Genomic DNA, 103,472 nt, shown 5'->3' on the forward strand with positions numbered 1-103,472 from the left:
CACCGTCTCCAGCCCTTGGCCCGGGTTAAAGGAGTCAGGGATTGGGAAGGAGGCCCTGTAGACGTGGGTGGCGCTGTGGTCTAAACCACTGAGCCTCTTGGGCTTGCCGATCAGAAGATTGGCAGTTCAAATCCCCGCGACAGGGTGAGCTCCTGTTGCTCTGTCCCAGCTCCTGCCAACCTAGCAGTTCCAAAGCACGCCAGTGCAAGTAGATAAATAGGCAAGAAGGTAAACAGCGTTTCTGTGCACTCTGGTTTCCGTCACGGTGTCCCATTGCGCCAGAAGTAGTTTAGGCATGCTGGCCACATAACCCAGAAAGCTGTCTGTGGACCAACACCAGCTCCCTCGACCTGAAAGCAAGATGAGTGGCACATCCCATAGTCGCCTTTGACTGGACTTAACTGTCCAGGGGTCCTTTACCTTTTTTTAAAAGAAAACCCAAAGCCCTGTAAGCATTTGCTCAGCTTTGGGAAGGAGGGCATGAGGACACTGTAAGAGCCCTAAAACTGCCTCTGCAGCAGAATAAAGGAGGAGGGAATACAGTGGTACCTCGGGTTAAGTACTTAATTCGTCCCGGGGGTCTGTTCTTAACCTGAAACTGTTCTTAACCTGAAGACCACTTTAGCTAATATGGCCTCCTGCTGCCGCTGTGCCACCAGAGCATTATTTCTCTTCTCATCCTGAAGCAAAGTTCTTAACCCGAGGTACTATTTCTGAGTTAGCGGAGTCTGTAACCTGAAGCGTCTGTAACCTAAAGCGTATGTAACCCGAGGTACCACTGTACTATTTGGAATCGAGTCACTTCACCTTAGACTTGCATCCGAGGCTCCATTTCACTTATAGTCAGAGCAAAAAAATTTGTATATATGTCAGCTTAATGGGGTTTTCTGAACCACAAAGTAAAGAGGACAATTTTAATGGGATTCTGGACTTGTCACTTTTTCTTATACAGCATGGTGCTGGGTGAAATAATGCAACTGTCTCTTTCTGTCTGGGGATTGTTGATTGAAAAGCAGTAGTGGTTTTTAAGACCATCGCTTCCAGTGTATCTGATATGATGAACGGTGCCATCCGTGTTGCTCTCCCCACCTGCCCCTTCTTCACATACCCTTCAGAAGCCACCCGAAACCTGTGCTGACACACAGGCATTTAAATGCATAAACGTGAAAACAGGCAAGTGATTTCCTTTAATATTTACCTGGTCCTGCATAGAATGGACCTGATCCTGCACAAATACTGTTTTTTAAACGGGGTCATAAGAAGCCATGCTTTTGTACCCAACTGGCAAGCAGTCGATTGCATCCAAACAGTGATGGGGGACATTTGACATTCCCGGTGGTCTTGCGACTACAGCTGCCGTTGAGCCCCATGCAGCAAAGCAATGATCAGGGTTGACTGGCGTTTCCCCTATCACAGAGATGCCTCACCCCTGTCTGTGTTAAGACCATCATGCATGCTGCACACTTAAACGGCTAGCATATTTGCAGATCATGAGAGTGTAAATTAGAAAAAGCCAAGTACAGTCGTACCTTGGTTTTCCAACAACTTAGTTCCCAAACGTTTTGGCTTCCGAACGTCGCAAACCCGGAAGTGACTGTTCCAGTTTGTGAACTATTTTTGGAAGCTGAACGTCCAATGGGGCTTCCACGGCTTCTGATTGGCTACAGGAGCTTCCTGTAGCCAATCAGAAGCTGTGGTTTGGTTTTCGGACATTTTGGAAGAAGAACAGACTTCTGGAACGGATTCCGTTCGACTTCCAAGGTACGACTACTGGGCTGAATAATTGCCAAGCTTATCCTGATGAATAAAAGCAATATAAATGCCCTATGTCTCCTTGTTGCTCTTTAAGAGTTTGGGGTGGGCACCGATTACAGCCAAACTTCGTACAGAACACAGTTGAGGGAATACTAGTGGCAAACTGTTCTTATCTCTTTTAACTCCAATATATTTGTCTCTTGGCTCTTCCTACGTTGGAAAAGACAAAATATAAACTTGCCACTTTTCCCATCTGTATAATCAGAAATATTCATACACCTTCCAACGTGCAAGGTTTTACAAAGTAAACATGCAAAAATCTCCATGTCACGTTGCACCTGAGATCATTTCAGTGTGTGCTGCGGTTTTATTTTTATTTCATTGTTCAACTGTTGGTTTGATTTGTTGTTTGCCAAATGCTGATACGTTTCGTTCCAAGTGCAGTATTTTTTGTTCCTCAACGATTAGGGAAATTTACTGTTTTGTGAAAACCTAAGTACATCTGACAAAGGTTTGTCTTCTTAAAAGCAATTCTTGTGCATTCTACAACAATAATATTTTCTTGGAAACCTCTTGTGTATTGTATGCTGCGTATGACTTAAGTGTCGTGGCTTAGATTAGCCCCTGATGTTCTGAGGGTGGGTTTCCTCTTTAACGTCTGCATCTTGGGAAGATAGGAGCGTAAAACCTTCGCCCTTAGTAAAATAAGCAGTCTGCTTTTGTGAAGCTGTGCTTGCAGCAGAGTCCTGCCGCTCTCTGGATTATGGCCTGTAACTTCATGAACGTGTGAAGTTGTGTCAAAATACCAAATAATGATGCCAAGGAAAATAACTAAAATAGATTCAGCTGTATGGGAAGGGAGGGAAGGGGGCAGTAAAGGTGGAGAGCTCTTTCTCTTTTAGCTCAGTGCAGAACATTGCCACAGGTGAGCAACAATGTCAGTCCTCGGATGAATGGCTGGAGCAATAGCTCCGATGGCCTGCCACACACAGCAAGAGTCAAGCCACAAATACCGCTACTGTTGAGTGTAACAGTCCTGGGTGTTTTCTCTGTTCATGACTCATGACACTGAATATGTAAACAGTTGATACTTTTCCAGGTTACTGAAGTGATAAACATAGGGGCTTGCAGTCAGAAATCTTAAGATAACGGTGTGCGTATCTGACATAGGTTTTATGATGGGGTAATCCTGGAAGATGGTTTAAAAGCAGCTTATGCAGCTGCACATTCATTGTTGCATTTGTCACTTAGCTAAATTCAGTGTTGTTGTTTTTCCAATGTTCTGGTTTGGGTGCCTGCAGCCCTATGCTGCTTGGGGCCAGGATACCTGACATATCATCTCACGCTTTATATAGCGAGCTGATCACTGCCTTCTGCAAATGAAGGCCTCCTGCAACTATCATCTTATCAGGTCTGTTCTGCACAATGCAAGAACCCGGCCTTTAGTGTTGCCCTTTGGCATTCCCTCGTGTTAGAGGCACTGCTTCTGTTGTCTTCCTAGTGCTACTGCGAGACAAACTTCCTCTTGCAACAAGCCCTTTGAATAGAGTATTTGTTTTGCCACCTGGGCTCCTTTTGAGAGGAAGGGCAGGAGAGAAATTTTTAATATGTACAGTGGTACCTTGGGTTAAGTACTTAATTCGTTCTGGATGTCCATTCTTAACCTGAAACTGTTCTTAACCTGAAGCACCACTTTAGCTAATGGGGCCTCCTGCTGCTGCCGCGCCACCATCACGCAATTTCTGTTCTCATCCTGAAGCAAAGTTCTTAACCTGAGGCAATATTTCTGGGTTAGCGGAGTCTGTAACCTGAAGCGTATGTAACTCGAGGTACCACTGTAATCGGTGATTTTGACTTGCAGAGAGAATGAAAGGCCAGCTCCTACCCGTGATTGGAATGGAAGGGAAATTTTTCGTCCCACAGGAAATACCCAACCATGGCCTCCCCAAAGGTCATGTGACTCCATGGGCTCCCCAAAGGTCATGTGACTCTCCAAGTAGCAGGGAGGGTTGAAATGGGGATGGGTTTCCTCCTGGTGGATTTGCATAGCCCTGTCTCAAGAGCAAATGGGAGCAGATAACCCAATCTGTACACCCTCCACCGCCAACAGAATTACCAGTTCTATCAAAGAGGAGGTCATGTGCCTTTATTTTAATGTTACCCTTTTGGTGGGGAGGTTTCTTTCGGTCAATCCACTTACATAACTTGACATCCAGATACAGAAAATGAATGTAGTGAATTTAATGGAGACCTTTTTCTTGCAACATTAGAAATCTTTAAAACACAAAACAAGTTTGTAAATTCAGCGGGTGCTATAGTGTCAAATTTACACACTTCAATCCAGGTATACAAAGCAGCATTAAACAGCAGCACAAGCGCCCACATTTGGGCAACAGTGTTTTATAGTGCAATTGTTTTCAGAGGAAAACATAACTCTCCAAAGGCCACTTTTTTCCTATCAAGTCAACAAATTTAAAAGAGGGACGGGTATCTGACCTCTAAGTCAACTTTTTTTTTTTTTTTTTTTTTTGCAGGTAGGTTTCTCATAGAGGCACATGTTTGTTTGGTAAGTTCATAATCTAAATTTAGAAGAAAAAAAGCTATTCAGAGAAGCTATTCACCAAACTTGCACATTCCAGGTAGTTCTTATTCTGGAATTTTAGTATTCAGTACGGTTAATATAAATTTCCATTTGGAAATACTTACTACAGCAGCTGTTCCAAACTCAAGTTTTTAGATTCCACCTCAAAATACTGAAGCCGTTGCTGAAGAGTCATATCGGAGACCTAGCACATGATATATATATATATATATATATATATATATATATATATATATATATATGGTTGTCACAGGTTCTATTAAAACACTCAAAACGACTGTTGCAAAAAGAAAGAAAAAGAGCAACACTTGACATTTCTGCGTAATACAAAAAGAGAGAGAGAGCTCCTGCGAGACAAAATGGGCTATTTTGTTAAAAGTTATGCAAAGATCTTATGCCTACAAACATTCCGTTTTACAGATGTGCTTGGCAAATTCAAACTCAGCGTAAACAACAAGCAGCTTTCCGTAATACATTAAAATCTTTTAGACCAGCTTTACTATTCCTTAGCTACGGGGCAGTGCTAGGTAGAAGACAAAGGCCTTTAACCAACAGACAAAAGAGTCTGACGACACACGAGACACACACACACACACACCAGTCATTAATTTCTCAGTAGACTTCCACAGAGCGAGATCGTAACAATGGCCAGGAGTCCTCAAAATGTGGCGGCACATCAGGAACATGCCTCTTGCCGCCATTTTGAGGTAACCTGTAACCTCAGGATACAGGCATGTAACCCCCACCCCAGAATTCTGGGTGGCCATTAAATGTGAAGCAGCCCTAAACACCCCCCTTTTTCTGTCAAATGTCCTGAACCTCCCTAAAAAGGCCAATTTACAAACAGCTTGTGCCCTCGCACCTCGGGATGTATGCACCAAATGTATGAAGTGTCTCTGTGAGGGAGCAGTCCATGCAGATGCCGATGGTTTGTGATCAAAGGCACCTGGAAAGGGGCTTGTTGCACTGCAAGAGGATCGATTTATATAACTGATGCATCCAAGTAATCCTGGCTGAGTCAGGCAGCCCTCCAAGGTGCCACAGGGCAACTGGGTGGGTGGAGGTGCCAATCAAACAGAACCAGTGGTCAGTTTTGTACGTTGCAAAAGTCCTACGCAGAAGGCACTTCCATGTAGGAATTAACGTGCTACCTGCATATAGATCTTCATGTGAAACAAATCCTACAAACATCTTACGGGCAAGGACACCACACGACAAAACTGTTAGCAGGTAGCACACGTTATTTCCTACACGGTATTCTGTGGATGTATGGCGATCAGCCTTAAATTAGGGTTGCGAAGTTCTAAAACGTTTTAACTGCACCGTCTAGGAAGCCTTTATTAAAATTGGAGCAAATTTCATTTCCTCCTCCCCCCCCCAAAAAAAATGCTTTTGCCACTACAAAAAAGGGGGCTGCTTAATGCAATGTGTTTCCACTCTCTTAAATGGATGCAACATTAAGCCTTACCCAGAAAAACAAAAGTACTTTCTTACAAACCAGAATATGCCGTGTCAGATACAATGCTGTTATTTAACTGCGCCTTCTTAATAATGTTAAAACACGTACAGTTTTTCAAAGCAAGACGGGGGTTACAAACCTGAGAAAAGGAAGCCTACTATGAGATAGTTCGTGGAAAATGCAGAGCACTCTTGAAAACCATTATTTTGGATAAGGGCTTTGCTATTACTGAGTGTCATGCAAAACTCATTTCGGGAAAGGGCAGTGCTCTTTCTTTGCTTGTTTAAAACCAAGTACACCCTTGTTTCCAGACAGCTAATTAAAGTGCTTTCCAGTGTGCAATTGCTCCATTTTTACATCGGATGACATGGCAGTATGCGGACCAGGAGGACCAGAACACATCAACAGGATTCCAAAAGGGAAGTCAGGCTAAACCAACAGAAGGCGGACCTCTCCATATTAGCATTAGCTTACCTTGTCCTAAAAAGAGCCAGAGTCCTACCAATACAACACTAAGTAATAATTACTCCACATGAAAGATACAGGCCAGAGTATTTGATCTCCAGTGCTCCAATGAACACCTTTTGATAATTCTTACAAACATCATTTCCAGGTACACACCCAAGATTTTGGCTGGTGTTAATTTTTCAAATGAGGTGCTTCTTCCCCTCCTTTATTTGCACGCAGGTCGGGACAATTTCCCAAAAATTCATTACGTAGCTTGGGTTTACGGTTGTGTGCTTTTGGTTTTTTTAAAAATACGCTCGAGGCTTTCATTCTAGCCAAACTGCTTGAAATGGTTACAAAAAATTGGAGGGCGGGGGAGAGAGGAGGAGGATAAAATTAATGGGGAACAGAATTCAAGGTGTTCTTTATTTTAGCCAAGGAATGATGCATGCTACAGAGTCGTCTTTACGTTCCCTCTCTGTATTCAGAGCTCACTACGCGCTTTCGCTTGTTTCGTTTCGCATGGCACTTGGTTGGCTGTCAATTCAATCGAGTTTTTCTAAGGTTTTCTTTAGCAAAGTGGCTTTCTCTTGTAGCTCAGGCCTGCTGTCCAACATCAGGGCTGTTAAGGAGCCAATGAGGAGTTCTCTGCTTTCTGCGTTCAGGCTTTCCCACTGTCTGGACTCTACATAAGGAGAAGGAGGCAAAAGGACATCATCATGTTATTTCATGCATTCCCACTTACTGGGCTTTTCAAGCCATAAAAATAGCTTATAACAAAAAGTCATAAGAAGATTAGTTAAAATATAGTAAGAAGCATCAATGGGTTCTGGATAGTGACAAGTCAGAAGGCAGCCCTGGGAACTATCCACTGATCTTCAGGCGGTGAAAGAGCCTTCAGATGATATCAAGGAAATAAATAGAAATAAATATGGACAAACATGGGAGAAGTGCTTCTTCAGCTATCCAGATCACTAACGGCTTGAAAGATCAGAAACTAACTGGTAACCAGTGTAACTTCCTTCAGGACTGGGGTTATATGGTCCCTCGAGTCATGTGCATTATTTGTGGGGCTGCCTTTGAAAGGTGTTCCTAAACTTAATGCAGTGGCTGGCTTACCCAGCGGGAGCCAACGATGGTGGACTTCCAACTGTCATCTGCCCCAGCCAGAATAGCCAAAGGGAAGTTCAGCTGATGGGAAATGCAGTCCATCAAGTTCTGGAGTCCATCTCACTGCTTACTCCTGGGTCCAGGTGCTGCGCCAGGAACTTTCAAAGGCAGCCCCAACACATGGAACACACACCAGAGGTTGAGTTTTGATGTTACCAAACACACGAAGCCAATAAGATGTTCAGCTTAGTTTTGAGAAGCAGAAACATACACGTGGGCAATGTAAAGTGCTCCATAGCAGGAAACAGGGACTGTAGGAATACAAGCCCCAAAGTAACAATTCTACCCTTTATCTGCAAAGGCATTTGCCAACATATCCTAGTGGCATTTTGCAAACCATACAAGACAATGCCTAGAAATGACTACAGGAGCCTAGGTGTCTTGAGCTCCTTTCCAAAGCCTTCTGTTAGGTTTCCCCTTATCCCCATAACGATACTCCTTGGTGTGTTTGTTTTTTATGAAATGTGGTTTTCAAACATCAAAAAGTTTTTTTAAATTATTATTATTATTATTATTATTATTATTATTATTATTATTATTATTAGAGTTTGGATTTGATACCCCGTTTTATCACTACCCTAGGGAGTCTCAAAGCAGCTAACATTCTCCTTTCCCTTCCTCCCCCAAAACAAACACTCTCTGAGGTGAGTGGGGCTGAGAGACTTCAAAGAAGTGTGACTAGCCCAAGGTCACCCAGCAGCTGCATGTGGAGGAGCGGAGACGCGAACCCGGTTCCCCAGATTACAAGTCTATCGCTCTTAACCACCACGCCACACTGGCTATTACTATTATTATCAATAACAACAACAATTTATATGCCCATATGGTTGCCCTAGCCACTGGCTGGCTCCCAACAAAAATGAGTAAATACACAATAAAGCAAATACAAGCAGGTAAGTTTATGTCAAACAAACAACTGGTGTGACTCTTATGCAGTTCATGCACAGAAACCGAGCTTCCATAATACAAAATGGGAAGCAGCCTGGCCAAAATTACCCTGCAAAGCAAAAAGAGCAGAGTACTCACCCCAATAAATGTATACCAATTATTGCTTTAAAATCAGTCTAGACTAGCACTGAACTGCAGCATTCTTTAGCCTTCTGGAGTTAAGAGACAACCTGGTTGATCAACATTTCCAAAATCATGGAAAAAAAACTTGCCTTCAAGTTTTGTGAACAGTACTTCTATCACTGACAAGGCTTCAGTTCTTATGGAGGTGTAGCTTCTATTCTCTGAGGGAACAAACATTAGTCAAGAGTGAATATAACCTGAGGGAAATGTAACTTCATGCCAGAGATTCATATGGGCCACATACATCTTTTAAGCATCTTGCAGGGCAACATGCACTTCTTAATTTCTTCTAACCCCAATTTTGGTACAGATTTACAGTGGTACCTCAGGTTACGAACTTAATTCGTTCCCGAAACCGTTCTTAACCTGAGACGTGCTTTCACTAATGGGGGCCTCCCGCTGCAGCCGTGCCGCTGGTGCACGATTTCCGTTCTCATCCTGGGGCGAAGTTCTCAACCCGAGGTACTACTTCTGGGTTAGCAGTTTGTAACCCAACGTGTTTGTAACCTGAGGTAGCACTGTATTGTTATTGTTCAAAGAAACGACAAAATGTTTGCCAGGGAAGAACTTTTGTCAGAAGTTAAATGAGAACCCAGCATTTATTTATGCAATGACCCAGATGCATATAGTTAATGGGAATACATCTGTCTTACCCACCACAAGTTCACAACTGCCCTCCCCGCAAAATATGGAGCATTCAAAAATGAGTCTCTTCCCTGTTCCCATATCTAAAAGGCTACAGGGCAGAATTCTAGTATCTTCTGATGTTATAATCCCACACACGAGTAGGATTCTGTTGAGGAGAACAAAGATGAAAAAAATAAGGTCCACCCCCACCTCTGTCCCACCACCCTCTACAAAAGTCTGAAGTGGGGAGTCTCTTTTAGTCATGCATCAATCCTTTAGTTCCTACAGCCCCTCCATCTGTCTCCAAGAGAGGTTCAATACAGATGGATACAAGAAATTCCAAAAGCGCAAAAGGCTCCACTCTCTTCTGATAGTGAAAGCTAGTCATTTAAAGCTTTAAAATGGGTTTCCTGGGTACCGCTGACAAGATACTTACCTAGAGAATGGGTGATAGAGGAACAGGTTTCAAACAGTATTCTTCTCAAAGCCTCAGGATCTGAGTGTTCTGCTTCAAGCAACAGTAACCTACCCAAAGGAAGAACAGCACCGTTGCCTTATGTCAAAAAGAGCTTGCTGACAATATCGGAACAGTAGCTGCCCAGTTTAGGGCTATCAGAGATAACTGCAGGAAACATGGGACGCGTCTCTGGAAGAGGCAGGAAACGGTTTCCCTTTTAACTCTCTGAGTCTTGGCTAGTGGTAAGTCTGCAAACGGAACAGCCTGCAAAAATTAGTCCTAGCTAGAGAGGGTTGGTTATGGGCTTAAGCCCATGATACATATAGGCTTTTAGCCAAAGCAGTCCCTTCAGCAAAAGAATACCTGTTGATGCAAGGGACTTTCTCCTCTTTTCTTCCTGTGTACCCCCTAAATTCCATTCTGGGTGTTTCCCACCAACCTCCCCCAAAGTCGATCCGGGGACAACAGGGCTTCCACATGGGGGAAGGAGAGGGGGAGTGGTTCTGTTGCACAAATGGAAGCCCTTTTACTGATGGTTACTTGGCATTGCACTGGAATAAAGTCATGGAATGCAGAGGAGAAATGTACTACATTAGCTGATCCCAGAGAGAAGACCATTTGCAGATGACCAAATTACAGTGGTGTTTAACGTCCACCACTTTTGAAGCTGATCATTCGCACTGCCCCACTGAAAGGTTTTTATCATTTACAAAGGTGCATCCTACTTATCTGGGACGTGGGTGGCACTGTGGGTTAAACCACAGAGCCTAGGACTTGCCAATCAGAAGGTCGGCGGAACCCGTGACGGGGTGAGCTCCCGTTGCTCGATCCCTGCTCCTGCCAACCTAGCAGTTCGAAAGCACCTCAAAGTGCAAGTAGGTAAATAGGTACCGCTCTGGTGGGAAGGTAAACAGCGTTTCAATGTGCTGCTCTGGTTCGCCAGAAGCTGCTTAGTCATGCTGGCCACATGACCCGGAAGCTGTACGCCGGTTCCCTCGGCCAATAAAGCAAGATGAGCGCCGCAAACGCAGAGTCGGCCATGACTGGACCTAATGGTCAGGGGTCCCTTTACCTTTATCCTACTTATCTAGGCCAAACAGAGCTCCCCCCCCCCCATTTCTCTACTTTTCTCTGACGTGATGTAGAAGGCAGCCTTCTCCTCCCCAAATGTGGAGACAGTACAGACGGCAGGGCCTACTGGGTGTTTGCAAAACACAACTTAAGCAAGTTGCCACTTTGCTGTCTCTGTTCACATCAGCAGATAAGCCCCCACAAAAGGGAGGCACGCGGCGCGCTTGCGAGATTTGACGCAACCGCACGTGAAGGCACAAAATGCCACAGGAGGAAAAGGCAGAGAAGCAGGTTCAGCACCTGGAGGGAAATTACCCTTGAAAATAAGCTTTCATAGCTTGGAGCACTCCGAGCTGCACTTTCCACGTACTGAGTTTCAGCCGGTCGCACATTAGTTTGCACACCTCTTGTTGATAGCAGCCTGGGGGAAGAAAAGGTTTTCAAGAGAATCAAGACAGAGAAAGGTAAGGAAGACAACTACATTCTCCCCCTGTTCTCTAGACACATTATCACCAGGGGTTTTAAAAAATGCAGGTGCTCAAAGCCATTAGACACCGAAAACAATGGACTGCTGAAATGGCAGAAAACACAGCCCCCCTCCTCCCATTTATACTGCTCCCCGTGGGACCTGCAGCAAGGACCCCCTACGTCAGAGGCCATCATTTCTAAGTAGGGTTCAATCCTAGCAACCTGCCAATTAAGCTATGTTGGCGGAGAGGGGGGAGGAGGAGAGAGACTAGGACACAGCAGCCAAGGCCAGATCTTAATTCTCACCGGAAGTTCTCCACGCTCCCCTTCAAAGCTGCCTCCTATATTTTGCAAACTTGCAGACGCACTCTGCTTTATCACTATCCCATTCATTACATTTAGACAGGACTACAACATTACCCCTGTACAGATGTTTGCCTGAACCTCCCTGGGTTAAAAGGGTGTAGAGGGCAATCATCTAGAGTGGGGGCAGACTTCTGTGCATTAAACACAAATGTCTGATTCCAACTATCTCCTGCTGAATGTCGTTAAACACAAACAATATCCACACCTTTTATTATTACAATGAATGCAAATGTATTTTGCGTTTATTTTTTTGCATTGTATTTATTTACTGTCCCCACCGCAGTACTCGGCCAAAAAAATAGCAGAACACTCTTGATCAAATAGCCTGGCAATCATTTTCCTGTCTATCCATTTCTTTAAATATATATATTTATCCCACCTTTCAATGGGGTAACAAAACTAATAAGGAACGATACAACAAATAACGCTACAATGAAATCACTAAATATCAAAGCAGCTGGGTTTTTTTAAAAAATAACAATTTGAACGAATAAAACAATAAATACTCTGAAAGAGTGTCCTCAAGTTTCTTCTCATTCTCTGACTTTTTGGAGAGGGTGGTTTTTTTTAAAGATGAAATGCCGCTTGAGTTTTTGGGATTAAACCTTTCAATTATTTATATTTATTTTACAAGATTTGTAGACCACATGGTTATAGAGATGATGATGATGATTTTCAAAAGCAGTTTGCACAAAATTAGTATAAATATTTGTAAGGGAAAAACCTACGTTGCGTTTCTGGGTTTCTGGGCCACGCTTTGCCCAAACTCTCAAAGGCACAGAGAAGAGATTCCATCTGGAGCTCCTTCTCGTTTTCATTCTCATCTTCATCATCGTTCTGTGGCGAACTGGCCCCCATGTTCTCAGGGCAGTTCTGCAGTGGTACCAGAGGAAAGAAATTGGAGGAGGAAAGAGAGACCAGAAAAAGGCAGGTTAGTTTTTGCATAGCATTAAGAAAGGCTTCCCAAGGGCATGATCTGGGTCCACACTATATAACAGGCTGCTTTGAGAGCTGCTGGTCACTCCTTTGCTGGAAGTGTTTAAGAAGAGGCTGGGCATCCACTTCTCAGCGATGCTTCAGGTGCCTCCAGGAACCTGCACGGAGCAAGATGTTGAAGACAAGGACCTCCAAGATCTCTTCCAACTCTATGGTGTTGTTTGGACATCCCAGCCCATGTATTAAAATGAGTGCTGCTCCATTTAATTCTCTCACAGAAGGACAACGTACTTAAGAAAAGAATCTGCAGAAGGTTAAGGTTTGCTGGTTTCCCCCTCGGCAGTGCTAGCGGCAGAAAGCATACTGTTGTGAAGAGACTGAGCAGCAAAATAGGAAGCCATCAGTTAAAATCCTGGTCCTGCCACAAACTCAACAGGTGACTCAGCCAATGGGTGACAAGCCAGCTAATTCTCAGCTTCATCCCCTATCTGTGATATGGGGATGACGTCACCGGCCTACCTTAGAGAGCTGTTGTAAGGAATGCTGAGAATGTATGTGAATGGTCTGCGAGTTTGATACAATGGGCAAAGGGTGGTATTATTCATTCTTAGTGGGCTATTCAAAAGCAACATGGACTGAAAGTTCACCTTCTTTATTATTGGAAAGATGATGTCTGTCAGCTCCTTGAACCGATTCTCCTGCGTGGCCTTGAGCACATCAGCCGTGCACCGGAGAGCCACAATCTTGTACCTGAGGTTCTCTTTCCGGCACTCCTTCAGCAAGGCCTGTAGGATGTCGTCAACGCTGGGCTGGTTGGGTAAAGACTTCTGCAACTCTGTGCTGAAAATACCAACAGCAAACAGATTTGGTCGCTGTTTGCCCACCTTATTAAATAGTGCCAACCTTTATAAAGCTCAGAACCAGTAGAAGATGGACTTTTTTACCTGCATGAACAGACAACACTGGCAGTAGCTTTCAGTAACTCCTCCTAAAAGGGTTATCACAAAACAAGAAATGGGAAGAATTTTTAGCATGGGATTTCTGAAGTGCACAGGGAAAGTGGTTACTTAGAGGAGTTTTTAACTACTCTGGATAGGGCAGAAATTGCAGAGACTTTCAAATACCATGATCTATACAATAGTAACATAGTTTCCAACACATTTTAACACTGGGCCACCAAGCCATATCATTAAAAATATAAAAGAAAAGGATATTGGCTGTCTTGAGCCTCAAGATTATTTTGCTTGCCAACGGTTCCTTGTAAGCCATGAAATATGGTTCTACGGGCCAGTCCAGGGTCCAGGGACCATTGTTTGCAGAACAACGTTATGAGTAGCAAAACCTGAGCAAGCCCATCTTTAAGAAATTCCAATACCAACTGACTGGCCTAATCAGCACCTCCTAAACTAACATGCAGATCGGAACTTAGCTATCCGCCAACTTTAACGCTTCTTGCTTTGAATGTTCAAACATGCCTCAGCTGAAAAACTCATCTTTAGAAATACCTATCTTGAGATAAAATAAGCTCAGAAATATGTATTTGTCAGGGAACTGCCATCGGAGGAAAGGGAGGTGGAAGGGCTCACAGAGGCTGGGAAGGAGTCAGCAGCGAAAGCAGGGACCAGCAGGGGGAGAGAGGGGTCTCTGGAGGAAGGTCTCATGAATGCGGAGAGAGACGCAGCAGCAAATGCAGGAACTAGCAGGGAAGAGGGAGGGATCAGGGACACGTCCAGCGAGAACAGCGGGGAGGTGTCAGAAGCTCCCATAGGGAGACCCATGCTTCGCCGGAAGCTGCCACGTCGTGAGTCCAGAAGACGCGTTTCCGTTAAGGAGCTTCTATGCTGGAAGCGCTTCCGCAGACAACCACTGTCGGAATCTACGAGTGACTAGGGCAGACATGTTTGAGGAGCTCTGTCACACACAGAGGTTTGTGGAGTTGCACAAACTCTGAGGGACCACGATTTTACGCACAAGCAGCTAATCATCCCATCACAGCATTCCGACAGTCTTTGTAAGCTGTCTGTGCAGGAGAAGGCATCATGAGCGACCCAGCCGGAGCCGGAGAGGCAGGGGTTGGAGCGGGTCCAAGCTTGGAAGATAGGTACCGAGCGTTGGAGATCCAATTGGCGCTGCAGACGGCTAGGCTTGAGGAGAGAAGGGCTCAGGATGCAGACAAGAAGGGGAGAGCCACCCAGTTCAACAGAAAGGTACCAGGATTGGTGCAGAAATTTGGGGGGGACCCCAAGGACTATCATGCCTTTAGAACAGAGATGCAATATGCTCTCAATGTGCAGTTTGATGAATTCCCTGACGAGGAATCGCGAGTTGCTTTCGTGATTGGGCATCTTGAGAGGGGGGCGAGAGACTGGGTTAGGCCCCTGATGGCAACGCACAATGACGTACTAAAGGACACCATGAAGTTCTTTCGTGCAATGGATCTCATGTTTTCCAGCGATATTGAGGAAGGAGTGGTGCGCAGACAGCTAATGGCTTGCAAGCAGGGAAGCCGATCTGTCCGTGAGTACTGGACTGAGTTCACTATGCTGGTTCACAGATTGGGGTGGGACTTATCGGCGGCACCCATTCAAATGCTATTTGAAGAAGGCCTGGCTTCGGCCGTGAAAGACGAACTGTCCCGGGGTCCTAGGGCGGATTCCATGGATCAGCTGACTAAATCTGCGCTGACCATAGGAGCGCGCCAGGAGGCGAGAGCTTTGGAGAGGCGGGAAGGGAAAGGGGAACGCTGGAAGGAGTTCCGCATTCCTGAGATTCCAGAGACAACTTTCCCGCCGGCAGAGCCGATGGAAATCGGAACAGCGCGCGCGCGCGCAGTTTCAAAGCCCAGTGAGGGGGCTAAGAAGGAGGGAAAAGGCGCCCGGAAATGCTATCTCTGCCAACAGCCAGGCCACTTTGCCAGAGTCTGCCCCCAGAGGAAGGAATGGCAAGGGATGGTGGGAGCTGTTGAGGGAAGAGAGCAGGGAGAACCGGAGCAGGTAAAAGCCAACGCCTGGTTGCCACAGTCAGGGCACAGCAGCCAGGCCAAAGAGCAGTGAAAGTGCCCATGCCAGAAGCTCCTCAACCTGCTCTAGTGATTGAAGTGTCGCTAGAGCTGCAAAATGGACACCCCCTAAAGATAAAGGCGCTGTTGGACTCAGGCAGCTCCTGCAATTTTATGAGCAAAGAGTTTGCTGCTGAACACCAGATACAGACGATCCCTTTAAGCAACCCCCTGCAGGTGACCACGATCGATGGCAGGGAGTTGTTGGGAGGAGGAGTCAGCTTGCAGACCGTCCCAATGATAATGAGGGTGGCAAGGCACACAGAACTGATAGCGTTTAATGTGGCCACCTTGGGAGGCGCTCCCATTATTTTGGGAATGAGCTGGCTAGCGCTACATGATCCGCTGGTGGGCTGGCATCAGAGAGCGGTTTCCTTTGGTTCAGCACATTGCTTAGAACACTGCAAAGGGGAAAAGGGGTCAGCAGGGGCCCAAGCCACCCTAGCAGGGACAGAAGTAATGGAGAAGGTGAAGGTACCACCACAATATGCAGATCTCAGCGACGTGTTCAGCGAGAAGGAAGCCGACCAACTACCCCCGCATAGGCCCTTTGACTGTCAGATCAATTTACTCCCTGGAGCACAGCTTCCTGTAGGCAAGTTGTATGCCATGTCAGACAGAGAAATGCAGGAGCTGCGAGAGTTCATTGACAAGAACCTGAAGAGAGGCTTCATCAGAGAGTCCAAAGCAGCGGGGGGTAGCCCAGTGTTTTTTGTGGATAAAAAGAACACGGACAAGCCGAGACTTGTGTGTGACTTCAGGGGGTTAAATGCAGTGACAGAACCAGTGGCTTTCCCTATGCCCAGGATTGATGACATTTTGACCAGGGTGCGGAAGGGAAAGATTTTTACAAAGCTGGATCTAAGGGGGGCGTACAACCTGATACGTATAAGGAAAGGGGATGAATGGAAAACCACCATGTTCACCCCTTTGGGGGCATTTGAATATTTAGTTATGCCATTTGGATTACAAGCAGGCTCAGCGTGCTTTCAATCGCTGATGAACCACGTACTAGGGTCTTTGCTGTACAAGAATTGCGTGGCCTTCCTGGATGACGTGTTGGTGTATTCTGAGAATGAGGAGCAGCATGTGAGAGACGTCAGAGAAGTGTTGCGCAGGCTGCTAGACAACCGGCTGTGGGTGAAACTGGAGAAGTGTCAGTTTCATACCAAGGAGGTAGAGTTCCTGGGGTACCGCCTGTCAGACAAGGGATTGGCTATGGATCCCGGCAAGGTCCAGGCTGTGCTGGAATGGAAAACTCCCAAAACCAAGAAGGATGTGCAGAGGTTCCTAGGGTTTGGGAACTTTTATCGTAAGTTCATCCGAAACTTTGCCCACTTGACGGCGCCCATAACGGACTGTCTCAGCAGTAAGAAGAAATTTGTTTGGACTGAGGAGGCGGAGCGAGCTTTTGAGGAGCTAAAAAGGGCCTTCGCCTCTGAAGAACAACTTCTGCATGTGGATTTACAAAAAAAGATGAGAGTCGAAACAGACGCATCAGACAGAGCCATTGGGGCGGTGCTCCTCCTGCAGCCAGGGGGGGAGGAGTCAGAGTGGAGACCGTGTGCTTTTTTTTCGCGAAAACTGAACAAATCCGAGAGGAACTACACGGTGTACGATCGAGAACTTCTTGCTATCCATGAGGCTTTCCGGAGATGGAGGCACCTGCTAATTGGTGCACAACATAAGGTGCAAGTGTGCACGGACCATAAGAACCTAGAGTATTGGAGAACTGCGCGAGTGCTCAACCAACGGCAGTTGAGATGGGCCCAGGAGTTTTCCAAATTTAACTTTGAGATTTGTTACGTGCCAGGCCCAGAGAACGTTAGGGCGGACGCTCTCTCACGCAAACCTGAATATTTGGAGGGGGAGGGAGCACCCGAAGAGACCCATGTCATTCCAGAGGACCGCTGGGTGTGTGGGGCGGCATTGGTGGGGCAAAGGGAACTGGTAGAGGGAACGGTGCATGATGAATACGCCCAGGACAAACTCAGGGGTCTCAGGAGGGAGGGAGACAAACCCGGGGGTTTTGAGGAGAGAAACGGGGCGTTGTACTACAAGGGAGCGTTATATATACCTGAAGGTGAATTGAGGGAGAAGGTACTCAAGCAACTGCACGATAGCCCCACAGCAGGGCATTTTGGGCAACACAAAACCATGTGGCTGGTTACCAGGGAATTTTGGTGGCCCAAGGTCAGGGAAGATGTGCGGGAGTATGTGAGAGGGTGTGACCAATGCCAACGAGCCAAGGGGGAGAGGCAGGCACCGGCAGGGTTATTAGAACCACTACCCACACCTGAAAGACCATGGGAAACAGTGGCAATAGATTTCATGACTGATCTGCCAAGGTCCAGAGGGAAAACAGCCATCATGGTTGTGGTAGACCTGTTAACCAAAATGGCCCACTTTATAGCCTGCTCACATGCGGTCACGGCAGAAGAAACCGCTAAATTGTTTGTAGAAAATGTGTTTAGGTTGCATGGCGCCCCCTTGAGGGTGGTTTCAGACCGAGGGAAACAATTTACTTCCAGGTTCTGGAGGAAGCTCATGAGCTTACTGCATGTAGAGGTTAATTTCTCAACTGCCCGGCATCCTGAAACCAACGGGCAGGCGGAAAGAGCTAATGGCGTCCTCCAGCAATATTTGAGGTGTTATGTGAATGACAGAGAGAATGATTGGGTGGAGAAGCTGGCGTTGGCAGAATTTGCCTACAACAATGCAGAGAACGTGTCCACGGGGATGAGCCCCTTTTTGGCTAATTACGGGTGCCATCCCCGAGCCTTCCCAGGGGGGGAAGGGGAGAACTGGAGCGTTCCAGCTGCAGAACAGTTCGTAGAGGAAATGGAGGCGATCCATCGCCAGCTCCAACTTAACTTAAACAGGGCTAAGGAGGAATATAAGAGGCAGGCAGACAAAAACAGAAGAGAAGGTGAAACCATTAGGGTGGGGGACCAGGTGTGGCTGTCAACCCAAGGGTTACCATTCAAAGGGGGTTGTAAGAAGTTAAGACCCAAAAGACTGGGCCCATTTGAAGTCACGCAGCAGGTCAACCCAGTGGCTTTCAGACTCCGGTTACCGAACCACATGAAGCTGCACCCAGTTTTCCACAGGTCGCTGCTGTCACCGTATAAAGGGGACAGAGAAGGGAGGGTCAATAGGGGACCAGCAATGGAGGAGAAGGAACACAGCTACCATGTAGCGGAGATTCTCGATTCCAGGTGGAAGGGAGATCAAGTAGAGTATTTGGTAATGTGGGAAGGGGAACCGGAGTCGGAAAACACCTGGGTCATGGCAGAGGATGTAGATGACGAGGTTTTAATAGAAACTTTTCATCAGAGGTTCCCACGTAAACCTCAGCCAGTGGCGAGGTTCCGGAGGGAATACTTTGCCACCACCGACGAAGAAGAAGAGTTGGAGGGGTTCCCTGATTCCGAGGAGGAGGAGGATTCAGTGAGCCGGAACGAAGACCGATGGAGGGAAATGTTCGAGACGTCGGAAGATGAAGAGGATTCTTTTCGGGGTTTTATCTCCTCACCGCCCAGAGGAGAGAGAATGGGCGGGGGGGAAGGGGGCCCTGGAGGGGAGGTGGATGTCAGGGAACTGCCATCGGAGGAAAGGGAGGTGGAAGGGCTCACAGAGGCTGGGAAGGAGTCAGCAGCGAAAGCAGGGACCAGCAGGGGGAGAGAGGGGTCTCTGGAGGAAGGTCTCATGAATGCGGAGAGAGACGCAGCAGCAAATGCAGGAACTAGCAGGGAAGAGGGAGGGATCAGGGACACGTCCAGCGAGAACAGCGGGGAGGTGTCAGAAGCTCCCATAGGGAGACCCATGCTTCGCCGGAAGCTGCCACGTCGTGAGTCCAGAAGACGCGTTTCCGTTAAGGAGCTTCTATGCTGGAAGCGCTTCCGCAGACAACCACTGTCGGAATCTACGAGTGACTAGGGCAGACATGTTTGAGGAGCTCTGTCACACACAGAGGTTTGTGGAGTTGCACAAACTCTGAGGGACCACGATTTTACGCACAAGCAGCTAATCATCCCATCACAGCATTCCGACAGTCTTTGTAAGCTGTCTGTGCAGGAGAAGGCATCATGAGCGACCCAGCCGGAGCCGGAGAGGCAGGGGTTGGAGCGGGTCCAAGCTTGGAAGATAGGTACCGAGCGTTGGAGATCCAATTGGCGCTGCAGACGGCTAGGCTTGAGGAGAGAAGGGCTCAGGATGCAGACAAGAAGGGGAGAGCCACCCAGTTCAACAGAAAGGTACCAGGATTGGTGCAGAAATTTGGGGGGGACCCCAAGGACTATCATGCCTTTAGAACAGAGATGCAATATGCTCTCAATGTGCAGTTTGATGAATTCCCTGACGAGGAATCGCGAGTTGCTTTCGTGATTGGGCATCTTGAGAGGGGGGCGAGAGACTGGGTTAGGCCCCTGATGGCAACGCACAATGACGTACTAAAGGACACCATGAAGTTCTTTCGTGCAATGGATCTCATGTTTTCCAGCGATATTGAGGAAGGAGTGGTGCGCAGACAGCTAATGGCTTGCAAGCAGGGAAGCCGATCTGTCCGTGAGTACTGGACTGAGTTCACTATGCTGGTTCACAGATTGGGGTGGGACTTATCGGCGGCACCCATTCAAATGCTATTTGAAGAAGGCCTGGCTTCGGCCGTGAAAGACGAACTGTCCCGGGGTCCTAGGGCGGATTCCATGGATCAGCTGACTAAATCTGCGCTGACCATAGGAGCGCGCCAGGAGGCGAGAGCTTTGGAGAGGCGGGAAGGGAAAGGGGAACGCTGGAAGGAGTTCCGCATTCCTGAGATTCCAGAGACAACTTTCCCGCCGGCAGAGCCGATGGAAATCGGAACAGCGCGCGCGCGCGCAGTTTCAAAGCCCAGTGAGGGGGCTAAGAAGGAGGGAAAAGGCGCCCGGAAATGCTATCTCTGCCAACAGCCAGGCCACTTTGCCAGAGTCTGCCCCCAGAGGAAGGAATGGCAAGGGATGGTGGGAGCTGTTGAGGGAAGAGAGCAGGGAGAACCGGAGCAGGTAAAAGCCAACGCCTGGTTGCCACAGTCAGGGCACAGCAGCCAGGCCAAAGAGCAGTGAAAGTGCCCATGCCAGAAGCTCCTCAACCTGCTCTAGTGATTGAAGTGTCGCTAGAGCTGCAAAATGGACACCCCCTAAAGATAAAGGCGCTGTTGGACTCAGGCAGCTCCTGCAATTTTATGAGCAAAGAGTTTGCTGCTGAACACCAGATACAGACGATCCCTTTAAGCAACCCCCTGCAGGTGACCACGATCGATGGCAGGGAGTTGTTGGGAGGAGGAGTCAGCTTGCAGACCGTCCCAATGATAATGAGGGTGGCAAGGCACACAGAACTGATAGCGTTTAATGTGGCCACCTTGGGAGGCGCTCCCATTATTTTGGGAATGAGCTGGCTAGCGCTACATGATCCGCTGGTGGGCTGGCATCAGAGAGCGGTTTCCTTTGGTTCAGCACATTGCTTAGAACACTGCAAAGGGGAAAAGGGGTCAGCAGGGGCCCAAGCCACCCTAGCAGGGACAGAAGTAATGGAGAAGGTGAAGGTACCACCACAATATGCAGATCTCAGCGACGTGTTCAGCGAGAAGGAAGCCGACCAACTACCCCCGCATAGGCCCTTTGACTGTCAGATCAATTTACTCCCTGGAGCACAGCTTCCTGTAGGCAAGTTGTATGCCATGTCAGACAGAGAAATGCAGGAGCTGCGAGAGTTCATTGACAAGAACCTGAAGAGAGGCTTCATCAGAGAGTCCAAAGCAGCGGGGGGTAGCCCAGTGTTTTTTGTGGATAAAAAGAACACGGACAAGCCGAGACTTGTGTGTGACTTCAGGGGGTTAAATGCAGTGACAGAACCAGTGGCTTTCCCTATGCCCAGGATTGATGACATTTTGACCAGGGTGCGGAAGGGAAAGATTTTTACAAAGCTGGATCTAAGGGGGGCGTACAACCTGATACGTATAAGGAAAGGGGATGAATGGAAAACCACCATGTTCACCCCTTTGGGGGCATTTGAATATTTAGTTATGCCATTTGGATTACAAGCAGGCTCAGCGTGCTTTCAATCGCTGATGAACCACGTACTAGGGTCTTTGCTGTACAAGAATTGCGTGGCCTTCCTGGATGACGTGTTGGTGTATTCTGAGAATGAGGAGCAGCATGTGAGAGACGTCAGAGAAGTGTTGCGCAGGCTGCTAGACAACCGGCTGTGGGTGAAACTGGAGAAGTGTCAGTTTCATACCAAGGAGGTAGAGTTCCTGGGGTACCGCCTGTCAGACAAGGGATTGGCTATGGATCCCGGCAAGGTCCAGGCTGTGCTGGAATGGAAAACTCCCAAAACCAAGAAGGATGTGCAGAGGTTCCTAGGGTTTGGGAACTTTTATCGTAAGTTCATCCGAAACTTTGCCCACTTGACGGCGCCCATAACGGACTGTCTCAGCAGTAAGAAGAAATTTGTTTGGACTGAGGAGGCGGAGCGAGCTTTTGAGGAGCTAAAAAGGGCCTTCGCCTCTGAAGAACAACTTCTGCATGTGGATTTACAAAAAAAGATGAGAGTCGAAACAGACGCATCAGACAGAGCCATTGGGGCGGTGCTCCTCCTGCAGCCAGGGGGGGAGGAGTCAGAGTGGAGACCGTGTGCTTTTTTTTCGCGAAAACTGAACAAATCCGAGAGGAACTACACGGTGTACGATCGAGAACTTCTTGCTATCCATGAGGCTTTCCGGAGATGGAGGCACCTGCTAATTGGTGCACAACATAAGGTGCAAGTGTGCACGGACCATAAGAACCTAGAGTATTGGAGAACTGCGCGAGTGCTCAACCAACGGCAGTTGAGATGGGCCCAGGAGTTTTCCAAATTTAACTTTGAGATTTGTTACGTGCCAGGCCCAGAGAACGTTAGGGCGGACGCTCTCTCACGCAAACCTGAATATTTGGAGGGGGAGGGAGCACCCGAAGAGACCCATGTCATTCCAGAGGACCGCTGGGTGTGTGGGGCGGCATTGGTGGGGCAAAGGGAACTGGTAGAGGGAACGGTGCATGATGAATACGCCCAGGACAAACTCAGGGGTCTCAGGAGGGAGGGAGACAAACCCGGGGGTTTTGAGGAGAGAAACGGGGCGTTGTACTACAAGGGAGCGTTATATATACCTGAAGGTGAATTGAGGGAGAAGGTACTCAAGCAACTGCACGATAGCCCCACAGCAGGGCATTTTGGGCAACACAAAACCATGTGGCTGGTTACCAGGGAATTTTGGTGGCCCAAGGTCAGGGAAGATGTGCGGGAGTATGTGAGAGGGTGTGACCAATGCCAACGAGCCAAGGGGGAGAGGCAGGCACCGGCAGGGTTATTAGAACCACTACCCACACCTGAAAGACCATGGGAAACAGTGGCAATAGATTTCATGACTGATCTGCCAAGGTCCAGAGGGAAAACAGCCATCATGGTTGTGGTAGACCTGTTAACCAAAATGGCCCACTTTATAGCCTGCTCACATGCGGTCACGGCAGAAGAAACCGCTAAATTGTTTGTAGAAAATGTGTTTAGGTTGCATGGCGCCCCCTTGAGGGTGGTTTCAGACCGAGGGAAACAATTTACTTCCAGGTTCTGGAGGAAGCTCATGAGCTTACTGCATGTAGAGGTTAATTTCTCAACTGCCCGGCATCCTGAAACCAACGGGCAGGCGGAAAGAGCTAATGGCGTCCTCCAGCAATATTTGAGGTGTTATGTGAATGACAGAGAGAATGATTGGGTGGAGAAGCTGGCGTTGGCAGAATTTGCCTACAACAATGCAGAGAACGTGTCCACGGGGATGAGCCCCTTTTTGGCTAATTACGGGTGCCATCCCCGAGCCTTCCCAGGGGGGGAAGGGGAGAACTGGAGCGTTCCAGCTGCAGAACAGTTCGTAGAGGAAATGGAGGCGATCCATCGCCAGCTCCAACTTAACTTAAACAGGGCTAAGGAGGAATATAAGAGGCAGGCAGACAAAAACAGAAGAGAAGGTGAAACCATTAGGGTGGGGGACCAGGTGTGGCTGTCAACCCAAGGGTTACCATTCAAAGGGGGTTGTAAGAAGTTAAGACCCAAAAGACTGGGCCCATTTGAAGTCACGCAGCAGGTCAACCCAGTGGCTTTCAGACTCCGGTTACCGAACCACATGAAGCTGCACCCAGTTTTCCACAGGTCGCTGCTGTCACCGTATAAAGGGGACAGAGAAGGGAGGGTCAATAGGGGACCAGCAATGGAGGAGAAGGAACACAGCTACCATGTAGCGGAGATTCTCGATTCCAGGTGGAAGGGAGATCAAGTAGAGTATTTGGTAATGTGGGAAGGGGAACCGGAGTCGGAAAACACCTGGGTCATGGCAGAGGATGTAGATGACGAGGTTTTAATAGAAACTTTTCATCAGAGGTTCCCACGTAAACCTCAGCCAGTGGCGAGGTTCCGGAGGGAATACTTTGCCACCACCGACGAAGAAGAAGAGTTGGAGGGGTTCCCTGATTCCGAGGAGGAGGAGGATTCAGTGAGCCGGAACGAAGACCGATGGAGGGAAATGTTCGAGACGTCGGAAGATGAAGAGGATTCTTTTCGGGGTTTTATCTCCTCACCGCCCAGAGGAGAGAGAATGGGCGGGGGGGAAGGGGGCCCTGGAGGGGAGGTGGATGTCAGGGAACTGCCATCGGAGGAAAGGGAGGTGGAAGGGCTCACAGAGGCTGGGAAGGAGTCAGCAGCGAAAGCAGGGACCAGCAGGGGGAGAGAGGGGTCTCTGGAGGAAGGTCTCATGAATGCGGAGAGAGACGCAGCAGCAAATGCAGGAACTAGCAGGGAAGAGGGAGGGATCAGGGACACGTCCAGCGAGAACAGCGGGGAGGTGTCAGAAGCTCCCATAGGGAGACCCATGCTTCGCCGGAAGCTGCCACGTCGTGAGTCCAGAAGACGCGTTTCCGTTAAGGAGCTTCTATGCTGGAAGCGCTTCCGCAGACAACCACTGTCGGAATCTACGAGTGACTAGGGCAGACATGTTTGAGGAGCTCTGTCACACACAGAGGTTTGTGGAGTTGCACAAACTCTGAGGGACCACGATTTTACGCACAAGCAGCTAATCATCCCATCACAGCATTCCGACAGTCTTTGTAAGCTGTCTGTGCAGGAGAAGGCATCATGAGCGACCCAGCCGGAGCCGGAGAGGCAGGGGTTGGAGCGGGTCCAAGCTTGGAAGATAGGTACCGAGCGTTGGAGATCCAATTGGCGCTGCAGACGGCTAGGCTTGAGGAGAGAAGGGCTCAGGATGCAGACAAGAAGGGGAGAGCCACCCAGTTCAACAGAAAGGTACCAGGATTGGTGCAGAAATTTGGGGGGGACCCCAAGGACTATCATGCCTTTAGAACAGAGATGCAATATGCTCTCAATGTGCAGTTTGATGAATTCCCTGACGAGGAATCGCGAGTTGCTTTCGTGATTGGGCATCTTGAGAGGGGGGGCGAGAGACTGGGTTAGGCCCCTGATGGCATCTTATGGAGCGAATGCAGGCTGTGCAGCTATCCAAGAAGCCAGAACAGCAAGAGGGATCGCTGCTTTCGCTGCACAGCGATCCCTCTTGTTGTTCTGGCTTCTGAGATTCAGATATTTTTTTTTTCTTGTTTTCCTCCTCCAAAAACTAGGTGCGTCTTATGGTCTGGTGCGTGCTATAGAGCGAAAAATACGGTACCCTTTGTAGCCAACCAGATTTGTACATTTCATACACCAACACCTGGCTGTGAACAGCAGCAGCAAAAAGCGGGGAGGAGAGAGCAAGGGATAGAGAGAAAAGATTTGCCAAAGCAAGATTGAGGTCTAAAAATATTCAGGCCCCATCCAGTTTCACGTTATAGATCAGAATTTTTCTTTGCTTGACAACAATATCGAAATAGAAGGCATCCATGCAAAAGGAAGAAGAAGATACAAATGCCTGTGTTGTCTTTTATCCCCATCTACTTAAGTATGGGGCTAATCACCTTCTCCCTTAAAATGCATTGCACAGTAACTGCGTTTCTTACCTTTCCTGCCCACGTTCTCCCAGACAGGCCTTGCAACAGAGCAGAGAGCACCATGCCCAAGTGCGGAGGGACCAGGGAGCCAGTTTGCTTTGCAATGGACGCCATGCTGGCTGCTCCTTGAGCTTTCATCTTCCAAGACTGGGACTGCAAAGCTTTCTGGGTGATTGCTATCAATTCCTCCATATAAAGCCTTATGCCACCGTAAGTACCTAAGTTTCAAAACACACACAAGATTCACAGGGTGAGTAAAGAGCAGCAGAACCAGGTTAGCTTTAGAATACAGCTTCATGAGAACTACTCTAATCTTTACCGAGAGAAAATCTTGTGACTTGGGAATTCTCCGAGGCCAAAACTGAGGACTGTGTTCATTCACTATTAAAATCAATGTACAGTGGTACCTCGGGTTAAGAACTTAATTCATTCTGGTGGTCTGTTCTTAACCTGAGATACCACTTCAGCTAATGGGGCCTCCCGCTGCTGCCACTGCGCCACCACCGCACAATTTTTGTTCTCATCCTGAAGCCAAGTTCTTAACCCGAGGTACTATTTCTGGATTAGCAGAGTTTGTAACCTGAAGTGTCTGTAACCCGAGGTACCACTGTATGTACTTTTGGATTTGTATCCCACCCTTTCTATTTCATTAATAGCAGCTCAAGGGGGTTAAACGTATTCAATTACAACTCATTAGACCAACTTACCAGGCACATTTTCCTGCCAGACTTCAGTCCACAGGTTGCCCTCTTCCTTCTCGCCTTTTTCTTCCTCGGGGACCTCGTGCATGCCCAGGAACGCCAGGGGCAAGACATGTCTGGCTTGATTCTTCAGTACATCTGGGCTGTAGCGCCCAATGGCATGGATGGTTAATGCACAGGCCATTTTATAGACTTGTTCTGAAGTAAAGAACAAAGTTATAGGTGTGGCCACCTGGCTTTCAATTCACAGAGGAGTTGTCTGCTCTTAGGTAGGGGCACAAATTAATATAGATGCATGGCACTTCTAGTTAATTTTTAAAAAATCTTTTATCATGGAAGCAATGAAGAGACAGCAGCAACTGTTTGGTGAATTTATCAGAGAAAGGTACATCTTGACCCTTCCATGTTTCATTTTAAGATGATTTGGGAGCATGGGTCAGAAGGAATACCAGCATTACCTTTGTGCTATAGAACAGTCATATTTTTTCCTGTCTCATGGTATTTATCATCTCATTAAATGACAAGGTTTAAAATGCACATGCACACACAAACATACCTTCTTTCTCCATGTACCAACTGTTCAGCTTCTGCAGCAATTTGTCCGTGCTGCTGTCCCGTGAGGTCTTTTTAAATGAAAGAAAATTAGAAAGGCTCAAATCATTTTGGAACATCTGAACGCAAAAAATCCAGAAGTAATAAAATATAAAACTGAGGAGGCACCAAAGCTCCACTCACCCGCACTAGATGTCCCATGGCAAAGGCAAAAGTTTTTTGTACCACGGTGTTTCGATCAGTTAGGCCGCTGAGCAAAGCGCTCATGAGCTTGCCTGCGTGAAAAAGACAATGAGCCAAAATGGTAGCTTTGACAACCGGTTTTGAATTAAGGGGCAAACTGAGTTCCAGAACCTAAATTAAGCCTATGCTTTGTAGGCTAGACCCACCAAAAGTCCCAATTTGGCCCACGTTTCTCTGCAAACCATGTTCATCCGCCCCACTCCTAATGCGTATGTGGAATCATATGTCTGCCAAGTAAAGCTATGGCTTCACAGGAACAATCAGGGGAATAAATTGAGCTCCTGATCATTCCTTTGCTTGGAGCAAGGTGCACTCCAACTGCTTGTCAGCTGAAGTAGCTTCCATTCAATTCTTCCTTCCCTCCCTCTCCCCACTGCATCAGCTCATAGGCAGGCAAAAGAAGCACTTTTCCAGTTTACTGCTTGGTGCTTCCCATCAGTTCCGCTTAAGGGACTGACCGGTTGGTGAGACTGACACCTGCCAATCGTGTGATGTCATAATGGCACCCTGTGATTGACAGCTGGGTTGTGCCACCCAGCTGCCAAAGTTGGCCCATGGGGTGGGGGCCAGGTAAAGATCTGGTTTTCGCAGCCCAAAAGATTCCCTGGCTAATCCACAGAGTGCTTACTGCTTTTTATTTAAAATGCTTCAATATAAAAACACACAAAGCAGAAACAAGAGCTGGCTAGCTCTATATTATAGAAGCATCCCTTTCCCCAATCACACTTTTACACCATTTGTTTGCAGTGATTTATTTTTTAATAATTTTTATTTGTTTGCAGTGATGTTTTTAATACAGGGAAGGACTGAAAGGCCAGGATGACTCTCCATTCACTGAGTCAGTCCTACATAAACTGCAGCGCAGGCAAAAGGGCTCTTTTATTATTATTATTTTTAAATTTTTATTGGTTTTTCAACTTTTATAAAGACAAAACACACACAAAAATAACAGAAGACAAAAACATGTATAAATTCAGAAAATCTTAATTTCCTAACCCTGTTCCCTGACTTCCCCCCACCCCCCCTCGTGCATCCCAATTCCCAAAATTGTGTCAGCAAATTGGTATTTCTCCTCTTAACCATCTTGTTCATCTTATTACCTCTTTTATAAAGAAATATAGATTTTCCTAAGTTGGACTCAAGTTCTCTTCCATCAATTTCTCATTTTGTCTTAGTTAAAAGTCATATTAACCAAACCTAAAGGTCTTGAGTGTTTTTAGAATTCTCTTCTTCCCTCCCTCCCATCCCCGGTTTTTGTCCCTTCCCAATACAAATCCAAAATAACAGTTCTTAGCCTGGGTTCCTCACGTCCGAGGCTTTCAAGTCTCTTTCAGTCCCTCTCCGCCGGTCTTGTTGGTAATCCTTTGTGCCAGTCGTCAAGTCTGGAAAAAGTTCTTTCACCATCGATTCTCTTCCCACAAGGAGATTTGAAAATAACTGCCGGAAGATTTCCACAAATCCTGCATCTTCAAAGTCAAAGTCAGAATGAAGGCCCCAATCATATTTCTTTATTTTAAATTCCTGTATTCCATAAACTCCCGGGGCCTCCTCCTTCATCTTCTGCATCTTTCGCAGACTTGTGGTGAATGTGTTCCAATAATCTCCTTGTCTGTATTCCACAAATGTCGGCTTTTGGTTATTACTTCCCAGCTTTACTTTCTCTTTTTCTTGTTTAGTCTCTTGGGCCTCTTTAGATATCATTTCCCATTCAGCTGTGGATTCTTTCTCATTCAAGTCCTCAATACAAACAGCAGAGTTGCCTGTTCCAGAAGTCAAGGTCAAAAGTTGTTTATTCATTGCCGAACTCTGCTCTTGTAGGATTCCCACCAGTTGAAACATCCTTTCGATTTCCGCTAGTAACTTTCCATCCACAGCCATTGTAGCCATTGTAGTTTCACAGAGTTCCCCCTAGGGGGAATCTGGTTACTTATTAGTCTTTTCTCCAACAATCCTTTAACTTATTATTGTTACTTTGTTTCCAACAATTTTAGTTCAATTGTAACTCATCATAGTCCAGAGGGATCTTAAATAGCAACTTTTCCACTCTAAACTGCCCGTTTGACAGCTTTGACAGCTGTCAAGCTCCGCAGCTCTTACACAGGCACAGAAACAGGACACTCCCGGGCCCGGGAGGAGGGTTGTTTAAAGCAAAAAGAAGGCTTCCAAAGCTCCACTCTCCAGCTCAAAATTTACTTTAGCTAAATCTTGGAAGTTAGTGTCCTTTTTAACTCACCCCTCCAAGGGTAGGCTCTCCAGCTTAGCTCTTATGTCGTTGCTTAGATGGTCTGCAGGGGGGGGGTGCGGACTTCCTTTTAGCACACCCCCCGGTCGTCTCCAATTCAGGATAGTATTTTTAGAATCCAATTCCGTCTCACTCACGGGTTTTTCTTTCAGTCCAAATTTCAAGGAAGAAAGTCAGCGCTCTCCGGTCATGGCTCGCGGCTTCGCTCCACCGAGGTAGCGATCGACTCTCAGTGCCACGCCACCCTCCGTATCCTCTCCGCAGCCTTTAAAAAGGCTCTTCATGGATCGGGGGGGCGCTTAAGGCACCCGCCGAGTCTTCAGTCCGCAGGCTTCCGCGCCTGCGGTTTTTAAGGGTCCCCGCGTCGCCGGCGCGGCAAAGACCCGTCCTCGGTTGAGCCGATTCCCTCCGCAGCTCGGAGGGAATCCGCCATTTCCAGGTCGCGCCAACCCGGAAGTCCAAAAGGGCTCTTTTATCCAGGTGTTGGCAAGGTTTACCTTGCCTGGACCGGTTCACTCCTGCGGAGATCCCTCTGTGGGCTGGATCAAGCGCATGCCTGCAATTTTTGGCGTCTTGTGTCTGCACAGATGCGATTTTCGGCATCTGCGTCTGTGCAGATGCACCTTTTGGTGTCTGCACATGCACAGACACAATTTTCAGCACCGCGGAAGTGAGTCCCCACGCCATGCTGGTTTAGCACAGCACGCAGGGACTCGCCGAGCGGGCGGCTCGGTTCGGGGGCGGCTCATGGGCCGGTTAAGCAACCCCCGTGGGCCGCTTGTGGCGCATGGGCCTTAGGTTGCCGACCCCTGCTTTAATCCAATTTCTCGCAGTGCAAAACAATTGAGGCTGCAGCAGAGCCTCAGGAATCTCAGCTGCTCACTGCCATCTCCCTTGGCACATGCACAAGATTTAGGGAAAGGCTGTGACAAAGCCTCTCTTGTTATTAACACTGCTGAAGGAGGACAGATTAGAGACTACAGCACTCAACATTCACATATCCCAGAAACTCAGTGAAACAGTCAGACACCTGATACCAATGTGACAGTCAAGCTACCATACCTTTCAAGTAGCAGCAGAATGCCCTGTTCCAAGCAAAGTGAGGCATAATTGGGAAAGGATAGGGGCGCATCGGCTATATGCTACCTTCATCTTATGTCTGGGCTGAGGTGTGAGATATTATTATTTAAAATGATGATGACGATGATGCCAAGCCCTTAGCTGAGCAATCTGAGAGTTGCCCACTATCCCAACCTAAACGCCATCTTTGTTAAAACCAGATTATTCAAGAACAGATAATTAGGTGTGTATTATAATTAGGAAATGTGCTTCTCGCTAGAGACAAGGAATACAGAAAACAACCAAAGTGTAAGGTGGGGAGGGACACCCACCTGAATACGGCGTCAGGTCTTGAGGGCACTGAGTGGTCAGTGATACAATTACACTAGCACAACCGCCCTGAAAATATGGAAAAGTGAAATACAGTTATGAGCTTACTCTGCTGGGCGAGATACAGGTTTTGCAAGCCTATGCACATTTACCAGACATGTAAACCTGATATGCATTTTAATATTTACCTTCAGCTTAGAATGCATACTTTTAACTCTTGGTTTTCATTCATTTTGCTTTTTTTTTATAAAAAAAACCCTTGGTTTGAAGTCTATTTTCATCGACAATTTTAACATACATATTATATTCTTTGCAGTAAGTGGTAAGTAAAATGTTGTTAAATAAATAAATGAATTGCTTTGAAATAAGCCCCACTGAACTCATCAGAACATATTTTGAAATAAATATGCCTAGGATCGGTCTGACAGTCATTCATTGTCAGGCTTCAGAGAATCAGATCCCTCCCCCAGCGGCAGTAATTAAGCAGATCAAATGAAAGGAGCGTTCTTACCAGGTAAGTTCTTTAATAATCACAGCGAGAGACAACGGAATGCCTATCTCTCAAAAAAATGGTGTTGCTCCCAGTAAAGGTTGTCCCCATTAATCTACGTCACTCCTACATCGGGTAATCTGAGCTTGTTGCCGTTGCACTTTCTGATCTATCACTTTCCAAGCCCTTCTAGTCTTAGGTGAAGGGGGGTCAGGAATACTGTCCAAGGAGACTGAATCTGCCAGCTGTCTCTCTCTTGGTGTTTCCTCTTCTAGCTGTTCCTCACCCAGTATTTCCCAGCCCCCCCCCCCGGGCTATTCCCCTCTGCAAACCACTGTCCTAAATCAATACTGTCCTCCTGCCCTTAGAAAGGTTCAGAAAAAGGAGGGGTGGCTCCCACCATTCTTCCTCAGTCCAGTCCCTGACATTCATTCTATTGGTACTTGCAGTTTCTATATTCACCCTAGGTACCTGAAACTTTGGGGAATCTATGCACAATGGAGGAGCTGGATTGCACCCATTCTCTCTCTCTCTCTCTCACACACACACACACACACACACGTACATGTGTGTGTGCCTTTTCATTACCACTAAGCCTGCCTCACATTGACAGTTGCCGCCCCACCTGAGGGCTCAGCTCCTCATCATATCTTAAAATCAAACGATCACAGAGCTATATGGCAGACCCAATACATATTTTCCTAGCCACTTAGTCTGTGCTTTCCCATCTCTGTCCTCCTTGCAAAACAGCCTCCTAGAGAAATAATTATACCTTGGTGCCGACGCCTAGTCCACTTCTAGTCAGTTCGCACAGCCTGGGAACCAATTCACCCAGAACAGAAACATCCAAATACTGTAAGCACTATAGAAAGTAAAAATCAAAAGGTGAAAATCGAAAGATTGACAAGACTGGTGCCATTAGTAAAGAATGCTGGTGCCATTATTAAAAAATGCTGTTCATAAGCTGCTTGCTAGCGCATCACCAGAAGGCTTAGGGACAATCTAGTTGTGCTATGCTAGACCTGTGATGGGCAACCTGGGTGATAACCGATCACCTGCCGGAGAGCAAAGGGAGAGCTGTGTGCTAAGGAGGGAGACTCAGATCATCAAGGGCCTGGAAACCAAGTTTTATAAGGAATAGCTGAGAGAACTGGGTATGTTTAGCCTGGTACAGAGGAGATATGATAGCCCTCTTCCAACTTCCGCCACATAGAGGATGGAGCAACCTTATTTTCTCCTGCTCCAGAGGCTAGGGCCTGAACTGATGGATTTGTTACAGGAAAGGTAACTCCGACTAATCATCAGGACGATTTTTCTGGCAGTAAGAGTTGTTCCAACAGTGGAACAGACTCCCACAAGTGGTGGTGGGCTCTTCTTCCTTGGGAGGTTTGAAACCAGAGGTTGGAGGGCCATCTGTCATATATGATCGGATCGAGATTTCTGCATTGCCTGGGGGTTGGAAGAGATGACCCCAGGGTCCCTTGCAACTGTCAGATTCTACGATTCTTAAGTGAACACAAGTTACCTACCATGTTGATAGTCTCCATCATGGGGGAGGACTTAGCAGCACTGAGTCTTGCGCTATCCATTGCCGCCTGAAGGACACAGAGAAAAACAAAAAACGTGTATAACCAGAATCTGAAATTAGTAAAGCAGCAAGAGAAAACAGAAGGTGTATATGGTTACTAAGCAAGAAGCAAGAACGGTAATATTAAAAGCGTCTGGAGAGTCAGAGGAACAAAAGTCCCATGAGCAGGAGGAGGATTTAGAAGTATTTGACTGCACTCAAGATTTCACTTGTTTCGTTAACCTGAGATTTATATTTTAACTTGAGGTGGGGAACCTGTGGTCCTCCAGATGTTGAACTCCCAACTCCCATCAGACCCAGCGAGCATGCCCAATGGTGAGAGATGATAGGAATTGTAGTTTTGCAACATCTGGGAGAGGCACAGGTTCAATACCCTTTAAAATTCAAGTGGCATTTTAAAAATAAAATGCATTACAATGTTTAATTCCATTAAATCCACCATCTCATTCCTCCATAGCCGCTAAAGCTTTTAACACATAACCGCTGATGTCCATTTACTTATATATGTGTATTTGCTTGCACTGACCTTTTCCTGCTCCGTAGCACGCAGACTCAAGTAATTGAGGACCTGGGGTTCCAGCACACTCAGAGACTCCAACAAAGCTGGGATGAGCTTGGGTGCGTGTGGCTTGAGCATGGCCCCGGCACTTTTACTGATCTTCACCAAGGTGTTAATGCTATAGCAAAAGGTACGGAGAATAAGGATGGAAGAAAGGCATACCCCCGAAGGCATACTCTTCCATTGTCTCCTGAGACAGACAGATGCCAACAACAACAGTGCAGAAATGTCTTCCCCTAAGTAAGTATATCAATAGATGGGGTTGTCTAGTTCATCTCAGTTAAGAACATATGGAGGCCAGAAGAAAGATTCTTTTGCTGGATATACTCAAGGTATTCAATTGGGGAAAATGGGAAAATGTGAGAACGCACCTGAGAGTCCGCACTTCAGTCACAGTATTCATCATTCCTTTATCAAGCAGGCATGGCAACAGGACAGCTATTGTTCTCTGGCCTGCAGCTCCTTTGGACGGGTCGCACATCTTCACACAAACCTGAAAAGAAAATGAAGACACTCCAGTGTGACCCTCCACAAGCTCTCCTCCTGGAATGAACATGCGTGTTGCTGTGATGAATATAAGAAGCCTCAACCAAGAATACATGGGGTCAGGTTGTGATGGGAGGGGAAATTCTGCAGGTCAGTGGAATGGCTTTGGTCCATGCCTATTCGATTCCCAAAGCCCCCATCTAACAAACTATCTTAAAGTTCTACATAATGCCAAACACCGTTGGTCATTTACCAGGGCCCGCTTTAACGCTCTCCCTTCAGCTCTTCTAGAGGGAAGATACAACAAAATACCGATCGAACAAAGATTATGTCCCTGTAACAGCAACGAAATAGAAACCATTGGGCATGTCATCTTATATTGCCCATTATATCGAGACTCAAGAAAAGAGCTGATCAAGCTGATTCTGAGGAAAATACCTCATAGTACAGATGACACCTATATCAGACACCTCTTAGCTGACAAAGACCCCGAAATCAACAGGCCTGTTGCGAAGTACTGTTACATTGCAACAAGAATAAGACGAGCAATGATGACAGCAACGGAGTTCGAATTGGAAACATCGAAGGAACGATAATAAACAGTAATGACATTTGAACTGAATCCTCAAAACCTTAAAAGTCGAAACCTGGTCATAAACATAAGTACCAATTTTGTGATTTGGCCACATCTCCACTGTTATCTGTAGTACAATAGTACTTATATTGCCAATTTTATTTTATTTTATAAATTGCTTGTTGGTCATTGACCGTATTAAAGATATTTGAATTTGCTTTGGTCCATGCAGATTCAATGAAAATTTACCTTACTTAATGTTTTCAGGGCTAACTCTGCTGCCTTCCGTACAGATTCCTGCAAAAGAAAAAAAAGGGGGGTAGGGGGGAAAGTTTTTGATTTTGAGCTGTTCAATGTAATTTAAGTCACTATGAACCACAGAGGGATTTCATCCTGATGTTTTTGTCCTAACCTGCGTTGCTCATTTTGGGAACCGTATTACCTGAATCAGTATGGGAGATGACCCATAGGGCAAATGTAAGGGCTTGCATGTAGAGTTCAGGTGTTACCGTATTTCTCGCTCTATAAGACGCACCTAGTTTTAGAGAACAAGAAAAAAAATATTCTCTCCCTCTCTGCGCAGCGCCCCTTCAGCAAAGTGGGAGGAAAAATGGAAGGGGCTCCGTTTCTCCTGTTGCTTCCGTTTCTCCTCCCGCTTTGCTGGAGAGGCGCTGAGCAGAGAGGGAGAGAATATTTTTTTTCTTGTTCTCCTCTAAAACTAGGTGCGTTTTAGAAAGCTGTGCAGCGCCTCTCCTGGCTTCAGCGAAAGCTGCGCAGCCTGCATTCTCTCCATAAGACACACACACATTTCCCCTTACTTTTTAGGAGGGGAAAAGTGCGTCTTATAGAGCGAAAAATACAGTAACAACCCTGCTGCACACAGCACAGACAGGTAAGACACAGGCACACTACAGGATCAAGCTCACTAACCATCTATGGTATGAGTACAAAACTTAGATTCAGTAGGGCAGGAGTGAAGAACCTTTTTTTTTGGCCCGAATGTCACATTTCCTCTTGGTCAACTCTATGGGAATCACGCATCAGCAGCAAGGGAAAGTGGGTGTGGCCCCCCACGCAACCCCCCACCCACCCACAATCTTCTCCGGCTCACTCCAGCAATTAGGCTTGAAAAAGAAATCTGGCTGTTTTGCAAGCCTAAATGCTAGAGGGGAATGATCATCCTGGTCTCCCAAGAACCTAGGGAGGAAGTCTTAACTCTTCCCTTTCCAGGAAAATCACATCCTGCCCTCCAGCAACCATTAGGCTGATAGGGGGCAAATTGTATATTCAAGCCAATAGGCTCCCCACCCCAGCCTAATTACAGTGAGCAGAAGTGTTTTTTGGCCTGAAGAGGCAAGTGTCACTGTACATGCCAAGATCATTGCTGTCCCAGCTGTAACCACCATCACAACTAGGCTTGAAAGAAGTTTGCATTGCCTCCAGCAGAATGCCCTTTATACCCTTTGCAAGACTAATTGTGGTGGAGAGGGGAGGAGCGGGGCAGAAACCGGATGCTGCAAGCTGTTAAGCTTCACAGTGGAAAAATTGCAGGCCACTGGTTCCAATGGCAACCTGGGGTGAAGGGTATTTAAAACAGGATGGAAAGGTTTAAGCCCCCTCCCTGCTATATTACCACAACTGATTACGTTTGATGATACTACCCTTATTAATGTACGAAATTAAAAATACAGAGATCAAAATAATAATAATTTATTATTTGTACCCCAACCATCTGACTGGGTTGCCCCAGCCACTCTGGGAGGCTTCCAGCATATTTAAAAACATAGCAAAACATTAAACCTTAAAAGGCTTCCCTATACAGGGCTGCCTTTAGGTGTTTCCTAAATGTTGTATAATTACTCCTTAACATCTAATGAGAGGGCCTTCTACAGTGTGGGTGCCACTACCGAGAAGGCCTTCTGATCTTCTCACTTAATCTGTCCAGGGTAGCTTGACCCTGGCTCTACCTAAAAAAATTAATAAATGTAACTGGAGACAAACCCTATAATAATACGAAGATGCTTCGAAAGTTAAGACGTAAGCTCTGATACATTGTACCCTCAAAACTGTATCCTCAGATAACTAGAAATAGTATGTGCGGTAAATATCCCTGAAAGTGTTGCTTTTATTAAGATTCTTCGTGGTTTTTGTTTTATAGGCCTTGAAAATCACCCAAAATTTGCGCTGGCTGTGTAGTGGAGGGACAGGCCTTGTATGCAACATCACACTATATTCAGGGGAAAGCAAATTCTAACAGCGGATCTGAGTTTGACTGACACCAAGAACCAGCTGGAATTCTCCCAGTGATTCCAGTTGGAAAAAGGAAATGTCCAAGTCCTCAGGAGCAAACTGTTTGTGAAAGCCTGTTTTTATGTCCTGTAGAAACGGAACAATTTATACTAGACACGTAAAAAACTTTAGTACCTTTATGTCATCTTGCACTCTAAAGAGAGTTTCCCATATTTCTGGAAGTTTATGAATAATGTCGTCCAAGGGTCTTCCTCTTAGCAAATCATTCAATGCTAGACAGCTATGGCAAGAGCTTAGTCATTATACTTTATTAACACCAAGTTTCTCAAAACCAATAATATTAAGAAAGAAAGAAAACTTAGAAGGATCGTTTTCCAAACAGTAATGCCTATGAGGAAAAGACCTCTTAATTTCACTGGGGGGGAAATCTCATCTAGCCCCCCAAATCTCTTCAAATATAATTCATTCCTATTTTAAAACTCCCTTCCCTCTACAAAAAGAGGCTTTAGGATAGCAGGTGCATATGTAGTGCTTATGAGTGATGCAAATTTAACAGCAAATTCCTTTATTCCTCCTGCCTGTTGCTCAGAGATTAAAAAATAAATAAATCACCCAATGCTAGAAATCTACACGTCGAGCCCCGAACCTTCCAAAAGCACGAAACTTTTTATTTACATGGGAACAAATGGTTTCAGAAAGACATACCTGGACTCTCGGATCCGCCACATGTTACTGGTCAAGTTGCTTATTAAATCATCAAGGATTTCTTTCATATATTTGTCCACCTGATCAAATGAAAATGAACTGTAAACATTAACGGCTTCCCTGTATCCAGAAATGCTTTTTCCTGTACTATGCACAGCATGCGTGTGTGCGCACGCATCTAGCAAAGTGTGCCTTATCTGACCTCGTCACGGACTATTTTCCTAGCATCTTGCCCGTTTAAAAGAATATCCAGCTATCTAAAACTCTTTTACATGTTATGAGCTGCCAGAACCATCACAAAAATACGGGGATAGAGAATGGCTTTCTGTTACTTACTGCAGATTTGTCTGTCACAAGCGCATTCCAAATGCTGGTCATAGCCTGCCGGATCCCTAGATTGGGGTCAAACTGGTAGCGATAGAGACGAGGAAGAAGCTGGGGGAGAAAAGGGGCGAGCTGTTCCCCAGCTTTGGTTGCGATCACATTAAAACCGAAAGCAGCTCCCTGAGAAAACAAAAAAGTACGGTTAAAGCCAATAACTTAAAAACCTCCATCTTAATAATACTAATGCTACGACCAACTGTAATTTTTATGTTGCTCCCCACCCATCTGGTTACGTTGCCCAGCCACTCTGGGCAGCTCCCAACAGATTAAAAACACAATAAAACATCAAACATTAAAAACTTCCCTAAACAGGGCTGCCTTCTGATGTCTTCTAAAAGTCAGATAGTTGTTCATTTCCCTGACATCTGAAGGGAGGGCATTCCACAGGGCGGGCGCCACCACCGAGAAGGCCCTCTGCCTGGTTCCCTGTAGCCTCACTTCTCGCAGTGAGGGAACCGCCAGAAGGCCCTCAGAGCTGGACCTCAGTGTCCAGGCTGAACAATGGGGGTGGAGATGCTCCTTCAGGTATACTGGGCCGAGGCCAGTATTAAATAGTATTTACTTTATGTTTCATTTTTAATTTTCTTTAATGTGATGAATTACTGAAAATATTTATATAAAGTTAACATCTTACATTAAAAACCTGACAGTACCAAACTATCAAAGGCTTTTCACCAAAGCCAGACTAAACGTCTTTCCTTCTGCAGTGTTGGATGGCAGGTTGAGAGGAGTTCCCTACCAGGACAGACTTTGCTCATGTGCTTGATTCCATAAAACATATTTTGTTGCACTGTGCAAAATATGAGCAAGCCAGGGCTGAACTGATATTACCCTTGCTGGTACCTTTCCCAAGAAAATCAGAGGCTCACTATGTCAGGTTCCTATTGGAAGACCGGACAAATGCTAGAACATTAGCAGCGGCAAAGTTTTTATCGGTGGTTGCAAGAACCAATGATCCCTATATTCTGAACAAAATGCTTGTTTAACCTGGAGGTAGGCTGTATGGTAGGTCCGTATAGTTAAAGCCATGGTTTTCCCAGTAGTGATGTATGGAAGTGAGAGCTGGACCATAAAGAAGGCTGATCGCCGCAGAATTGATGCTTTTGAATTATGGTGCTGGGGGAGACTCTTGAGAGTCCCATGGACTGCAAGAAGATCAAACCTATCCATTCTGAAGGAAATCAGCCCTGAGTGCTCACTGGAAGGACAGATCGTGAAGCTGAGGCTCCAATACTTTGGCCACCTCATGAGAAGAGAAGACTCCCTGGAAAATACCCTGATGTTGGGAAATATGGAGGGCACAAGGAGAAGGGGACGACAGAGGACAAGATGGCTGGACAGTGTTCTTGAAGCTACAAACATGAGTCTGACCAAACTGCGAGAGGCAGTGGAAGACAGGCGTGCCTGGCGTGCTCTGGTCCATGGGGTCACGAAGAGTCGGACACGACTAAACGACTAAACAACAACACTAGCCACAATGGCTATGTTATACCTCCACTGTCAGAGGCAGTATGCCTCTGAATACCAATTACTGGAAATCACAAATGGGTGTAATGCTGCTGAGCCCTTGTCCTGCTTTTGAGCTTCCCATAGGCACCTGGTTGGCTGCTGAGAACCGGATTCTGGGCTAGAAGAGCCACTAGTCTCATCCAGCAGAAAGTCTTCTTATGTTCTTATCCCTTCTAATTTTTTTAAGATTCTGCAATGCTGGGTTTCAGGTCACAGTTCAAAAAAGGGGAACAACTTCCTACAGCATGACCCGGAATGTGCACCTTATTACAGGCTTTTGTTTCGTCCCGTTCCACCGTTCACACTTTAAGTAGCCTTAAATGCAATTACCTTCCGAGAGTTCCACATTGCATGGTGATTGGCCAAATTCATGAACTTGTACACCAAGTCCGGCTGGTTGAGGTCGCTAGCGAGCGAACAAAGCTCCTGGTAAGTAGAAAGACCCTGGCTTGGGAAAACAGGAATGAAAAATTAATGCCGCTTTAAAAAAAACAACAACCCAAAAACCCCTCCACTTGGAAAAATTACAAGGAAATGGGACTTTTATGTTGTTGAAATCGCATCCTGGGCGTTGATTTAAATAACAGCTATTGGACAGTAGAATACTTTTTCAAAACTCTTAAATGGGAAAACTTCCCGATAAAACTGAATGAGGAAACCAACACCTTCAGATTTAGTGTATTCATCGTTCTAGAGCAGGAGTCAGCAAACTTTTTCAGCAGGGGGCCGATCCACTGCCCCTCAGACCTTGTGGGGGGCTGGACTATATATTGGGGGGGGGGGTGAATGAATTCCTATGCCCCACAAATAACCCAGAGATGCTTGTTAAATAAAAGGACACATTCTACTCATGTAAAAACATGCTGATTCCCGGACCATCCGTGGGCTGGATTTAGAAGGCTCCTGGGCCTTCGTTTGCCTACCCATGTTCTAGAGAAAGAAGCGGGGGGGGGGGCGCACACCCAAGGAAGCCTTTTTCAGAGTCCAAACATTGCAATTAGTCAATGAGCTTACCCATCTGGAGTCTTGCCGAGGCCTGATCCCTGGAACATCACTGTCTCCCCAGTCACTTCATGCCTGGCTCTGGAAAAAAAGTATGCTTTTATAGTAAAAACAAAACAAAAAACAAACCCTAAAAGATAAGAGAACTATTCAAGTGTTTGAAATCCATCACGTGATGAAGAAGCAAATAGGAGTGAGCACATCAGCTCTTCCGCTCCCATTCCCATCGCTCTCCATAAAGTGTGTGGGGGGGGTCACTTTGGCAGTGGGATGCAGGTCTAGTCAACACATGCAAATCCCCTGCCTGATTCAGAACCTGGTTTTCCAAGGTTCCAAATTCCACAGGAAGCTTGCAGGGTTAAAAACCCCCTGCTTCAGAAGTTATTCTTCCTACTTGTGGAGGATGATGTGCGATAGCAAGGGCAGGGACTGTGTACCCAGCCATGAACACCCCCCGTTATGTTAGCTGCTTAGAAAACCTGAACAGGGCTACGGACCACATAGGACTCTTGGTACCAGCAAAATAGTACCAGCTCTGAGCATACAAAAGAACCTATCAACTGCTGCTCGTATTTTGTTAGCTAAAAAGTGGGAAACCCAAGAATTACCAACGATAGAAGAATGGCAGATGAAGATGATGGATTTTTTGGAGCTAGCCGACCTAACCGGAAGAGTCCGCGACCAGAAGGAGGAGGAGTATCAGGAAGAGTGGATTAAATTTAATGATTACTTAGTTAAATATGTTAAGTTAAATTAACTGAAAACACCTTGCAGATACTTAATTGGCTTAGGATTTTATTTATGTTAAGTGATGAATTAATATGTTTAATTTCATAAAGTGAAGATTTAAGGATGTTAATGTTTAAGTTAAATTTTATAAGAATTGTGCCTTGGGAAACCGTTAAAAGGATATGCAATGAAATTCAACCAAGGGGAAGCGGTGAAGTCACTTAACAAAGTTAGTAAGTTTAATTTTCAATAAGGCTATGATTTATGTTTGTTTGTCTTATGTGTTTGTTTGTTTGTTTATAATATTGTGAAAACCAATAAAATTGTTTTGGAAAAATCACACAAAAGAACCTATCATGAAAGCAGGCATATATAATGGACAATAGATCACATTCGCTTTCAAGGACTCCACTCCACTTTCATCTGTCAGGTAGAGTGAAGGAGTGCACTCACCTGACAAAATTAGGAAGGAAGATGAGGGTAAAAAAAAAAAAGGAAGGAAGATGAGGGTAAAAAACTAATGCACCCCGCATCTGTGAGTCCCCTCTCTCATGTCACAGATTGTGTACACAAGACAGTTTCAAAAATGCTTAAAAGTCTGTTTGTCTGACAACCCGCCCCCCCAACCTGCTCACAGGTCCTTGTATGATCAGTGGAAACAGTTGGCCCTGGCAAGTATCAACCACTCTCAATTCCAACCTGATAATTGCCACCTGCCTAGATTTTAACTTGTCTGAATTAATTTTAAGATGTATTTTAATTAATTGATGTCTGTTTTTATGCATATTGTGTTGTTTTTAAGTTAGCTGCTGTGAGCCCAGCCACGGCTGGGGAGGGCGGGATACAAATTATTATTATTATTGTTGTTGTTATTATTATTCTGCCCCACCTGATTGGCAGTATTTTAGTTATTCTGATAAGACTTGGGTCTGCAGCATGTACATTGAATACACCAACTTGTACAAATGTTGTAAATGAGCTCATAATCACGCCACTGCCAGGATAGAGGGAGCTACAAGGTCATTCAGTCCTGACCTCTACACCCAGACCAGAATTTTCACCTTTAGGATTGGGCCACCGTGCAAAAAGGTTTTACACCAAGGAAGCCCACATTCAATCCAAATTGCAGTCTCTATTAAGCATGTGGTGGATAACCAGCATGTCCCAAACATACCTGGGGATTTAAGTGAAATATTTCACACTCGTGATTCACAAATGGTTCCCCCCCCCCCTTTAGCAAATACAGCAAATGTAGGCAAAGGGGCTTCAGGTCTTCCTTTCAAAGACACCAGCTAGCACCCTATCTGTGGCTGGTATTCAACCATGTTTTACTCAGTGTAATCCTTTTGAAATTAATGGACCTAGCTTAATCAAGTTACTTAATTTCAATGGGTCTTACTCTAAGTAAAACTTACTGGAATACCACTCTTTATATTTAAGTCCCTTATTTTCAAAGCTTTGTCTCTTAAACCACACTCTCCTCTTCTCTGACACGGTTTCCACACACAACGAGGTGCAAACAAGTACCTTCTCCCAGTCATAAGAGTTTCCACAAGAGTAGTAACCAGCTCCTGCTGGTCTTGCTCACTCCCAAGCTCATACACCAAACCGAGGCCTTTGGAAGCAACATCTTGACTGAGTTCTTCAAGAAACAGAAAACAAAATCGTATGAATAGGGAATAAGAATTAGAGCTCTAGCAAAATGATGATGACATTAAGATATGCTTCACACTGATAAAAAGTACAGAAGCTCTGTAAACGAGCTGTTTGAAACACCACCACAACCTTGAACTAGCTATCATCGTGAGCCAGAAAATCAGGCTGGACAGTCTGAAGTCCTACAAATTATGGGGAGTCCTCTCTCATGCATAGGAATGTTGCCTTGATGCATGACAATTCCCCACTGTGCTTCTGGAACATGATAGAAGATTGTTGGAAAAAGCCTTTGCACACTTGGATTGCAATTCCAGAATGCCATAGTGCATTCTGGAGGAGAAGGGCATGCACGGTATAAGGCTTTGGGGATAACTACAGAGGGACGCGAGTGGCACTGTGGGTTAAAGCACAGAGCCTAGGACTTGCCGATCAGAAGGTTGGCGGTTCGAATCCCCGCAACGGGGTGAGCTCCCATTGCTCGGTCCCTGCTCCTGCCAACCTAGCAGTTTGAAAGCACGTCAAAGTGCAAGTAGATAAATAGGTACCACTCCGGAGGGAAGGTAAACGGCGTTTCCGTGCGCTGCTCTGGTTCGCCAGAAGCAGCTTAGTCATGCTGGCCACATGACCCAGAAGCTGTACACCGGCTCCCTTGGCCAATAAAGCGAGATGAGCGCCGCAACCCCAGAGTCGGCCACGACTGGATCTAGTGGTCAGGGGTCCCTTTACCCTTTACCTTTACAGTCGTACCTCGGAAGTCGAGTGGAACCCGTTCCAGAAGTCCGTTCGACCTCCCAAATGTTTAGAAACCAAACTGCTGCTTCTGATTGGCTGCAGGAAGCTCCTGCAGCGAATCAAAAGCCGCGGAAACCGCGTCGGAAATTCGGCTTCCAAAGAACGTTCACAAACCGAACAGTCACTTCCGGGTTTGTGGCATTCGGGAGCCAAAACGTCCGAGTACCAAGGCGTTTGGGATCCAAGGTACGACTGTACTGGAGAGGACAGTGCCTTAGGATCTAGGCTGCCAAATGGAGAAAAGCAGGGGGAATGGGAACATTGCATGTCCTGTGGCTGCCTGCTTAGCTTGGTGCAATAGTAGTAAAAACTTTGAGAGTGTTGTTTACTGTGCACAAACTTCTCCCCCTGCCCATTGTTCTGGTCATGGTGGTCAGTTAGAGTCTCTGCTTTACACATTGATCCAACAGAAAGTATCACTTTATCTATCTCACAGCACTAATTTTCTGAAACCAGCATGTCAGTAGCAGTCTATATTTTTAATTTCCACTCTCTGTTTATATTCAGTAGCTGCTTTACTTCACTGCATTGCTAAACGATAAACTTTACTGTTACATGGGATGGAAACAAATATACAAGGCTGCATTTAAGAATAACAGTTTGGATAATGCTTTTCTACTTGTATCAATATTTGTAGCAAAAATAGTAATAAACAAAAATTAGGTTATAATCTGAATTCCAAAAAGGCTATGCTTAAAAAAAAAGCGCCCAATTTTGATAGTCCAGTTTATTTTTTGAACTTATTCTTAAAAGTGCAAAGCCAGCAAAAAGATAAAATGAATGCAACTCTATTCAGTAACAACTCCTATTGAGTTCAATGGAAGATACTCCCAGGTAAACTGTATGCAATTGCTGTTTAACTTGCATTGCGTCAGCTTTTTCCTTCATCGACAATGCCTGATGATGGTTTCCATTTCTAATGGAGAACAGCAGGTTTTTAATCAAGAGGCAAGACTGTGTAAGAACTGGTAGGGCCTCCCCACAGAGTCCTATCTGGAGCCCTCACTGCTATAATTCAGTAAGATTTTTCCCCCCAGGGTTTTAAGAAGCACTATTGTTTGCCTTATTGTTACTGGTTCCTTGCAGCTGCAAGTTTTGCCTGCTGTTGCTGGAGGATGGATGCTCAATAACCATCTCTTCCTGCCTTTGTGAACCCAACAAAACAAAATGGAGGTAGGGAGATGGCAAAGCACTCCTATCAAACAAACAAAAATCAGGCAAAACCACAGCCAGCCCACTGCTGCCCAAGGCAAGGCAAGGCAAGGCAAGAAAAGAAAACAAGACAAAACAAAACAAAACAGTAGGAGAGCCTTGACAGCGCCAAGGAGAATGTCAGTGTCTGTTGGCACTGGGCTGATATGGGCACCATGTTCGGGACCCTAATGTTAGTCTGTATGATTCATTTTATAGGGTTTCTAAAACTGCAATGTTATTTTTTTCTTACTACTTTGTTAGCCACCCTGGTGTCGTGCTGGAGATGTGCAAAACAAACCATGTAAAGAGGAAAGCAAGTAGAATTCTACTTACCGTCACTGTCAGATAGAGTAGTCACAAATGCAGTTTGGATTTCTTTGAGGTGAGACTGCAAAAGAAGAGGGGGGGGAGGCAGCTTGTTTCTCACATTCTGAGACTCTTCCTACTAGAGTGTCTGAAAAAGTCTCCCATTAAAATAAAGAAGAATAAAACCTGTGCCCAATAACCCATCTGCACATTGGGGCGGGGGGAGGACTAGATCACAGGGCAGGAAATTCCAAGGCTGCGTATGAACTCGGTGCAGCCTGGTTTGCAGGAAACAAAGGTTCATTCCCCATGTTAACGTGTTGCCTTCTATGAAGGAAACATCTGAGCCTACGCAGTTGCCCTGCACCATGGTTTGGGTTACCATGACATGCAAACCAGGCCAATGAGAAAAGAGAGAACAAAAGATTGACAAAACCAAACAGAGGGGAAAAAGAAAGAAAGAAAGAAAGAAAGAAAGAAAGAAAGAAAGAAAAAAGGGAAATTTGCTTTGTCTTTATACCTTAATTTCTTTGTGGGTGCTGAGCTTCTTCACCAGTGATAAAAGCCAGATGCAGGATGCTTGTCTTATGTGAGGGTTGGGGCTGACAATGTGCTTATTCAAAATGACATCCAAGACCCAGGGAACCACATCGTTAACTTTCACATCTATTTTAATTAAACGAACAGAGAAGGGGAGAGAAGTTTATTCCAAACAAAAGAATTTGGGGGAAAACAAACTGGTCCATCGGCTAGCATTTAATGTTTTAAAATTAGAAGTTCAGCATTTTGGCCCTTAATGGACTTTTCTCCAACTTCAGGTAACCTCCTGTAGGCTTGTGCTTAGGAAAATCTGCAACATACACTATATATGGTTAGAGTGGGATCTAAATCATGACTTTGGTGGGTCAATGTTCTTGGCTTAAGGCCTCACTGAGGTACATTCAGCATCAAGCGAGAATTCAAAAGGACTAAACTCAGAATAAAATGCAGAGACAAAAAGGCTCAACACAAATTAGGAAAACCAGGTATGTTTAACTGCAGGTGCTTTTCTCCTATCAATTATGAACTAAAGATATTACAGTGGTACCTCAGGTTACAGACGCTTTAGGTTATGCGTTCTCGGGTCGCGCACCACGCCAAACCCAGAAGTACCGGAACGGGTTACTTCCGGGTTTCGGCGCTCACGCATGCACAGAAGCACTAAATTGCGCTTTGCGCATACACAGAAGCGCCGAATTGCAACCCAAGCATGCGCAGCGCCGTGGGTTGCAAACATGCCTCCCGCATGGATCACGTTCGCAACCCGAGATTCCACTGTACATCCTATTATAAGGCTAAGGGGCTGGAGAAAGGCTTAATTCCAGGTGGCTATTAAGCATTTGAGTATGAAGCCAGCATCTGAAGGGAAGGGGGAGAGAAACTAAACAGAAGAGATTAGTTTCCACTGATACTGGTCTGGCACTGCACTGATGAAAAGGGGGATAAAGGACTGCATACACAAGTAGTCATTTATCCCCAAACCTACCAGCTGGAGGAGTATATTCTTCTTCAGCTACCATCCATGCATCCCGGGCAGCTACAGAGCTAGTTCCTATCGCAGCACTGGTAATAGCTTCACCAACAGTAAACTGCAGTTCAATTTGCTTGGCCTGAGAAACACACACACACAAAACAGGAATTACATTTCAACTTGCTCAGTTCTCCATTGGCAACATGAAAGTTCTGACTATTCTAGAGAGCAAAGGGAGGCGTGCCTTTTTTGCTGAACTGCTCTGAAGGATCTGCCAACTCATTCCTGTGTTCGGGTGCTGACACTCTAACTTCTAAGTGACTGAAAATGTCACAAAACATGCCACTCAAAGGGTGAGGCAGAAGAAGGTGGAGCCCGCTTATATAAGGTGCAGGGGCCAGGAACCATGCGAAATGGTCGTCGACTCCCATTAGATGTCAAGGAAACAAACAACTATCTGACTTTTAGAGACATCTGAAGGCAACCATGTTTAGGGAAGTTTTTAATGTTTGATGTTTTATCGTGCTTTTAATATTTTGTTGTATTATTATTATTCAAAATCTACAAATACGAAAGCAAGCCTGCTACACCAACTTATCTAAAAAAAGGAATAAAATTTAAGATGCTAAAGCATACGCCTTTGAAAGTGTGACACAAATAACTAAATACCAATTTTAACCCTTCATATTTAATGTATAGCATTAGAGCATTACCTCTACAGAATCCATCAACCCTTGTAAGAGTAGCTTCTGGTGGGGGAAGTTTCCATCCCCTACTGGAAAGTAACCCAGCGTTTGTATAGCTCGTTCCTTCATCTAAAAGAAATTAAAGGAATTTTATAAAAACACCTGTCCATGTATATAGGCGGGAAGACAAAACTCCTAACCTCAGAAGTACATCAAGCTAGCTGAATGATCACAAACGCTGCACAAAACATTGAGTCCTGTGCAAATACTGTAAGATGCATGAAAAGCCAACAGAAATGTGTGTTTGCCATGAGTGGTACAATTTGCCTACCCAAAAGATTATTCTAAATCCATGCTCAACTGATTTGCTCTCAATAAAAATAACAACATAACCCCCCCCCCCCACTTTTTCTTTGGACAATAAGTTTTATAAAAATCAGTCTTTTATCCATAAGAAGATGGGCTTTATTTTTCTGCCTCAAATGAGTAAACCTATAAACACACATGCATAAAGAAACAATGAACCGTTGCAAAACATTACCTTATTAGTTTCCTTGCCTGAGGGAATTCTGGCTAGCAAACTTTCAACAAGATGAAGCTTTGTAAATCCAGTCCCTTCATTCGGGATGGGCAGAGGCGCATTCCTGCCTATTTCCCCCAGTGCTGTACAAGCAGCTACTGCCAAGAGGGGTGAGGTACTATCCAGAAAAGAACCTAAAATAAAAACAAACAGGACTGAATTTCTCCTTTAAAAAGACGATAATTCAAAAATTTAAGGAGGCCTAAAAGACAGTAAGACTTCCAGTCTTCTCCAATAGGTATCATCAAGAACGAAGTCAAAATATTCGCCTGGTACAGGCACCCCCAAACTTGGCCCTCCAGATGTTTTGGGACTACAACTCCCATCATCCCTAGCTAACAGGACCAGTGGTCAGGGATGATGGGAACTGTAGTCCCAAAACTTCTGGAGGGCAGAGTTTGGGGGTGCCTGGTCTGGAATCACAGAACTGTAGAGCTGGAAGGAACTACAAGGGTCATCTAGTCCAAGCCCCTGCAATGCAGCAATCACAGCTAAAGAATCTCCAACCTCTGCTTAAAAACCTCCAAAGAAACGAAAGTCAACATGTTCCGAGGGAGTCTGCTCCACTGTCAAACAACTCTTACTATCAGAAAGTTCTTCCTCATGTTTAGTCAGAATCTCCAAAACTGAAGTAACAGTGTATGCATAAAAAGAATATTGCATCTACAGTGCTTGAGTCGCTTCTTTATCTAATAATAATAATCTTTATTTATACCCCACTCTCCCCAGCCAAGGCCGGGTTCAGGGCTGCTAACAAGCAATAATAAAAACAAGTTGAATGAATACAACTTAAAAACAAGATTAAAATACAACATTAAAATATTGAAACATTAAAATATAAAAAATGCAGCCTCATCAGAGGAGAAAGGAAAAAGAAAAAAAAAAGAAGAAAGAGGGGGAGGGAATCAAATTGGCTCCAAGCCAAAGGCCAGGCGGAACAACTCTGTCTTACAGGCCCTGCGGAAAGAAATCAGATCCTGCAGGGCCCTGGTCTCATGAGGCAGACCGGAGCCAGTGTTGAAAAGGCCCTGGCTCTGGTTGAAGCTAATCTAACTTCCTTAGGGCCCGGGACCACTAGGGTGTTGCTATTTATGGACCCTGAGGCTCTCCGTGGGGCATACCGGGATCTAGTATCTCAGATCACAGAAGGCTAATTTCTGTATTCATGGGACCACTCCATTTATATTTTAAGGGTACAGGCCTTCCCCCCACTTACGTGGGGGTTACATTCTGGGGCCCCACACGTGTAAGTGAAATTGCATAAAGTGGAGAGCACCAATTAGTTCGCCATTGTAGCCACAGATAATGAGCACCGTCATAGTCTCACGTCTAGAAAAATAATGATACATTTCTAATTTCTAGAATTCTTCCAACTGGAATTGTTTATGTGGATATCTTGGTTGCAACTGGAGAAACCTTGGTTCTAGTTTGCACCGCACGCTAAGCCAAACCATAACTGAGCATGGATGCACAGGGAGGTAGGTTCTGGGAGAGAAGATCCACAGTCTCTTTGCTCCTCCTCAGTTTTGCTGCTGTGCTCTACTGAGCTAAACCGCAGTTTGGCTTTGTGTGCTGTCCAAATCCAGGCTTGAGGTTTAGCTCACGGCTGTAAACCATAGGACATATAAAGCTCATGGTTAGCCTGGAGAAAGCTACATGAAAAGCCCAAATTCAGATGACATATTAAGCCAAACTATGGCTTGGTTCGGGACGCGGGTGGTGCTGTGGGTTAAACCACAGAGCCTAGGACTTGCCGATCAGAAGGTCGCGATTCGAAACCCCGCGACGGGGTGAGCTCCTGTTGCTCGGTCCCTGCTCCTGGCAACCTAGCAGTTAGAAAGCACATCAGAGTGCAAGTAGATAAATAGGTACCGCTCCGGCGGGAAGGTAAACGGCATTTCCGTGCACTGCTCTGGCTCACCAGAAGCAGCTTAGTCATGCTGGCCACATGACCCAGAAGCTGTACGCCAGCTCCCTTGGCCAATAAAGCGAGATGAGTGCTGCAACTCCAGAGTCGGCCACGATTGGACCTAATGGTCAGGGGTCCCTTTACCTTTAATGGCTTAGTTCAGGGCAGCAGCAGAATAACTGGGGAAAGATGAAGTTCCAGCAGGTTCATACAACTGTATGGTATGGTTTAGTGCAATGTGCAAACCAGGCAACACAAAACATCTCATCTTATGAATTGATGCCAAAGCAACAAACAAAACATAGTGCCCATTCCTAAGTAGTGGGTTTAAGATTACTAACGTGTACTGAGAGCTTTGTAGCAGAGCCCCCTGTTTGTCCGCACAGTGTGGATTAGAGAAATGGAACCAAATGAGTCAAGAATGCAGGCCAAGTACAAAAGGCATAAACTGACCGATGGTTTCTGTCGTTGACTTTATCAACTGGTCTTGTTCTGGGGCAACAATGGTATTTGGATCTTCCAAGTCATGCAGTTCCACCATCCTCATTTTTCTCTTTGACAAATACCGTCCAACTGTAAATCCCAGAGCCAACAAGGATCCATGTTGCATTTCCAGATTCTGCAGATAAAAAGCAACAATCTTACTAAAGCAGATGCAAATCACTAAAGGATATATACCAGGGCATCATAAGCTCTCCATACAAATAAAAGCAGTGATGTGACTTTCTATTGGTTATCTAACTCATCTAAAACAGCAGCCTCCATTAATTCTACAACACTTAAAACCCTTTAATAAATATTATCTGTTACAAACACAGAATTGTAAGGATATTTTTAAATATCTGGCATATAATTAAATTAAATTCAAGTTAGTGACATGATGCATTCTGTTTTTTCAAATCATAACTTGCATAACAAAATGATCCCCCCCCCCCCAATTTGTTTGCCTATTTTAATTATAGACAAATCACTGCTTTCCAAAATATTGGTTAGTTCAACTTCTTTAGATTAAAAGAAAATCATCTGGGGCCTACAGTACCTTTACTAATTGTCACAGTCATTAATAAAAGTTAACACAGAATAACAGACAAGGAGGACTAAGCTTACATGATTGTCTTTTGCTGCTTTTATCAGGTGCTGAACTGATGTTTTAAATTCATTTTCTGACACTGTCGACAATACTACTGAATAAAACAGAGCAGCCAGCTCCCGCATCTCTTCCTTATTGGTATTCATAAGGCTCTGAAAAGAGAATGAAAGATACATATACAATTTAACCATGTTACAGTACATATAAAAATTTCACTAGAATTTCAACAATGAAAACAATGATCCAACTGACCTAAAAGGTTTGATTTAGGACACTTCTTAGGACAATATGTACCAGGCAGAGGGCCTTCTCAGTAGTGGCGCCTGCCCTGTGGAATGCTCTTCCATCAGATGTCAAGGAAATAAACTACTATCTGACTTTTAGAAGACATTTGAAGGCAGCCTTGTTTAGGGAAGTTTTTAGTATCTGATGTTTTATTGTATTTTTTCTATTTTGTTGGAAGCTGCCCAGAGTGGCTGGGGAAACCCACCCAAATAAATAAATTATTATTATTACTCCGGAATGGCATTTTTTCCAGAGTTGTAACTGCAAAAGCACCCCCCAAAAAAAGCAGAATTGAAGAACTGTGCACCAACATTACTTCTGAGGGAATTTGGCCAAACCTACAAAGTTGTTCCAATACCATACCTGTGTGCAGTTCAGGTAGACGAAATACCAAGTTCAAGGAGACTAAAGACAGCCTGGACAATATAAGTAATCAATACAGACCCAATCCCTGAGAAGCCATTCTATTCCTTTTTAATTGCTCTAGAACTGGACACTGTACCATTTTGCCTTTGAAAGTCATTTTTAAACGACTTCTTTAAAGAGAAATTGTCACAATCCCCTTTTGTATTTCATCCTTACTTTGTTTGGAACATTAATATTATCATATTTTCAAGGGCAATGCCATACCAATTTCCCAATGGCAGACCTTTAAAATGAATCCCTAAGTGATTTACGCAGATGCCTCGCCATAAACAGATACCGGGCTAGCACGGGTGTGACACAGGTTGCATGTTAACCATCGTCAACAAATCCAGGCCCCAAGCTTGGAAAACATACATTCCATCTTTTGGGAGTCATGCAAAAGAGTCTGTCTAACTGGAGCAAAATGCATCATTTCCTGGGGGGGAAAATGCACAATTTTCGTAGTATTTTGACATACCTTTATCCAATCCATTTTGTCTACAAATCTTGCAGCTAGTTTTTCAGGATAGACAGAAACAACCTCCAAAAGGCAGTACATCACTGGCAAACCTACGTAGTATTATAAAAACAAAAATAGAGAAGTGGCAAGTTGACATATTATTTAAAGTCAGTACAAATACACAGCAGCTTTTGGTATGCTCTCTCCTTTGCTGCCTACAAAGTAAACATGCGAAGAACATTGCAAACAAATATATAAAGCAACACCAAGGCTGATTTTCTTTTACAGGTATACTTTGCATGTCAAAACATTTGGCAGAAATAAGAATACCGTTTAACACTGAAGCTCCTACCAAAGAAAATTGCCATCACATTTGAAAACTTGTTAGGAACTGCTTAAAAATAAATAAATCTAGGATACTTACAATACTAAATTAAAAGTCAATTAGGCTGCAATCCTAACCCCACTGATATGGGTTTAAGACCGAATGAAGTCAAGAGGATTGGTGGCACTGGGACGCGGGTGGCGCTATGGTCTAAACCACTGAGCCTCTTGGGCTTGCCGATCAGAAGGTCGACAGTTTGATTCCCCATGACGGAGTGAGCTCCCATTGCTCAGTCCCAGCTCCTGCCAACCTAGCAGTTCGAAAGCACGCCAAAAGTGCAAGTAGATAAATAGGTACCGCTCCGGCGGGAAGTTAAATGGTGTTTCTGTGCACTGCTCTGGTTTCGGTGTTCCGCTGCACCAGAAGTGGTTTAGTCATGCTGGCCACATGACCCAGAAAAACTGTCTGCAGACAAATGCCGGCTCCCTCAGCCTGTAAAGCAAGATGAGTGCCACAAACCCAGAGTTGTTCCTTTACTTTTACCTTTAGATATGGTTAGGACTGTGTTGCTGGTCCCCTAAAAGCATTGAGAACTCAAGCTGGCCAAATGTACCACATAATGACTAGCAGAAAGATGAGGTGTAGCATCTCGCATGCATAGCGCCAACAGGTGTTTCTAACATCAGGATGCTACAAGAACACAAGAGTCATTCTGCCCAAGAGCAACGCAATACCCATGGGCTGAAATTTCACATGCACTGCTGGCAAGTCACTTCTGATGCTCCTAAATGTTTCAGGCAGCTGAAGTGAAGCAAGAAGCTGAAACCAAGCCAAATGCGACCATTCATGACATGCACCTCACCCAAGTCCAAGCCAAAGAGAGTGAAATGCAACCCAGAGACTAGACAGGATCGCCAGCCTCTGGAGTCCAGAAAGCGATGCCACAAGGTGTCAATCTGAGATACACCTTGAGATACAACAGCTTATTCCAAAACAGCACAATAGCTGAAAACTGGAAAATGCTTATCGCCAAAGATGGTAATTTGGTAACGCATTAAAAAAATCATGAATTGTGGAGAAAAGGAAAAAACCAAAACCAATTGCATTTCCTTTTCCTCTCTTAAAAGAAAGACAGAAATCTGAATGCAACTCTCTCAAAACCGCATGGCAGTTTGGGAAGCCACGCCACCAAAGACTCACCCAAACAGAACCAGAAAGCAGGAAAGATGGAGGAGTGAGCGGCACAGCTGCCAAAATCCTGCGATACTGGAAGTGATGCCACTTCCGGTGTCGCTGTGATGAGAGGAAGTGATGTAAGATGGGGGTGGGGAAAGCCCAGGATTTGGGAGGAAATGGAAGACATGCCGAACAGTGGAATTACAAAAGGGTCACACTCTGCTTATGTGGGTGGAAAGGCAAGATTAGAAAAGAGTTGTTTTGTTTTTTTAAAAAGGCATCGTACACAAGACAACAAGGCATAAAAAAACAGTAATCACTCCTCCTTGTTCTTCTCTAGGAGTCAGACGTCTCCATGTTCTCCCCAGCCCTAACACCTAGCTTAAGGTGACACATCCAGAAGCCTTTTAAGACACACCGTGACCTGGATAGTTTAAAGCAAGGAAGGGGAATTAAACTTACGGAATTCCACAATATGTGATGATGGCCAGAAACATAAGATGCATTTTTGTAGGCAGGGGGGACGAAGCAGAATCATGGAGAATGGGTATATTAATGAGTACTAGCCATGATACCTAGATTGAACCTCCATGTACAACGGTGGTATACCTCTGAATACCAAGCTGTGGAGACAGCCAACTGGGAAAGCCCACCGCTCTCATGCCCTGCTCATGAGTACCGCAGGCTGGCAATGGAAACAGAATGCCAGAGCACATAAGCATTGTCCTCCTAGAGGATCAAAACAATTCTTATGTCTTCAGGAAGCAAATTTATTTGCTGCTGACCTAGTGACTGACAGCACTCACTGCACTGACCTTTTCAGTGCTCATTCATTAAGACTTTTTAATGAATTTGGTAACAACACGGATTTATATAGGAGGGGGCCAACGGCAGGGGGTTTCAGACTACGTAAACAAAATGGCCTGAGGTCCAGCTCCGAGGGCCTTCTGGCGGTTCCCTCACTGCAAGAAGTGACATTACAGAGAGGAAGGCAGAGGGCCTTCTTGGTAGTGGCGCCCGCCCTCTGGAACACCCACCCATCAGATGTCAAGGAAATAAACAACTATACGACTTCTAGAAAATATCTGAAGGCAGGCCTATTTAGGGAAGTTTTTAATGTTTGATTCTATTTTTAATATTCTGTTGGGAGCTGCCCAGAATGGCTGGAGAAACCCAGTCAAATGGGCGGGGTATAAATACTATTATTATTATTATTATTATTATTATTATTATTATTATTATTAGATAGTTGTATTGTCTATATAAATTTGGTATAATTAGAGTTCTCTTGAAGCCCCAATCTGGAACAGCATTGTAATATGTATTACCGCAGTTTAGAGAATATGTTTTATATTACTAATTTTATTCCCCCTTCCTGCATTCATACTGCAATACTGTACAACAAAATGTGGACCTAGTATTACTGGATTAAAGGGGAGGTTGGGGGTTCCTTCTTATTCTATACTCACTTTTTGTACTCGTCTTCATTTAAACCTTTAATAGATTAAATCAGAAAGGAAAAGATAGCAAAGGGAGTCTTTTCTTTCAACCTCCGCAGAGCGCTGTTTCTCACCTCCAACACCAGACAGCAGTTGCTGAAGAAGGCTTATATAGATCTGCACAGGGTTGCTTTCACCTCCCTTTGAGGAAGAGGATGTTATGACGTGTCCAGAGAGAAGGTTTCTAATGTAACGGCCAATAGCTGGAGCATGATCCTGCATTTCGGCTAAGCTCTGAGAGGTGGGCACCACACCAGAACTGTGAGCGAGACACATTCGGAGGTACAGGACAATCTAAGCAGCAGAAGAAAACAAGATAAAAGGTTAGGGAAACAGGCCACTTGGCATTGGGAACAACAATCACTATCGGTCAGAAGGCTTCATTCCCTGAACCAAGATTCCCAATTTAGTAATACTAGCTAGCATTCCTATAGAGCAGGGGTCTGCAACCCGCGGCTCCGGAGCCGCATGTGGCTCTTTTACACCTTTGCCGCAGCTCCGGGGCGGATACTAGCGAGGGGAGGAGGCGCACTGTGCGCCCCGATGCTCCCCACTGTGGCGGGCGCTGTACTGGCTGTGACATCGCATGGGGGCGGTGTATGCGTTAGTCACGCACCGTCCCGACGTCACCTTCCCGTCCGCTACATTGTAAGGGGCATGTACGCTGGTCACTGCATTGAAAGGGGGCATGTACGCTGGTCACTGTTTTGAAGGGGAGTGAAGAACACACACACACAAAAAGGTAACTTGTTAATTTAACGTTTATTTCTATGAGGAGGAGTAATTCTGAGGGGTCAAACAAAGAAATAATAAAAAAGTGACAAAAAAGTTATTTTTATAATGAGTTTTGCAGCTCCCAGTTTTTTTTTCTTCGGAAACGGGTCCAAGTGGCTCTTTTTGTCTTAAAGGTTGCAGACCCCTGCTATAGAGCTTCAGAAAGTTCAAAGCACCCCAAATATATTGCCTCAGCTTTGTAAGGTAGGTCAGTATAATTATCTCAGAGTTGCACACGGAGTCTGAGGCTGGCAGCGTGGCTTGCATGAGGCCACTCAGTGAGTTCAAAGCTTGAGCTGAGATTCAAATGGTGAATTCCCAATTGTAATTAAGTCAGTCTCTTGGTTACTACACTATTCCAGCACTCAAATTCGGGCATTTCTTTCTTTCTTTCTTTTTTAAAGAAACAAATAAAAAAGTCAATATGTGCATTTCTGCAAGAACTGCAACTGTGAAAAACAACATTTTGTATAGTGCCTTGGCGCAAACGCCTGCAAAATTGGTTAAGCAGCCTGCAGCTCAAATGTTAGTCTAAGTATGATTCCAGAAGAGTGTTCTCCTCGTTGTTTCTATGGGAATGTGTTAAAATTAGCTGAACCATTCAGCTGAATCAATAGGACTTTAATTTGTTTAGCTTAGACTGCATCATGCGCAGGACAATGTTCATGTCAGAACTCTATACAACCACACAGCTTGTCTTCTGAAGGATAAAGTTGGTGCCTCCCTCACCTGTTGGGCAACAGAGCTTCACAAAAGGAATGCCATCTCCCACCTAACAATCCAATGTGAGAAGCCAGAGGACATCAACGCAAATCTTAAATTTCAGGCAGGTTCATGTGGGAGAAAGGTATATGGTTAGAGCTATCAGAACGGACACAAAATTTTGCGAAAGTGATACACATACCTCTCCAAAAGCAGCTGGGTTGAAAGGCATGACTGTAGTCCCTGTCATATATTTAGCAGGTGTTTTCATTCTGTGAGAAGCCTAAAGCGGGGGGGGGGGGAGGACACAAAATATCTAACAGATGTCCAGGCAGCTTGTGCTCAACAACTCAACAACCATAACCTAATTCCTGTGCAATTAAAATGTATCGCCCAACAACATTTGAGCCTTGCAGGGAGGCAAAACAGAAGCACATACTTGACTAGTTTGTAACAAAATGGATTCTAGCCTAATCACATACAGAGAAGACACCCAATGAAGGACTTCCCCAGAAGACCTTAACAAATGAGGTGTGGCCCATAGGACTAATGCAAATTGCTCTTTTTATTATTAGTATCGGAACAGAGCTGGTATCCAAAAGGTAGCAGAGAAACACAATTATCTCAAAGTACCTTGTCCAGGAAGCACTAAGAAAGAGAAACAGCTGTCTTTCATTGGTATTTCTCAAGGTTCTGCTTAATATTTTCTGGGCTGGTGTTTATTTATCACCCTTTCTTCAGAAAGGCTTGCCAGGTGTTCAGCCATCGAGGCAGCTTATGACACCAGACTTGTTAAGATTAAGCATCAGTCTTCACACCATTCTATTTTTTTGGTGTGGGCTGTGTATGTTGCATTATTATGACTAGATTCTGTACAGACATTACTAGTCAACAGGAGTTAAGTTGAAATTCTGTACCTTCTCTTGAATATACTGGACCATTTCTGGGAAGGAAGGCATCTGTTTACCACCGCTCTCCTTTTCATTTTTGCCGGGAATCGTTCTCAGCGCGCGTTGTGCCTCTCCATGTACTTCTTCCCGTCTTTCAAAAATTAAGGGGGGAAAGCCAGTTTGTGCACACATACACACACATAGAGAGCGCGATGCAGAGCCTTTTCAGTGATGGCCACAAATCTGAGAAATTTTCCCACCAAAGAAAGCATGGACTGCCCTGTCAGTTCCCAACCTGTGGGTCCTCAGATGTTGTTGAACTATAACTCCCATCACCCCTAGCCAGCAAGCTCAGAGCTCAGGGATGATGGGAGTTGTAGTTCAACAACATCTGGGGACCCACAGGTTGAGAACCGCTGGGACCAATCAGTTTCAAATGCCCTTAAAGTGGAGATGAATTTATCAAGATGACAGTTTCCTTTTAGACTAGCTTTTATTGCCAATGTTTTTTATACACTGTACAGTATTTAAAAAGGTTTGTTTACAAAGGTATGTGTAATGGTTTTTTTATATTTATAATCTGTTTCACTCTGCATTCTGTTATTGAAATTAGAGCATGTCTTAATGCAACAGGGCAAATGCAAGACCAATTCTCTAAAACTGTACCAACTGCAAATCTTTGGTTTAACCCCCTCATACCATCAAGCCACGATGTGCAGCTACAATAAAGCTGTCCTCCCTTCTTGCCTTTGCCTGCAGGATGAAATGACAAACATTTTTACAGACTGACCAGCCTCTTATGCCTATGTCAGGGAACTGCCATCAGCTCAGAGGCGAGAGGTGGAAAGGCAGCTGGATTACAGAGAGCCCCTAAAGATCATGGGAAGCAGCACTTCCTCAGTGGAGGAGGGAGGTTCCGCCTCTAGTGGGGAAGAGCTGCAGGGCTCGGAGGATGCAAGAAAGAGCCAGGACACCGTGCCTGAGCAAAGCGGGGGTGAGGCAGGTCCCCCTTTACCCAAGCCTTCCCTGAGCAGTAGGTTTTCGTGCAGAGAGGGGAGGCGTCGGGTGGGGGTCAAGAAACTACTCTGCTGGGGAATGTTTAAGGACCACCCACTCCCAGATTCTGCTAGTGACTGAGGAAGACATGGAGTTTAGGCGTTCTGCACTGTAAATGCTTTGCACCAATAATAAGGCCTTTGAAAAGACCAGTGAGGGATCTGTGCGCTCTTGAGCAACCACCCGATAGGCATAACAGCCTACATCCCAATTGACAAACATTTTTACAGACTGACCAGCCTCTTATGCCTACATCCCAATACTGAACCGTGTCCTAGCAAAAGACAGAGAAGGTGGAAAATGATAGGGAAGAAGAAGAAAATGCAGTCTGGAGAAGAGACCAGTAGAATCCCCTTTAAGCAGAGATGCTCTTGGTAAAAGTTCTAGGACCAAATCGTAGGCTGATAATGGCACCGTATCTTTAAAGGAGGAGTGTATCTGTCCTAAGAGACCGCTGCACAGATTACAGCAGCCACTATCAGAGTGTCAGCCAGGGAAACTTCGAAGAGATCCAGAAACATGTAGAATTTTTGTGCCACTACAGTAGCCTTTTTACCCTGAAGGGGGGCTCCCCATTCTGTTTTAACTAAATCTTTGAAAGAAACAGACTTTCTTTTTTAAAAAAAAGAAAGTAATAACAATAAGAGACTAGTAGTTGAGGGTAAGTAGGAATAAGATTATAGAAAAATGCTGAAATGCAGGAACTAGAAAACTGACAGAAGAAGTGATAAAGCAATTTCTCTGTTCCAAGGTGAGACAGGGAAGGAAGTTGGTTGAAGACACATCAGTTGGCCAATCTATACAAACCTTTGTCATGTGGTCATGCCTATCCTAGAAGGATGGGGAAAATTAACCCATTGTTTTCTGGATGCCTGCTGCATGCCAGCCACAGAAGACAATTACGCCCTTTAAGTGTACCACTTATTATAACAGTAAATCTCTTCTTACAGATCTGACCTGCAGTGCAACATTAAACTTACGGGTCTCCTGCAGCTAAAAGAAGTAAGTATCTTGAAGGAATGTGATCTGAAGGGAACACTGTGCTGGCAAACTTTACGGCCACCTGACGTACTTGGACTTGAGGCTGAAAAGAAGAAATCATAGAATTGGAAGAGATCCCGAGGGTCATCTAGTCCAACCCACTTCAATGAAGGAATCTCAACACGAGGTTCTCCCCCATCTAATTTGAAACAATACTTCACCCTGCTTAGCTTTGCAAATGTGCTAGCAGTTTTATCGCTGCACCTCTAGGAGGACTACACAAATCCCATCCAAGTTATTAAAAAATGCAGGTGCTTATATGAAATAAACATGAAGCAGAAAGGCAGCTACAAGGTGGGTGGAAAACAGTGGAGTAGAGGCACTCCAGATGTTAAAAAATGCTACACGCTGCCATTTCTTCAGCACCTTTCCCCTTTTGGCCCAGTAAAATGTTTATAGAGGCCAGAAAGCAAAATATCACCAAAAGTGTTGGTATTAAAAAGTGTAAACAGTACAACATCAGGTGTCTAGCATAAAGACAGATACCATATGGTCTTGCAATAATGTTCAACCTTTTGGATCGTATGCAGATGTTAATATTTTCTATCCAATTACAGTATTTGCAATACATGAACTCTCTTGTAGAACTACAATCATACTGAATTTTCTCATAGTAAAGGTAAAGGGACCCCTGACCATTAGGTCCAGTCGTGGCCGACTCTGGGGTTGCGGTGCTCATCTCGCTTTATTGGCCAAGGGAGCCGGCGTACAGCTTCCAGGTCATGTGGCCAGCATGACTAAGCCACTTCTGGCGAACCAGAGCAGCGCACGGAAACGCCGTTTACCTTCCCGCCGGAGCGGTACCTATTTATCTACTTGCATTTTGACGTGCTTTCGAACTGCTAGGTTGGCAGGAGCTGGGACCGAGCAACTGGAGCTCACCCTGTCGCAGGGATTCGAACCGCCGACCTTCTGATCAGCAAGTCCTAGGCTCTGTGGTTTAACCCACAGCGCCACCAGCATCCCAATTAATTTTCTCATAGTCGTATCTAAATAATTCAGCTTGTACAAGAAGGTTCTATAGGTTTTTTAAAAAATAAATTCTAAACTTCTACTGTAATTGCTTATTGTTGTGTTCAATTTTGAAGCAACAGTGGATCAATATTTTTAAGGTCCATCTAAAAGTAAAGGTAAACAGGATCATTAACAGGCAAACTTTGTGACTACTCTCTGCAGTCTTCACCTGCTACAGAACTGGATTTGAATAATCTCTCACAACAGAAACATTGGATATTTCTAAACACACTACTTTCAAGTCTTGAGGTTCAGTCATATTGCATCATATTATATCTCTACCCCTTTGTTGACATACCTTAATTAGGTTTGAGGCCACAAGGGCCTCCATAAGAGTACGCGGGGCTCCTTCTAGATTTGTGTAGGCCCCAACCATCATGGACAAAGCCTCTTGAATAGCAAGCCTGGTGTCGGGATCTTCCTGAAATGAGATACATCCTTTAGTGCCCAGCCTTACAAACAAGGAGTGTTTTCTAGACAACCTATGTCCGTGCATGCATGTTATTAAAGGAATTACTAACCTTAGAAAGAGCCTCAAAAAACTGTTGGACTAGTGCCAGGTCCTTGGTGAACAGCTGAGGTATTCGGCTGAAAGACAACGTCAGCATTTCAAAAAATCAGTTTTTGAGACTGAAGCAAAATATATACCCTTGCGGTTAACATCTCTATAAAATAGTGATATGTTGCCTGGTATTTGTGTACTGCTTTAGAAGGTTCAAACCACTCCACATGCAATTATTCGCAGAATTTTTTTTTTTTTAACTTTATTCCAAAACCGAAAAAGAATTACAAACATCAAATTCAAAATCCTTATTCGTTTTGTAACATAAGCCTATTACATAGTGGACTAGATTAAAATATACCTAATTGCTATAGACTTCCCTTTGCTATATATAAATGCAATGCAATTAGAAATATTATATTAGGAATTTTTATAAATTTCCCTATACCCCCCACGCCCCTTCACCTATGTGTGATCTCAATTTTTTTTAACTTCTTCCATCTTGTTGTGTTGTTGTAGTTTAATAATTATTCAATTGATTCTTTTATTGTTTCCTTGCTTACCCCTGCACATTTTACACATTATCTATTGATATTCCAGTTCCGGAACCGTATTTTTTCATGTCTTCCTTCACTCCATCCCATTCTTTAATTATTCTCTGATTTGAATGGCCTCTAATGATTGCCATCAATTTTGCCATTTCCACAAACTCACAGAGCTTGATTTGCCATTCTAATAATGATGGTAACGCAGAAATTCTTACAAACGATCTGTAAGGTAGCCCAGTATCACTGCCCTGTATAGCAAAAATGGGAGCCTGACAAGGTGCATCTTATGCACAGGTACTGAAAAAGCAAGTTATACTGTGTTCAGTATAACTTATTCTCTAGTAATTGTGTTTGCAATTGCACCCTAGGGCACTTACTGGCATAATGCATGTCAGAGGTAAGATTTCAACCAAAAATGCCTTGGTTCATACCTAAGTGTCTTAGCCACTAGGTAACACTAGCTGGGCAGGCAATTACTTTTATCAGTAATCACAGGCTAGATCTAAATTGCCTGCCTCTACTGGTAAAGGTTTATTTTTTCTAATAACCACCAGAGATCATTTTAAAAAATCAAGAAGTTATAGAAATAGGAATTATTATTTTTAATTCAAAAAACATTTATTCAAAAGTTACAATACATTTTCAACCAATATATTCCCTCCACAGACACCTCTGTGGTAACGGTGGCATTAAAATATCCTGTTCTTCTTCAATAAAAGAGAAAAGGGGAGACCAGAGCATGTCAAAGGTATCTTTTTTGGAGATGTTTTTGATTAGTTGCCGTTGGCATCTCTTCGGATCGTACAAATCTTTCCCCTTTTAGAGGTAAATTTTGATAGGGCTTTTGAAGGTTAATTTCTATACACAGAACTTATGAAGCATGCCATCACAGGCTTTGCTCCAAGACTACCTACCCAACATAGTTTTAAGCTATGTCAAGAACAGATAGATTTTCAACAATGCCCTTTTTTAAGAAAGTGGGTTATCCCAAGCATTCAATAACAACCCTCCACACCAATTTAACTGAACAGCTGCGGAGCAGTTAGAAGATCATTATCTATTCCACATTCTACACACCATTATGAATTGCCATGTGATGTGGTAAACTAACTTGCTTGCCCGCTGTCAGAGCAACATAGCGCTTTGCAAAAATCAACCAACATCTTACATGTTTCAGTGCATTTCTGTTACCTGGAAAGTTTTCCAACAGCTGAATAGGCCATTGACAACAATTTGGGGTCCTTGAATTATTAAAAAAAAAAAAGCCAGTCAGCATAAAAGTGAGAGAAACAATACACAATCAGGTTTTCATTGCCCTTTATCCCCAACTATTACACTTGCATTTTACATCATCCTTACCACTTTTTCACTAACAAGAAAGGTTTCAGAGACACAAAAGTTCCAAAAATACAATAATCATCTACAGCGAGCCATTTCTGAGTGAAGGAACAGATGGGACTGTGTTCTTCACGCAGAGATGAAAAATCACAACATATGGCAGTGAAACTACTTCTCGTTCCTTTAATTTTATTTGTCAAGAAGGAAAAAGGAGCCTTGGCAAGTGGAAAATTGCAGATACAATAAGGCACCATGACAAGAGCTTGAAACAGCACGTAGGTTTGGGCAGTGCAAACCAGGAATCACTTGTATAATTTGGACTTACATATGACACAAGAAACACTATTCAAATGATCCAAGGCAGCCCTGTTTAGGGAAGTTTTTAATGTTTGATGTTTTATCGCATTATTATTATTATTATTATTATTATTATTATTATTATTATTATTATTATTAGGGGAGCCATCCAGAGTGGCTGGGGAAACCCAGCCATATGGGCAGGGTATAAATACATTATTATTATTATTATTATTATTATTATTATTATTATTATTATTACTACTACTACTACTACTACTACTACTACTACTACACTCACATGTGGATCTCTGGCAGTCTCAGAGATGGGAGCATCATACCCATGAAACAGGGTAGGTAGTTTATCCTATTATTCCCTAACTGTGCATGAGAAGATTGGGCAGAGTACTTGAACATCCCCAGGCCTGCACACAGCCTGCAGATTGGTGGCTTATAGATTCTGCATCTGCTCTGGCCAGCTGTCAAAACCTCCTAGACAGGAAATGACTTCCAAGTACCCCTTGGATCTGCTGGTGTTACACACGTGTGCTGCTGCAAGGAAGGAGAAGGGTCAGGCCACCAGAGCTGAACACACCCTGTGGAATTGTGGCTGTAGGTATCAAACACGGGCTATTTACATTAGTGTAAAGCATGTTTATTTTTTTAGTGAAACTTGAGTGTGCCAAACCATACCCAGGAATGCAGACAGAGACACCCTTGTCGGTCCATTTGTAAAATCCAGGACAGAACCCCAAACCTACTTTCACTAGGAAACCCAGGCGGTGGCAGCCAAAAGAAATGGAGCCAAAATGGAAAGAAACAACGAAAAATCAATAGCCCAATGAGGACAGAGTATGCTCAATAGCCATAGAAAGATGAATGAGCAAAAAACAGAAATGGGGAAGGGGACCAAATGGCCTGTTTTGAGAGAACATTCTTATTAGGGAGAACACACTGAATTGTTGCACTGCAGGCTCCCCCTTGTTCTCTTTCTTGGTTCTAGCTATAGCAAATATGAAGTAACTCCCCCAGATACAAAAAAGACGGGCATGTGGACGGACTCCTCGACTGAAGTCCCTCTTTAGAAATAGCCTTTGAACTCACCTCTTTATACTCATTAATCAGTTTTGTCAATCCATTCAGGAGCATCGGGCCCAGTGGCTTTATCTTACCATCCGGGCAACTGAAATGCAACACATGGAAGATTAAAGGTTTTGATGTATTTTTAAATAAGACACCTGTCAGGTGCTGGTGGTGGTTGCTCGTGAGTAACTAGGCAGGACTCCGACCTGTCTTTTACAGGTTTTATTGGTGCAAACTATATACAGTGCAGAAACACAAAGTTCATGTCTGTCTTAGTCACTGACAGATTCCTGGAGCGGCCTCTTCTGGTTTCTCCCCCAACATAAGAACTTAAGACACCCCAAATCTCCGCCTTCCCTCCTTACGTTTCATCCCTATGCGTAAGTTGGGCGACGGAAACAGCATGTCTGCCTCCTGGCCAGCAGGGCTAGGTGAGGCGCTTGCAGTGGCGTAGCGTGGGTTGTCAGCACCCGGGGCAAGGCAAGTAATTTGCGCCCCCTAACCCGTGGATTTGCACACCCTAACCCCCAGACGTTGCGCCCGGTGCGGCCGGCCCCCCCTGCACCCCCCACACTACGCCACTGGGCGCTTGGGCTCTCAGTAGCATCTTCGAGCCCTCCCCTTGCTTGGCTCCCCGCTTCCCACTCTGCTCCACTGGAGGTATGGCTTTCTCCATCGCTGGGCAAGGCGCTGCTCCTCAGGAGTGCCAGAGGCTCTCTGTATCCCCCTGGCTTCCTCCCCTGCCCCTGACAACATCCTTATAGCCACGGGTTTTCCTTGATATAGAACAGGGATGACCAACTTCCAAGAGACTGCGATCTACTCACACAATTAAAAACTGGCAGTAATCGACCCCTTCTTTTGTTGGGGTTCAGGTCAAAGTTGTTGAGGTTTTTTTAGGAATAACTTCCCGGTTTTTTTGGGGGGCGGGGTTTCAGGTCAAAGTTGTTGAGCTTCTAGAGGGCGGGGCAAGGGGACTGGGGCCAGATGGAGGAGTCAGCGATCGAAAGTGATCTACCAAAACTTCCCATGGATCGACCCATAGATAGCGATCAACCTGTTGGACATCCCTGATATAGAACAAGATCTTGTGCCACGCCCTCCCAAATGAAAGCTTGACTGGCCCCAGTCACTGCTCACTTTTCGGTATCCAATGAAAACCTAACTCTTCAACGAAGCATTTAGGTGATAGCACTGTACTAATGTGGCAGTTTTTAGGTATCCTTCTGCCAATTTCATGTGTTTTTGTTATTTTAATATTCTACATTGCTTTGCTGTGTTTTAGTTTTCAGGTTGTATCCAACTAAACTTTACTTTCCACCTTAACAGTTTTAATCCAACTAATATACTCTTTTATTTTTCTTATTTGTCAGGACTAAAAGCGCAGCGTATGAAATAAAATAGAATATTAAAATAATAGTAATAAATCTCTCCTGGTGGCATAGTGCCGTATTGTTGCTCAAGAGGACAAAACCCTCAGAAACGTAAATCTTCAGGCTTATCTCTATATTCCATTTCCCATTAATATGTTTCCGCATATGGCGGCATGACCAATATTAAAGTACTTACATTACACAAATATGATGCACAAATTGAAGAGACAGGGTTCTCAGTTTTGCATTGGTATTTGCACCAAAAAGTCCATCGTAGACCACCTAACAGAACAAAATAGCTCATTAGAAACAGTCGATATTATTTCCAGTTATTTTCTGAACCTATCTGTCCTATTTATGAAAGGCATAATTAGGAACTGAATGTTTATGGAGCGACATTAAAAAAATCCTCTCAAAGTTTTCTGTGTCTCACTAAAGATCATATTCTATCAAATTATTATTGTTTTTTTAAAAAAATCAGTAGTAGTTCATGAAAAACAGTGTCTAACATAAATTGCTCTTAATAAAGGTATCTTGTATGCGACACTTCTTGTTTAGCATAGAAGTGCTCTCAGATCCAGTACCCAAAAAGCTTTATGGTATAGCATTAGTCCAATGCTGTCTTGGAGAAAAGGTGGAATATAAATGTATTAATAAATAAAATAAAATAAAAAAACAAAACAATCCGGTAACCGCCACTGCCCATGATGTAAGGTTACAGTTAAAGCCAGAGTGTTAAGGCCTGGATTCAAAGAGGCTGAGAATTATGAGGTGAAGACATTACCTGAATATTTGCAGGAAACGTTTCTGCAGCTTGCCTGGAGCGCAAAAGATGAGGGACTATCTTTAATTTTACCCGTGTGCTGACTGGATCACGTTTCAATTCTGGTTTCAGAACAGCTCCCTGTTATGAACAAATAAGGGGTTAAGGGTGACTTCAGGAAAGGCATAAAGCTAATGATCGTCAAGGCAATCCTAAGCATGTTTACTCAAAAGTTATTCCCACTGTAGGACTTCATTTGTAGTAAGCATGCTTAGCAAGGCAGCAAAATGCTTCCATGAATTTCTATTCACAACAGTTTTAAGCGATTGTAAATCTCCATACTAGAGGCTGGTGTGAAAAGTTCCACTCATTTACTTATTAATCTTCTGAACACACCAGCGGCCATGACTTAGGCCCAGAGAAGAGCACAAGAAGTATGTGAAAATAACAGCCCTTCCCCAGAGTCACTCTGAACTTGGCACTTCTCTTATGGCCAACAGCTGCCGCTACTTATTAATTTGTCAAATTCTCTTTCAAAGCCATTTAAATTAAGAGCGGCCCTGAATTCCATAAAATCAATTGTGCCTTGTGTGAAGACGTAATTTCTATTTCTTGTGTACTGTGTATCAAATCCGTTTAAACTGCAAAATGATCTCATGAGTTCTGACCTTTCCTTAATACTCATGGGGATGTGACAAATTCTTATCTTTTTTTTTTTTAAGGATTAACTTTCTTCTTGCAGCAACGGATGAGGCTTACATAGCGCTTTATTTGCATCTGGTTCTTTGCACACATGCAAAACCTCCATTCAAAGAGGTCTTAATATGGAACAGCAATGTCTTTAATGGCTTGCTTTTTGTATCTAGATGGAAATGTCTAGTTCACATGAATCAAAAAAGGAACGTGGAGCTAGGAAAGCAAGGCTTACCTCCTTGGTTTTTAGTGGTATGTCCCCAAGGTACACTTTATACATCCTGTTGACGATGGCTGGATTGTTCCAGTCAATCAAACTAAAGAATGTGTCAAAAAGGATAAATATTTGGTAAGGTCATAGGATTAATGATGATTACACAGCATTTACTTTTAATTCCTCCTTCCTCCATTCCTTCCAGAAGCAGACTTAAATATCACACTTACTGAGTCTAAAATTGCTGTGAGCTCCCTCTCCTACGTCAAATGAGTTCTAAAGGAGACCTGACTTAGTGAGGTAGGCAAAGCCATTTTTTATTTATTTAGATAGGCCTTTGGCTTACAAGCTGACATGTAAATGTGTAGCAACTGGCTCTTTTTTTAGTGATGTCTTAAATGCCTTCTTTTCAACACTACATTTGATTTCAATTTAATTATTATTGCTTTTAGCTGCCTTGAGCAACCTTAAGTGGAAATGATAGATACAAGTTTAACAAGTAACAATATATCGAAGAAACTCTCAACAGTCATACGCCTGTAATTTGTCCAGCCTTATTTTCTTCAGAAAGTTTAAAACTAACCAGCTAAAAAAAAAAGGGGGGGGGTTGTCCTACAGTACAGCAGCATCAAAAACTTAGTAAATGCTATTTGTCAATGAATGCCATGGTAATAAGCACAATCTTGCAATCGGTGAAAAGAAGGGTGCCTAATATTTAAGCTTCAGTTCCTATTTTTTAAAGAAAAATTCCAAGTCATTACCTTTGCTTGCTTTTGAGTTCAAGGTCTGCTGCAGTGGCTACACTGTGCCTTGTGTCACTGGAGGCGATGACCAGGTGTATGATAGCTTCAAGTTCAGGCACCTGCTCAGCTTCGATGAACTTCACAATGCCCAGTTTACACTGCCAGGCAATGCAAAGGGAGGGGGAAAGGAGGGAAATCCGTCAGTCTATTCAGGAACACGATCTTCAAATTGCAATAACGAGGACTGAGATTCTTTTATGTGTTTAATTGCAGGATGGTAGAGCCAGATAAGGGTGGATGGTCAGTTTATCATAGGCTATGCTATGAGAGTGTTAATGGGGTAAACCATAAAATACCCCCAGTGACGGTAAAGTACTATTATTAGGGCTGGCAAGGTGGTTTGGGCTAGATTTGCAGCTACCAGATAAGCAGGAAGGGTTTCTGAACATTCTCTCTCATAATAAGGTTTAAAATAAAAAAGGTAAAGGACCCCTGGACAGTTAAATCCAGTCAAAGGCGACTATGGGGTGCAGCGCTCATCTCGCTTTCAGGCCAAGGGAGCCGGCATTTGTCCACAGACAGCTTTCTGGGTCATGACTAAACCACTTCTGGCACAACGGGACACTGTGACGGAAACCAGAGTGCACAGAAACACCATTTACCTTCCGGCCACAGCTGTACCTATTTATCTACTTGCACTGGCATGCTTTCAAACTGCTAGATTGGCAGGAGCTGGGACAGAGCAACGGGAGCTCATCCCATCACACGGATTCAAACCGCCGACCTTCCGATTGGCAAGCCCAAGAGGCTCGGTGGTTTAGACCACAGCGCCACCCGCATGCATGCACTATTGTTTCTTTGTCCCTCTGATATTTTGGGTTGTACCAAACTAAGCCCAGTGAAATTAATGGGCCTGAGAGTTAGTTGTGTTCACCCATTTTAATAGGTCTGTGCTAGGTAGAGCTAACATTGGAGACAACCTTTTGTATTTTATATGGTCACCTTTGTAACTAGATCACGAGTGAGCCAGGCTTCAAATGGCTTCAAATTCCCCCTACCATTAGATCTCACATGAGTGAATGCGAAGCCGGGTTCAGGGGAAGAGAATGCAATCAAATATCAGGCTCCCAAGTTTGCATGCATGCATTTGGCGATATCTGCACCCATCTCGGACACAGCCTTGCACTGCGACGCATTTGCTTTACCTGTTCCAGCTGTTCCGGCGTCCATGGGCTGTCCCCGATTACCCGCTTGGCCGCGTAAAAGCTCATTCCTGGAGGAGGCTGAGGGATCCCAGAACCTCCAGAACCACTTGATGAAGAAGAGCCCTGTCCAGCTGGGACACTTTGGCGACTCTGGGATTCATTCAACACGTATCTAGAGGAAGAAGGAAAACACGTGAGGATATTTTTTTGGGAATTCGGATTCCCAGGTGAGGGCTGGTGAGCTAGTGAACAGCCGCAGGATGTGCCAGTAACAAGCTGTTCAGATGGAAAAACTTCACCAGAGTAGGCAACTGCAATCCCCTCTCTAGTCATCTGCTGAGGTGGCACTGCAGCACAGCAGGGGACAGGCCAGCAGTCCCGTCCCCCAGCAAACTCCAAGGAACTTATTCCATATTCCTTTGGGAAGAAAGTATCACTCAAACACATCTTGAGAGCCTACTTTTTTGTCTAATGAATGAAAACGCAAACAAGAAAAGAGACTTACATATACCAAGTGTTACCATAAAACCCTACTACAAAGTAATTAAACAGCTCAGAAACAAGTACAATGTATACAAAAAGGCAACAATTCTTCCAAAATATTAATATCATTGCTATAAATAAAGAAACTTTAAAGTTATCAGGCATCAGTTTAATTTCAAAGAAGTGAAGTTTTAGAGAGCATTCATTGTTGAGAACAGTAGTTAATCAACAAGAAACTGGAAAACTCTTGTTATGCAATAGTCTCTTCAACTACTATATAGTCTTTAACCATACACTGTGAAGGAAAGCATTTTAAATATGAGAGTTTTCAAACCCCAGCCCATTTTGTGATCTTGGCAATACTGGCCATACACTTGTATGAGAACAGAAACAGCAATGGCTGAACTGCAACATTACTTACCCATAAGGCATAAGGAGGACATCTAACATAAAATCCAAGAGCAGCTGCACAGTCTTTGGTTTCTCGGCAAGATTAAACGGAGAAGCTGCTTTCAGAGGTTCAACAGGGTATTTCATGTGAAAAAGGGTTGGTATTAGAAGGTGCATTAGGCTGAAAAACAATTATATTTACTGCCACTGTGAAACATGCCTTCATGATCTATTAGTTTTCACTTGATACCTATCACAATGAACACTGAGAGTGAAAGCAAATTAAAAAAACATTCTTAGTTTGGTTTATGTGCATTTTCTAAATCTAGAATCAGGAGCTTCAAGCAATATAGTCCACATAAAAATTATGCTTCTCTTTCTACAGAACTAATCCCAATGGAACTGCATTTTCAAAACTCCACTGAAATTAACTCAATCCAATGGCCATTTGTAACTCAAAAGATCATAACCAAGATTATGATTAATCCATATACGTAGAAATGTTACTTAACAAATGAAGCAATATCAGTTCTAAAGTCCACATGTCCAGAAGTGCCTATTATGCAGAAGTTGAGTATGCCTCTTGAAAACAACAACAACAACCACAAAAATTCCCTGTCTGAGAAAAAGGAGATAATTCTAGACTAAACTCTGAATCAAACAACAAAGTTGTGCTACTGGGAGACAGCATAATGAGTCCCACTAGTTCAATATGTCTTTCCCCCCCTCCTCTCCTCAAGTTCTCCAAAAAACAGTTCTGTTGGGGTTGGGCGAACAGCGTATGGGGACAGGAGAGGGGAGACCTTTCCATTAGACAAGCAGAAACGACGGAATGATCTCCATAGTGCTATTCTGATTTCTACCCTTAGCCTTCCTCCTATTAGTTTTCTGCACACAAGAGATATTTCCACATCGGGAAACAACCAAACCATGCAACACCCTCTTCTCTAATGTCTAAACTTGAAGTGGAAGAGCCCCCTAAAGGTTGTACCGCAAGATTTTTCTCAACATGTAATTGCAGTCTAAAATGCAGTCAGACCCATTAAAGGACATCAATTTTTTTTTGGGGGGGGGGCACAATTAAAATTAAGACAATACAAAAGAAGTTGTATGCTTAGAACATCATACCTGTCTTGCTGGGGTTGAGGTTTTCCTTCCATTGCAGTAAGGAGAGTGGGAGCAAGCTCACATTGCTTTTCCACAGGCAAACGAGGGTAACCCATCTTAACGTATATTATGGTGAAATTCTGCAAAAGTACAAGATAAATCTACACAGAACCACTTCAAAGCAACAGCGACATGCAACAGTAACAAAGGTTTAAGAAATCTGTGCAGAATAATCTTATTGGCAAACGCCATCGCAATCCCCATACAGTTTTATCTTGGTTCTCAAACATAATCCGTTCCGGAATTCCGTTCAACTTCCGAAAATGTTCGAAAACCAAGGTGCGACTTCTAATTCGCTGCAGGAGCTTCCTGCATTCAATCGGAAGCCGCATCATGACGTTCGGGTTCCAAAGAACATTCGAAAACCAGAACACTTACTTCCGGGTTTTTGGCATTCGGGAGCCAAAACGTATGAGTATCAAGGCATTTGAGAACCAAGGTATGGCTGTATTTGGCAGTCCAGTTCATCAGAAGTACTATAACCTGATTCGCCTTGAGCAAGAGTGATGTGCTCTTAATGGGGCTGATTGCAGAAGCCCATTTCCTAACAGACGTAAGTTGCTAGGAGCACTTTACATCAACACTCCAGGCAAAATTCAAGGTTGTAGCTTTGACTGCTAAAGCCCTTAATGGAAAGTGCCTATTAAAACCTAAGAGATTGCGTCCCCCTCTGTGTCCTGCCACAATCAACTGGAAAAGCCCTCCAAACCATCTTTGAGCTTTTACATAGACATTTGGGTGGCTGTGTAACCAACGTCAATCAACTACTGCACTGACTTGCCAAAGTTTCAGCCTCACCCTGAAATTTGTTTTTTTTAAATCTGAGAATAATTTTGGCAATGGACCGGGGCAGGCACTCAAAAGAAACGAATACAGGCAATCATCAGCACTCAAGATTCTGACAAAAAATCCAGGAAGTCTATGAATCTATTTATCTATTTTTAGTATTTAATGTTTCAAAGTTTGGGTTATCAAGCTCTTAACTAGATGCCTGTGTATCTTCTGTGTCAATGGGACAGGCTGTAGCTCAGGTATGGAGCATGTGCTCTGAATGTAGAACGCCCCAAATTCAATCCCTGGCATCTCTAGGTAGGGCTGGAAAACACTCCCAACTGAATCCCTGAGAGAACCACAGGTAGTCAGAGTAGACAAGACTGGGCAAGACCGACCAGTGGCTTCCTAACGAGTCTGGGTCTTATTTGAATGTTAAAGGTCATGCATGAGAATCTACTGATGTTACTAATTCAACGCATGTCTCCTCCATCCATTTTCAGTGGCATAACTATTTGAGTTTTTGAAATGACAGAATAGTTAAGACAACTGGATGAAGTTTCTAACTATAATAAGCCCTCATATTTCATCAGCCGACAACTTTTGAAAGAAGTCACTTACTGTAACAAAGGACACCGCAGAAGGATCCTGGTACTGGACCAGCAAAGTCTCCACCGGCAGCTGGATTTTGGGGCGACTTTTGATACGCTTGTTCAGGTGAACAAGCAATTCCATAACCTGAAAGATAGAAAATAATCATCTTGGATCTGACTGATTTGGGTTCTGCAATTGTCAAAGTCCAAGCTATAATGAGCTAATAATTTCTAGAATACCAAAGGAAAGTGAATGCAATACCCATATGGTATCTAATGTAACCATTTTTTAAAGGAATGAGTCCAATGAGTTATTATTTTTGCCCGAATGCACTATTGAGTCAGAGAGACAATCTGAACCCGAACCCCAAAAAATGAACCAAACATTTATATTTTTTTGACCCAGAACACATCCCTGAATAATATTCAGGCTGCCACCCCAAAATAAAAGCTTGACTTTAAAAACAAATCTGATGATACACAAGCAGGCTCCAAACAGAATAAATTGCATGCATCTAAAACTAACATATGGGAGGATTTTTTATCATTGTCTTTGTATGTGCTTTTGTGCCCAGGGAGTCTATACATACCTTCTTACGTACTCCTTCCTGTGTACTGGAAAGCTTCAGAAGAACAGGCGGTAGGAATTTGGATATAATATTCTGCAACTGATCATCCGTTTCTGCATGGCCAAGACGTAAAAAGACACGCTCAAGCTGATCTATGAAAAAGGAAGGGGGAAGACGAATTAAAAACTAGCAAAATCTATGACAAACAGCAAAACAGACACAACCCAATATTACTTAATTCACCACTAAAATAAAATGGACCAACTGCATTATAGTGCTGTTTAACCAAAGCTCTTTGGTTGTCAAGAATGGATTTAGTTCATTATCCCACTGCAAGAAATCCAGCAAAATATCTCATACAAACTGGGGGCCGATATCAGTAACCAGTGTTTCCACTGCACAGACAATTTTACAGCTCACACTACCACATGAGAATATTTGTGTCAGCAACAGGGTCACCAATGGCCATTTTGATTTATTTGATTTACTTTGTAGCCAGCCGAATCTCAATAAATCAGTGTGGATTAATTATATATATATATATATATATATATATATATATATATATATATATATGCTTTCGTAGATTTTCACGGGTACAGGAATGCAGGTTTTGGTGTTTTCGGGTATCTTCCCGTGTAAGAGTTGGGGTGTCTAGGCGACGTTTCGACGAGGTCTCACTCGTCATCTTCAGGCTGGTGCTTTCGGCTTCTTGTTACTGGAACAGAGCAGGATCTCAGTGTTTGAGTTCCTATAAATACTGTTGATATATATACACACACACACACACACACACAACCTCCACCTACACACGTATGGGTCTAGCCATACCTAACAGTAGATACCAAAAGCTCCAATGAAGAAAAGAATATTTCACTGTTTCCAAAGTACAGGCTTTTGGAATGGCTCATTTACAGGTGGGTCAGGCATCTAGAACACTAGCTTCCTAGAAAATATTGTTAAACTGCTTTTACATCATATGCTAGCTTTCATTTTTGCCCAAATGACGGCCTATTCCAACAATTGCAATAAGAGTTTTAATGGATGTCTATGAACTAAAGCACTTGTTGATTACCAATTTTAATCAGCTAGGCCATAAATTAATGACATACTTCTTTATTTACTGGGGTACTGATCATCCAACACAAGACAAAAAAAGGTAGCATTTTTATTAAAGTTTAAGTTATCTCTGAAGGCCTTTATGATTTAATTGGTTAACAGGTGATTCCTCAATTAATCACTGTCATACTTATTTCTTATCACATTCCTTATCATCATACTGCTTTGCAGTACACTATTTGTTTCTCTGCGACACTGAAGTGAAAATTACTCTCATCTAAGTTTTTCAGTTCTACAACTAGGTGTGTAAGAGAAGTATGGTTCAAGACAAGAAGTGAAATATTATTATCTACACCCCTTGCTCTTCAAACGTTAAGCCATCCAAATAATATTTCCTATCTTCTTATAGGTTTTTTCCTATACTATTGCACACAGTAATATGTAGTCGTACATATATTCCTTACTTTAAGGCATCTCTACATTTTTCTGGTCCTGTGTGCTATGTAAGACTGAACACAATGCTAGCACTTCCATCAACTTCTTTTTTTTCAGGTTCTATATGTAAGTTGCTAATCACGGCTTGTCATAAAATGGCAAAACAAATAATACAAATCATCCAACAAGAAGGGATGAGCTAAAATCCTGATCTAATGAAGCGCTTCTGCTATGAATGAGTTGCTTGCTCAATGGCTCCAAACACAGGAAAATGTGATTTTAGGGGTCTGAAGAAACAAGACAAGGACCAGTCTAGAAAAAAGGGAATCCATATTCCATATCCCTTGAGCGGATTATATTCATGTAAAAATTTGGAAGAAATCCCAAATAAGAAATCCTACTTTATTAGAACGTAGCACTTGTTTCACACGATAGCTTTTGGCTCCTTGAACTTCTGGGACTTCCCCTCCTTCAATACTTTAAAATGAATGCCCTGTAGCAGGCTAGCCATACAATACCAGCACAGGTTTAGCTTTTGACAATGACACCGAAAACTGATACACACAGCACTTAAAAAAACACAGAGTGAAATAAGTACCCTATTTTCTAAAACTGTAACTTCCTCTTTTCAGATATGAACCCCAATTTCAAACTTATTCTTTTTTTGTGGTAGCTTGTTCCATTTGGTAAACATGTGCGCAAATGTCTTGCTTGTATCACTTTCTCAAAGTCCGGGTAAGAAAGGGGTACCCCAACAGTGAAAGTAATGGCATATAAATGCCCCTTAGATAAGATTTTCATAGTACCACGTCCAGATACTTTCACTACATCATGTTGATACACTGACTACGGAATGGAGGCAGCCGTGTGTCAGGGGCTTGCCAAGACAGATGCATTTCAGGGTAAGTCTAGTCAGCACAATATTATCTGTGGAATGTGGCCACAAAGAACAGGCCTTTTACACAACAGAATTTTCAACTACAGGGCTTGCAACAGTAATGTTCTGCAAGGTGGTTTGGGATAATGACTTGCATCCAATTTCAAAGTGAGGACATTAGTTTGCAAGGGCACTGCAAACTTTAAACACTGTAATCATAGTTGAGAATCCAGCTTTTAAAGGCATCGTAATTTAAAACGCTTCAAAAGAGTAAGGTGTACTGATTTCTCCCCAAAACCTTGTTAGAAGAGCACATTTGCCAGGAAGAAAGAGGTGAATTTAGTAATCCTTGTTTGTATTATCATCATCATCATCATCATCATCATCATCATCATTTCTACCCATCTTCTATGTTTAAAAACACACTCATTTTACCATGAAAGGTGGAGGGAGGGGTGTACGATGGGCATCAATAGCGAATGGACTTTCCTGATACAAATGGACCTCCAAAGGTTGTTTTAGTACAACACAATATTTCTGCGCTCCTGGACCAATGTGAGAAGCCCCAGGACACATGATTTGACCCCCATGGGGTAGCTCCTTCCTACAACAGTGTTACACCATTTTCCAGAAGCAGCTACTCAGGAACAGGAAGGCACTGAAGGATGCTCTATTTATGCTCCTCTTCATGCTACCCAGGCAGCACAGGAACATGAGAACACAAGAAGAGCCTGCTGAATCAGACCAAAGGCCCATCTATTCCAAACTCCTGTTCTCACAATGGCCAACCTGTTACCAACTAGAAGGCCGCAATCAAGACCTGAGCACAACAGCACCCCCTCCTCACCTGCAGTTTCCAGGAACTAGTACTCAGGTAGTAAGATAAAGGTAAGTGGACCCATGGACAGTTAAGTCCAGTCAAAAGCGACTATGGGGTTGTGGCGCTCATCTTGCTTTCAGGTCAAGGGAGCTGGTGTTTGTCCACGGACAGCTTTCCAGGTCATGTGGCCCGCATGACTAAACCGCTTCTGGTGCAACGGACACCGTGACAAGTGCCAGAGCACACGGAAATGCCGTTTACCTTTCAGCTACAGCGGTACCTATTTATCTACTTGCACTGGTGTGCTTTCGAACTGCTAGGTTGGCAGGAGCTGGGACAGAGCAACGGGAACTCACTCCATTGTGCAGATTCGAATCGCTGACCTTCCGATCGGCAAGTCCAAGAGGCTGAGTGGTTTAGACCACAGCGCCACCCAGTATACTCTGCTCAGGGCGTATACTGCCTCCAACCATGGAAGCAAAGTACAGCCATTCGGCACTTGAGATGTGTGTTTTCAGGACCCACCCTATACTTGTGAATGCAATATGTTTTAACTGTTTTAAATTGCTATAAACTGCCTTAAGACCTGCTGGTGAAGGGCAGGAAATAAATGTAATCACAATAATAATAGTAACCACTGATAGCCTTAGGAAGAAATTGTGCTGCAAACCTTCCTGAACTGCAGACTTAGCAGTGATAATTAAATTACAGGGCACACTAGGAAAGAGAAGTATTGCTGGTATTTATTTATTTTATTATCATTTATAAACTGCTTAATATTTCAACAGCTTAACAGTCGGCACTATTTCATGAAGGAATTTTAAAAATTAATAAAAATCATGAGGTGGCGTGTCAAAAGATGTTTTGTGACCTTTCATCAGAGGTGTCAAGAGTACTGACCAAATGGTGCCAGTGACGCACACTTTCCAAATCTCGCATGCGATAGGTGCACGCCACTCAAGTGCTGGCACGATTCCTCATTTCAAACTTAGCATCATCATGGACTTTCACAAAACAATTGCAACAATCGTGCAGCATCTGTTGTTTTTGAAACCTCTGTCATAGATTCAAAGGGACTACAAGTCTAAGCACACTCACCAGAATGTACGTAAATTTCTACAGAACTTAGTAGGTCTCACTTCCCAGTAAAGGTGCTTCTGAATGCATTGCATGTGGCATTAAGCAATGCATCCCCTCTCAGACTAAGCCAAACCAAAACTAAGTGTGAACAAGCAAGCAGACAGGTATTCATAAATAAAACTGCTGCCACTTCACTCCAGTCCCAGTCCTGCTACTGCTGCATTACCCAGAGATAAGACAAGGAGGTTTAGGTATGTGCGAACCCACACACATAGTTTGTCTCCCAGCAAACAAACCATGAGTACAGTACTGGTCAAGAACAAACCTTAGCTACAACTTGCAGCTTGTTTGAAGTGAGGCAAACCATGGGTCCAATTCACTTATCACACCGAGCAAAATTATGGCTTAGCTTCCAGTTGGAGAAAGAGCAGGAGAGGAGCAAAATGGTTCGGATTTTTGTTCCGTGTACCCACAGTGTTTCTCCTTCACACTTAGCCATGTTTTGGCTTAATGTAACATGCTAAGTGGACCTGTTAAGTTAGGTGACAACCAGGCCACAGATGGAAACTGCATGTATGTGGGTTGCTTTACACGTTTGAAATGTACAAATAATTTTTGTTACACTAAGTCTCCAAAATCAAGTATCAGCTAAGACTGCTTTTAAAAATACATGCTGCAGGTAAATTAGGCAGAAGGCAGAGAAAGTTTACTTATGCTTTAAGTCAGCCGTTCTGGGGAGGAGCATAACAGAAATGGAATACTTCACGAGCTAAGCATTTCTAAGTACTGTATCATTTCACCTCCCAACATTTTGGAACAAGTACAGAGACAAATCATGTCATTTCAAACCCAAGAAAACCAAAGTATTGGGGCACGGAGAAGGCTTACTCAAGATCAGACAGGATTACATATCCTGAAGGAGGAAACGGAGATCAGAAGGTTTTATTAAGGGAATGTTCCACCCAAGCACCACAGAAATCACAATTACAGCCCCAGCCTCTGCATCTTTGCTCAAAATAAATATTACATTCCACAACGTGACTTTCTACCAAGTCCCATCACTGTTCCTCTAGGATCTCTTCTGCAGGGACGAAGCAGGAACATGCGGAGATTGTGAAAGAACCATTTTCAATGAGACGAAAAAGAAAAATACATTTCCCAGCTTGCCTCAGTGCCATAAACTGCAGGCATTTCCTGTCACAAAGAATTACTTCCACGCCCCAGCAGAGCAAGGCTTGGGTCCCTTTAACATGGGGGGGGGGGGTGTTTGAAAGAGAGAGAGAGAAGCACTAAATTTGGAAGGCAATGGGGGGTGGGGGTGAAGGAGACTTGCACCAGGCAAGACACGTTGGGAAATCAAGAGCTTCTCTCGCGCTGGCAACATGCTCTTTCCTTCCCCAACATCCCCACGTCTGAAAGACGGAGGGGGGGTGAAAGGAAGGTGACCCTTAACAGGATCTCCCCCACCCCAGCTCCCCACCCTCCAAAAAACCATCCCAATTCTAGGTGGATCCAAGAGACTCCCTAGAGCCGGATGCTAACCCGGAAAAGCAAAGTCATTATTGCCGCCTGGCCTGCACTTTTCAGTGTGATAGGACAGGAAGAATCAAATCAACCGGGGGTTATGGGGGGGGGGCGCTTTGGATTTACTGCCCCAGAAGAATATAAGGGGGGAGGGCGGCTTTGGATTCGTCAAATCCCCAACGGGAGCATATCTATGGCAAGCATGCCTCGTTTCCATCGAGAATAACGAAGCGCACGTACACACGATTCTTCAAAAGAAGGGCTTATATATATTAAAAAAGCAGGGTGGGAAGAAGAAGGGTGTCAGGGCACCGATATAGATAGATATATACAGTATATTGCGCCCCCCTCCCCAACCCTCCTCCGCCCCGATGCGTTACTTTCAATTTCCTAATATGACTTTGCACAACAGAGGCCTAGGCGCCCGGCTTCCTCCTCCTCCTCCCTCCTTCCCTTCCTCTCCCCCATCCTTTCGGGGCAAAACCCCCTCCTCCTGCCCCTCTGCCGGCTCCACATTTGCCCCCCCCAATGCGAAACAAGGATCTCCAAAGCGAGCGGGGTGCAGGGCCCTCCTCCGGCGCCCACCCTATAAAGAAGGGCCCGGCCACTCCCCTGCTGCAAGGAGCCCCACAAAAAAAAGAGGGAGCCACTAGAAGACTATGGAGAGGGGGAATTAAAACTTGTCAGCCCACCTCTCCCCCCCACAAAAAAAAAATCCCCCTCCCCAAACTCCTCTCTGTGCCAGAGCCCCCCACTTACTCAGCTCGTCCTGGGCAGCGTTAGCGGCCGCAGCCATGTTGTCAGCTGGGGGGGGGTGTGGGAAAAAGAAGGGAGGAGAAGAAGGGAGGCTTAGCCGGTCGCCCTCCGGGCTCCGCACCCGTCGCCCCCTTTCCTTCCACCGACGTCACCCCGCTTTCCCCCCCTGTATGAGCTTCTCTTGCTGAGAGTTGAGCCCGCGGAGGGAAAGAGAAAGAGAGGCAGAGAAAAGGGCTGCTTTCCTTCTTCTTCTTCTTCTTCTCCTCCTCCTCCTCCCTCTCGTGTGACTCTCCCCTGAAACGCCAACCACCGTCGAGGCGACGGCGGGGCTCGATGCCCTGCGACTCTCCCCTCCGCGTGTGCATGTGCCTCGCACGCTTGCCTTGCACACCCTTCCCCACCCTGCTCGGGTTTTATATTTAGAAAAAGCTGTGTACGTCGCTCAGCCCGCCAGCTTGCTCTCTTTATTTTATTTGCCGCCCCACGTTTTCCTCCTCCAAGGCGCTCTTCTTCCTAGACCAGGGAAGCCCCAGTTGCTCCACGCGCAGATGAACTCAAGGTTACGATAAGTCTTAGGTGAGGACACCCTGTTGTTGTTCCTCTCCCTGCGAAATCTGGTTTTTTTTGGGGGGGTGGGAAGCCCCATGTGCATTCTCATCACAAGACGGGAAAGGAAAACTGACCTGCCTCCATGCTGACTTCCATGGCTTAGTGATGTTCTGTCTACTCTTGTCCTCGCTGACCCGCCGCCCCGTCTAAAATGAAGTGGTGGTGGTGGGAAAACAAAAACCAAAAGCACTTAGCAAATACAGTAAAAAGGAAAGGAGAGTTTCTCCCCCTATCTGCGGAAGGTGATTGTAGCAGTCGGGATTGTTTCTGCCTCGAAAGGTCTTTGAGCGACGTGGCTCATTGTTTTAGAAAATCCCAGATGTAGACTTAAGTAAACCTCCTGTAAATCCTAGAGCCACCCCCTAAGTGTCCCTATTTTCCAGGGACAGACCTGGATTTACAAAAGCCGTCCTGATTTGATGCCGGAATGTCCTACTTTTCCTTAGGGCATCCCTGTTTTCATCAGAGAAATGTTGGAGGGTTATGTGACACTCAAGCAGAGGAGATAAGTAAACATACAGTACAAGCTTTAGAAGACATCTGAAGGCGACCCTGTATTAGGGAAGTTCTTTAATGTTTAATGTTTCATTATGGTTTTTATATATGTTGGAAGCCTCCCAGAGCGGCTGGGGCAACCCAGTCAGATGGGTGGGGTATAAATATTATTCTATGGCTCTATTTTCATCGGAGAAATGTTGGAGGGCATGATGCTGTCAGGGTACTGAAAGATGGCATTTTTAACCAACATTTTCAAGACACTTGAATGAAGGAAATGGGCTGTGAATGTGAAACCAGGGTGTGCGAATTATTCCATACTCCTAAAATGCCCATTATTATTATTGTTTGTGTGTGTGTGTGCGCGCGCGTGCGTGCACGCATAGGAAGGTCTTCCCTATTTCAAGAGACTCCTGGCTAGAGCACAGTGTAACTCCATGCGCTCTGCATGCTAAAACATACTGTGCAATGCATGCACGCACCTGTAGGATCTCACTCCGTAGGGTACTCAACAGGAATACAGATTAGGTTTTTCTCCCACTGTTTCATGGTTTTTCTCCATAGGAATAAATGCAGAGGTGGTAAAAGTGGTGGTCCAAAACATGGTGCTGCAGTGGTACTTAGTCATGATTGTGCATATTGATTGGCAGGACCCTCTGTGGCCAGATTAGGAGGTCATGGAGCTCTTCAGACCATGATGCTGCCCACGCCAATGTACCTCTGTTGCTTCTCGCCATGCCTATATCCCCCCCCTTCCATGTCCCTGAGCTTCACACGTTGCCTTCAGCTGGCCCCCATCCCACCACCCAGGTACTCAATGTTGCCATGGCTTTCTGCTGTTGCTCTACACTCCCTTCATTCCCTTCTCATCCATCTGTGCCACCCTTGCAGTGCTGAGAGCCCCCCTGGCACCCACTGCTGTGCACAGTCTGCACATGTTACTACCAGCGTTGGTGTTGAGCTTCCACCTGACCTGTACCATGTATTTGGTGGCCCTCCAGGTTGGGCTACTTTCCCAGCCCCATGCTTTTGCGGGGGATCACTCAAAATGCATTTTGGGGGAAGAGAGCTTTTGGGGGGAATTTGCCCCCAAAGGGTGATATTCCAAATCCAATTTGATACTCCAAATCCAAATAACTAGCCATTGGTCAAGACAAATCTGAATAAAAAATAAATACAAGCAAAAGTGGTGCTGCACCACAAAGAATACATACTCAAACGTATACTTCCTGGTTCTGTTGGCAAAACCCTGGACATTTTACCAATTTTTCAAAATTCCCCCCGAACGCTAATTTCGCCATTTGGATCCCAGACATGTCCAGGAAATTCTGGACATACGGCAACCCTAACCTGCCTCTGCCTATGAGCAATCCTATGTGCTCTCCTGGGGGTCTTCCTGCCCTCTGCAGAGACTGTCTCTTGCAATGGCAGTTTGTCTCTAGCTCTGACTAGGCTGTATTTTCCATCCCACTGGGTTTCTCTGTTCACACAGCAAGCGTTTTTGGGAGTTGGGGTGCAGCAGAGTCTTGAAAAAAGTGTCTTCTCTTACTCATCCTCCAGCCTTTTTAACACTGACCTGTGCAGGTTAAACTACAGTTCCCAGCATTGTTATTGGGGGGTGTCTTTAAATATACAGTGTGTAACAAGTACAGTAGTGGAGAAAGGGTGTGAAACTTTCTAAATGTATTTTTGTTTTTTTATATTCTAAACCGCCCAGTGATCCTTGGATGAAGGGCGGTATAGAAATAATAATAGTAGTAGTAGTAGTAGTTGTTATTTGGACCAGAGGCCATCAAGCAACCATGTCAGAATCCAGAGTGATAGGAAGAGCCGTTTTATTGCAAATTAATTGAGAGTGACCTAAAATCACATGCATCACCTATTAAGAAATTAGAAACCCTAACTATGCTGAACCAGCGAAGTTAACAACTAAAATAAGAGAACCTAATGATTGTTTTATGGGAGCCTTTTTTGGACTATATAAAGAAATATTATAGTATGAGGCATTCGCAAGCAAGATTTGAACTATGAGCAACAGAATGAATTAGTGATTATTACTTTATTGTCATAAGAGAGCGGTGCTTTTTTCAGCGGGTACTCCAGGGTACACAGAACCTGCAGCTCTTTTTTGTTAAAAAGTGTTGCACTTACTGTAATTTTATGGTGAGCACCTGCACCTATTTTTCTATTTAAAAAAGCACTGTAAGAGAGAGAAGATAGGGTGCAGAAAGGGGTGAACCCCTAGAAAATGGGGTGGGAAGTCGACAAAAAAAAATTCAATTATATATTGGGATGTATATGTGAAATGTGTGGAAATTTAATAAAATATAAAGGGCGGAGAAACGAGAAACCCGCAGCCGAGTCGCTTAGAATACACGTACTCGCTTCGCCCCCTTCATGCTCCTCCCTCCCCTTTTTGGTGTTTCCCCTCCAACCCCGCCCACCCTCCTCTCTCATTGGCCCTCTCCGTCGTCGTGCACGTCCCTTATTTCGACGTTTCCCTCGCCCACCCACTTTGCGTGCCGCGCCACGTCTCGACCCTCCGGCCTCCCTATTTCCCCGCCTCCTGTGGATTGGCCCGCTCCCTTTCCAATCCCGACCGCTGCTGTCCCTCCCCTCTCTTCCTGATTGACGTGAACAGAAAACCCTCCCGGCTCCCCATTCCCACCCCTATTCTCGCTTTGATTGGCCGCCCCCTTTCCAATATACAATGACTGACGTGAACAGAAAACCCTCCCGGCTCCCCATTCCCACCCCTATTCTCGCTTTGATTGGCCGCTCCCTTTCCAATATACAATGACTGACGTGAACAAGAAAACCCTCCCGCCTCCCTCTTCCCTCCCCTCCCCAAGCTCCTTGTGATTGGCCGCTCCTCTTCCAGTCCCGACCTCTCCTCCCGCTCTCTCTCTGTGCCTGACGTTAGACGGCAGGGTAACGTATGGCGCCCGCCTTGCTCCTCCTGCTTTCCCGGCCCACCCAGTCATCGCCCTCGCTTTCTGTCCACGCGTCCATGTGTTCTAGCCCCGCCCCTCCCGCTGCCGAGAGCGGCGCGAGGGAGCTCGCGAGGCGGCTGCAGCGTAAGCGTCGGCGTGGCGGCGTTGCGCGCGAGGCCCCTCCCGCGGCGAGCGGTCGCCCTTGGCTACGGGCATGGCGTGGGCGCGGCCGGCTCCGGGGGTTCCGGAGGGGCTGCGGCCTCCGCCGCCGCCGCCGCCGCTCCTCCTCCTCCTCGTGTGGGTCTCCGCCCTGTGCCTTTTCCCCCGGCCGGCGGAGGCCCTGGTGGAAGGTCTCTACTGCGGGAAGCTGGTCTGCTACGACGTGCTGGGCGTGAGCCGGGATGCCAGCAAGGCTGAAGTGGCCCGGGCTTACCGGCAGCTGGCCCTCCGCTACCACCCGGACCGCCGACCGCGGGAACCCGACCCGGACGGCAAAGGAGCAGAGGCCGCCCAGGAGAAGTTCCTGCTCATCGCCACCGCCTACGAGACCCTCAAGGTGAGAGAGCGGGGCCGGGGCCGCCCCCTCCCTCCGCCCGCCCCGGCCGGACCCCTCCGGTAAGACACGCGCCGTCCGCACCCTCCTCCTCCCCCCCACGCACCCAGGCTCAGTTTCTCCCAACAGCACCCACCTCCCTGGCTCCCTTGAGGAGAAGGAGCAGCTGCGGGGAGGAGGGTGACGGGAGCGGCTGGCGCCGGGAGGGCTCTGAACAAGGGGCCCCCTTCGCATCCCCCTCTCAGCATTTCTCTGTCATGCAAATAGGGGTGTCCTCCTATTCCATATGGCTTCCAGTATACAGTATATAATATATACTGAATATACATAATAGAACATTGAAAAGACTTCCCCCTACAGGGCCGCCTTCAGTCCTGTATGTAAAAGCATAATATATAAACATAATGAAACATTAAGCATTGGAAAAACTTCCCCATAGAAGGCGGCCTTCAGTCCTGTATATAAAAACATAATGAAACATTAAACATGGAAGAAAACATCCCCATACAGGGCTGCTTTCAGTCATGTATATAAAAACATAATATTAAAGCATAATGAAACATTAAACGTTGGAAAAACATCCCCATACAGGGCTGCTTTCAGCTCTGTATATAAAAACATAATATTAAAACAACATGAAACATTAAGCATTGAAGAAAACTTCCCTATACAGGGCTGCCTTAAGAAGGCTCTGGATCTGTTAACACCACAACCTCCAACATTTCTGCAATGGAAATAAGGGACATTGTCCTATTCCATCATAAAATTTTTAGTATTTATACCCCTGTCCATCTGACTGGGTTGCCCCAGACACTCCGGGCGGCTTCCAATATATATATATAGAAACATAATGGAACATTAAAGAACTTCCCTATATAGGGCAGCCTTCAGAGGTCTTCTAAAAGTTGTATAGTTACTTATCTCATTGGCTCAGGGGTTGCATAACTCCATACGCTTCAACATTATTAAGCAGATATCTTCTCTTTAAAAGACATCTGTTTAGGGAAGTTTTTAATATTTAATGCTGTATTGTTTTTAACACTTGACTGGAAGCTAACCAGAGTGGCTGGGGAAACTCGGCCAGATGGGTGGGGTATAAATAATAAATTATTATTATATTATGATGATGATGAAAAGAGGGACATCCTAAGGGAAAGCGGGACATTCCAGGATCAAATTAGAAATCTGGATGGCTTCTGTAAATCCAGGACTGTCCCTGGAAAATAGGGACACTTGGAGGGTCTGCCTTCGTGGGGTGTCCTCCCTCCACAACACACTTCTAGACAGTGTTAGTAACTCAGATATATAAGCTAGGTGCCAAATGGCCCCTTAAACCAAGGTTCCAGTCGCCAAAACAGAATGTCTAGTTGCCATTTTGGGGCAAGACGGCTCTAAAGTAATTTTTCAAACGATGGACCAACTGCGATTGATTCTGAGTTAATCATTTGTCTAGTTCAGATGACAACCTTGAGGTTGGTTAAGAACTTGATTCAGGGTCAGTCCACATATATATTGGCCTATTCTGACCTCTTTTTCTTAATGGAGACTGCTCCTGCTCAGGCTGCACAGAAAAAGCAGTTTGCTTCCAGAACTTCATTCCGATTGTGCAGATAAAATATAACTAATATAATTCCATGGGGGGGTGTTTGTGTGTGAAAACAGGGTTTGCAGTTTATATGCATACACCAATATATTATTGTGCTGTATAATATGCATGGTGTTTGTGTATGTCAGAGAGAGAAAAGAAACTGGCGCATTAAACCAAGGTTGTAACACAGCAAGTATGCCATGCCTAACTAGCCTCAGTTATTAGTTTAATGTTTGCTTATAACTGCTTTGAGAAGAATAGCTTGTCAGTAGTCAAGTGTATTGCTTCAGAAGCATAAAGCATAAACACCTTTACTTTTTGCTATTTTACTCCTGTTGTGTAAATACTATTGATCATTTTATGTTTGAAAATTTAAGAGTACTGTTCAACTAGAGATAATTGCCATAAATACAACCAAAAGCAATTCCTTAAACTGAGCGGATGGTGGTTGTTTTTGTTCATTGACATATGGGATATTTCCAAATGAAAACCTGCCAATCATCGTTTGCAGGATGAAGAAACTCGTAAGGATTATGATTATATGTTGGATCATCCTGAGGAGTATTACAGCCATTACTATCACTATTATAGTAGAAGATTGGCACCCAAGGTAGATGTCAGAATCGTGATTCTAGTCACCGTCTGTGCCATCTCTGTTTTTCAGGTAAATATCTTTGTCTCCAAACTGTTCCATTGTTACCATCTCACCTGGAAAATAATGAAAGACGAAATGTAATATGGCTGGTTTCTTACATATGTTTTCCCTTTGTGTAAAAGGCAATTGATCAAGTGCTGTCTGCTCTCTGTATTATGCCAGCAAAGGAGGTGACTGGCCTGAACTTATTACCTGCAAAATAAGGAACATATTAAAAATATCATATCAGTTTTCCCTAAGATTTTTGGGCACAATACATGGAAAGGGGATTTTTTTAAAAAAATAGTGATTATGAATGCAAAGCTATGCAAATAAAGAAAACAATATAGCAAGTTTGATATAGTACATCCTATAGATATAGTCTGGGTACCCCAGGGAAAGGTAATTTGCTTATTCTCTAAGGCTAATATTGCTTACCATTTTATATTTTAGTTCTTCAGCTGGTGGAGTAGCTACAATGAAGCTATCAACTACCTAGCAACCATGCCAAAATATCGTATACAAGCCATGGAGATTGCCAGGCAACAAGGGCTACTAAACAGAGCCAAAGAAAAGGGCAAGAACAGGCGGTCCAAGGAAGAAATCCGCAAGGAGGAGGAGGAAATAATCAAAGATGTAATAAAAAACAAAATAGATATCAAGGGTGGTTATCAGAAGCCCCAAATATATGACATACTCTTATTCCAAATCCTTTTAACACCTTTTTATCTGTGCAAGTACATAGGATGGTATTGTTGGTGGATTTATTGTTTCAACATCAAAGGACAAGAGTATGGGGAAGAAGAGAAGTTGTATATTATACGCAAGTACATGAAAATGTCACAGTCTCAGTTTGACACTTTGGAAGATCACCAGAAAGAGACTTTTCTTGAACGACAGCTCTGGATAAGAGAGAACTATGAGGTGAGCGGTGTTGGCACACAGGAAGTGGAAAAAGAACCTAACATGTCCTGACTTCTTAAATTATGTTCATACCACCCCTAAGCGGTGGAACTTGTTTTTGCAGTTCCATAGTGTTGGTTCATGCACTTGGGGTCACAAGCAGTGATCAGTGTCCCATACGCAGCTAAAATACACCAGGTATTTCCTATTACTGTGGTCCAAACTTACTGTCTTTGTAGGTCTTCCCCAACCTTTATTTATAGGTTGGGCTGTTGCATAAGTAGCATGCTTATTTAAGACTCATGGGCAGTGTGCTAACACAGTAGATGGTTCACTTCAGTGTTCAAATGAACTTCTTCGTTATGCCCCTTTATTAGAGGCTGAGTGGCATTGTTGTTTTTTTAAAAAAAATGCCTGTCTAAAAATGTGCTACTCAAGTCATCTTACAGTACAAATCAGTAAAGCAGCACAGCAAGTCACAACACACAAAAGCAAAACACAATGCAGTAAACTACAGTTAACAAGCCTATCATCAGGAAAACACTGCTCAGATTCAATTTTCAGCAGATGGTGTAGGCTTTGTAAAATGGAGACCTTAATTTATCATCTGAATCTCAGAGGAGGGTCAGAAATGAGGTTCCTTAGAAAGGATGCTACACAGACTGAGAGATGGAGAAGGCCCAGTGAGAAGCAGTCACAGAACGCTCTTCTGAATACATGCTCTCAGAGAACCTTATCCTAGTTCTAGGATTAGGGAACCCAGCAGTAAATCAGCTTAGAAGTTCTGCTGAAGGAGAAGAACCATTTTATCTTCCACAACACAATAATTGTCTGTGTTAAAGCAGGTAGAGCTGTCAATATTTGTTGTTCTAGCGCCATTTTAAAAAACCCCAACATACTGGCAATAGAAGTCTTGGTGCAGTGTGGCATTTCCAGTCTACTGAGAGAGCTGTCACCAGCCTTGTCCCTTTCAGTGCCATACAAGTAGTATTAGATTGTATCCAATGATAGTCCCGCTCATAGCAGAAGCATTGGAATTAATAGGCACAACTAACTTAGGTCCATTACAACCCATTGTGCCTCATGTGCTATGTAGAGAGCAGAAGTGGGAAAACATTGGCTTCATTCTACAGAGCGTGAGTTTGTAAATATTTCAACTAATATCAATTTGAATATTAATTGATACTCCGTTAATGTGTCACCTTAACTATTGGTAATGTATTTTGAAAATAGATGCCAAATGCTAGTCCTACTCAGTAGAGCCATTGAAGTCAATGGACATATCTAACTTAGGTTAATTAATTTCATTGTGTCTACTCATGAGTGGGATTAGCATTGACTCAAATGTGATTATTAAGGTTTAAAGCTGTATTTTTTTAAAAAACTTACCCACCTGCATGGTATCTAGCTCTTTAGCCCGCTATGGCACATTTTCAGTGTATCCCCCAAGCACATTACTTTTAGGATCAACTACTTTTTTGCAATCCAGTGCTCCATTTGAATCTCAAATTGGGGAATCTGCATTTTGGGACTGGCCTGTCCACAGTGAAACTGTCAAAGAATCTGTGTTGCTAAAGCACAGTGAAGATTGATGTTGCTTTCAGTTAAATTTTTCCTTCTCTTTTAGCTTTACAAACAAGAGCAAGAGGAAGAACTGAAGAAAAAAATGGCATCGGACCCTCGATGGAAAAGATACAGGCGGTGGATGAGAAATGAAGGACCTGGAAGACTGACTTTTATTGATGATTGACACTTGCTGTAACTTATACGGTCCAGTGATGATTGGCAAGAAAAATTCATACCTAAAAAGTTCAGAGTTTAACTGCTGTGTCTCAGCAATGTTCTGAAACTCAGGAAGTAATCAGGCAGAAAACTAGTACAATTTTATGATTTTTATAAAATAAAAGGAAATCTGCTAATCAGTCTTAATTGTTTTGCTCCATGGTTCACTCGATGTTGAATTAAAAACAAGCCTGACATGGATCTCCTCAAGAGTCTTCATGTAAGTGTGATAATGTAACAGGCACGTAGGTGGGCTATTTGGCAGCAGGAGCCAAATCAGCCATCCAAGCCATGCCCATGTTGTTTTGCCTTTCTTTTGTACAGCCCCAAAGCTCAAAGTTGGAGGCTGTCACGAGGCATCAATCGTTCTTGTATGATAAGAAGTTGAAAGATCGTAGCCTCCTAGCAGGTTCATGTGGTTGCCAGTTTGAGGTGGCAAAGATGAATTTCCAGTGCTGATGAAGCAATATAAATACACCTTTCAGCAGGCCTCCCTGCCGCTGTAGTAGTCAAAATCCCCTTATAAAAAGCTCCAGAAAGGGTGTGTACAGTGAACACCAGGCTGACTAAGTTTTATATCAATCCAAGAACCACACTGATGGGCACTGCACCCCACCAACGATGACAGCCGCATGTCAGTGTTGGAGATGGCTAATGTATGCCTGTGCATGCACTTGTACACAGACTACAAACGAATTGCACATGCACCACATAAACAGCATGCACACTCGCATAGTGCCATGTACACAATGCAGATAAAAACTATCGGCGTTCCGCATATCCCGGCTAGTGCTAGCGTGAGTTGCTGGCTGCAAACAGGGCCTTTTCCTTTGGCTTCCCTTTTGAGAGGATCTCTAAACAGCAGAGGGTTCTTTCACCTCCTGTTCTTAGTGCTAGGACCGCAGTGCTAATATCCGAGATAAAGCTGCTTGTCTGTTCCTTTAAACAGCGTTTCAGCCCACACATTTGCCAGTGGTGGCATGGCAAGAAATGCCTCTTTAGAAAGCAGGCAAGCAGCATTACCTCTGATCTTAGCGCTGTGGTCCTTAGGGCACAGAATGGGAGCAGGCAGAGAAGTCTTGCACTGTGGTGCTTAGGGATGAGAGTGGGAGATTAAAGCACTCTTGCCTGCAGAGATCACATTCTAAAGAGCTTTATCTCCTGAAGCAGCTTGCTGCAACTCCAGTGATTGCATTGTGTGTTTGCACCTGAGAGTATCCCCTAGCTCAGTGTTTCCCAACCTTTTTTGGGCAAAGGCACACTTGTTTGATGAAAAAAATCTCGAGGCACACCACCATTACAGCCCCGTGACATCAGCGCGCAGCGTCACGCCAGGAGGGACGCACAAAAGTGTAAGTTTCAATTTTTTCCCCTCCCCCTTGCCGGGGAACCTCCAAGCTTTGGGGGTGGGGGGGGAGGAGGCAGCAAAGCGAGGCAGGAAGGAGAGCACGGCTTGGCTGGGTGAGCTTTGGCAGGGGCAGGGAATGAGAGCCGCGAGGCGGGCGCTGCGGACGGAGGCGCTGCCCGCCGAGCTCTCAGGCAGCCAGGCAGGCAGACGGTGAGAGCCCCGCGCTGGGTGGCCTCTCCTCGCCGCCGCCGCCCCGCCTCTCGCCACCCGACTCGCCCGCCTTCCTCCAGGCAACATCTCGCGGCACACTAGTGTGCCGCGGAACAGTGGTTGGGAAACACTGCCCTAGCCTAAGTAGTTTGAGAAGGAATTCGTTTAGTTTGGATGGTCTTTTCCAAAAATCTCTGCTGGAAAAATGCTCCCTGCGAGCTGGTTTGCACGTATCATCAAGGCAAACCATTGCTTAGTACAAATGGGAGGATTTGCACCTCCCTCGGTCCTGTTGCTTTGGGCAGGGTAGTGTCTTTCAGACCCATAGCTTGTGAGCTGTAAACCAAAGGAGAAAGGGGGAAAGTCCTGGACTGGGATGGTGAGGCTGCCATGTGAATTATTAATGGCAAGACAGGCCAAAGCAAATCCACATTTTGTTCTGGTGCAGACAAAGTCATCGCTTTCAAAGGAGCCTACTCCCTAGTGAGTAACCCCAGTGGGATTTGGGTTTCATGCACATTGCCGTGCTCATATGGGAAGAACCTCCGCTATGGGAGTTTACAGTAATTTTTGGGAGGGTGGGGTCAAAACAATGAAAGGGGGCTGGTTTCTCACATCAGAACTGAAAAAAGAGTGCCAGTACCTTTTACCTCATCTCTCAGGTTCTACAAATGCCAGAAACCCACACCTTTGTAAGGTCACCCATGCTCCAAGTCCCTACTCTCCAACATCTTTGAGACAGCAGGTTTACATTTCTCCCCAACGTACAAGCCAACTCCTAGGGGCCGAGGTCCCTTCACCCACGCAATAAAATATTTGAGAGGGCTGGCCCCACCAAAGTTGATGAGCATTGCCTGGGGTGCTAATTTGAATATAATATTGGGGAGGGGCCAGGTAAGCCCCACCCTGCACAGTAGATCACAAGATGTGGCCCACGCACACCATTTGAATGGCAATGCTCATCAACTTTGGGGAGTCTGGCCCACTCAGATATTTTATTTGGGGGGCCACTAGGCAACTAAGAGCTGGCTCCTATGTATGCCGTAGCCAAGGGTGGGGCAGGGGGGCAGCTGCCCTCCCTAAATCCTCAAAAATTACTGAAAAGCATTAAGAAATAATGCTAAGATTCTGTCTCCCAGCAAAAGCCTGCCCCCTGCAATATCCTCTTTTGGGAGGGAAGTTTACCTGCCATCTCCGACAAAAAAGGTGAACAACTTTTGGGGGGCTCCTGACAAAAATCCTGGCTATGCCTATGCTCCTATGGGCATTGCCATTCATATGGTATGTCTGTTTTGCATCTTGTGATCGATGATGTGGGGTGGGGGGGGCGCTTACCTGACATGGCAGCTGCCCCCTAAAGCAAGTAAAATAATAGAAATACTTAACTAACTGATGGATCAAGTCGATTCTGCCCCCCCAAACAAAGTCCTGCCCCCCCAACAAAAATCCTGGCTACGCCCGTGACACCCACCCACCCAATGTTTTAGCCAAGTTGGTTGCTCTACTCCCCCAAAACTCCTGGGACGAAGGAACGCGGGTTGGGTTTTCAAGGGCAGCCCTCTCAATCTTCAACCTGCTTTGCGTGTGCAATTTAGACTCGTGCCCTGGCGGGTCTGTAAGTCGGGTCAATTCTTTGTCCAGGGCAGCTGTTTATCAGCTCCATCTGGTACACAGGCTGAGACCCTACCTGTCCGCGGCCTGTCTCACCAGAGTGGTGCATGTTATGGTTATCTCTCGCTTGGACTACTGCAATGCGCTCTATGCGCTCTTTTGAAGGTGACCCGGAAACTACAATTAATCCAGAATGCGGCAGCTAGACTGGTGACTGGGAGCAGCCGCCGAGACCATATAACACCGGTCTTGAAAGACCTACTTTGGCTCCCAGTACGTATCTGAGCACAATTCAAAGTGTTGGTGCTGACCTTTAAAGCCCTAAACGGCCTCGGTCCAGTATACCTGAAGGAGTATCTCCACCCCCATCGTTCAGCCTGGACACTGAGATCCAGCGCCGAGGGCCTTCTGGCGGTTCCCTCACTGCGAGAAGTGAGGCTACAGGGAACCAGACAGAGGGCCTTCTTGGTAGTAGCGCCAGCCCTGTGGAACGCCATCCCACCAGATGTCAAAGAGAAAAATAACTACCAAACTTTTAGAAGACATCTAAAGGGAGCCCAGATTAGGGAAACTTTTAATGTTTAATAGGTTATTGTATAACCTATTATAGAAATAAATAAAAATAAATAATAATTTATTAGTAGTAGTAGTAGTAGTAGTAGTAGTAGTACACTATACGCTAGCGGACCCCCAGGCGTTCCTCTCCAAGAGCCAAGCGGCTGCGCTCGCCTTCCATCCGGGCCCGGGAGGCGCAACCCCGGGTGGGGGGAGCCTGCCTGGGCGCTGCCTCCTCCCCCTCGGCGCTCGGTTGGTGCGTCGGGAGCGCAGCTTCGGCCGGCGCTGGCACTGCAAGGGAAGTCGGGCGCCGCGCGCCAGAGAGACCCCGAGCGCTCGCGTCTTCCTCGCCGCCGCCGCCGCCGCCGCCGCCAGCATGTCTTCCAACTCCAGCCTCAGCACCATGCAGCGCCTGGTGGAGCAGCTGAAACTGGAGGCCGGCGTGGAGAGGATCCGGGTGAGCAGAGCAGAGCTGCTTAGCTGGCGTCCTGAGAGCCGGGCGCGCGGCGGCTCCATTTGCTCTCCAGACCCCGAGGCGTCCTTTGTCCTCGGTATAGTGGAGGGAGGAGAGATCGCTCTCCCATCGCCGCTCCTTCTAGAGGAGCTGAATCGCAAGTCAGGCCGTCGGGGAATCGGGAAGCTTTGTGTCCTTTTCCGATTGCACAGAGGGGCAGGGGCATCTTCCTCGGCCTGCAACAAAACGCGCACTTTCGCAGCTGGCTTTTGCAGCGCTGGGCGAGAGGCCGTTCGCTGGCTCGTTCAGAGCCAGACCGGGGGGGGGGGTCTCATCTGACAAAAATGGGGCTTTATTTGGCGTCCTTAACTGATAAGAGTTAGGCCTCCCTCGGCTTGCTTCCAAGGGTTTTTGTTTCCGTAGCGTTTTTTATTTTCCTCTCTTGCTGCTAGTTTAAAAATAAATAAATGGGCGAGGTATCTTGGTTAGTTTTCCTACTATGAATTGCCAGATTGCTAAACGTGGATCTAACGCTGGTGTTTATTTGTAGTGGATATTGCTAATTAACTTGATGGTATGCGTTGGGCACATGGAAACTTTTGATGTCTTTTTAGCGCACTGTTAATTATCTGACTGTTTATCAGTGTTTTATTGCTTTGAACGAACAGCTGTCAGTGTTCTACTGTAGTTTTGTACTGAACTATTTAATTGGTTGTGGCCATTGCATTTAAATCTTATATTTTGTGAAATCCTCGGGGCACAGGATATTTGTGGGAAATGCTGAAAATTGACAGATAAAAATGGATTAATCTTCGGCAACCCTTGCGATCATATGTTTAAGAGAATGTGCGACTGAAGCCCATTCTAGACCATCTCATAAATTCTGTAGCGTTTAAGTAGGTTTGGAGTTATACTTTTCATTTCTGGCAGCAGCTGAGCTTAAGGCATTTGCCTGTTTGCTAATTCTTTTGGCTGCCACTCTGGCTCCGCTATTTGAAATACGCCTTTGTTCCCAAAGAGGCGCACTGTGGATAGTAGGAATGAGATGTGGCGCCCCCTAATTTGCGATCACAGAAGAGGCTCGCAGTGTTTTGTCAACAGGAATGGCCTTTGTGTAAATGCCCTCTTGAGTGGATACTTTCACAGGCTCAGAGAGCTTTTATTAGACCAGTTCTCCCATGGAATTACAAGAACAAAAAGCAAACTTTTCAAAACTGCTAATAAAACAGGACAAAGGAATAGATTGTGTCAAGTTGGATGGGAGCACATCAGTGACACAAAATTGATTCAAAGAGAGGATAATGACAGCTAGGAGCAAAATCCTAGCCTTGCAGTTTGCTTGGTAATATTAACCAATTTCTGTAAATCTAATTGAACTCTGAAAAGCACTCTCTCTTTCTCAGCAGCATCTAAAAAGAGAAGACTTCAGCCTTCCCAGTGTGGCGCCTTTCAGATATTTTGGACTCCAGTTCCCATCATGCCTGGCCATTGGATATGCTAGTTGGAACTGATGGGAATTGTAATCAAAAACATCTGAAAGGTACCAGATCCTGAAAGGCTTGTTTAGGCTGCGTATATGTTTACTAAATTCACCAGGGTTCTCCAACACATAGCTGATAGGTTTTCAGTCCTGTTCAGAGTTGTACCCTTAGTTTTTAGTCCTGTCAAACATGGTTGATACTACTGGGTCACACAAACATTAGCCCCAATGTTTCCTGCTGTTAGTTTGCAACAGCTCTTCGGGGTCTCAGAGAGAGGTGAGTTCTTTTGCTATACAAAGGGACATTGGCCCCTCAGGGAGGTTTGCTTCCAAGTAGACATGCCTAAGTTTTCAAACACATTATTTATTTGAATAAAACACGAGGTAGAGAGTCAATTCCGAGTTATGTATCAGGGTGAGACAGGGTGGTGGACTTTGTGGGAATGATCCTCCATTTGATTAGGAATTTGATGGCATTCTGGTGCTTTATTTACTTCCGCCTTCTGCAAAGATTACTTTTTAGCAGCAGATCCCAGAAATCTCGAAAGCAGCTGTATGTTTGTTAAGTTTTGCCTACAGTGCTACAGTGATGTGCCTTACACATCAGCCTTCACCAGCCTCTGCATACAATGGGACTTACTCCTAGGTAAATCAGCACAGCAGTTTTTGCCCTCTGGGTGTTTCGGGAGTAAGTCCCATTGAATTCATAGAATTGTACTACATGGCGTTCAGTCACACGGTACTTCCAAAGAGGGTACTCTGCTCCAGATAGTTTCAAAAATCCATACTTTTTTCAGAGAAATGGATAAAATGAGGATACGAACAGTAGCACATTTGGGTTTTGAAGCTTTAAACGAGACAATCCAAATGGAGTTGATGCATGACACGTATATTTTACTGCTTATACCTCCATTTTGATTTCTGATTTTAATTTCTCTTGGCGTGAGGAAAACAGGAACGCAAAACCACTTTTAAATGCTCTGTTAACACGTAAACAAGCTCTAAAGAGATTCTGAGGAAGTGCTAAGAATGCCCCTTGTCTGAAACCCTGGAGAGCCACTGGGTCCCCCAAGTGTTTTTTGGACTACACATCCCATCATCCCTGACCATTGGCTAGGCTAGCAGGGGATGATGGGAGTTGTGGTCCAACAATTCTGGAGACCCAAGGTTGAAGGACACTGGCAATAGTGAGCTAGAAAAACCAATGGTCTAACTTCGTACAGGCATCCCCCCCCACACATACACACTTGTGCACGATCAATGGAAAAGAGACTGGAGGCGCAGCAGGGCTTTGTTTAGGCTGCTCAGCCTCCCCGCCAAACAGCTGGTGTGTGTGGTAGCGCAGCAGCTGCTGCCTTCCTGCTCTTCCTCCAGCCTCCTGCCAGTCCCCGAGCTTCAATTCCAGTTGTAGGTATTTTTGGTACAGCATTTTTGATTTTTGGAGAGTAGCATTTTGGAGAAAGAGCAGCAGAGAGGGTCTACCCACTTACGCGATTTTCATTTATGCACATGGGGTGCCAGAATGTAACTCCCGCATGAGTGAGGAGTCGCTTGCATAAGGCAGCTTCCTATGTTTAGCTTGAACTGTTGTCAGTGGTATATTCAGCTGCTCACCCATGCTATTCATGGTGCACAATGAATGCTGGGCCCAGCCTCTTATTTCTGCAGGCACAAGTTGGCATGGAAGTGCTGCTGTAATCTGTGTGTTTTGCCGACTTATTAATAAATGCACCTTCCACTCAGAAGTTTTTGTGCCCCGGGGATGCTGAGATGTCACAAACTCAGCTTTGATTTGGCCTGGCAGGATGATGTAGAATAAGGCGGTCATTTGCTTTTGAATAGGCCGCTGGGAAAGTGGAACTATCTGCACAACTAGGTTGTAGTAGTCAGGAGGTGGATGTAGTTGTCTTTTATTATTATTAATCATTTATATATAGCTCATTAACATGAAATATTCATTGGTTGACTCACTAGCACAATCCCATCTCGCCTCTGTCATCCGTCCCCTTGTTTCTGTTTCTCCTTCCCAACTGTCAAACTTCAGATGGCGAGCTCCGTGGGGCAGAGACCTCCCTGTGCTCATGATCCCTGTAGGGATCCCAAGTACCCCAGGGCTGCTGTGTAGATAACGATGAAATACAGTGGTACCTCGGTTTACGAACTTAATCTGTTCCGCAAGTCCATTCTTAAACCGAAACTTTGTAAACTGAGGCACGCTTTCCCTAATGAGGCCTCCCGCCTCTGGTGCCCTTCCACCGTTCGGATTCCGTTCTTAGACCGAGGTAAAGTTCGCAAACCGGAACACTACTTATGCTTTTGCGGAGTTCGTAAACCGCATAGTTCGTAAACGGCTGTTCTTAAACCAAAGTACCACTGCAATTTAATGAACAGTGTACTTCTTGCTGTTCTGTGGAATGAGATTTTATTACAGGTTAACTCTCACTTTAGGAAGAATTTGGGCGATGGAGGGTATGCGCCATGTCACTGTAGCTCACGAGGAAACAGAACGACATAGATTGCGATGTAAATAACACAGAAGATCTCCATGAATTCTGATGTGAGTCCACACAGGCATTTGACTATAAAAGCAAGTTCTCCCTGCAGAAAAGCTGGATGCAATGAGACATGCTCATTTCTTGTGCTATTGGTTTATTTTTATTTTTGGAAAAACACCTATTCAACTATTTTCATATAAAACGAATTCAAGGTGTTGGAATAGAAGGGAGGGGAGGATTTTTCCCTACCACAAATTTCCAAAGCTTTACATTTGCCTTGTATTAAAATTTAATTTCCTCCAATACCTGCGCAAAGTTCAGCCAGGTACAAAGCAGTAAAATAATTTGCTAATCAGTGGAGCACACCACACACTCTCCTTCTGCTAACCTTTTTGCAGCTAAAATGCAGCCATCTGCTAAGAGATTCAGACAGAGCTTGAGGGTTATTAATTTATTTTCAGCGTGCTCCAGGGACTTTGCCACCTGCTCCCAAGCTAACACAGTTAAGGCTTGTCTTTTGTTCTCGTAAAAAGCTACAGCTCCTACCCTTAATGGGGCAATGTTCTGGAAACTACAGCACTAAGGTAGGATTTAGTGGTGTTCCTTATCTCGCTTGGTGCTCCTCCGATGAGGACCAGAATATGTGTGAAAAAGAAAATGCTATTTCATTTATTACGGTAGTCACTTTTTTCAAAAGCTGAACTCAACGCAGCTTTTAAAAATAATGATTAAAGCAGAAATAAAACAAGAATAAAACCAACCTAAAATACAATATGCATAAAAATAAGCAAAGACTATAAAATTGCAATGCCTTTTTATATCACGGGCATTGGAAGCATCCCAAATCCAATATGAACAGGCTTTGTATGTCCCAAACAGAATTCCCAGAGTTCCCCTTTAGCTTTTATAGCCAATGACATTGTTAGACCAATTCTGGTTGGGTATTTTTGTCATTCTTTCCATTCCCAGCACTCAGGCTGCAGGTGCCGTTGCTTATTGTAGCCAAAAGAAGCACCACTGGTGCAAAAGAGGGGAGGTATCAGCAGGCTTAGGTAAACCCTGACGTTTGCAGAAGGTTGGGGGCGGGGCATGTAAGAGAAACCCGTGAAGACTGAGCACGCTCAGTGGCCGCGGAATGTTGACTGGCTGTTTGGCAGGGGAGATGAAAAACACGGAGGCGGAATAAAATGGAGTGGTTGCATTTTTTATTGCAAACCTCAACTCTTGTCAGAAGCTATTAGGCACAGAAGCTAAATTCAATATCTCTGTATACCTCTGACTGTTAGGTCCTGGGGAGAACAGGGAGGACTATTGCCTTCATACCCTCTTTCTGTACTTCGTGGAGCCATCTGGCTGACTTCTGTTGGAAACAGGGTGCTAAACTATATGAATGGCAGGGCTCCACATGCATTCGATGGTCTCGCAGCTGTTCAAGCTGCAGGAGCCCTGCCAGGAATAAACAGACAAACTTACTTAGCCTTCATTTTTTAACTAGTCCTAAGCATCTATCTAAATAACTGTCATTATGTTCTGCAGCAATAAAATCCGCAGGTAATTATTACATGGTGTACAAGGAAATAACGCCTCAAACCTATTGCCTTTCAGTTTCCGTGAATGACGTTCAGGTTTTGCATCTTCTATTTGCAGTGAAACAATGTCACGGCGACTTCTAAAAAAGAACCCTCTGTTACGTTCTCCTGTGTTTTTCTCTCTTCCAGGTCTCTCAGGCAGCTGCAGAGCTTCAGCAGTACTGTATGCAGAATGCTTGCAAAGATGCCTTGCTTGTGGGCGTTCCTGCGGGAAGCAACCCATTTCGAGAGCCCAGGTCTTGTGCGTTGCTCTGAAGACAGGTATGGTGATCCTTGCAGAAGCTTGCATCTCTCTTAAGAGCACAGGGCAGGATCTAATGAACTCTGGAGGACATGAAACTAAATAGACAAGTTTGGGGGCTTCTGTTTCCCAAAATAGCAGGCACACCCAAATTGCTGCACTGCAAAACATGGGCGTAGCCAGGATTTTTGTGGGGGAGCGGGGCAGAACTGATGTTATTGGTCAGTTAGTTAAATATTTCTATTGTTTTACTTGATCTGGGAGGGGCAGCTGCGCCCCCTCCCCCTGGCCTTGCCCATGCTGCAAAATACCTTTAAAGTTACAGAAACCATTGCAAAATACTTTTTGAGTTACATAAACCATTTGGCACAAGCAGTTGCTGATCAAAGAAGAAAAATAAAAATCTCAGGAGCCACACACCCCTTTGGCATAAACCATATCATTAGAATCTACGTTAGGGTACAGTGTTTTATTCCCGAGTTGTGCAACCAAGTGTGCCGTTCTCGGATGAGGAAGAAAACCTGTTTTTTAAAAGGTACCATTTCAGAGAGCAGGTGGAAGCTCATAAAATGACTTGCTCCTCCATACAAAACAATTCCCTACATATAGGAAATTATCATTTCCCCCATAACATGGTAGTTTGGGTTTTTTTAAAAATATGCACTGAATAGTGTCATTGTAGAGGAGCTCTCCTCTGCAGTCCAAAGCAGTACAGTCTGGAAATGAGTTTATCATCTTACCTTTTCCTTGAGAGTGTGTAGGGCTTGATATATGTAACTCTTACCAAGTAAAATTGTAGAGAATAAAAATGGCATCTACCGGTAGGGGACACTGGATTCAATTTGAGACGAACAATTTACTTCCAGCTTGGTTCAGAATCTTAGACTTCAGCAAGTTTTAAGAACCCGTGGGCGTTGCCAGGTGGCCACTTTTTTCAGGTTGGTTTCAGTCACATAGCAGCAAATTCATGTTGCACAATTAAAGCTGGTTTGGAGCTGCTGTGCAACAAACCTACATCCACAAAAGACTGGACTTCAATGCTCATTAAGTAGCCAACATCATATAATCTCCTTGCAAATAAATAAGGGAGAATATGCAATAAGCAGATCGCAAGGAAGCATCCTTGGACTTCAATCCAAGATGGGATGATGCAGGCAGGACTCAGCTTGATCTTCAGAGGCTTGTCAGTAGGGGAAGGCAACAGGTTTTAGAGTCTTCCCACTGACATCCCTGAGTGTGTGAGTGCACTATTAATTTCTCCCAACTTTGGCCGATTCCCTTTTGCTCATATAACAGGGGCAGGATGCAGGGAGAGTAAACCACTGCAGTTGGGGATCCTGTCTTATGGAGAGCAAAGTATACTCTCCATCCCTGACACTGAGCAGCCCAGCCCCACTCAGTCACTTAGAAACCCTTCAGTGTGGCAGCCCCTGAATTCTCTGCCCATTTATAATAGGCAGGCAACTTTGCTGTCGTTTTTGGCACCTGCCAAAAATATTTTATGCATCTAATTTTAGAATGCGATTTTACCATGTATAACAGCTTTAACATTGCTGATTTTATCTGTTTTGAAATGTCATGTTAGCTTGTTTTTAATGCTTGTTTTTAATATGTGATTGTCCTTGTTTACCACTTAAGGGTTTTTTTTTAAAATTAAATGGCAAACAAATTATGTTTAAATAAAATGATCAGGGATATCATGGGTGGAGCAGTGTGAGTCTCTGTGGGCAGACAGATGCTTTGCATGCTGTTTCATGGGCACAAACTTTTGTCTGTTGTAGTGATAGGATTCTTACTTCTGTGATTAACTTGTGAAGAGGAAGACAACCCTTTGATAAAGCTTTTCCCCCTCCTATATTGCAGGGAAGGTTATTGAAAAGTTCTCTTCAGACGTGAGAGGAAATCCTGGCAGCCTTCTTTTCAACAAACATGTCTACTTCTGTGTGGCCAAAACAGTATCTTTAGATATTTATTAGTCTGCTTGACTATCTTTGTAACTGACTAGATCTTTTACTAATACTTGTGTAAAGCATTTTTTTAAGGAAGAGGCTTTCCTTTTGTAATTGAATCAGCTTCTTTTCTACACTTACTCCCCTGAGATGTTTACATTCTGGAAAAGAAAATTACCAAATGACTTCTTGCTCTGTTGTTGTGCCTGAATGAGACACTCACTAGGTACCTCCTTAGTAGCCGCTTTGCGTTTTCTGATAAAAATGTTCACTAGGCATGACCCAGCCAAAGGTAAATCCTTTTAACGCAGCAATGCTGTGCATATTCACCTCATTTGGACTTCTTGTTGGGTAAATATGCATAGGATCAGGCTCCATTTCCCATTAATTTCAATGGGACATGTTCAATAACATTCTTAACTTCCTTTTTGAAATTGGAGACTTGAAAGTTCTAAATTTTGGCAGGAGTCATAGAATCATAGAGTTGGAAGAGACCACAAGGGCCATCGAGTCCAACCCCCTGCCATTTTAGTGAGAGTGCCCATCTATCCAGTATGGAAAGAAATATTATTTATAAAACATTGCTCTTTTGCTATTCCTGAAAGCATTGAGAATACAGAAATAGCTGGTTCCATCTGCCACATAGATAAAATTCCCAAAATCCCCCATACTAGGTTTAGTGTGTCTTTAGTTTTTATTGTGCTTCTACAGAAAACTGTTTCTTTGAAATGTCTAAACTGTAACTCGGCAGGTAATTACAGACAAGAAGACTACACTACACTACATAAACACTTCTATAGGTCACTTTTTCAAGGCTTGCAACATTATTGGGACCTGTACAAATGTGTTTTTGGGGTGGGGTGCCTTTGATTTTTGTTTATCGAGCACTTTTACACACACACAGACTGTTTACTTTTTTAAAAAAGAATATTCTGTTTACACACCCTTGTTTGTATTAATATATTAGAAGCTTAAATAAAAATTTCTTTCCCTAACTATTTGGGACACACTGTTGTATGGAAAGAGGAAGCATTTTGGGTAACAAACAGAAATATTTTTGATGGGGGAGTTTTCAGTGTAAAATAAATCTGATATCCACTGAAGGAATTCGGAAAGTGCACATAAGATTGCTTATTTCTCAACTATAGCCCAGGCAGGGTGTCCTTGCATAAGATTTACCCTCCAAACGTCAGAGAAACAGCTCTGACATTGGAGAGGGCGATCCTTTGCTGGCGTCTCCCTCTTCCAACACCATCAAAAAGGGGATGGGTGGAAGTGTCTCAGGAAATGGTTTGAATCCAAAGCTGGTCCCCTGGATGCCCCTAAACCCAGGAGGAAATTTAGTCATACTCCTGAGTGTGTATGTTAAAATCTCTCCTGTTAAAAGATTATTCAGCTTCAAAGTGGAACAAATCATAAAATCCAATTCTTTCTTATCCTAATGGTGTCAGCAAATGACTATTTGCAAGTGGACTGCTTTATCCTATTCATGGTAATTAATGCAGTAATAATTCCTAATATGCATGCAGAAGAGAAAGAAAATGAGCCCTTCCGAAGGTGATATTCCTTTTGATTTCCAGTATCGGTCAATCATCCGAAAGCATTACATGCTAACAACCGAGTTTGGATTTTTGTACCATGTGCATCGCCACACAACAATATTTCAGTGAGACCTGTACAAGTGAATTTCCCAGTAGTTGTCCCTGGTCAGACCTGTTTCTGCAACCCTTCAAGTCATCCAGAACTGGTCACCCGAGATAGCTGCCTTACATTGCTTTGACCTGCAAGGCTGCTTTTCTCAAACCACACCTACCTGGCCTGCGTCTGATGTGATGTCAGGTGGAAGGCAAGTAAAGGTGTGGTCAGATGATTGGGGCTAAGAGACAGCACTTTTGAAATGTGTTTCCACTTGGAAACTTCAAAAGGCACTGTTGCCAACCTGCTACACTTGGCCCACAGGGCTGGTGGAGATAAGGATTTGGTCCACCAGGCTGAAAAATAATTCCTACCTATGATTTACGGGGATGAAAAAAGTGGAAGGCAATTCCACTGGGTGAGGAAAGGAAGACAACCTCAGCAAATACCAGGAAACAGTTTGAGTCACAGCATTCCTTCATAATATGTTTAAGATAAAAAACCCTTATGGGCATCTAAAATCTCTCAAAAAACTATTTTTGTTCTCTCCTCACACATGACATTCTCTTTTTCCCGGTATTTCAAATAAAGAAGTACTAATTATGCGGTTTTAAAAACATTGCTGAATTATATAACATTGTTGCAATTCAAACAGGAGAGAAAGCCAGTTTTTGTTTTGTGGTTCCTTTTTGAAAGTAAGTTGCAGGATCTGTTTAGAGGATGAGTCAAAATGAGAAACTAATCTAAAAATGCTTGTCATTTTTTAAAAATGTACCAACCCCTAAGCTGTTTTTTATATCAATATTTTAAACCTTTCCCCCCTT

At 44.6% G+C, this 103,472-nt stretch overlaps 3 protein-coding genes across 7 annotated transcripts; 2 read left to right on the forward strand and 1 right to left on the reverse strand.

Annotated features, from left to right (window-relative positions):
* Window positions 1-3,886: 3,886 nt before the first annotated feature.
* On the reverse strand, window positions 3,887-80,408 carry ECPAS (Ecm29 proteasome adaptor and scaffold). Of its 5 annotated transcripts, none has more exons than XM_081176056.1 (50): window positions 80,268-80,408; window positions 73,055-73,185; window positions 72,493-72,609; window positions 71,062-71,180; window positions 69,965-70,114; window positions 69,061-69,232; window positions 67,874-68,013; window positions 67,134-67,215; window positions 66,227-66,346; window positions 65,639-65,724; window positions 64,091-64,169; window positions 62,543-62,592; window positions 60,823-60,889; window positions 60,600-60,722; window positions 59,227-59,330; window positions 57,218-57,341; window positions 56,503-56,583; window positions 54,899-55,118; window positions 53,350-53,442; window positions 51,843-51,934; window positions 50,692-50,826; window positions 50,038-50,203; window positions 47,637-47,809; window positions 47,123-47,224; window positions 46,425-46,548; window positions 45,420-45,565; window positions 44,927-44,981; window positions 42,479-42,593; window positions 40,235-40,303; window positions 39,551-39,668; window positions 37,664-37,831; window positions 37,328-37,407; window positions 36,797-36,902; window positions 34,622-34,669; window positions 33,684-33,805; window positions 33,280-33,430; window positions 32,695-32,760; window positions 31,938-32,027; window positions 30,678-30,744; window positions 26,985-27,076; window positions 26,806-26,872; window positions 26,256-26,447; window positions 25,558-25,766; window positions 13,374-13,417; window positions 13,077-13,269; window positions 12,222-12,366; window positions 10,975-11,080; window positions 9,568-9,656; window positions 8,594-8,665; window positions 3,887-6,948 (listed from the first exon to the last, which is right to left on the reverse strand). In XM_081176056.1, the coding sequence occupies exons 1-50, from the start codon at window positions 80,287-80,289 to the stop codon at window positions 6,809-6,811; spliced, it is 5,622 nt and encodes a 1,873-aa protein (XP_081032182.1). In that variant the 5' UTR covers window positions 80,290-80,408; the 3' UTR covers window positions 3,887-6,808. The 5 variants fall into 5 exon arrangements, with proteins under 5 accessions (XP_081032182.1, XP_081032180.1, XP_081032181.1 ...); XM_081176054.1 differs by lacking the exon at window positions 80,268-80,408 and adding an exon at window positions 79,588-79,729; XM_081176055.1 differs by lacking the exon at window positions 80,268-80,408 and adding an exon at window positions 79,588-79,729 and having other exon boundaries at window positions 12,222-12,340; window positions 13,060-13,269.
* Window positions 80,409-83,783: 3,375 nt separating this feature from the next.
* DNAJC25 (DnaJ heat shock protein family (Hsp40) member C25) lies at window positions 83,784-89,228 on the forward strand. The gene is made up of 4 exons (XM_081176817.1): window positions 83,784-84,177; window positions 86,274-86,426; window positions 86,850-87,320; window positions 88,927-89,228. The coding sequence occupies exons 1-4, from the start codon at window positions 83,836-83,838 to the stop codon at window positions 89,047-89,049; spliced, it is 1,089 nt and encodes a 362-aa protein (XP_081032943.1). The 5' UTR covers window positions 83,784-83,835; the 3' UTR covers window positions 89,050-89,228.
* A 3,829-nt stretch (window positions 89,229-93,057) lies between these two features.
* Window positions 93,058-102,008, forward strand: GNG10 (G protein subunit gamma 10). Its single transcript, XM_081177127.1, has 3 exons — window positions 93,058-93,262; window positions 98,953-99,084; window positions 100,928-102,008. Exons 1-2 carry the CDS (start codon window positions 93,182-93,184, stop codon window positions 99,076-99,078), a joined length of 207 nt encoding a protein of 68 aa, XP_081033253.1. The 5' UTR covers window positions 93,058-93,181; the 3' UTR covers window positions 99,079-99,084; window positions 100,928-102,008.
* Window positions 102,009-103,472: the final 1,464 nt, after the last annotated feature.

Source organism: Podarcis bocagei, assembly GCF_964188305.1.
Source record: "Podarcis bocagei genome assembly, chromosome: 17".
In the NCBI taxonomy this organism is placed as follows: Eukaryota; Metazoa; Chordata; class Lepidosauria; order Squamata; family Lacertidae; genus Podarcis; species Podarcis bocagei.

Excerpts from the sequence above, each read along its gene's own strand:
- DNAJC25 (XM_081176817.1), top strand. The coding sequence starts at position 83,836 with ATGGCGTGGGCGCGGCCGGCTCCGGGGGTTCCGGAGGGGCTGCGGCCT. Across the intron at positions 84,178-86,273 it reads CCGCCTACGAGACCCTCAAG|GATGAAGAAACTCGTAAGGA; the intron begins GTGAGAGAGCGG and ends CATCGTTTGCAG. Across the intron at positions 86,427-86,849 it reads GTGCCATCTCTGTTTTTCAG|TTCTTCAGCTGGTGGAGTAG; the intron begins GTAAATATCTTT and ends TTTATATTTTAG.
- ECPAS (XM_081176054.1), bottom strand. The coding sequence starts at position 79,624 with ATGGCTGCGGCCGCTAACGCTGCCCAGGACGAGCTGA. Across the intron at positions 60,890-62,542 it reads GCTGTTGGAAAACTTTCCAG|CCGAATACCTCAGCTGTTCA; the intron begins GTAACAGAAATG and ends GTTGTCTTTCAG. Across the intron at positions 57,342-59,226 it reads CTTTTAGCTGCAGGAGACCC|ACGGGAAGAAGTACATGGAG; the intron begins GTAAGTTTAATG and ends AATTTTTGAAAG.
- GNG10 (XM_081177127.1), top strand. The coding sequence starts at position 93,182 with ATGTCTTCCAACTCCAGCCTCAGCACCATGCAGCGCCTGGTGGAGCAG. Across the intron at positions 93,263-98,952 it reads CCGGCGTGGAGAGGATCCGG|GTCTCTCAGGCAGCTGCAGA; the intron begins GTGAGCAGAGCA and ends TCTCTCTTCCAG.